The sequence below is a fragment of the Mustelus asterias genome, chromosome 10 (assembly GCF_964213995.1).
Source record: "Mustelus asterias chromosome 10, sMusAst1.hap1.1, whole genome shotgun sequence".
In the NCBI taxonomy this organism is placed as follows: domain Eukaryota; kingdom Metazoa; phylum Chordata; class Chondrichthyes; order Carcharhiniformes; family Triakidae; genus Mustelus; species Mustelus asterias.
The window spans coordinates 59,624,102-59,768,280 of record NC_135810.1 but is presented as its reverse complement, the minus strand read 5'-3'; the positions used below and the strand labels follow the sequence as shown (position 1 = coordinate 59,768,280).

Here is a 144,179-nt window from a genome sequence, read left to right as displayed (position 1 = left end):
GTTAAGGGGAGTCACAAGATGAATCAAGTATTTATGAATTAATTAAAATAGATCCTTGATGTAGCAACAGCAGAGCATTTAATATTCTAACAGTTATAGCTCCTGATTGGGCTTTTATTTTTCTGTTGCCAAAAATATTGTCTCCCCATAATATAAACAGAAAATTCTGGAAATGCTCAGCAGGTCAGGCAACATCTTTGGAAAGAGAAACCAGTATAATGTTTCAGGTCAATGAGCTTTCATCAGAACTGAAAGAAGTTAGAGTTGTAATAGGTTTAAGCCAGTACAGAGGCAGGGAAAATGTTTGCGGGGGCGTAGTGGGAAAACATTGGTGCACAGCGGCCTGAACGAAAAGAATAAAAGGGGAGGGTGTGATGGGATGGAACGCAGGAAAGGCAAAATGTTAAAAGGTAAGATAGTGTAGGGCAAAAGGCAATGGAAATAGGGCAAGTGAAGAAGATGGTCTAGAGGAGGTCAAATGTGAATAGCAGAATCATCATTAATGGTTGATGTTGAACAAAATGGGGCCAAGGTTATGATCTGAAAATCTTTATTCAGTGTTGTGTGCATAAGTGCTCATTGAAAGATGAGATCCTGTTCCTTGAGCTAATGTTGAGTTGCTTTCATTAGAAGAGTGTAGGAAGGTGAGGTCAAAGTGTGAATAGAGCAGAAATTTAAATGAGACCAGGAGCTCAGTGTCACGCTTGCAAAGTGAACTGTTTAACAAGCCTCTCTGCCTCCTCCACTGTTCCACTGAAGCTCAATGTTAGCTTGAGATGGAATACTAGGGATTGATAGTCCTAGTCCAAATTTCATCACAAAGAAAGCTCATTACAGAAATATGAATGCTAGCTTTATTTTAACACCTAGCCTCATAAAAGGTATCTTTATAATTAGAATAATAAGCAAAGTAGATGTTGAAGTGACTTTGTCCAAAATGCATCCATTGTACCACTTTCATTCAGTTTGTTCCTTGTTTTAGAGCAAATCCTACTCCGGACTCACTTATCTGTGTAGCCTCATCGGGGAAGGTTCTCTCTGGTGAGGATTATATATGGTTCCCCTATCAACAGGGACCAGACATGATGCCTCACAGGTAATACCGGAGGCCATTGAGGCCCCCCAGGAGGTCAGGGGCAAGGGGGTTGCCCCTTGGGCAGTGCCAGCCTGGCACACTGGCAGTGGGGACGGGTCCTGCTGGAGGATGGGGCTAGTCGGTTCAGTGGCGGGGGGGGCCACTATGCACTCTGCACAGTCATTGTGGGAGGAGAGAGATGGTGATCGTTCCAGCTGATGTGGGTGGTCATGATCATTCTGGGTGTGTGGGGGGGGGGTCACGAATGGCCGCTGAGCTCCACGGTAGCGCGGGAGGTGAGGGTGCTAGGCCAAAAAGGTCTGCTATATCTAAAAGTGGCAGTGACAGGTGTCTGCTGCTGTCAGCACAGAGACCTACACATGCGCAATGACGCCTTCTGCTGCTATCAGCTGGCCTTTGGATGATTTAGGCCCCACCTGCTCCCCCTACTAGCAAAAATCAGATTGAGGGTTTTTTATTATTGTACAGAGTATATAAGATTAAACTGGTGGCCTCACTGAAAAAACAGATCTGAAACTTTCCCATTTTCACGTTTGTTCTGGACTTAAGAGTTTTTTTGGTAAGATGTTCCCCACTCCCACCCCCCCCCGCCATATCTGTGAACTGAGGAGTGACTTTTGCCTTATCAGTGGAAATTGTGACCATCATACAAAAACTCCACAGAGGCCAATTCATCAACTTTATTAGATCCAAGAATTACTTTTGTAGACTCATACATCTGTTGTCAATTCTCTCAATTTTGACAGTTTGTACCAACTTTCTCCTCTTTTCCGAGTCAGTAACTGAATTCCACCAAATAATCTGTGGTTGAAAAATTCTTCATCCTTTTAATTCTGAGAGGTTGGCCATTGACATTCTCTCTGTAATGTGCAGTAACAGCCAAGATTTACAAATGAGAAGAAAAATGTCAGGTAACTTAAACTTTGCTTTAGGTTTTCTTCCTGCCCAAGGCTATCTGGCTTGGTCCCAGCTAACAGGAAGACTACCACACAGAGCTAACCTTGTTCTCCATCTTTCATTCAGACAAAGAGCACTTGAAGGAAGAGGAAAAGCTGGAAATGGAACTGGCCACGATGCGTTCAGCCAACGAGGACCAGCAGAGGCACATTGAAATCTTGGATCAGGCTCTGAGCAACACCCAGGCCAAAGTGGTTAGGTTGGAGGAGGAGGTGGGCTAATAACCAAAAAAGTCTGAAGAATGTTTAATTTGATTTGATTTGCCTCATTGGTGATCGCTATATAGAAACATAGAAAGTAGAAGGAGGCCATTCGACCCTTCGAGCCTGCTCTACCATTCAATATGATCATGATTGATCCTCTATCTCAACATCATAATCCCGCGCTCTTCCCATACCCTCGCTACTTTTAGAGTCTAGAAATCTATCTATTTCCTCCTTGACTATATTCAGTGACTTGGCCTCCACAGCCCTCTGTGGTAGAGAATTCCACAGGTTCTCCATCCTCAGAGTGAAGACGTTTCTCCTCACCTCAGTCCTAAATGGCCTATCCCTTATGCTGAAACTATGACGCCTTGTTCTAGACCTCCAGCCAGAGGAAATGACGGGTGGAATTACCCCCAAAAAATTCTAAGTGTCACAACAGCGTAAAAACAGGAGCCCACTGTCTCTTGGGCGAGCTCAGCACTCTTCTGGCATTCTTTGACAGCTGGGAGCTTTGCACCAGGGGAGGTGGTTGTAGCCTAAGTAAGCCGCTGACCCTGACTTGAGAGAGCTCGGGCACCATTGCGCAGGGTGCTTCTATCTGCAAGTGAACCAGGAGACCTTCACCCTCCACCCCCTTCTCCCCCCACCTCCCCCCCCCCCCCACCCCACCCACCCCCGAAGGATGTCAGACCCCTCACCCAAAGTTAAAGCCCATGAAATAAAACAGACAGTGGCAGCATGGATACGAAGTAGGCTAAGTAACAGGAGATGGTGGTGAGTGGTTGTGGTAAATGGTTGTTTTTTTGGGCTGGTGAAGGTACACTGTGCCATTCCTCAGGGGTCAATACTAGGACCACAGCTATTGTTGGCATGTATAAATGACCTAGTGTGGACACTTGTTGTTTACTCCTACTCTGCATCCCTTCCCCACTCCTGTAGTATTGACAGCACACTCCTTCCAATCCCCACAGTTTCATAAGTGTCACCCCCACCCAAGACAAAGTGTCCGGTTTTTTTCTCTCGGAGCTGGTTACCTTGTTGGCAGAGGAATGGCTTGCTGACGTACTCTTGAAGAGAGCTGGCAAAACGCAATGAGCTAAGAGGCCTCCTATACTATAACTATTCTGAGTCGATGATGAGAAAATCTTTCAACTTTAAAATCGGTCGTCTTATACACAATACAGATGGTGGGATAGTTTTTCCTCAAGCACAATGGTATGCTCCAATTTTAAAATTTAGTTTCACAGAGGTGGCCCAAAACAAGCACTTGGCCTCTCATTTACATATATAAGGGGCCTAATGCCTGTCTAGCCATCCATCAAAGATGCCTATAAAACAGCCTGATCCAGTAACTGGGCCCTGAGTCCGTGCTGGTGTTTTTTCCAATTTTACCATAACTGCAGTGGAACCTGGACACTACTGTCATTTCAACGAGCTTTCCACCTAGTCCATCAATGAAGTTGCAGCAGGAATTGAGGACAACTCCCTCAGAAATTCAGGGCCCTGATATTTGTGTTCATGCATGAAAAATTGCAAGGGGTGAAGAGCCGGAGTGTTAAACTAAATAAAAGCAACCTTTATAAATGAGTTCATAAAATCTCAGTGGCTAAACTGAGCTTGCCATCTGGATCAGTTTGTTCCTTGTCATTACCACTATTATTCCACAAGTGCTCATTTTAACTCTTCTGCTGGTCTCTAAGTCGCAACAGAGAAAATTAAAACAGTATTGTACACTGCGAGCTATGTCTTGAAACAGTTATAAGCAGCTATAAATCCTGGACCAGGAAAGCACATAGAATAAGTGGCCACTGCACTCTGCTAAACACTTGGTTCATACAATATCTGTTATAGAATATCATAGAATCATAGAAACCCTACAGTACAGAAATAGGCCATTCGGCCCATCAAGTCTGCACCAACCACAATCCCACCCAGGCCCTACTCCCATATCCCTACATATTTACCCAACTAATCCCTCTCACCTATGCATCTCAGGACACTAAGGGCAATTTTTAGCATGGCCAATCAACCTAACCCGCACATCTTTGGACTGTGGGAGGAAACCGGAGCACCCGGAGGAAACCCACGCAGACATGAGGAGAACGTGCAAACTCCACACAGACAGTGACCCAAGCCAGGAATCGAACCCAGGTCCCTGGAGCTGTGAAGCAGCAGTGCTAACCACTGTGCTACCGTGCCGCCCGTATAGAACAGTATAGAACAGTACAGCACAGAACAGGCCCTTCGGCCCACGATGTTGTGCCGAGCTTTATCTGAAACCAAGATCACTCCCTATCATCCTGGTGTGCTCCATGTGCCTATCCATTAACCGCTTAAATGTTCCTAAAGTGTCTGACTCCACTATCACTGCAGGCAGTCCATTCCACACCCCAACCACTCTCTGAGTAAAGAACCTACCTCGGACATCCTTCCTATATCTCCCACCATGAACCCTATAGTTATGCCCCCTTGTAATAGGTCCATCCACCCGAGGAAATAGTCTTTGAACGTTCACTCTATCTATCCCCTTCATTATTTTATAAACCTCTATTAAGTCTCCCCTCAACCTCTTCCGCTCCAGAGAGAACAGCCCTAGCTCCCTCAACCTTTTATGCTGCAACTGTACATTTTTCAGCCCAGCATTGCATCCTATCTATGTCTCTTTGCAGTCTACAACAGCCCTCCACCTCATCCACTACTCCACCAATCTTGGTGTCATCAGCAAATTTACTGATCCACCCTTCAGCCCCCTCCTCTAAGTCATTAATAAAAATCACAAATAGCAGAGGACCAAGCACTGATCCCTGTGGCACTCCGCTAACAACCTGCCTCCAGTCTGAAAATTTTCCATCCACCACCACCCTCTGTCTTCGATCAGATAGCCAGTTACCCATCCAATCGGCCAACTTTCCCTCTATCCCACACCTCCTTACTTTCATCATAAGCCGACCATGGGCGACCTTATCAAACGCCTTACTAAAATCCATGTATATGACATCAACTGCCCTACCTTCATCAACACACTTAGTTACCTCCTCAAAAAATTCTATCAAATTTGTGAGGCACGACTTGCCCTTCACAAATCCGTGCTGACTATCCCGGATTAATCCGCATCTTTCTAAATGGTCGTAAATCCCATCCCTAATGACCTTTTCCATCAACTCACCAACCACCGAAGTAAGACTAACCGGCCTATAATTACCAGGGTCATTTCTATTCCCTTTCTTAAACAGAGGAACAACATTCACCACTCTCCAGTCCTCTGGCACCATCCCCGTGGACAGTGAGGACCCAAAGATCAAAGCCAAAGGCTCTGCAATCTCATCCCTTGCCTCCCAAAGAATCCTCGGATATATTTCATCAGGCCCAGGGGACTTATCGACCTTCAGTTTATTCAAAACTGCTAGTACATCCTCCCTCCGAACATCTACTTCCTCCAGTCTATTAGCCTGTAACATCTTCTCTTCCTCAAAAACATGGTCCCTCTCCTTGGTGAACACTGAAGAAAAGCATTCATTCATCACCTCTCCTATCTCTACTGACTCCATACACAAGTTCCCACTACTGTCCTTGACCGGCCCTAACCTCACCCTGGTCATTCTTTTATTCCTCACACAAGAGTAAAAAGCCTTGGGGTTTTCCTTGATCCGACCCGCCAAGGACTTCTCATGCCCCCTGCTAGCTCCCCAAACCCCTTTTTCAGCTCATTCCTTGCTAACTTGTAACCCTCAATCGAGCCATCTGAACCTTGTTTCCTCATCCCTACATAAGCTTCCCTCTTCCTTTTTACAAGACATTCCACCTCTTTTGTGAACCACGGTTCCCTCACTCGGCCATTTCCTCCCTGCCTGACAGGGACATGTCTATCAAGGACACACAGTATTTGTTCCTTGAAAAAGTTCCACTTTTCATTAGTGCCTTTCCCTGACAGTTTCTGTTCCCATCTTATGCCCCCTAATTCTTGCCTAATCGCATCATAATTACCTGCCCCCAATTATAAACCTTGCCCTGCCGTACGGTCCTATCCCTCTCCATTGCAATAACAAAAGACACCGAATTGTGGTCACTATCTCCAAAGTGCTCTCACACAACCAAATCTATCACTTGGCCCGGTTCATTTCCCAGTACCAAATCCAATGTGGCCCCACCTCTTGTCAGCCTATCCACATATTGTGTCAGGAAACCCTCCTGCACACACTGCACAAAAACTGCCCCATCCGAACTATTTGACCCACAAAGGTTCCAATCAATATTTGGAAAGTTAAAGTCCCCCATGACAACTACCCTGTGACCCCCACACATATCCATAATCTGCTTAGCAATTTCTTCCTCCACATCTCTATTACTATTTGGGGGCCTATAGTAAACTCCTAACAACATGATGCCCCTTTCCTATTTCTAACTTCAGCTCAGTATGCAGATCCCCCTCGAAGTGCCTTTCTGTTGTAGTTTCAACTGTTGTGGTTTCAACTTGTCATGATGTGGAGATGCCGGCATTGGACTGGGGTAAACGCAGTAAGAAGTCTCACAACACCAGGTTAAAGTCCAACATGTTTATTTGGTAGCAAAAGCCACTAGCTTTCGGAGCGCTGCTCCTTCATCAGGTGAGTGGGAGTTCTATTCACAAACAGGGCATATAAAGATACAGACACAATTTACAAAATAATGATTGGAATGCGAGTCTTTACAGGTAATCAAGTCTTAAAGATACAGACAATGTGAGTGGCGAGAGCGTTAAGCACAGGTTAAAGAGGTGTGCATTGTCTCCAGCCGGGACAGTTAGTGAGATTTTGCAAGCCCAGGCAAGTCGTGGGGATTACAGATAGTGTGACATGAACCCAAGATTCCGGTTTAGGCCGTCCTCATGTCTGCGGAACTTGGCTATCAGTCTCTGCTCAGCGACTCTGCATTGTTGTGTGTCGTGAAGGCCGTCTTGGAGAACGCTTACCTGAAGATCAGAGGCCGAATGCCCGTGACCGTTGAAGTGTTCCCCAACAGGAAGAGAACACTCTTGCATGGTGATTGTCGAGCGGTGTTCATTCATCCGTTGTCGTAGCATCTGCATGGTCTCCCCAATGTACCATGCCTCGGGACATCCTTTCCTGCAGCGTATCAGGTAGACAACGTTGGCCGAGTTGCAAGAGTATGTACCGTGCACCTGGTGGATGGTGTTCTCACGTGGCATCCGTGTCGATAATCCGGCACGTCTTGCAGAGGTTGCTGTGGCAGGGTTGTGTGGTGTCGTGGTCACTGTTCTCCTGAAAGCTGGGTAGTTTGCTGCGGACAATGGTCTGTTTGAGGTTGTGCGGTTGTTTGAAGGCAAGAAGTGGGGGTGTGGGGATGGCCTTGGCGAGATGTTCGTCTTCATCAATGACATGTTGAAGGCTCCGGAGAAGATGTCGTAGCTTCTCCGCTCCGGGGAAGTACTGGACGACGAAGGGTACTCTGTCCACTGTGTCCCGTGTTTGTCTTCTGAGGAGGTCAGTGCGGTTTTTCGCTGTGGCACATCCGATGAGTCGATCGATGAGTTGAGCATCATATCCTGTTCTTATGAGGGCATCTTTCAGCATCTGGAGGTGTCTGTTATGATCCTCCTCATCTGAGCAGATCCTGTGTATACGGAGGGCTTGTCCATAGGGGATGGCTTTTTTAACATGTTTAGGGTGAAAGCTGGAGAAGTGGAGCATCGTGAGGTTATCCGTGGGCTTGCGGTACAGTGAAGTGCTGAGGTGACCGTCCTTGATGGAGATGCATGTGTCCAAGAATGCAACCGATTCCGGAGAGTAGTCCATGGTGAGTCTGATAGTGGGATGGACCGATGATGGGACTGAAACAACTATATGACGACATCAACAAGTTCCATCCCACCATCAGACTCACCATGGACTACTCTCCGGAATCGGTTGCATTCTTGGACACACGCATCTCCAGGATCGCAACAGACACCTCCAGACACTGAAAGATGCCCTCATAAGAACAGGATATGGTGCTCGACTCATCCGACGTGGCACAGCGAAAAACTGCACTGACCTCCTCAGAAGACAAACACGGGACACGGTGGACAGAGTACCCTTCGTCGTCCAGTGCTTCCCCGGAGCGGAGAAGCTACGACATCTTCTCCGGAGCCTTCAACATGTCATTGATGAAGACGAACATCTCGCCAAGGCCATCCCCACACCCCCACTTCTTGCCTTCAAACAACCTCAAACAGACCATTGTCCGCAGCAAATTACTCAGCCTTCAGGAGAACAGTGACCACGAAACCACACAACCCTGCCACAGCAATCTCTCCAAGACGTGCCGGATCATCGACACGGATGCCATCATCTCACGTGAGAACACCATCCACCAGGTACACGGTACATACTCTTGCAACTCGGCCAACGTTGTCTACCTGATATGCTGCAGGAAAGGATGTCCCGAGGCATGGTACATTGGGGAGACCATGCAGACGCTACGACAATGGATGAATGAACACCGCTCGACAATCACCAGGCAAGAGTGTTCTCTTCTTGTTGGGGAACACTTCAACAGTCATGGGCATTCGGCCTCTGATCTTTGGGTAAGCGTTCTCCAAGGCGGCCTTCACGACACACGACAACGCAGAGTCGCTGAGCAGAGACTGATAGCCAAGTTCTGCACGCATGAGGATGGCCTCAACCGGGATCTTGGGTTCATGTCACACTATCTGTAATCCCCACGACTTGCCTTGGCTTGCAAAATCTCACTAACTGTCCCGGCTGGAGACAATACACATCTCTTTTTAACCTGTGCTTAACGCTCTCTCCACTCACATTGTCTGTACCTTTAAGACGTGATTACCTGTAAAGACTCGCATTCCAATCATTATTTTGTAAATTGTGTCTGTATCTTTATATGCCCTGTTTGTGAATAGAACTCCCACTCATCTGACAAAGGGGCAGCGCTCCGAAAGCTAGTGGCTTTTGCTACCAAATAAACCTGTTGGACTTTAACCTGGTGTTGTGAGACTTCTTTCTGTGGTTTGAACTGCCAGAGGTTGTCTTGTGCTGAACTAGCTGCTTCAGTCATTTCTTTGGTCGATGCACTGGTATTGTGAAGTAAAAATGAACAAATCTGTTCTCTCATTAAGCAATACTAAATTGAGAGTGACCTGGTTTGTTAAGTAGCTGAAGTATTTTGTGAACAATGCCTCAAGAAGTTGTAGCAAAGAATGACGACTCATCCAAGTTGTTAACATTTGCTTCTTGCAGATTGGGAGGGAATTTATTCTGAGCTTTTTTGGGAATTTGGCCTTGTCCTTCAGGATTATCTCCTAAAGATAATTATGAAGTCAGCTCCACAAGCACTTTCACTAATGCATTATAGGGTAAATTTTGCATCTAATTTGTGGTGCTTCTGATTATCCTGTGGTCAATTTTAACCACTGGAAAATCATGAGTCTCCTAAATTGGTTCAACTAACCACCACACACTCACTGCCCTGGGTTTTGAGTCTCTCAGAATTTTAGTTTCAATTTAAAGCCGTTTTTAGGCAATTCACAAACACTTCTCGACAGTACAATTGACCAAAAAACATAGGTAACGTTTCATCTTCTCAAAGAAACATTGGAATTCTGATCTTTTATTCAAATTCGTCATAATGAATGGTCTTTTCAAATCTATTTAACGTTTGAGTGTTCATCTCACGCTTGAGGCCTAGAAATTATGTTTGGACGGTTCCCTGGCCCACCGAATATTATGATGTGGAGATGCCGGCGTTGGACTGGGGTGAACACAGTAAGAGTTTTAACAACACCAGGTTAAAGTCCAACAGGACAACGCCGGCATCTCCACATCATGACTACCATCGACACCGCAAACTGCCGGCTCCAAGTGGAGAGGATCTCCAAGAAGATCGCGCATATCGACACAGACATGTTCACCCCACCGAATATTAGCCTTGGGCCTCATTAACATTAAACAGGCAAGCTCAGACACCTACTGGGCATCCCTAAGCAGCTCGCCAACGAAAAGCTTGTAATTCAGGCTTTTGCATTGCCAACAGCAACTTTCAGGTGAATGCTTTAAAAGGGAAACGAAAGCAATGGGGAGGGGCTGAACTAGGGGATGAGTTGATTAGGTGTTTGAGGAGGGGTTGAGAAGTGGCTGGCAGTGGACTGTGGTTTTAATTTGCAGCCTGAAAGATAGTCTGCTTCTTGCAGCTCCACATTCAAATTTTAAACTCTTGCCTTTTTGATGACAGCTTGAAGCATTTCCTCTAACAGACCCAGTTAGGCTACGTGTGGACCTGGTTTTCTTGAATGGAGTCAGTCAGGCACCACAATAAGCAGGGCAGCCCAATGTTGCCCAAGGGGAAATTGTAACAGTAGATAGATTTTAAAACAAATGTTTTTCCAGACAAAGCTAAAAGCACTGATTGGAACATTCTAATTCCATCTATCTGGGTTGAGAATATGTAAAGGTTAAATAAACTGAAGTGTTCATTTGTGGTGCTGCTGAGTAATGAAGAGTTGGTGGCATTTGAATGGCTGGCAGCTCTTGATGGGTGGAAACTCCACCACCAGGGTCCATGATATTGGGGTAAGGCGCACTACTGGCCTTTTGAGGGCCTGATGTGGAGGTCTTCCCTAAAGAGGCGACACAGGCATCTCGCCAGCTCTCCAGACAACAGCCACGACCCCCAATCCCTCAAAATAATCCCGTTCCCAGTTTGCAGCATTCGTGCTCTTGGTTTGATAACAGAACACCTTAACATGGTGTTATTGCTTGGATGTGGAGGAAGGAAAACTATACTGCCTGTTGCATGAGGTGTCCCTATTGTTTCGATTGCCCAATATGGGTCGTTCTGTGACTGAGGTTGAATTGTGAGATGAAAAACGAGTTATTCTCTAGCTCGGTTAGTCCCTTGGACTAATGTTTACCTTTTCTGTTTACAGCTGAGGAAGAAACAAGTGTATGTGGAGAGGGTGGAGAAGCTGCAGCAGGCCCTGACACAGCTGCAAGCGGCCTGTGAGAAGCGGGAGCAGATGGAACGGAGGCTGCGCACTCGGCTGGAGCGAGAGCTGGAATCTCTCCGAGTGCAACAGGTACCTGTTACATTCGGATGTCATGCTTTGTCAGGAAAAGATTCAGTGCACCATCACATCCAAATTCAAAGTGTGTAGTTTTAAAAAGCAATTTTAATTGTAGAAGATTCAAGGATTGAAGGTTAAAAATTATAATATTTACGTTTAGGAAATCCTTAAATTGTTGCCTTTCTCCCATGTTAGCCATCTCTGTCAATTTGTGAGGATTTTTGGCTCAGCACCAATGATGAATATGTAAGCTTTCTAGCCTGGTTGGATCACATGAAACCATTGCAATCACATCACAAACAACAAAAACATGTATTTATTAAGTACATGCAACATAGCAAAATGTCCCAAGGTGCTTTAGAAGAGCGTTATCAAGCAAACCTTTGGCACTGAGCCACAGAGGAATTCTGAGGACACAAGACCAAAAGCTTGGTCAAATTAGTAGGTTTTAAGTAGCACCTTACAGAAGAAGAGAGGTGAAGAGTCAGAGAGGTTTAGAGAAGATATTCCTCAGCATCCGTAAGCAAGACCAGCAATGGTGGGATGATTATGATGGGATGTGTAAGATGCTAGAATTGGAGGAGACCCTGGTTCTCGATTAAAGGAATTTTGCAAAAAATGAATTATTATTTTGGTGAAGAAAACAAATAGTTGGCTGTAATATTCTGTGTGAATATTCTGGTCTGTACACTGTGCAATTGTTGCACTCCTGCTGCAGAATTTCCCCTGCCAGATGCACACATCAGAGATTGCAGGTCTGCCCTCCCAGTTTTGGGCTGCCTAAAGAAAGGGATGTGGAGAGAGTACAAAAGAGATTCACAGAAGTGATAGCAGGCACCAAAGCTTTTAGCTGTGAGGAGAGACTAAAGAAATGGGGGCTCTTTTGACCATAGCAGAGAACATTAAGAGGAGACCGTTTAAGGCTTTCAAAATCATGGAACATTTTGCTGTTAAGTCATGGAGAAACTATTTTTGATGCTGAGTGAGTTGGTTATTGGAGGACATAAGTCTAAGATTGCACAACAAAGAACATCAGGAGAGGTTTAAGAGAATTTTTCATGCAGAAGGTTGTTAGGACATTGGATACCCTACCAGAAGTAATGCGGAAGCAGAATTAAAAGCAAGATGGTCAAAGATTTGAAAAAGAGAAGAATCACGCAGAAAGGACAAGTGATGAAATAAAATGGAATACACAATACAGGCATGATGAGTTGAAAAGCCTCCTTCTGTACTATAAAATTATATCATTCTGTTTGCTGTGTGCTGTGCTGGTCACTGAATAACAATCAACAACAGCATCCCTGGATAATTTCCTGTCTGAATAACCCAGCTGTCATTCAGTGTTATAACTGCTGCCTTTTGAGATCGGGAACAGAAATAGACAAGCCATTAAAGGTTGCTGCTCTGTAGTATTCAGAACTATATGACATTGTGCACTTCTTCTCACAGCCATGGCAGGTTAACTGCTCGATCCCATTGGCTGAAATCACCTAGTTCTGCTTGGCTATGCAGGGTTCAACTGAACAATTCTATAATTAAATTTAGAACACTAGTTTCAAATTTAAAGAAAAGGTACTGAGAGCAATTACACTGTAACAAGCCAAAATTAAGCTTACTAGAAGTTTATGTTTGAAAATGATGAAGGGTTTTAATAGGGTCAGTAGGAAAGACTAGTTCCTCTGGTTGGGGAGTCAGCAACAGGGTGAATCATCAGTTTAAAAATGATGACTGATCAGAGGAGAGAAGTAAGGAGAATGTTTTCGCACACAATTGTTGCAGCAGGAACATTTGATCACAGCATGTAATTGAGGTATTGACCAGTGCATCATTGCAAAGAGGAAATTTTTAAAAGCAGAGCAAAATAGAGACCTATCGGCAGAGATTAGGTCAGAAGCTTTTCATCTTAAATTGCTCTAGCAAAGGACCAACATAGGTGTGATAAACCAAATAGCCTTCTGTGCTGCAAACTGCTCTAATTTCATATGCATTACGGGGGTGTCTGTGTGTGTGTATATATATATATATATATAAATATGTATATATTATATAGAGAGAGCTTGCTTGCTGGAACTGAATATTGAGAAATGGTGAGGCATCAAGTTGTGTACTGATTAAATAATAGCACCATAAATATTCAGACCCGTCGCAATATTTGTGGCCCAGATGATCATTTATGTAACTAATCATCCTGTAGAAAATCATCAAAAATATAACAATTAGATGGGTGGCATGGTGGCACAATGGTTAGCAGTGCTGTATGGAGTTTGCTCGTGCTCCCCATGCCTACATGGATTTCCTCCAGGTGCTCTGGTTTCCTCCCACAGTCCAAAAATGTGCAGGTTAGGTGGATTGGTCATGCTAAGTTGTCCCTTAGTGTCCAAAGATGTGTAGGTTAGGGGGATTAGCCATGGTAAATGCACAGGGTTATTTGGATAATGAGGTACATGCTCAGTAATAGCTGGCTTTGGTAGAAGTCTTCCACCTTTTTTTTCACATTTCTGGTGCAGTTGAATTTATATTCAGGCAGTCTGAGTCTTAAACCCAGCCTTGACTGATTTTGAAGTCTGGACTTTCATTTTGAACAAGAACAGAAGTAGGCTAGTTATTTTTCATAATAATACGAATTTCACCATGAACTACAGGGTTAATGGCAGAGAACAGATCTCCAGCTAACAGCTCCTTGTGTAAAGAGACCTCAGAGTCACACCTCCATTCACTCAAATACACTCTGACCCCATCTAATTTCCAGGTTTCATTGGAACTTAGGAACATGGCACTATCTCAACATTGGGAGCAAGCACATTGGCACAGTGGTTAGCACTGCTGCCTCTCAGCGCCAGGGACCCGGGTTCGATTCTGGCCTTAGGTGACTGTGTGGAGTTTGCCCATTCTCCCCTTATCTGCGTGGCTTTCCTCCGGGTGCTCTGGTTTCCTCCCACTGTCCAAAGATGTGCAGGTTAGATGGATTGGCAATGCTAAATTTCCCCTTAGTATCCCAAGATGTCTAGGTTAGATGGATAACTGGGCAAAAGAAAATCATTTCAATGAACAGCTAAAAACAAACAACTATTGAGCTCCACAAGTTCTGCAGTTTATGCTCAGTAGCCTCTTTGTACCAGGCAACATATTCCTTACACAGGATTAATGTGCTATTAGTGTATCACATGTACAGCTAGAGAAAGAGAGAGGAACTGTTCAGGATCTGAGGAAATAAAAATTGAGAAATTATTGGTGGTGAGTTTGCAAGAGTCAGACAGTGGCTGACTTTAACATTTTTCCAGGTGAGAGAAGATGTATGAACATTGGAGCCATAAATTGGAATGTAAATATCCTGCAATTTGCATAAATTATTATTGATTATTTGCACCATATTATTTCTCTGCTTCCTCAGTTAACACTCGTTCATGTGAGAATGACACTGGCTATAGGTTATCTGATGCCAGTTGCAAAAGATCTTTCAGTTCTGTTAGAGAAACTCTTCTGTGGAACCTGGAATTGATGAAACTGATTTTCTTTGATACCTGTTGATTTACTCCAAGTGATTATTTTCCCTCACAGCGACATGGTGGTCCTCTGATGGCTAATGTTCCCGAGTACAATGCACCAGCACTAATGGAGTTGTTACGGGAAAAGGAAGAACGAATCCTGGCCCTGGAGGCTGACATGACAAAGTGGGAACAGAAGTATTTGGAAGAAAGGGCGATGCGTCATTTTGCCATGGATGCTGCTGCTACAGCTGCTGCTCAGAGGTAATGGTATGAAGAGCATGTGCAGTGGGTCTTGCAGCAGGGTATCTCTTTATTCATTCCTAGGATGTGGGCATCACTGGCTAGGCCAGTATTTATTATCCTTCAGGTGTTGAAGGTTGCAGGTTTGTCAAAGGAGTTTTGGTGAGTTGCTGCAGTGCATCTTTAGATGGTGCATACCCTGCCATTATGTGTCGATGATAGAGGGAGTGAATGTTTGTGGATGGGATGTCAATCAAGCGACTGCTTTGTCCTGGATGGTGTTGACCTATTGTTGGAGCTGCACTCATTCAGGCAAGTGGAGAGTATTCCATCACACTCTTAACTTGTGCCTTGTAGATGGTGGACAGGCTTTGGAGTGGAGGTGAGTTACTTGCCACAGAATTCCCAACCTCTGACCTGCTCTTATAGCCACAGTAATTTTATGGCTAATCCAGTTCTGTTTCTGGTTGATAGTGATCCCTAAGATCTTGATAGTGAAGGATTCACTGATGGTAATGCCATTGGGACCTCACCCTGCAATATCAAGGGGAGATGGTTAGATTCTCTCTTGTCATTGCCTTGGCACTTGTGTGACGTGATTGCCGCTTATTGACTGAAGCTTGAATGTTGTCCAGGTCCGGCTAGACTCAGACTCTCCATTAGGAAAATGCTAGGAAATTATTCAGGTTTAATAATCAGTATCACTGGTCAGTTATGATGCTTCTAGATACCATAGAGCAGATTTATTAAGACCTCAAACACAATGGGCTATATTGCAGCAATAAATCCTGGGATTTCCCCATGTACATTTATAAGATACATATGTATATACACATGTAAGATAAATATGTGTTTTATATGGCATAATGTACCTTGCCAGATGCAAGGACTGAGAATATCTCCCTTCTTTGATAGTTTCTCTCTTTCTGATCTAATTACATGTGCATTATTCTTCATGAAAAGGGTCCAGTGATTTGCCGTCTGCTCCTCTGATTTTCTTTCCCTTCTTCTCTATGACAGAAGCTTCTAGGCTCCATTTGGCACCTGCACTTTAACAGAATGGCTGAAATTAGGAATGGATCTTGAAGGATATTATGGGAGTATAGTCACTTGCCGTTACACAATGTCACAAATGCACTGGCTTTGCAGGGTGAGGTCCCATGTTGCAGGGTGAGGTCCCACGTTGCAGGGTGAGGTCCCACGTTGCAGGGTGAGGTCCCACGTTGCAGGGTGAGGTCCCATGTTGCAGGGTGCAGTCCCATGTTGCAGGGTGCAGTCCCATGTTGCAGGGTGCAGTCCCATGTTGCAGGGTGCAGTCCCATGTTGCAGGGTGAGGTCCCATGTTGCAGGGTGAGGTCCCATGTTGCAGGGTGAGGTCCCATGTTGCAGGGTGAGGTCCATGTTGCAGGGTGAGGTCCCATGTTGCAGGGTGAGGTCCCATGTTGCAGGGTGAGGTCCCATGTTGCAGGGTGAGGTCCCATGTTGCAGGGTGAGGTCCCATGTTGCAGGGTGAGGTCCCATGTTGCAGGGTGAGGTCCCACGTTGCAGGGTGAGGTCCCACGTTGCAGGGTGCGGTCCCACGTTGCAGGGTGCGGTCCCACGTTGCAGGGTGAGGTCCCACGTTGCAGGGTGAGGTCCCACGTTGCAGGGTGAGGTCCCACGTTGCAGGGTGCGGTCCCACGTTGCAGGGTGCGGTCCCACGTTGCAGGGTGCAGTCCCACGTTGCAGGGTGCAGTCCCACATTGCAGGGTGCAGTCCCACGTTGCAGGGTGCAGTCCCACGTTGCAGGGTGCGGTCCCACGTTGCAGGGTGCGGTCCCACGTTGCAGGGTGCGGTCCCACGTTGCAGGGTGAGGTCCCACGTTGCAGGGTGCGGTCCCACGTTGCAGGGTGCGGTCCCATGTTGCAGGGTGCAGTCCCATGTTGCAGGGTGCAGTCCCACGTTGCAGGGTGCAGTCCCACGTTGCAGGGTGCAGTCCCATGTTGCAGGGTGAGGTACGTTGCAGGGTGCAGTCCCACGTTGCAGGGTGCAGTCCCACGTTGCAGGGTGCAGTCCCATGTTGCAGGGTGCAGTCCCATGTTGCAGGGTGCAGTCCCATGTTGCAGGGTGCGGTCCCACGTTGCAGGGTGAGGTCCCACGTTGCAGGGTGAGGTCCCACGTTGCAGGGTGCGGTCCCATGTTGCAGGGTGCAGTCCCATGTTGCAGGGTGCAGTCCCATGTTGCAGGGTGCAGTCCCACATTGCAGGGTGCAGTCCCACGTTGCAGGGTGCAGTCCCACGTTGCAGGGTGCAGTCCCACGTTGCAGGGTGCAGTCCCATGTTGCAGGGTGAGGTACGTTGCAGGGTGCAGTCCCACGTTGCAGGGTGCAGTCCCATGTTGCAGGGTGAGGTCCCATGTTGCAGGGTGAGGTCCCATGTTGCAGGGTGAGGTCCCATGTTGCAGGGTGAGGTCCGTGTTGCAGGGTGAGGTCCCATGTTGCAGGGTGAGGTCCCATGTTGCAGGGTGAGGTCCCATGTTGCAGGGTGAGGTCCCATGTTGCAGGGTGAGGTCCCATGTTGCAGGGTGAGGTCCCACGTTGCAGGGTGAGGTCCCACGTTGCAGGGTGAGGTCCCACGTTGCAGGGTGAGGTCCCACGTTGCAGGGTGAGGTCCCACGTTGCAGGGTGAGGTCCCACGTTGCAGGGTGCGGTCCCACGTTGCAGGGTGCGGTCCCACGTTGCAGGGTGAGGTCCCACATTGCAGGGTGAGGTCCCACGTTGCAGGGTGCAGTCCCATGTTGCAGGGTGCAGTCCCATGTTGCAGGGTGCGGTCCCACGTTGCAGGGTGCAGTCCCACGTTGCAGGGTGAGGTCCCACGTTGCAGGGTGCAGTCCCACGTTGCAGGGTGCAGTCCCACGTTGCAGGGTGCAGTCCCACGTTGCAGGGTGCAGTCCCACGTTGCAGGGTGCAGTCCCATGTTGCAGGGTGCGGTCCCACGTTGCAGGGTGAGGTCCCACGTTGCAGGGTGCGGTCCCACGTTGCAGGGTGCGGTCCCACGTTGCAGGGTGCGGTCCCACGTTGCAGGGTGCGGTCCCACGTTGCAGGGTGCGGTCCCACGTTGCAGGGTGCGGTCCCACGTTGCAGGGTGCGGTCCCACGTTGCAGGGTGAGGTCCCATGTTGCAGGGTGCAGTCCCATGTTGCAGGGTGAGGTCCCATGTTGCAGGGTGAGGTCCCATGTTGCAGGGTGAGGTCCCATGTTGCAGGGTGAGGTCCCATGTTGCCATCTGTATGTCTGTTTTCCAGAGATTGAAGAAAACTTTATAGAGAGGAGGAAAATTAGCTGTGGAGAAATACAAGACAAAATTTACTGCTTCTGAGAAGACAAAATGTTAATGTTTTGAGGGTTATTTGATTTGATGATTTTGACATCAGCTATTGGCTGACAGAGTCTTGGATATATATAGAACCCACATGATCTGGAATTATACACCAAAGCCGATTGACCCTAACAATGTAGTGGGCAAGGTCTCGAATATAATCAATCCCATATTCAGGTTATCCATTACATAATACCTAAGAGAAAAGTTTCCATTTAACTCCCAGTCTGTACCCAAGTGGCTAATCTTAGCTGGGACTCCACAATTTACCTCGGTATTCCCTGAATTAAGAAGGAAAAGGTTGGCTCCCGTTTGCTATTCAACATCCCTTGCTGGAAGATATTTCAGCATTGCTCGAGGATTGAATTGAACCCAAATGTCGTGCCTCTTGAGTGAATAACTTGCCAATACTCATTATCAAGCCTTGCACATGAATAATGTTGCTTCAGTGAGGTATCCAAAAGTGACTAATACATGTGAAACAGACCCCAACATGGGCCATGATGTTGTCTGCAGATTTCAGGACCCTGCTGTCAGACACCTGACTGGGGGTCAGAAGCCTGTATAGTGTGGAGAGCATTCACTTACCTTTGAGTTGCCCTGAATTGGCCAATTACTGTGCAAAGGGCAGGCTCGCCATTCAGTCAAGGACAGAGGAGGGGTCTTGAAGCTGGAGAACCAATAGAAGGCCCTCCAGTTTGGAAGCATGATGCTGTTCCAGGTGAATAAGGAATAGGAGTCCCAAAACGGAGACACCTTCTCTCCAACTTTTTTTATCAAAAATAGAAAACGCATTGCAGCCAGGTCACCAGTCTGGGGCAGGAAACACTGCTGGTAAAGCAACATAGGCTGGGAGAGTTTGAAGACTTCCTGGAGAATTGCACCCCCAAATCTACACCTCCAGCCAGCCTCCCACTGGCAACCTCTGATCTACCTGAAATTACCTTGGAAAGGCAAAGTATCTCAAAAATTTGAAGAACAAATTAAGCAAGCTGTTTTCCCCCTGCTACAATGCAGTGGCTAGCTACATGGACAGTATTTTTCACTAATACGATGCTGCTGTCAGTCCAAAAAGACATGCTCAGTACAATTGAGCAACATCATGTATAGATTGCAATGCCAGGTACATAGGCCATATGTCTCGACAATTGGCTAATCAAATCAAACAGTATGTTGTTTGTAATATGCGGAGTGCAGACTATACTCAACCAATCTGCACTTGCAAAACCCAAAACAAGGCACCTACTGTTAAATATGATTACATGATTGGGAAACAATTGTTGAACAACCTTGAGTATGCTAATAGCTACATTAACAACCAGTTTATGATAATTAGTCAGGCTCATAACATGACTCATATTACACTTGCTAGAAGTGACTTATATTTATACACCGGAATCCTTTCTCTGCAAACAAAGGGGAAATGTTTAAGGCTTGAGCCTTTTTGTGAATTACCCTAGAGCCCCATTGCTTTCTCCATGGCAACACCTTGCCTAATCAGAGTCAATTTGCCAACCAGTCAGCATCCAATTCTCCTATAGTATACATCATTGTGACCATTTTAAATTTGGCATTCTTGTATTTGTTCTGATGAGTAGAAGATGAAAAACTTCAGCAATATGTCTCTCTTTCAGCAGTTTAAGTTCTGTACTACCAAACATGATTTAATCAGAGTTGAGCTATCAAGTGTTTTATACTTGCTATAAGTGGAATCTCACAGGCTAAGTTGCAAGGAGGCAAATGCTCATGTTGAAAGCCTGAAACAAAACGCACTGCTGCATTCCCAGTGGGTACTTCAACATTTGAAAAGAGAACTGATGAATGAATATTTTAGTTAGAGAATATGTTCAGAATTAGGAAAAGAAGTCATTGGTATTTTTTTTAAACAATTGACCATAACTTTGAGAGAAACGGATGCCAGCTCCAGATCCTGCAAGGTCTCAGTTGCAAACAGTTTGTAATCCCAGGATGAAATTCAACTTAGGCAGAGATACAAAATGGGGGTGGTGGATGGTTATACACTTGCCTAAGTTTCCTATTGCATTGAAATTGCAGTTGTACATGTTAATATATCATTTTTGACATTAATAAATCTGTCTTCAGATTTCCATCTAAATTGAGATTAATTAAATCCCTATTTTTCTATTACATCTGTGCTGTCGAACACTATATTGTATGCATTTCGTAGTTTTGATGCTTTATGTAAAAAGACAACTAACCATTGATTTGGGCAAAAAGATAATTGAACAACTGGAAAAACTAAAAGTATTTTTTCCTGTGTGACCAGGGACACAAATATAATAAATCACTCTCCAAACGGCAGCTACAATGACAGTTCACTGGAAGCACGAAACTGGAAGGAGGAAGAGGAGAAAATGCAATCAAATCAAAGATACCAAGATGCAGATCACGGGTACATCCCACACACTAATGCATGAGAAACTGCATTTTTTGTCACTTGTACAAGATTATCATTTGGAAGATTATTTTTGTTGTGATGGAATTAACTTATTATTGTGCTAGCTAATCACCATTGTAAAGAAAATTGTTATGATCCCAACAATTTCCATTATTCACAGAATATTCCAGCAACAATGATTCATTATGCAAGATGTATAGCACAGAAAGAGGGCTTTCAGTCCATTCTGGTGTCTATGCGCCACTTGAACCTCTTCCCAAATTTTCTCCTCTAAATCTACCATTACATCTGTTGTCTTCTCCCACAAATGTTTGTCTAGATTCCCCTTTTATACTGTTTGCTTCAACTACTCCCTGTGGCAGAGAGTTCCACGTTCTCACCACTCTTTAGGAATTCCCTATTGGATTTCCTGGTGACTATCTGATATTGATGGCCTCAGGTTATGTTCTTTACCACTATCAATGCAGAACTCTCGAATACTGATTGATTTCATATCTTTCTTGCATGAGCGTCCCAATTTACCATTTGATTCCTGCCCGTTTAATTTATTCTTCCAAAATGAGAATTTGGCCTGAAGAATGTAACTTTCCAGTAAAGTGGGTGAAATTGGAGTTTGGAAATGAATTGTTCAATATTAATGAAGCAAAGAATCCAGTAGGCGAGGCCTCACTAACTGGGTGTCATCCACTGTCACATCTGATTCGCAGAGAAGAATCATTCTCTCTGCATCTACTCTACCAAGCCATTTCTTTCCTAATGTATGCCAACTATAATGGGACAATTTTGACAGGTATCTAAGATAGTGACGATGGAGAGGAAGAGTAGATATTAAGCATTGAAAGTAAAATAAGGAGGCACAAGTTCAAATGGGCGAAAGACAGATTTGAGCTTGGGTCTAGAATTGGTGATCAGTAAAGTTAAATTCCAGATGTCGTTATGGATGCAAACACCCAGAAGCTATTTAAGAGACAGTGATGGAGGGATTGTACCGTTTCTGAATGGATGATGAGATGGGTGGAATGCATTTATCAGATCAAACATAAGATGTAGCAGAATAAATTTCTAAATGGCGGTCAGTGTATTGTTCTGAGTCGGTTTCAACTGATGTTTTTGGCAGGTGAGGCACAAGCTGTACATATCTCACCAAGTTAATTTGTCACCATGGTAATAAGCACTTTATGCATGCGCAGTATCGTTGGCCGCACACATTGCAATGTGGGAACAGAACCAAGACCATCTGCATGGTAGCTTATGTGGGGTAAGAGTAATGCAGTTTTGCAACTGATCATTCAGTTGCAGTTTTGCGGAATATTCTAAGAGGAATTGCTTTTTTCAAATTCAGTGTTAGGTGAACCTGTGCTTCACTTGCCTCACCCAAGGAGCCAACTCTGTTATGAATATCACATGAATTGGGTTATTATATGATTGGTCTATATTTTTAGCTGGATTTATCAGAGATAAAGATGGACCAATTCCAATATTAATTGAGAACTATACAAAAATCAAATGACAGAAACCTGCAGATGCTGAAATCTCGACAGAAGAGGAAATAGCAGGTCAGAGTGTATATAACTGCCAAAAGTTTCCAGCCGTTGATGCCCTGCCACCACTGCAAGCGATGGTGGAGAATTTGACGCTCAGCCAAATATCCATTCACTGCTCCGGGACCAGAAAATCCTGCCGGCGTGAACAGCTGGAAAATTTCACCCATCATCTTTGGTGTGTATCATTCATCAGAACTGAGAATTGAAAGATATTTCGGTGAGGTTGGGAAAAGAGAATGGAGGTGTCTATCAGCCATACCAAGCACAGGGAGTGAGTTAAATGACCAGCAAACTGCTTGGAGGAAAATAAAGATTAAAAAGAGATGTAGTGATGTATACAGGACAAAAGAATGCGCAAAACAGTAGAGATTGTCAGCATACAGGAGGAGATTGTTCTTACTGAATATGGAAATCAATGAGTGAAGAACTGGAATTTTTTCAATAAATAAAACAATTCTATTTCCAACAGGTTAGGAGAAGTTACAGGCTTCAACTGCATCTCCAATAGAATAAAAAACCTTCACGCACAGCTTATCGAAAAAGATGCCATGATAAAAGTGCTCCAGCAGCGTTCTCGAAAGGAACCAGGGAAAACTGAGCCCGGATCACTCAGGCCAGGCAGATCAATCTCCTCTATATCTGGAAGCACTGGACTACATTCTCGCCAGGCATCCCTGAGCAATTCTCAGATAGTCGAAGAAAAAAAGGAGGAAAAGGGTTGGAGGGGAAGTCTGGGTAAGCATTATACAAATAATAACAAAATACATTCATTGTGACTGAGAAAGGAAAATACTCATACAAAGTCAATATTGGGATGGTTTATTTAGTTACTTAAAAGTTAAAGTTTATCTATTAGTCGCAAGTAGGCTTACATTAACACTGCAATGAAGTTACTGTGAAAATCACCTAGTCGCCACACTCCGGCGCCTGTTCGGGTACACTGAGGGAGATCTTAGCATGGTCTAACCAGCACGGCTTTCAGATTGTGGGAGGAAACCAGAGCACCCCCACGCGGACACAGGGAGAATGTGCAGACTCCACACAGACAGTGACCCAAGCTGGGAATCGAACCTGGGTTCCTGGTACTGTGAGGTAGCAGTGCTAGCCACTGTGCTGCCCTTCACCAATATACTGTAGGAAAATAATACTTCAATACTATGCTGCTCATGTTCTTATATTCTTCATATTCTTAACTTGATGTCGCATGTTTCTCCCGATGCCAGTGATAGGCTGAATGTAGCTGTCTTTCACGCTTCTGTTATATAACTGGGGAGCAGTAGTGAGGGAGGCCTAGGGCAGTGAACCTCTTATGGAGCCTGCAGGACAATCTTGCTGCTCTTGACCCCACAAAAATCATTCTAACACCTCTACCTTTTGGGTTTCTTTCTCCGAACTATCTGCTCTTACTGAGCAAAACCTCCACAGTGAACACTCCGCCTAGTAAGCTGTTTAAAATAGCTTTGGGATCTTGTAAACACCCAGTGAATGGAGGGAGTTAAAACCTTTCCAAAAGGCTTTAAAAATATTCTGCCAAGAGATATTTTTTGAACTGCTTGTCTGAATGTAGCATTATAGTTTCATACACCCACTAATTAAAACCCAGTGACAACACTGCACTATTATGTCCCAACAAGACTTCTTGAATAACGCCACTACAGTAATAGTCTAAGTTGGAGAAACAGCCTGGTTCTCAAGTTTTCTTTCTAATTTTCATTTTACTTCCCTATATTTTTATGGTGCGCTCTCTGCCTCTTACAGCCTTCTTCAGAGAAGCAGTTGGCTGGAGTTGGATAGCAGGAGCAGTTGTGCATTTTGTCCTACACAGTCCTCTATGTTGTTGTTGTGTATCTATTGTGTCTTTTGTTAATGTATTTCTGAAACCTGTTGACTGGAAATAATTTTATTGAACCTTTTGCGAATTCTACCAGCCATTCAAAATGTTCTTAATAACAGACCAAAATGATGGCAAATGTTTCATTTCAGAATTAATTCAGGCACCCCTGAGAAATAAGTGAATTCAGTGCCAATTGTTTTTGGGTTTTTTTCAGTTTTATTTTGTACATCAATTTACGTGCTGTTTGAGTTTTTAGTTTTCTGTCTAACTTTCCTGTAGTGAATCATATCTAGACAATTTCATTGATGCTAGGCGCTCCTGCACCTATTCGCCAAATAGCACCGAGTGCTGGCAGCCTATTTGACCAGTAGGTCTTCATCGTTGAACCAAATCAGTGGACAATTAAGCCACACATTCCACAATGTGTCCTTGGATCATTAGTCACGAATAACAAGTAGAATCAGTTGTGATCAGTTAACATAATACAGACTAGGGATTGAACCTGTATTTATCTGGTCTAGATTGCTTACTACCACACAAACTAATCTTCCTCTAGATTGCTTACTACCACATAGGGTGGCACTGCTGCCTCACAGCACCAGGGACCTGGGTTCAATTCCAGTCTCAGGTCACTGTCTGTGTGGAGTTTGCACATTCTCCCCGTGTCTGCATGGGTTTCCTTTGGGTGCTCTGGTTTCCTCCCACAGTCCAAAGATGTGTGGGTTAGGTTGATTGGCTATGCTAAATTGACCTATTGTCAGGGGATTAGCGGGGTAAATATGTGGGGTTACAAGAATAGGGCCTGGGTAGGATTGTGGTTGATGCAGACTCGATGGGCCGAATAGCCTCCTTATGCACTGTAGGGATTCTATGATGACAAACCAGTCTCCTGGCCTAGTTTGCTTACTACCACACAACCCAGTGTATTTACCAATGTAGCAATATTTTATCAGCTACAATAAAAATGATCTCTGACACTGAGTAAAACTCCATGGCAGGCAGCCCAATTTGGAGAAACGCAAATCTAAAAATACCATGAAAATTCCCATAATGAAAAATGTGTTCTTTTCAAATGCATTTACAGTTTTTCTACACAGAGAAAAACCTCCTTCCATCAAGTTTTGCAATATTGAAATCTTGTATATTTATTGCTGCTTTCTTGTGTTTTTATGTGATAAACTTTCTTTGTAAATCTGTATAAAGCACTATTCATTTTTTGATGCTGTCTACAGTGGTCCTATTTGCAATGTTAGAAGCTATAAAGGGAAGATTTACTCACTAGTGTACAACACACTAAAAAGATTTGCACTTACTGAGAATGTATTTGGAAGCTGTTTTGTTGTGAAAGTCGCCATTTGGTGAGAGTAGCCGCAGAGAAGTTTTAATCAAGTTAGGAGTTGCATTAAAGTACGGTACACTAACTGTAATGTAGTTCATTTAGTGTTTATATATGAACTTCACCGTTTTACCCTATGGTGTGATTCTGTTGAGATTTTAGTCTGAAGTTTACTGTATTTATGTGGGACCAGATTGAAATATGCGAACCTATAAAGCTTCTAAACACTCGACTCTTAATCTGCTTGCATTTCACAGGATTGCTTCAAATTAAAGACAGTCGGGAAGCTTTGCGCGCCTCTCTTCAACCAACTGCACCTTCAACCCCAGTGGTTACTACACACATTAAAACTGGCAGCAAGGATAATAGTACTCAGACAGATAAAAGTCCTGAACTGGTCCGTCCAAGTAGTGCTCCAATCCATGGAAGGAGAAGGCTCAGTACAACTCCCATCAGCAGTCCCATTGTGAGACCGAAATCCGCACGAGGCAGTGCTGAAAAAATAGGTAAATTGTACTGCTCATTGGAATGTTGGTTTAATGAAGATGATTTGAGGTTCCCTCCCTGAAATTTACAAAGCAGAATCTTCTGATACTTATAGAACATAGAACAGTACAGCACAGAACAGGCCGAAGTACTCCATGTGCCTATCCAATAGCTTCTTAAATGTTCCTAAAGTTTCTGACTCCACTATCCCTGCAGGCAGTCCATTCCACACCCCAACCACTCTCTGAGTAAAAAACCTACCTCTGACATCCTTCCTATATCTCCCACCATGAACCCTATAGTTATGCCCCCTAGTTACCGCTCCATTCACCCGAGGAAATAGTCTTTGAACGTTCACTCTATCCCCCTCATCATCTTATAAACCTCTATCAAGTCTCCTCTCAACCTCCTCCGCTCCAAAGAGAAAAGCCCAAGTTCCCTCAACCTTTCCTCATAAGACCTACCCTCCAAACCGGGCAGCATCCTGGTAAATCTCTTTTGCACTCTTTCCAGTGTCTCCACATCCTTCTTGTAGTGAGGTGACCAGAACTGCACACAATATTCCAAATGCGGTCTCACCAAGGTCCTGTACAGTTGCAGCATAACCCCACGGCTCTTAAACTCAAACCCCCTGTTAATGAACGCCAACACACTATAGGCCTTCTTCACGGCTCTATCCACTTGAGTGGCAACCTTCAGAGATCTATGGATATGAACCCCAAGATCTCTCTGTTCCTCCACATTCTTCAGAACCCTACCTTTGACCCTGTAATCCACATCTAAATTTGTCCTACCAAAATGAATCACCTCGCATTTGTCAGGGTTAAACTCCATTTGCCATTTTTCAGCCCAGCTCTGCATCCTGTCTATATCTCTTTGCAGCCTACAACAGCCCTCCACCTCATCCACTACTCCACCAATCTTGGTGTCATCAGCAAATTTACTGATCCACCCTTCAGCCCCCTCCTCCAAGTCATTTATAAAAATTACAAATAGCAGAGGACCAAGCACTGATCCCTGTGGCACTCCGCTGGTAACCGGTTTCCAGTCCGAAAATTTTCCATCCACCACCACCCTCTGTCTTCTGTTAGATAGCCAGTTACCTATCCAATCGGCCAAACTTCCCTCTATCCCACACATCCTTACTTTCTTCATAAGCCGACCGTGGGGGACTTTATCAAACGCCTTACTAAAATCCATGTGTGTGACATCAACTGCACTACCTTCATCTACACACTTAGTTACCTCCTCAAAAAATTCTATCAAATTTGTGAGGCAAGACTTGCCCTTCACAAATCCGTGCTGACTAACCCGGATTAAGCTGCATCTTTCTAAATGGTCGTAAATCCTATCCCTAAGGACCTTTTCCATCAACTTACCGACCACCGAAGTAAGACTAACCGGCCTATAATTACCAGGGTCATTTCTATTCCCTTTCTTAAACAGAGGAACCACATTCGCCACTCTCCAGTCCTCTGGCACCACCCCCGTGGACAGTGAGGACGCAAAGATCAATGCCAAAGGCTCTGCTATCTCATCCCTTGCCTCCCAAAGAATCCTAGGATATATTTCATCAGGCCCAGGGGACTTATCAACTTTCAGTTTATTCAAAATTGCTAGTACATCTTCCCTCCGAACATCTACTTCCTCCAGCCTATCAGCCTGTGACACCATCTCTACCTCAAAAACATGGCCCCTCTCCTTGGTGAACACCAAAGAAAAGTATTCATTCATCACCTCTCCTATCTCTTCTGACTCCATGCACAAATTCCCACTGCCGTCCTTGACCGGCCCCATTGGTGTTGGGTGAGGACTGTACTCAGCTTAGAAATTATCTTTGCTACAACTGGATAGCCATTTACACTCATCAACACACTTGAATGAATAATGGACACGTGAGAAAGGCTTCTGAATAAGTAGCGCTTATACCGTAAGACCCCCACATAGGTATTTATCATTTTGAGAAGATGGGAGAACAGAAAATTAAAGAGAGTATCAAAAGAGTTCAGTTGCAGTATTTTAATCATGATGATTTGTCATTAATTCTGTTGTCCTGTAAATCATTCTTTAATAGATTAATATGTTGGAAATAGCTTAAAAACATGTCTGGAAATCTACTTTTTAGGATAGCAGTATCGATGCAATTACATGGTTAGATAATGCATTCAAAACAAGGAATAATAAAGATTTTCAGAACACCTTTTGTGAAGGCAGCAGGTCTTCAAACATGGGAAACTCCTAAAAGAAGTTTCCTTTCCCAAAGAACTGGTACTTTCTAATGATATTTCCACCTCTTTAGCAGATGCTTCTATCATGCATATCAAATCACACGAGAGCAAAGGAAGAGGCAGCTATTCCTTCCAAAAACCTGACTTTGACGATGATGTGGTCGAAATTCTCATTTAAGAACAGGATCTTGCTGCTGCTTAGTCCGCGGATGATCAAAGCTTGCACTAAAGGCCGGAGAATCAAAAGAGTTTGAATCTTCAGAAGTTGCGGAATTGTTTTAAAATAAGAAGACAAGCTGTTTGGAAGTAGATGTATTTGTCTCTGAGAAATTGTGGGAAGAATTTTGTATCTAGATGTATGCTGAGTGGAACATGATATAAATAAGTTGAGAATGTACAGAGCAAAGAGGAAGATGGACAGATGAGATAGAATATGGTGAGTGTTTTTGTTTTGAAATGTATTTGATGGACCTGTAATCTTAAAGATACAAGCTAAGAGCACAGCATTCTGAATACCATGTCTCATAAAAGTATATCTATGCACTTATCTTCTATTGATATAGAAGTGGATCAGTGTTCTTTTGGCTCTTTTGCACTTCTGCTGAAAACAATGACCATGTGTACACAGTACACAGTATAAAGTAGCACCTTTATTGCATTTCAATAGACGATTCAATTGTGTAACTATTGGGATATAAGGCGGCAGTTGGATAGGCACCATCCTGCCACTATTGCATAGTGTAAATCTGCTCTTTGTCTACTTCGGAGTTAACTCTAGGATGCTTCAAAAGGTTGAGTCCTGCTTTCTGTGAATTCTAAACTCAGCAAATATATACTAATAAACACCAAATAGAGGGAAGGTCACTACTGAAATAATGGATGATGTGGCGTTTTAAAAGTAGGCTTTCTGAGGTATACTATAATAATCTAACACAAATGTCTGCAGTGTTTTTTTATTGCACGTAATACAATCAAAGGAAATTAATATAAAAGCAGAAATATAAAAATGCAGGCTACCAGAAATTAGAGCCACACCCAGCTCATAAATAACTGTGTTATTGGCTTTGTCCATCACTGTATAACTGACAATCACTCTGGTTTGCAGATTACAACAGCATTTACTCTGTGGTTTAATGAATGGTTAATCTCACTAATTCTGATTAAGTAAAACATTATCGAATGGGGTGAAAGATTAATTTATGTACAAACACTGGATTGTTTTAGGCATTAAATAGTTGTAATGTTGAGTCAAAATATTATTGACAAACAGTAAAAGTCAGGATTATATTTTCTATACATACCGCAGAGTAAAGTGACCAATATTGTCCCAGGGTCCAGTTACTCCCTGTTGGCACGAAAATGGATGGTCGCACTTGCAGTAACCTTGGGCACAAGTGAATCACTTGTTCTCTAGGCATATTGGTAAGATTTAAGAGGCAGAGTTTCTGTTAAGATTCAGAGCTTGGTTCGATAGCAGATCTTCTGGTGACTTGCAGAGTATGGTCAGATGTCCTCGAGATCAAACTGCATCAGGTTGCAGTTTGTTATTCTCTGGATCTGTGCAGAATTTTATAACATATTCCCCAAAATCCATGCTTACGTTGTGCATACTGATTATCATTCGAGTGAAAAGCTGCATGCTTTGGAACTCCCAATTGCTCAGCTTGACCTAGGAATAAGTTCTCTGGCCTGGTCTAGCTGCATCTACTTAAACAGTGGTAGAATCTCAAAGTTAGACCTAAAAACAATTCAGCACTTCCTCAGTTTCCAGAAATAGCAGTTGTAGCAGAACTAATGCCCCATTAGGTTTTGTGTTTAAAGTCATTATTTAGTTGAAAGTGGGATTATTGAATGTTAGCCCAAAGATAAAAGATCTTGGCAGATTGGGATATTTGAATAACGCTTTATTTGCAAAAGCGGATTTTTAATAAATACACAGTGATAGAATTTTCCCAGGAATGTCTCGGATCTCATAACTTGGCAGAAAATTGTTGGAAACCTTGAAGAAATTACTTCCTCAGCCATCGATGCTGTTTCTCCAGAGTATCCATTGATTTTCTACTGAAGTAACAATGGGAGGATGGAGGAGCTCCTATAGAAATTCCAGGCAATGGTTGATGACCAGTGGAAACATTAACTCCAACAAATTGCAGAGATCAGAGAGAACTTTAAAATGGAGCTGAATAGTTATAATAGATTAGCAGTATTACTGAAACCCAGTTAACCTTCAATCTCCTTGTGTTAGTTATTTGGTCTCAATGCAGCACGCAATTGGAAAGCTATTATTACTTTAAATAATGGCTAAACATTGTTAGTCTTAAAATGATAATAGATGTTTCTGGGTGATTGAGATTTATTCATGATACCTGTGTGTAAGGAACAATTAAGGATCGACCTGTACATTTTCCATTCATTCAGAAAACTACAAGGATGACTGTAAATGGGACATAGTGATGCAGTACAGGTACTTTGAAGTTAGTTCTAAGACATGTTGTTAGGACAATGCAGAGGAAATGGTATATCTGATCATGCTATACATCAGGGATGGCCAATCCGTTGCTTTCAGATAAAGCGCTATTTTGCAGATAAATTGAGGCGGTTGTGCAAGCAGCGAGATTAATCTGGAATGTTCTGAAGAATGGGACAGAGCTCTAGCTAGGCAGGCAGAGCTGCAACAGCCATCAGGCTAACTCTAACCTGACTGGTGCAGACTGATTTCTGTGATTCTGCAATGGAGAGGGCACAGCCCCAGTAGCTGCTGCTCCCACATGCAGCCTGCAGAGCACTTTCCTGCACTGGATCATCTGCCTGTTGCTGCCTTGGCTGCGGGAGTTTCTGTCACTGCACTGGGTGAGAGGAGGGCCAGGGAAAGGGCCAACGATGGCGGGGAATGGGGAATGGAGGCTGAGAATCGGGGCCTGGGCCCTGACACTGCTTCTCTCCAATCCAGCTCTCCCACATCCAGGCAAGGTGGAGAAATTTCTCAAGTTTTAATCCATGTAGGGGGAGGGTGGAGTAGGAGGAAGCGATGAATGAGTAAATGGAGATGGAAGGCACATAAGTGTGTGCAATAGTGAATGTTTACTGTGTTTGTGGATCTCAAATGTCTGGAGATTATAGTATTCTAAGGTTCAGAATGTTTGACCACCCCTGCTTTACATGATGGGGGAAGAAAGGGTAACAAGTAACACAAATAGGAAACTGTTTAATTCCCAATGTTAATGTGTCTTCAAACAGTTTTTGAACAACATTATGGACTCTAGGACATACCGGTTCAAGTATTTTAAGAAATCAAGAACAGTATCCATATTCAATCAGTGAATAATGATGTATCTTTTATCAAGCTGGATCTTCTGAAAAGCTCATGGTCATTGGATATATTCTCTGTTATTTGATTGGCTTGCAGTTTTGGGGATTACATGGTGATTTTTATTTCATTGCATAAAGCCAAATTATTTTATGGTTCCTTCAGGCACTCCCAAATTGGTATGGTCTATGATTGTCATTGGTATGTATGGCCATTGTGTATGTGAAAAGGCATAGGTTGGAATTGATCAGGTTCCCCCCCGTAGCCCATGGAGTTCCTTCCCCGACCCCGGATAGCAAAATTAACTGCCCAATGGGCATGTCATGCAGCAAAGCTTCTGAAAAATGAGCAGGGTGAGGTAGCCCCTGGCTTTCTGGTCAGTGGACAGGGCCAGCGTCATGGCTGTTAAATTTAGTCTGTAAAATTTAATCTGGATAACTGAGTGAAACCTCTTGACCAAATAAAACTTTGGCATGCAAGCCTCAACAACTTTCATACCATTTCACTAATACATAGTACCTATTTTAAATGTTTTTTAAAACATTTAGTAACCTTCCCACTGAGGGAAAGTGCAACATTTTTCAGAAAGCTGATTTTGGCCATTATATTATCCACTTGCTGATGTTTACTTTGAGTGTTTGCTGAGTTCATTCCAGACAGCACTTTGTTTTATTTTTGGCTGACTTGTGTAAAAATGTTTGTATTAATTGGTACGGCTGTGAACAAACCTATTGTCACAGAGGAGAAAGGCAATGGCTGGCCAGTGCTGTACAGGTAGCTGATTATATCAAGGGCATGATTTTGTACAGTTGCCAATTGGGGAAAAAGGACTTGATGTCACAAAGCTATTTGTCAACCAAAGTGTTTTTTTTGTCTTTCTTGCTTTATTTTTGAACATTTGCTTATTGTACATAATAAAAACATATAATACAATGTATTGTATATTTTCTTAAAAGTTATTTCATGCTGGAAAGATTACAGTCTCCATACGAGTTGGTTTCATTATTACTTCATTCACTGAGAAATACTTTGGTAAACTTTCAACCTTTTCTTAAATCTCATTTTGAAAGAATTAGTTTCTATTATTCCTTGTAATATTTCAGCTAATTGACAGGAGTGGTTAAAGTGTGTGTTTCGGACTAAAGGAAGGTTTGTAGTGGAGTCTCCCAGGATTCAGTGTTGACACTTTGCTCTTCCTGAGATATATTAATAACCTTGGTGTACATGGCACAATTCAAAATTTGCAAATGATATAATACGTGGAAGCATTGTGAACTGTGTGGAGTATGGTGTAAAACTCCCATCAGGACCTAGACAGGTTGGTGGGGAAGTGGTAGATGAAATTTAGCACAGAGTGTGTGGAGTGATTGACTATGAGAGGAAGAAGGCAATGTAAAATAAAGAATACAATTCTAAAGGTGGTGCAGGAGAAGAGGGTATATCTGCATGAACCGTTGAAGGTGGCAGGACAAGTTGAGAGAGAGATCAATAAAGCATATGACATTCAGTATAAGAATAATATTAAACTTGTGTTAGCACTGGCTCAGCCTCAACTGGAGTATTAGGTTCAGTTCTGGGTGCCACACTTCAGGAGAGATGTGAAGGCTTTCGAGAGAGTGCAGAAAAAAATCATGAGAATGGTCTCAGGGATGAGGAACTTCAGTTGCGTAGATTGGCGAAATTGGGACTATTTTCCTTGGGAAAGAGAAGGTTGAGAGGAGATTTGATAAAGATATTCAAAATCTTGAGAGGACTGGGACAGAGTAGGGAAGAATTATTCCCATTGACAGAAGGATTGAGAACAAGAGGGCACAGAATTAAGGTAACTGACAAAGGAAACAATGGTGACGTGAAGAAAACTTTTCTATGCTGTGAGTAATTAGGATCTGGAATACACTGCATTAGAGCATGGATGGAGACAGGTTCAGTTGAAGCATTCAAGAGGGAATTGGATTGTTATCTGTAAAGGAAGAATGTGTGGAGGGATGGGGAGAAGGCAGAGTGACACTAGGTAAATTGCTCCTGTGGAGAGCTGGCACAGACACAAAGAGCTGAATGGCATCCTTTTAAGCTCTAACAATTCTGTAATTTAAATTCCTAAAGATTGGATACCCAAGCTTTAATTTATCCCAATAATTTTCATTTCCAGGCACACAGTTACTGAACCGTGGACTAGGTTCCATCTGTTTGGCTCAGTTGGTCTTTAACTTTCTCAACAAATCCATTATCAAAATTCACTTCATCCTAGACTGGTCTAAAATTAATTGAGGCAGTGGGTTTCCTACTCTGCTGTGCACTTTGGTAAAATAGATTTAGAAGAGCTTTAATGTTGATGGGTCCTGAGTCAGCCACTTCTCCATTTTTGTATTGATCGTTTTCTGTGAACACCAAATGGCTGCCATTCTACTGACCATGTCAAAATCACTTTCCATTTTCATCACAACTTCTGTAGATAAATGAACTTCACCAGTATCATCGGTGGCAAATGAAGTTCAATGCAAACAAGTGTGAGGTGATGGAGAGACAATATAAAACAAAGGGTAAAATTCTTAAAGGGGTGCAGGAGCAGAGGAACCTGGGTGCAGATGTGCACAGATCACTGAAGGTGTCAGGACAAGTGGAGAGAGCAGTTAATAAAGCATATAGTATTTTGGGTTTTATTAATAGGGCATAGAGTACAAGAGCAAGAAGATTATGTTGAATTTGTACAAGATATTAGATCTTAGCTAGAATGTTGTTACAGTTCTGGGCAAAACACGATAGGAAGAACATGAATGCATTGGGAAGAGTGCAGGAGGGGTTTACAGGAATGGTTCCAGAAATGAGAAACTTCAGTTTTGAGGATAGATTGGAGAGCAGAATGCTAAGAGGAGATTTAATAGAGATGTTCAAAATCATGAGGGGGCTGGACAGAGTGGATAGGGAGAAACTGTTCCTGCTTGCAAAAGGATCAAGAACAAGAGGACACAAATTTAAACTGATTTGCAAACGAAGCAAATGTGATGTGAGAAAAGAAACCTTCGAGTGGTTCGGGTCTGGAAGTGTGGCAGAGGCATTCAAGAGAGTGTTAGATGATTACTTGAATAGAAACAATGTGCAGTGGTATGGGGAAAGATAGGAGAATGGCACTAAGACCATAAGACCATAAGACATAGGAGCGGAAGTAAGGCCATTCGGCCCATCGAGTCCACTCCACCATTCAATCATGGTTGATTTCAACTCCATTTACCCGCTCTCTCCCCATAGCCCTTAATTCCTCGAGAAATCAAGAATTTATCAATTTCTGTCTTGAAGACGCTCAACGTCTCGGCCTCCACAGCCCTCTGTGGCAATGAATTCCACAGACCCACCACTCTCTGGCTGAAGAAATTTCTCCTCATCTCTGTTCTAAAGTGACTCCCTTTTATTCTAAGGCTGTGCCCCCGCGTCCTAGTCTCCCCTGTTAATGGAAACAACTTCCCTACGTCCATCCTATCTAAGCCGTTCATTATCTTGTAAGTTTCTATCAGATCTCCCCTCAACCTCCTAAACTCCAATGAATATAATCCCACGATCCTCAGACGTTCATCGTATGTCAGGCCTACCATTCCTGGGATCATCCGTGTGAATCTCCGCTGGACCCGCTCCAGTGCCAGTATGTCCTTCCTGAGGTGTGGGGCCCAAAATTGCTCACAGTACTCCAAATGGGGCCTAACCAGTGCTTTATAAAGCCTCAGAAGTACATCCCTGCTTTTGTATTCCAAGCCTCTTGAGATAAATGACAACATTACATTTGCTTTCTTAATTACGGACTCAACCTGCAAGTTTACCTTTAGAGAATCCTGGACTAGGACTCCCAAGTCCCTTTGCACTTTAGCATTATGAATTTTGTCACCGTTTAGAAAATAGTCCATGCCCTTATTCTTTTTTCCAAAGTGTACGACCTCGCACTTGCCCACGTTGAATTTCATCAGCCACTTCTTGGACCACTCTCCTAAACTGTCTAAATCTTTCTGCAGCCTCCCCACCTCCTCAATACTACCTGCCCCTCCACCTATCTTTGTATCATCGGCAAACTTGGCCAGAATGCTCCCAGTCCCGTCATCTAGATCGTTAATATATAAAGAGAACAGCTGTGGCCCCAACACTGAACCCTGCGGGACACCACTTGTCACCGGTTGCCATTCTGAGAAAGAACCTTTTATCCCAACTCTCTGCCTTCTGTCTGACAGCCAATCGTCAATCCATGTTAGTACCTTGCCTCGAATACCATGGGCCCTTATTTTACTCAGCAGTCTCCCGTGAGGCACCTTGTCAAAGGCCTTTTGGAAGTCAAGATAGATAACATCCATTGGCTCTCCTTGGTCTAACCTAAGCCATGATGTTTGTTTGGAGAGCCAGTATAGACACGATAGGCCAAATGTCTGCCTTCTGCACTGTAACAATTCTCTGATTCTTGATCATTGTTTTTATTGAGAAATGAAATTTGTCTCGTCATTATACTTTCCATTGTGCTAGCATTGCTTTCCCAACACGTACTGCTAATCTTTGACCTGAAACGTTAACTGTTCATCCCTCTTCACAGATGCTGCCAGACCTGCTAAGTATTTCCAGCATTTTCTGTTTTATTATTGCTAATCTATTGCTTCTCCTTGATGCATCAAGTGGTAAAAGTGCATTGTTAATGCACTTCAATACAAGTGCCTGACAATGGGGGCTGATGTGGTGCATTTCACAGGGTGATTAAGCGTTGAAAGGTCTGCTTCAGGCTGCAACTCGGGACTTCACAAAGTCGCTTTTGCCATGCCCTTAATTACACATTTCTACTCCCCTCGGATGCAGGCAAATGTCATGTCAGCCTAAGCAGAGCATCATGCAATCTCATTCATTCGGTGCCAGTAATATGGAACATTGATGAGAGAGTGCAGATTGAGTGGTGGCAACAAGGTCATTAAACGAATGAATGGGAGATTCCAAAGCCATTGTACACACCCTCTCTAATCTGGGGCAGTCTAAGCATCCATACTAGGAACTAAGACATGGAGCAAAAATCCAAACAGCAAATACTGGAAATACAACAACTTGGGCTCCATTTATAGTCTGTATAATGCTGATGAAAGGTCATTAATCCTATCTGTGGGGACCTTTACAATAGATAGGAGCTGCCACACTTTTCCAAATTGAACTCTCATCTATGGGAGGCACGGTAGCACAGTGGTTAGCACTGCTGCTTCACAGCTCCAGGGTCCCGGGTTCGATTCCCGGCTCGGGTCACTGTCTGTGTGGAGTTTGCACATTCTCCTCGTGTCTGCGTGGGTTTCCTCCGGGTGCTCCGGTTTCCTCCCACAGTCCAAAGATGTGCGGGTTAGGTTGATTGACCAGGTTAAAAATTGCCCCTTAGAGTCCTGGGATGTGTAGGTTAGAGGGATTAGCGGGTAAAAAAAAAATGTGGGGGTAGGGCCTGGGTGGGATCGTGGTCGGTGCAGACTCGATGGGCCGAATGGCCTCCTTCTGCACTGTAGGGTTTCTATGATTTCTATGATTATTGTACTGCCACAGATACAGATTGCAGACTCTCAGTGCATTACCATCACAAGTACATACATGGAACCTGTGGGGGCAAATTTGAAGTATGTTATTGTAACATCTTTGAAGATCTGAGGCCTGAGGCTCCTCGGCTACAAAATGATACCTCATGACTCTAAAGCCACTGATTAAGGCCCCTTTTTATACTACATCCAACAGTTCCTTCTACCTACTTGTGCTCTGTGTATCAGCCTATTCACCCCCCCTAGACTAATACTGGTTCCAGATTAAACTTTCTTGATTGGTGAGCGTGAGAATGTTTTTGAGATTGTACATGAAATGCAAGAAATCAATCTAGTCTTCACCTCCTGCACTTGCTCGAAGTATTAAGATCCTAGCACAGGTCAATAACTTTAAAAGAAACTTGACCTTCCAGTGACTGACTGAAAGAATCCTCCCACAGTCCAAAGATGTGCGGGTTAGGTTGATTGGCCATGCTAAAAATTGCCCCTTAGAGTCCTGAGATATGTAGGTTAGAGGGATTAGCGGTTAAATATGTAGGGATATGGGGGTAGGGCCTGGGTGGGATTGTGGTCGGTGCAGACTCGATGGGCCGAATGGCCTCGATCTGCACTGTAGGGTTTCTATGATTCTATGAAGATTTCACAATTTAAGACTTTAAGTGTAATAAACAAATTAAAAGCAGTATTGATTAAACACCTTTTGGGAACGTATATTTTACAAAAAGATTTCCCTATTTAACTTTCAAAAGCACTGATAATCTATCTCCATGGTTATACTTTACTCTGTCCCTTAAGTGGACATTCCATTCTCCAGGAATCAATCCAAAACTATTCTCAGCTCCCAATGACTTGCTTCCTTTTTCCTTTTCCAGATGGATAACTTCTAAACCCCAAACTGATATTCACAGAGGGTTACCCTGGAGGTTTCTTCCTCGAGCCCAAGCTAAGTGAATCTTTCAACTTTGTTAAAATCCTCACACACTTGGTCTCTTCAATCATAGCACGATGATTGCGTTCTGTGCGGTGAACAACAGAGACTGGCTGCCTCGATCAATTCGGAAGATAAATGTCAAGTTGGTCTTTATTGCAATAGGTTTGGAATACAAGAATAAGGAGATCTTGCTCCAATTATATCATGTTTTGATGAGCCCACATCTGGAGTATTTTGTGAAATTTCAGTCTGCATATTTAAGGAAGGATATACTTGCATTAGAAGCATTACAACAAATGTTCACTAGATTGGATTCTGGGATGTGAAGGTTGTCCTATGATGAGCGGCTGAGTATATTTGGGCCTATACTCACGAGAGGAAGAGTGAGCAGTGATCTCATTGAAACATACAAAGTCCTGAAGAGTTTTGATAGGCTAGGCATTGAGAGGTGTTTCCCCCGGTTGGGGAATCTAGATCAGGATAAGGGTCTATCATTTAGGACTGAATTTAGGAGAGATGTGTTCAGTCATAAGGTTGTGAATCTTTGGAAATCTGACAGCGGACTCAGTTTTAAATTAAGGAGTTTCGCATTTAAATGGACATTCCATTCTCCAGGAATCAATAAAAGAAGAATTATTTCTCTCGGAAGGTTGTTAATCTTTGGACTTCTTTAGTCCAGGGAACAGTGGAGCCTGGGTTCTTGAAGATATTCAAGGCTAAGTTAGATTTTTGATCTACAGGGAGTGAAGGATTATGGGGCAGGCAGAAAGTGGAGTTATCAGATTAACCCTGACCCGAATGAATGGAGAGCAGGCAGGAAAGTGCAGTTGAAGCAAAGATCAACTATGATCATGTTAAATGGTGGAGCAGGCTTGAGACTGCATGGTCTACTGTTGCTCCTTTTTCTTATTTCTCCATGTGTCTGCTCTTGCCTCATAATGCTTTGCTTTTCTACAGATCGTAAATAGTTGAGGCCCCAGCATTGATCCTTGTGGAACTCCACTAGTTGCAACCTGTCAACCTGAAGATGCCCTGCCTATCCCTATTCCCCACTTCCTGCATTAACTAATTTTCCATCCATGCTAATATATTACCCCCAGCTCCAAAAGCCTGTATCATGCGTATTAACCTTTTGTGTGGCAGCTTATGGAAAAATTTTCTCGAAATCCAAGTATACTGTTTTTGCTGGCTCTCCTATACCCTATGGAATTATCCCCTCACAAAACTCTTAATAAATGTGTTGGGTGGAATTTCATGGCCTCGCTCGACCCGAGACCGGAAATTCCCACCCGAAGTCAACGGACATTTCCATTGTCGATCCCTCACCCGCTCCGATTCCGTGGCAGGGGAGATGATAGAGTTCCGGCATTATTACCCTTTCCTACTGCTGTGTGGCCCTTTCTGATCATCACAATGATGTTCTAAATGCAAGGTTAAGATTTTCTTAATAATAGATTTGTGGATCAAGCAAATGGCAACAATTAAGTTTTCAGTGTATACGTTCACAGAAGACTATAACGAGGGAAGGCACACTTAGATGTGAAAGAATAGCTCTCAAAAGGGTTTGCATTAATCCTTTCCATTAATGATTAGATGGTGAAAGTCAGTAGCGTTGTAGTTTATGGTATCAGCAACCTGGAGGGCCTAAAATCTAATCACCCCATAACAAGTTGTAATTATGAATTCAATAAATTTGGTCATTCTGGCTAGCACCAGAAAAACTCCCAACCAACATTGTCAGATTGCCATAACCAGCCAATTGGTTGACCAATTCTTTTAAGTGAAGGAAATCTGTCTCCCTTGCTGGCCAGTACCTAAGGAATTGATATTAATAGGGTGTTAGGTAATAAAATTGGCTCTAATTTATTTTAAGAAGAGAAACCTGATAAATCTTTCACTAAAATACTTACAGGCTTCAAATTATTTAAAGTATCTGAATGTGTCTGAGTTTATTCAGGAATTAATTAGAAACTATTGGAAGATCCAGATCGAAGTTTAAGTCAGTGCTAATTTAGCTGATCCCAGGCAGTTTCAGTGTAGGAGCATTACACAAAGTCTCACTTACCGCAAACAAGTGAATGGGTTGAAAATTCCCGGTGTTGCCACTTCTGATTACAATCCAGTCATCCCCCTACTGGAGAGTTGGTGGGTGTGCAACCAACTCCTGAAGACAGAATCTGGCTCTTGCTGGGTTGCCTCCCATTGTGAATAGCCGCGACCACTAAACAGCAAAGCCTGTGCAGAAATAACAAACTGTTTGGCTGGGGTGCTTGTGGGACTGTCACTTCCGCAAGAAAATTAAGTCATGAAGAAGAGAGACTTGACAAAAAAAAATGGGGGGAAAGTATTTACAGTTTTCCAGGAGAGTGAACCTCTTCCTTTCACATTACTGCAAAATTCACTCCTCTCAAATAACTGTAACAGATATCGGTTGTCAAGCTGCACTTCGACCATCCGCTCCTGTGTAAATACAGAAAGACTGTTATTTTAATGTCTTGAAATCTCGGTTTCCATCTTTCTCTGGCACAATATTATTTCGTACGGTTTTCATGTGGTTAAGCAGTCACTCGATTAGCAAATTCCTGACCTGCTCTCGACAGCTCCCGGAGCGTTCCATCTATGCCTGGTATGAATACCACCAGTGTGCTTCACATTCTGCCCGTGCATTTCTTCCCCTGCACCTGTTTGCAAAAAATCTGGAATTAACATGTGTCAGCAAAGACATTCAGATGTCACAGATGCTTGTGAGGATGGCAAGAGGCAATCATACCCTGCAGAGAGAGACCTGCATGCTGCTGCTGTACATTCAGTGCACTGGTTAGACTCCAAGAACGTCGTTTTAACTTCAGAGTCATAGAGGTTTACAGCACGGAAACAGGCCCTTCGGCCCAACATGTCCATGCTCCCCTTTTTTTTAAACCCCTAGGCTAGTCCCAATGGCCTGCATTTGACCCATATCCCTCTGTACCCATCTTACCCATGTAACTGTCTAAACGCTTTTTAAGAGACAAAATTTTACCTCTGGCAGCTTGTTCCAGACACCACCCTGTGTGTGAAACAATTGCCCCTCTGGACCCTTTTGTATCTCTCCCCTCTCACCTTAAACCTATGCTCTCTAATTTTAGACTCCCCTATCTTTGGGAAAAGATATTGACTAGCTGATCTATGCCCCTCATTATTTTATAGATCTCTATAAGATCACCTCTCAGCCTCATAACGCTCCAAAAAAAAAGTCCCAGTCTATCCAGCCTCTCCTTATAAGTCAAACCATCAAGTCCCGGTAGCATCCTAGTAAATCTCTTCTGCACTCTTTCTAGTTTAATAATATCCTTTCAATAGTAGGGTGACCAGAACTGTACACAGTATTCCAAGTGTGGCTTTACCAATATCTTGTACAACTTCAACAAGACATCCCAACTCATGTATTCAATGTTCTGGCCAATGAAACGAAGCATGCTGAATGCCTTCTTCACCACTCTGTCCACCTGTGACTCCACTTTCAAGGAGCTATGAACATGCACCCCTAGATCTTTTTGTTCTGTAACTCTCCCCAATGCCTTACCATTAACTGAGTAAGTCCTGTCCTGGTTCAATCTACCAAAATGCATCACCTCAATTTATCTAAATTAAACTCCATCTGCCATTCGTCAGCCCACTGGCCCAATTGATCAAGATCCCGTTGCAATCTGAGATAACCTTCTTCACTGTCCACTATGCCACCAATCTTGGTGTCATCTGCAAACTTACTAACCGTGCCTCCTATATTCTCATCCAAATCATTAATATAAATGACAAATAACAGTGGACTCAGCACCGATCCCTGAGGCACACCACTGGTCGCAGATCTCCAGTTTGAAAAACAACCCTCTACAACCACCCTCTGTCTTCTGTCATCAAGCCAATTTTGTATCCATTTAGCTACCTCACCCTGGATCCCATGAGATTTAACCTTATGCAACAACCTACCATGCGGTACCTTGTCAAAGGCCTTGCTAAAATCCATGTAGACAACATCAACTGCACTGCCCTCATCTACCTTCTTGGTTACTCCTTAAAAACACTCAATCAAATTTGTGAGACATGATTTTCCACTCACAAAGCCATGCTGACTGTCCCTAATCAGTCCTTGCGTCTCTAAGTGTCTGTAAATGATGTCTCTCAAAATACCACTACAGATGTGAGGGCACCAGCCTGTAGTTCCCAGGCCTTTCCCTGCAGCCCTTTTTAAACAAAGGCACAACATTTGCCACCTTCCAATCTTCAGGCACCTCACCTGTGACTATCGATGATTCAAATATCTCTGCTAGGGGATCCGCAATTTCCTCCCTAGTCTCCCACAATGTCCTGGGATACACTTCATCAGGTCCCGGGGATTTATCTACCTTTATGCGCTTTAAGACTTCCTTTTCTGTAATATGTACACTCCTCAAGACATCACTATTTATTACCTCAATTCCCTAACACCCATGCTTTTCTCAACAGTAAATACTGATGAGAAATATTCATTTAGGATCTCACCCATCTCTTGTGGATCCGCACATAGATGACCTTGTTGATCCTTAAGAGGCCCTACTCTATCCCTTGTTACTCTTTTGCCCTTTATGTATTTGTAGAAGCTCTTTGGATTCTCCTTTGCCTTATCTGCCAAAACAATCTCGTGTCCCCTTTTTGCCCTCCTGATTTCTCTCTTAGCTCTACCCCTACACCCCCTATACTCTTCAAGGGATTCACTTGATCCCAGCTGTCTATACATGTCATGTGCCTCCTTCTTCTTCTTGACCAGGGTCTCAATATCCCGAGTCATCCAGGGTTCCCTACTTCTACCAGCCTTGCCCTTCACTCTAAGGGGAATGTGCTTACCCTGAACACTGGTTAACACATTTTTGAAAGCCTGCCACTTACCAGACGTCCCTTTGCCTTCCCACAGACTCCCCCAATTAACTTTTGAAAGTTCCTGCCTGATACCATTAAAATTGGCCTTGCCCCAATTTAGAATTTTAACTTTTGGGCCAGACCTATCATTCTCCATAGCTATCTTAAAACTAATAGAATTATGGTCACTGGTCCCAAAGTGATCCCTCACTAACACTTCTGTCACCTGCCCTTCCTTATTTCCCAAGAGGAGGTCAAGTTTTGCCCCCTCTCTAGTTGGGCCGTCCACATACTGAATGAGACTTTGTGCAATAATGTAAAATGAGTGAAAGTGAATCCGCTGCTTGTTTTGCATCTCTCCTGAATTTTATTTACCATCAAATCAATGCAAATAAAAATTGGGAGAATGTAAAATGGGCTGCTGATTCATTGTCACTACTACATAAAATCAAAATTAAATTACTGTCTAAATTGGCATGGTCAGTCACAACCATTTAATAAAACTGGCAAATAAAACAACATTCTGAATTCACTTTTGGCTGCAACCTTATATTAGAACATAGAACATAGAACAGTAGAGCACAGAACAGGCCCTTCGGCCCATGATGTTGTGCCGAGCTTTATCTGAAACCAAGATCAAGCTATCCCACTCCCTATCATCCTGGTGTGCTCCATGTGCCTATCCAATAACCGCTTAAATGTTCCTAAAGTGTCTGACTCCACTATCACTGCAGGCAGTCCATTCCAAACCCCAACCACTCTCTGCGTAAAGAACCTACCTCTGATATCCTTCCTATATCTCCCACCACGAACCCTATAGTTATGCCCCCTTGTAATAGCTCCATCCACCCGAGGAAATAGTCTTTGAACGTTCACTCTATCTATCCCCTTCATCATTTTATAAACTTCTATTAAGTCTCCCCTCAGCCTCCTCCGCTCCAGAGAGAACAGCCCTAGCTCCCTCAACCTTTCCTCATAAGACCTACCCTGTTCATATTCTGTACAGAGCAACAATTCTAGCACAATACAAAAAGCAAAATGCTGCGGATGTTGGAAATCTGAAATAAAAACAAAATGCTGGAAAAACTCAGCAGCTCTGACACATCTGTGGAGGGAGAAACAGAGTTAACATTTCAAGCCCCTGTGAAGCTTCTTCAGAGCAATTCTAGCAAGTTGATTATGTTAGCTATCAGGGCACCATTTCATTTGCAAGATATACACAGAGCAAAACTGCTCAAGAACCAGAGATAGGAATTTGCAAACATGCTCGGTTGGCTGGATAGCAGTGTGACGCCAACAGCGTGGGTTCAATTCCCGTACCAGCTGAGGTGTGGTGACCCTCAGGTTAAATCACCACCAGTCAGCTCTCCCCTCAAAGGAAAGAACAGCCTTTGGATATCTGGGACTATGGCAACTTTAATTACTTACTTTAACAATTCATAGTTTCGATAACTTGTTCAGACCTAGTCTTCACCATGATCGTGTCACCTGCAATGTAATATACACAATACCGTTTATTTTCCAGTCTCAAAAATACAACTCCTGGCCCACTAGCTGGCTCAGTAACGATTGAGCTATTGAGTCACCACTAGAAAGTGAACATGGAGTGGGCAACTTGATCAAACTGAGCTGTGGTTCAATTCTTACATGATAACAATGGCTACATTTCAAAAGAATGCCTTGGTCTGTTCTGAAGCCTTTAAAGATGCTACATAAATGCAGGTTCTCACTATGAATTTGCCCAGTTCAGCATTGGATTAGTGTCTGCCACTGGAGGCTGATTTTGCAAGAACTGCAAGCTATGTCAGGTTGCAGCCAATTTGAGTCCAAAGTAATTGACTTACTTTCTCCTCCTTCCTCCTTCAGAGAATAATTAGTATTTGGTTGTTAACCAGCTTTTGAATTCTCGCTTGGTTTTAAGTTTGCGGTGATTTGGGATTGGGGAGGGCCTGGCAGCCTATACGAAACCTGGAAGGACGAGCTACATGCTTTTGGTAACCTTTTAACTCAGTCAATGAATTAATGTATTTCCTGGTTTCCCGGCCAATTAGCTTGGACAAACATTATAACAAACTGCATGTGTGAATTTCACCTGAAGTATTTAAAGGGCCATTCCAAACATGAAATGTAATGGATTCTGGGAACAGACACAAGAATAGAACAGAAGGGTGTGCACACGCTCATACCTTGCTTTAGTGATGCCTCCTTGGGTGTGATGCTGAGGGCTGCATGGACTCCCAGGGAGATGGTTCTTCCTATTGACAGAAGGAAGATGCATGCTAGTGAAGCAAAAAGGCCTGGCTAGAGATAGTGAAGGAAGTCAGCAGCAGGAGCCTGGTGTCATGCTTATGGGTTTGCTGCTGAAAATAGGGGTTTAATGGCCTAACTAGGGGAGGAAAGGCAAGTACAGTGCCACATTCAACAACATCCTGATGTGTGTCTCACCTGAACCTCCTCTCTGTCTTCTCAAACTTACTTCAGCACAAAATAAGGACCAACTTGCTTTGCAGGTAGACCCAGCCTTCACTTCCTTACATTCTCACCATCCATCCACTGACATTCATACTCTTCTCTATGTACTGTCATGCCCATGTGCAGATGGGCCAAGAGAGGGATAATGGTGAAAGGGGACATGAAAGTGGGAATTCGTTCAAAGCACTTTGCTACTTCTCGCCCATTCCCCTACCCCAGCCCACCTCCTCCCCCACCCCTCAGTATCCCAAATGCTGCCTCCTGTCCTAATGGCTGAGTCTGACCCTCCACAGGTGCTTCTTGCATCACATACAAGCACCAGAAAGACTGAAGTGCTGTGATTGTGCAGGGATTGGACATGGGTGTATTACACAATGTTAGAATGGTGAGCTTCCATGGTAAGTTCTGTTAATATGATTTGTTTCCACCACTTTTCCATCTTGCTCATTTTTGTTTTCTGCCTGGAAAATTGCCTTTTCATTTGTGGTGAATGGTAAGATGTGAATTGATACTGAGCAAGGATGGATGTAAAAGGAATGCCTGGTTATTTGCTGTCTGCTTTGTGTTGGGGTCAGGACAATGTTGGGGAGGGGTCAATTGGGACAAGTTTTTGCATGTGGCTGTCGGATGAAGGCCTGGTCAATCCAAGTGAACCTCACAATAATTAGAGCATTCCTGGCAGCAATGTGGCTGCAATACATTCCTCTTCCTCAGAATCATCTATAAAGGTCTGTGTCTACACCTTGTGTCTCCTGCAGCTCCAAGACTTGCTACTGTGCAGTGTTGTGCAGTGTGCAGCACTCAACCATCATTCTGGGGACCTTGGTTGCTGCGTATTGAAAGGGGCTTTGAGATCTATTCAGGCACCTGAATCACCTCATCATGTTCAATGATGCGTCTTGTAGTCAAAAAGCAGTCCTTGTATTGTTCCTGGGCCTCAATATTTGGGTTGCTCATGGGTGGCATCAGTCACATTTGAGTGACTATCTCTCATCTCCAAGCAGCCAGTCAGTAAGTGCGGAGATGTGAACAGGTCAGGGAGGCTGGGCTGCTGCAGGGAGAAGGCACAACTGAAGCTGCCTTGGAACCTTGTAGACACCAGCATAAAGATGTTTTTGTCAATGTAGACCAGCTGAACGTTGATGGAGTGGAAATCCTTGCAGCCGATGAATAATCCTGGGAGATCCGGTGTGCCTTAATTATCACATTCATGAGATCAATGATGCCAGCTGAAGCTGCAAACCCAAACCACCACTCACTTTGGCATCATTGGTGCAAGGTTGGCAGAAGTGCCTGCCCTGGCAAATAAACCATCAGGCACCTGTCTTACACGTTTGTGGACTGCCAACTGTGAAGTCTTGCAAATATCTCCAGCAGAGCTCTGGAAGAAGCCAGAGGCAAAGACACAGAGTGGTGATGACCATGACAGCCGCTGGTAAAATGTAACCAGTAGGTCTTGTACCTGCAGGCTGTGAATGTCTACAAGATGCCATACCTCCTGAGACACTGGTGTTCCAACCTGTTGAAGAAAATTAACTTCAGTTTGTAAACCCTATGTTGCTTATGAGCTGCATTCCTGCTCATTCACTCTCTCCTGTGGAGAAGAGGTCTGGGAGGAAGACTGTCGCTGCTCCTACTTCTTTTGATTTGATCTGATTTATTATTGTCACGTGTTAGTGTACAGTGTTGTTTCTTGTGTGTTATAGAGACAACCGTACGTACAGAAGGAAAGGAGTGCAGAATGTAGTGTTACAGTCATAGCTAAGGTGTAGAGAAAGATCAACTTAACACAAGGTAGGTCCATTCAAAAATCTGATGGCAGCAGGGAAAAGGCTGTTCTCGACTCAGTTGGTACGCGTCCTCAGACTTTTGTATCTTTTTCCCTGATGAAAGGTGGTGGAAGAGAGTACATCCAGGGTGTGTGGGGTCCTTGATTATGCTGGCTGCTTTTCCAAGGCAGCAGGAAGTGTAGACAGAGTCAATGGATGGGAGGCTGGTTTGAGTGATGAACTAGGCTTCGTTCATGACCCTCTGTAGTTTCTTGTGGTCTTGGGCAGAGCAGGAGCCATACCAAGCCGTGATACAACCAGAAAGAATGCTTTCTATGGTGCATCTATAAAAGTTGGTGAGAGTTGTAGCTGACATGCCAAATTTCCTTAGCCTCCTGAGAAAGTAGAGGCATTGGTGGGCTTTCTTAACTATAGCATCAGCATGGAGGGACCAGGACAGGTTGTTGATGATCTGGACACCTAGAAACTTGAAGCTTTCGACCATTTCCACTTCGTCCCGTTGATGCAGAACAGGGGTATGTCCACCACTATGCTTCCTGATGTCGATGACTACCTCTTTCGTTTTGTTGACATTGAGGGAGAGATTATTGTTGCCACGCCAGTTCACCAGCTTCTCTATCTCTTTCCTGTACTCTGTCTTGTCATTGTTTGAGATCCGACCCACTACGGTGGTGTCATCAGCAAACTTGAAAATCGAATTGGAGGGGAATTTGGCCACACAGTCATAGATGTATAAGGAGTATAGTAAGGGGCTGAGGACACAGCCTTGTGGGGCACCGGTGTTAAGGATGATCGTGGAGGAGGTGTTGTTGCCTATCCTTACTGATTGCGGTCTGTGGGTTAGGAAGTCTAGGATCCAGTTACAGAGGAAGGAGTCAAGCCCCAGGCCATGGAGTTTGAAGATGAGTTTCACAGGAATAATGGTGTTGAAGGCTGAGATGTAGTCAATAAATAGGAGTCTGACATAGGTGTCTTTGTTATCTAGGTGTTCCAGGGTTGAGTGTAGGGCCAGGGAGATGGCGTCTGCTGTGGACTTGTTGCAGCGAAAGGCAAACTGTAGTGGATCCAGGCAATCTGGGAATTGATTCGTGCCATGACTAACCTTTTGAAGCACTTCATAATGATGGACGTCAGAGCACTGTTCATCAGTGATAGAGGGAATGAATGTTTAAGATGATGGTTGAGGTTCTGATTAAGCAGGCTCATTTGTCTTAGATGGTATTGAACTTTGAGTGTTGTTGGAGTTGCCCTCATCCAGTCCAGTGGAGAGTATTCCATCACACTCCCGACTTCTGCCTTGCAGGTGGTGGACGGGCTTTGGGGAATTAGGATCCCTAACCTCTGACTTGGTCTTGTGGTATTTATATGACTGATGCAGTTCAGTTTCTGGTCAATGATAAGTCCCAGGAAGTTGATAGTGGAGGGATTCAGTGATCATAATGCCATTGTATGTCAAAGGGAGATGAGTAGATTCCCTCTTGTTGGAGATGATCAGTAAATCATTGCTATTGTCTGGAATCTCCAATCATTTCCCTTTAGTGCCACCAATCCAACTCAGTGTGGCCCTGGATCTTGCACATGGCCTGGAGAAAGTTTTATCAATGAAGTTTTACAAACTCAATCATGAAGGAGAACTGTTTGGACTACTTGTTTGATAAGTCCTTTAGGACTTGATGATGATTGAGGACTGCATTACCCTTTGCTCCTTCTCAGTGCTGTCCCATAGGACTGTCAGCCCGAAGTTGGCAGCTACCAGATGCCAATATGAATCAATAATCAATTCCTTAGAGAGTTCTTGTTAAACAACGCATGGAAATCATAAAGATTGAGGTACAGTTTGTGTCGCCACCTTCAGTTCTTTAATTCTTTCATAATATCAGGAGTCAATGGGGATCTTCAGCCTCAAGATGAGGCAGGTGAAACAGCAAACCCAGGTGGCTCTATGAGCTGCGAATTTGCCATGGAGAAAGGTTGAAGTTTATTCTAACTATTTTCCTGGATGAAGTTTTATTCATGTAATAATCTTACTGTGGCCAGTCTTTTGTCACCAATCACCCTTTTATTTACAGTGATATCTGAGCGCCATTCAGTGGCAACAGAGTGCAGATTGGTCCCGGGTCTATCGACTGCCGGACTGAGAGCCTGCTGGTTTTAAACCCCCCGCTGCTCCTCCCTGTTGGTCGAGTCTCCACTCGCCTAATTGGGGAGCTCATATTCAAGAAGGTCCAGGGGGAGATCGATTGGCGATTCTCCCATATCCATCATAACATCCCTGCCCCCTCAAATCCATTTTTCCCTCTGCATCCCCGCCACAGAGGGGTGTCTTCTCCATCACTTAGCAATCAGCCTGGGGTGGTTTGGAAACAGGACCCGATTGGGGGCATGAAGCAGATTGGAGACCTTCGCTTCCAAGGAGAGCACCACAAAGCCACTGACTCTGTCTCTTAGAAACATAGAAAATAGGTAATGGAGTAGGCCATTCAGTCCTTCGAGCCTGCACCATCATGGCTGATCATGCACTTTCAGTATCCCACTCCTGCTTTCTCTTTATATCCCTTGATCCCTTTAACCACAAGGGCCACATCCCAGCTTCCTCTTCTTGAGGTCTCACTTTCATAAGGGCACCGGTCTCTCCCCCTTCCTTGTCAGAGTCCGTATCTTCATCACCTGCAGGGGCCGGCTTGGGGTTGACCTCCATTTGTGGCTCAACGCTTGCAGTAGCCATGTCCATGGCTGGTAATGAGGCCTGTACTGGCACAGGCTTCCTACTCCGGAGATGATCCAGGTGTTTTCTAAAGATCTTGCCCTGTACTTGGACTTTGTACGACACGGGCCCTGTTTTTTCTGTTATGATCTCAGGGGCCCAGCTGAGGCCCTCCCCAACGTTCCTCACATGAACTGGGTCGCCGGTTTTGAATGATCCATCTGTTCTTACAGAATCATGGTTCTTCTTCTGTCTCTTGTTGGGACTCCACCCTCTCCGCCAGGTTTGGTAAAAAATAAGCTCAATCTTGTCTGAAGCCTCCGTCCCATTAATTATTCTACTGGGGCGATTCCTGTCATGTGTGAGGGGTTGTCCTGTGGTCAAATAATAATTGCACCTATTTGGTCTCGATGGATGCTGCAGGTTGCTTCTTCATGCTGAGTTTAAAAGTCTGCACCTCACATAGAGCCAACCCATTCACTGATGGGTGGTAGGCTGCTATCTGAGTCCATTGAAAAGCATGAAGTTCTGAAACTCAGTGATTGTAAAAACTGTGCCATTGTCAGAGACCAGAACTTCAGGTATCCTGTGCATGCAGAATCTTTGTCATAGTTTCTCAATGGTAGCATGGGGAGTGCTGGAATTCATCCGATGCACATTCTGAATGGCGGGAGATGCATTGACCATGATCAGGAACATGGAGCCCAAAAAAGGCCCGACAAAGTCTACATGCACTCGCACCCAGGGCCTACCAGGCCACTCCCATGGATGAGAGGAAGCTGAGGGCAGGAAATTTGTGATTTTCTTGGCATGACTCACACTGACTGACTAAGTTGGTAATGTCTGCATCAAGACCGGGCCACCACAGGTAGCTCCTGGCTAGCATTTTCATCTTTGAAATCCCAGGGGGCTACGGTGTAATTCCATATGGACATCACCCTGGGTCAGGGACAACTACATGGGAATCCCAGTGGATGATGCCATCCTCAACACTGAGCTCATCTTTCTTTATCCAATAATGTTTCATTTCACTTGAGGGCTGTCCTCGGAATCCCCCATACAGTATTATGTTTTTTAATTTAGACAGGACTGGATCCTTTTATGTCCAGGCCTGATTTGACTTGCAAATACTGACAAGGTGTCCAAAACTTTGAGGGTCATCATGACCTCTTCCACAGCTGGTGGTGAAGCCAGACTTTGGGGCAATGGCAGATGGCTCAGTGCATTGGCATTAGCTATCCTGGTCCCTGGGGCGTTACTCTAGGAGATATTCATAAGCTGCCAGTAACAAGGCCCAATGCTATATTCGGGTGGAGGCAATGGGGAGTATTGCCTTGTCTTCTTTAAAAAGTCCCAGCAGTGGTTTATGATGGAAATTTTTAACACCAAAGATAACCTCCAATCCCTCTTTCTCAATCTGGGAATATCTCCACTCAGTGTCCTAGATGCATATGCAATAGGCTTCTCTATTCCAGCCTCATCGCCAATGTAATAATCTTACTGAGGCCAGTCGTCCATTATCAATCATCCTTTTATTTACAGTGATACCTGAACGCCTTTCAATGGCTACAGAGTGCAGATTGGACCTGAGTCTATCGACTGCCGGCCTGAGTGGGGCCGGCTGGTTTTAACCCACGCCCCCCCACTACTCGCTGCTCATTCTCTATTGGGTGAGTCTCCATTTGCCTAATGGGAACGCCTATTCAATGAGGCCCATGGGCAGATCTATTGATGATCCCCTCCGTGGCCATCATAACAACTCAACATAAGGTAAAGTCTCTTGCACTTGTGTGGAGACTGGAGTGTCGACCACTTGTACTGAAATCTTCCAGTTGATTTCTGCATTGATTAAAGGAGTCTTTTATTTACCCCTTTAAAGCCAAAATAAAAAGTGGGAAGAATGGAGCTGTGATCAAATATTTAGGTATTTGTTAACTACTATTTCAGAACCTGAAATAAGCACTGAAAAGTTTATTAGCGACATGGTAGCACAAATCGTAGTGTGCAAGCATACCCTCCAGATGGGAATGTATTCATGAGGTAGGCTGCCAGTTAACCTTCTTGGTATTGCCAGTTTGTAGTGTAGGTTTGGAGTATTAGATGTTACTGAATGGCACTTACCAAAATGGGATGATTGACTATTAATTGACCTCACCACAATGAGTCCTGCCGTTGACCAATTTTGGATCAACCCTGGTTGGAATTTTTAGGCCAGACCATCTTAATCTGCTGATTGAGGAGATTATTTATCAACAGCACAAGGAGGAAAAATACGTGGGATTAAACAATAATTCTAAGTCCTTTCAAGAAGCAGAGTGTTAAAATATTGCCAGTAATGTTAACAGTGAACAAATATCCTAGCCTCAGGGACAGTGGTGCAACAGGCCTTACAATCTCAGTCAACATTTGTTGTGTATGTTTTGACTTTAATGCTTAGGTTTAGAGAATAATTCAACTGAAAGATCAAAGTAATTTTCTGCTCTCCACTCTGATGTCCTGAACATTACAGTTACCTCTAGCTGTTCACAGGAAATGGTTAAAAAAGAGACATAACAAATGTATAATCCCATTTTAAAAACTTTTGAAATGCCCGCACGAGTCTCATACACATGCTGCAATCCCAACAAGTTAACACTTAACAAAATTCTTTACAACGAAAGAAACTATAGCATACATGAAAAATATATTTCATAAATTGCAAACAGTTACACATTTCCTCCTTTTCTCTCCCTTTATGGAAAGGAAAATCTGAATACAGTTTTGGACATTCAAGCACTTTGCAAAAAGATTTTACACTTCACTTTGTATTTGCAACATATTCCATACCCCTGTGAAGATCAATGCATTTTTCATTTGCTCTGCATTACCCATCCTGTTTCTTATTAAACCATGGATTTGCTGTTCTCAGTGGCAATCACTGCCATGCAGCCTGAGGAATTACATACCGTTCCATGGCTATAAAGGGCTCAGGAATCAGATGACACCATACCTAAAAGACCCTCGGGCATTTTCTTTTCATACCAGTCAGTTTACATTAGATGAATAAAATATCACTGTTCATATTTTCCAAAATATGCTGCAGCTGGGTAAGACAGCATTGAAATGCGAGCCTTTCAGAATGCAAGCTTCATATCCACCCCTTAAAATAGGAAGGTTGGTGTTTATCAGCCTTGAAAACATTAAGATTCATTCACTATTGATTTAGTTAATTCAGCAGCTGACTTGCCAATTTCTCCACCTCTCTGCTGTGAATTATGGTGAAATTATTCAAAATGCAGCTGCTATTCAAGGGGCCTGTATCATATGACTTTGTGTTTTAAGATAAACTTATAAAATCAAGAAAAGTAATAATGGTAAAATAACAACTGGCCAATGAGTGGCTGCTCTTACATTGCAACAGTGACGATACTTCAGAAGTACTTCATTGGCTGTAGAGTGCTTTGGGACATGCTAAGGTTGTGAAAGATGCCATATAAATGCAAGTATTTCTTTTCTTTCTATCTATATATAGAGTATTCTTTTCAGAATAGTTATGAAATTGCCAGAAAAAATCAAAAATCATTCACTAAAGAGCCCTAATTCTTGGCTAAAAACCACATTAGACACAATGGCTCCTTTAATAGAAATGTGTATGTAATTAACAGGCTGTATTTCTACAGCTGATAACACTGCCCAGGGGTTAGTATCAGATGGATGGAGTCTGTGGCATTTCTGTGTTAATGTTACTCAGGGTTAGGAAGCAAGCCTGATACTAAAATGATTTTGCAATTGAACCACTTGAAATAAATGAATATATGTTTTTATGCAACTTATTTTTAAATTATGATTCATGCTTAGGAGAATGAATTCATTAAACATACTCAAGCAGGTCATTCTAATCAAAATGAGTACTAAAATGTGCTTCCTGCCTGCTGCTACTTTTCACAGGCCATTCTATGATACTATTCCCATTCTCAATGTTGCTGGTGTGCCTCAAACACAATTCAAATAATACTAAGCATCTTCAAAAATCATCAAGATGCCTCAGATGTATTAAGTTGTTGAACATGTGGTTAAAAAGTTTCAAGCACAACAAAACATAAATTAAACTCTATAAAATTGTTTGATAGAACCACAAATTCTGTCAATGGGAGACTGAATAGAACTTATTTTGAGAAATTGAAATCAGTTTAGATTCAAGTGAAAGCAAAATACTGCGGATGCTGGAATCTGAAACAAAAACAGAAAATGCTGGAAAATTACAGCAGGTCTGATAACATCTGGGGGAGAGAATAGGGCCAAGTTTCGAGTCTAGATGACCCTTCGTCAGAGCTACCCCTTCGTCAGAGCTACTTGGATGATTGTCAAAGTGTCTATTTATCACATCCTTTATAATAGATTCCAGCATTTTCCCAGTTACTGATGGAAGGCTAACAGGTCTGTCGTTCTGTTTTTGCTCTTAAATAGTAGGGTGACAACTTGTTGCCTTCTTCTTTTCTCTCCCATGCCCTCCCAATGCTTGAGGCTCTGCCTTTCTTGCCAAGGGGTTGCCCCTCATTGTCACAGGGCACAAAGTCTGACAACTGTGTCCCCATTGTCAGCTGAAGTGCATCTCCTGGTCAGGCAGCAGCCCAACTGTCCTTGGGCAGCATTGTCCATTACCCTTCTGCCCCCATGATGCCAAAGGTAGGTGCTGACATTGTTCAATACCCAAGCACTAGGTGCCCACTTTCCCTGCCACGTGCATTGCCAAGGACCCTCTTACCAAGTGCCAAATCCCCTTTTTCCTTGCCGACCCTCTGATCAACCTGGGGTGATGCCCTGGGGAAGCCATAACTGGCTCCCTGCTCTGGACCTGCCTCCCTTTAGCTGGTCTTTTTCTGAAGTGTGGGCAACCCATGTGCCCCTTTAAATAAAGTTCAAACTTAAACAAGCTCTTTAACAGTTTTAGTAAGCCTCAATCAGGAAGACAGTGGGATTCCATGTTCTGGTGATTATTACTTACGTTTGGAAAGGTACCTTGAAATTGACACATTGCCCATCTCCGGTACTTTCAGGGCCCTCCTGCAACTTCTCCCTCGCCCAGACCCACCTCCATTCCAGACATTGGAGGTGGGGGGTTCCAAAGATTCAGCCCTTGGTAGCATTTCTTTGGGAGCCTGCCCCTGTTCTTCCCAAAGAGGAAGATCTATCCTTAATGTCAAAAGTGTGAAAATCAGAATTCACTTAGTACAAAAACAAACCAGTGCACAATGTTGCTGCTGATTTACACAGAGTTCAAATGCAAAGGAAGACCAGTTATCCATCATTCAGCAACCATTTTAAAACCACTGCATAACCTCTTGTGCCAGAACAAGAAGTGGAAGTGGTCAGATCAATGCAGTAATGTTTTCATTCAAAACAAAGAAACGTTGCTCAAATCTGAAGTTCTTGAAGCATTTTGATCCTACCCTATCCCTACAGTTACTGTGTGATGCATCCCCGTATGGTATTAGCGGCGGTATCTAAAGGAAGGAAGACCCATTGCTTTTGCATGTTGAACATGGAGCAAGGCTGAAAGTAACTACACACAAACTGAAAGGGATTATCTTTGGAATAAATTCTTTAGTAGGTTTGGATTCCCTGAACAATTGATGAACAACAACTGACCTCAATTTGTCTCCCAATAATTTGAAAGTTTCTTGAAAGAGAGTGGTATTCAATGTATTAGGTCTTCACCGTACCATCCTGCTATGAACAGACAAGCAGAAAATTTTGTCCAAACCATGAAACATACTTTGAGAGCAACCAGGGAACAAGGTTCACTGATCAATTGTCTTATAGAACATAGAACTGTACAGCACAGAACAGGCCCTTCGGCCCACGATGTTGTGCCGAGCTTTATCTGAAACCAAGGTCAAGCTATCCCACTCACTATCATCCTGGTGTGCTCCATGTGCCTATCCAATAACAGCTTAAATGTTCCTAAAGTGTCTGACTCCACTATCACTGCAGGCAGTCCATTCCACACCCCAACCACTCTCTGCGTAAAGAACCTACTCGGACATCTTTCCTATATCTCCCACCATGAACCAAATCTACTAATGTATAGGAATGCTGCTCATTCAACCGAAACCTGCATTATTAAGAGACACTTTTTCGGAGTTTTGTTTTTTTCCCGAGCAGCAGGAAACAGGAAACCGGAAGTAGGCCGCGGAGAGGCCTGGGAAGGTTTTTGCCCAATAAATTTGAACGGGGAGGAAACCCGATACACTATACATGTCAGTGTATCCCACCCTCCCCCCTCCTCTAACCTAAAAAAAAGACTCGGAGTGAGAGCAGGTAAGCTCTTTTATTTTTCTTTTGTTTCTTAGTAAGGGATGTTAGCAGGGATGTCAGTGCAGGCAGTGCAATGTTCCTCCTGCAGTATGTTTGAGGTGAGGGACGCCGTCAGCGTCCCTGCTGATTTCACCTGTGGGAAGTGCACCCATCTCCTCAAAAACTGCGTTTGGGAACTGGAGCTGAAGCTGGATGAATTTCGGATCATTCGGGAGGCAGAGGTGGCCATAGATAGAAGCTTCAGGGATGTAGTTACTCCGAAGAATGAAGATAGATGGGCGACGGTGAGAGGTGCTGGGAGGAAGCAGTCAGTACAGGGATCCCCTGTGGTCGTTCCCCTCGGCAACAAGTATACTGCTTTGGACGTTGTTGAGGGGGATGACCTACCAATGATAAGCCACGGTGACCGGATCTCCAGCACCGAGTCCGTCCCTGTGGCTCAGAAGGGAAGGGGGGAGAGCAGGAGAGCAATAGTCATTGGGGACTCGATAGTTAGAGGGATAGATAGGTTCTGTGGCAGCAAAAGAGACTCACGGATGGTATGTTGCCTCCCGGGTGCCAGGGTCCGTGACATCTCAGACTGTGTTTTCAGAATCCGTAAGGGGGAGGGGGAACAGTAACGGGTCGTGGTACACATCGGTACCAACAACATAGGTAAGAGAAGGGACGGGGATTTAAAACAGGAATTTAGGGAGCTAGGGTGGAAGCTGAGAGCCAGGACAAACCATGTTGTCATCTCTGGTTTGTTGCCGGAGCCACGTGCTAGCGAGTTGAGGAACAGGGAGAGAGTGCAGATAAACACGTGGCTGCAGGGATGGTGTAGGAGGGAGGGTTTCAGTTACATGGATAATTGGAGCACATTCTGGGGAAGGTGGGACATGTACAAACAGGACGGTTTGCACCTGAACCAGAGGGGCACCAATATCCTGGGAGGGAAATTTGCTACGGCTCTTCAGTGGGGGGGGGGGGTTAAACTAATTTGTCAGGGGGATGGGAAAATGAGCTGTAGTCCAGAATCCAGTGTTGAGTGTAGTGGGGTACTGAGGAGGGTATCAAGGTCGCAGGAGTGTACCGGCAGACAGGAAGGTGGGTTGAAATGTGTCTACTTCAATGCAAGGAGCATCCGGAATAAGGTAGGTGAACTTGGAGCGTGAATTGGTACTTGGGACTACGATGTTGTGGCCATTACGGAGACATGGTTAGAACAGGGACAGGAATGGTTGTTGGAAGTTCCTGGGTATAGATGTTTCAGTAAGAGTAGGGAAGGTGGTAAAAGAGGTGGAGGAGTAGCATTGTTAATCAAGGATAGTTTAACGGCTGCAGAAAAGCAGTTCGAGGGGGATCTGCATACTGAGGTAATATGGACTGAAGTTAGAAATAGGAAAGGAGCAGTCACGTTGTTAGAAGTTTTCTATAGGCCCCCAAATAGTAATAGAGATGTGGAGGAAGAAATTGCAAAGCAGATTATGGATAGGTGTGGAGGTCACAGGGTAGTTGTCATGGGTGACTTTAACTTTCCAAATATTGATTGGAACCTTTATAGGTCGAATAGTTCAGATGGGGCAGTTTTTGTACAGTGTGTGCAGGAGGGTTTCCTGACACAATATGTGGATAGGCCGACAAGAGGTGGGGCCACATTGGACTTGGTACTGGGAATGAACCGGGCCAAGTGTTAGATTTGATTGTGGGAGAGCACTTTGGAGATAGTGACCACAATTCGGTGTCTTTCATTATTGCAATGGAGAGGGATAGGGCCATACGGCAGGACAAGATTTATAATTGGGGGAGGGGTAATTATGATGCGATTAGGCAAGAATTAGGGAGCATAAGATGGGAACAGAAACTGTCAGGGAAAGGCACAAATGAAAAGTGGAGCTTGTTTAAGGAACAAATATTGCATGTCCTTGACAGGTATGTCCCTGTCAGGCAGGGAGGAAATGGCCGAGTGAGGGAACCATGGTTCACAAAAGAGGTTGAATGTCTTGTCAAGAGGAAAAAGGAAGCGTATGTAAGGATGAGAAAACAAGTTTCAGTTGGGTCACTTGAGGGTTACAAGGTAGCAAGGAATGAGCTAAAAAAAAGGGCTTAGGAGAGCTAGGAGGGGGCATGAGAAGTCCTTGGCGGGTCGGATCAAGGAAAACCCCCAAGGCTTTTTACTCTTATGTGAGAAATAAAAGAATGACCAGTGTGAGGTTAGGGCCAGTCAAGGATAGTAGTGGGAACTTGTGCATGGAGTCAGAAGAGATAGGAGAGGCGATGAATGAATACTTTTCTTCAGTGTTCACCAAGGAGAGGGACCATGTTTTTGAGGATGAGAATGGGATACAGGCTGATAGGCTGGAGGAGGTAGATGTTCTGAGGGAAGGTGTATTAGCAATTTTGAAAAACCTGAGGGTCGATAAGGCCCCTGGGCTAGATGGGATATACCCTAGGATTCTTTGGGAGGCAAGGGGTGAGATTGCAGAGCCTTTGGCTTTGATCTTTGGGTCCACGGGGATAGTGCCAGAGGACTGGAGAATGGCGAATGTTGTTCCTCTGTTCAAGAAAGGAAATAGGAATGACCCTGGTAATTATAGGCCAGTTAGTCTTACTTCGGTGGTCGGTAAGTTAATGGAAAAGGTCCTGAGGGATAGGATTTATGACCATTTGGAAAGATGCAGCTTAATCCGGGATAGTCAACACAGATTCGTGAAGGGCAAGTCTTGCCTCACAAATTTGATTGAATTCTTTGAGGAGGTAACTATGTAGGTAGATGAAGGTAGAGCAGTTGATGTCGTATAAATGGATTTTAGTAAGGCATTTGATAAGGTTCCCCATGGTCAGCTCATGAAGAAAGTAAGGAGGTGTGGGATAGAGGGAAATTTGGCCAATTGGATAAGTAACTGGCTATCTCATAGAACAGTAAGAAGTCTCACTTGTGAGACTTCTTACTGTGCTTACCCCAGTCCAACGCCGGCATCTCCACATCATATCTCATAGAAGACAGAGGGTGGTGGTGGATGGAAAATTTTCAGATTGGAGACCAGTTACCACAGGGATCAGTGCTGGGTCCTCTGCTATTTGTGATTTTTATCAATGACTTGGAGGAGGGGGCTGAAGGGTGGGTCAGTAAATTTGCTGATGACACCAAGATTGGTGGAGTAGTGGATGAGGTGGAGGGCTGTTGTAGGATGCAGAGACATTGATAGGATGCAGAGCTGGGCCGAAAAATGGCAGATGGAGTTTAACCCCGATAAGGGCGAGGTGATTCATTCTGGGAGGACAAATTTGAATGCGGATTACAGGGTCAACGGCAGGGTTCGGAGGAATGTGAAGGAACAGAGAGATCTTGGGACTCATATCCACAGATCTCTGAAGGTTGCCACTCAAGTGGATAGAGCCGTGAAGAAGGCCGATAGTGTGTTAGCTTTTATTAATAGGGGGTTGGAGTTTAAGAGCCGTGGGGTTATGCTGCAACTGTACAGGACCTTGGTGAGACCACATTTGGAATATTGTGTGCAGTTCTGGTCACCTCACTATAAGAAGGATGTGGAAGCATTGGAGAGAGTACACCAGGATGCTACCTGGTTTGGAGGGTAGGTCTTATGAGGAAAGGTTGAGGGAGCTAGGGCTTTTCTCTTTAGAACGGAGGAGGATGAGGGGCGACTTAATAGAGGTTTATAAGATGATGAGGGGGATAGATAGAGTGGACGTTCAAAGACTATTTCCTCGGGTGGATGTAGCTGTTACTAGGGGGCATAACTATAAGGTTCATGGTGGGAGATATAGGAGGGATGTCCGAGGTAGGTTCTTTACTCAGAGAGTGGTTGGGGTGTGGAATGGACTGCCTGGTGTGATAGTGGAGTCAGACACTTTAGGAACTTTCAAGCAGTTATTGGATAGGCAAATGGAGCACACCAGAATGATAGGGAGTGGGATAGCTTGATCTTGGTTTCGGACAAAGCTCGGCACAACATCGAGGGCCAAAGGGCCTGTACTGTGCTGTTCTATGTTTGGCATTGGACTTGTTGAAAACTCCCAAAATGTAAGAAATCATGCAACAGCAAGGACAGATGGAACACGAGGAAATCGAAGCACAGCATCAAGTCTTTCACCAAGGACATGGGATTTTGGCTAGGAATTACTCCACAGGAGAGAAATGGGTTCCTGCCACAATCCTTGCACAGACTGGACCCGTCTCGTATACTGTCCAAACCTGAGATGGTGTCATCTGGAGGAAACATGTGGACCAGCTGTTGGCAAGAACCACCAATCCGCTGGAAAGAGAACCTGCTGAAAATCTGCGTCAACTGTACAAAGTCCTGACCTGAATCTTGCTTCAACCCGGACACCGACAGACACTGTTGAGGAAAGCAACAGGGAATGTGCAACATGATGGAATTTTGACAGTCTGTACCATTACAGCAGTGGAATTGGGGTTCATTATCCTATATTGTTAACTGCCATGTCTTACCTTTTCATTTCAAGAGGCAGTAACTGAAGACCAAGCATTTTTTTGCACCATGAGGGGAGGAGAACTAAAGGAATAGACGATTGTTTTCAAGCATTTCATGAAATTCCTAGCTGTTGATGCAGAGCAGCATGCCAGTTCCAAATAGCACATGATACAATGAGATCAGAGGAGAAAAATTAGAGGGTAAACAACCACAAAAAAGTGAGATGGCACACCTAACTAGTCTAGTGGAGTCATATAATTACACACTAACTAAAACTGACTGCAAAATCCCACAAGTTACATTTTGTTCGCTCGTATTGCTCCCTAGCTTGCTGCAGCTAAATCTCACCATTTTTCTTTCAGCATTCAAAATGGCAGGAGAGTTGGCCAAGGAGATTACTTTCAAATGAGCTGTTCATCCAACACCTAACTTGAAATGAATACCCTAGATTAGAGAGAGAAAAAGGAAAAAAAAATCAATCATTTGCCTTTTTCCCTGTGATATCACACTATGATTTTCTTTAGAATGTAGTCAGTTAGATTGGCTTGCTGACTCCGAGTCCACTTCGCTCTCACTCTGCTCTCTCCTATCCCGTTCCATTATATCTCTCTCCGGTCTGGCTGTTTCTCTCCCAGCCAGCTTCTTTATAGATCGCTTTGTCAGAGCTGAAGAAAACTGGAATTAGGATGAGATTTGTACTTATCCTAAAGTGGGAAGTAGGAGAGCATTAGAGGCTGGATAGAGGGCCAGTGATAGGTGGAGGCTAGGGAGATATTGACAAATATGTCATGGATGAAAAGACAAAGGAATGTAAATAGTGGTGATCATGGCTAAGAAGGGTGCCGATAGTGGCACATTAAGAGATTATATTCCACCCCCCCCCCCAAACAGTATAAATCTCATCTTTATTCCTGTTTTCTTCAGCTCTGAAGTCATCCAGACTCGAAACATTGGCTCCATTCGCTCTCCCACAAATGCTGTCAGACCTGCTGAGATTTTCCAGCATTTTTTGTTTTTGCTTCAGATTCCAGCATCTGCATTTGTTTCTACCTTTATAAATGTCACTAGGCTTGCTGATCGTTAAGTTTCTCACGATCTTCTGATTTAAGCCATAAGTGAATATTCATGAGAAACAGAATGTGCTGAAAGTTGAATTTTTTAAGGACTGTATATAAAATAATACTTTCACAGGTCAGCCTCTGTTTATTTGAGCTCCAACCTGGCTCTCCGTCACAAACCTGGCCAAACTAATGAAAGCCATCTGTCTAGGACAGAGCTAATTTGTTACGCTTCACTTCAGTACCACAAGTATACCACAGTCAGGGCCAAATCAATGGAGCCAACCCGTAAAAGAAATTCTCAGGGGTACGCTTATGTCTGCCAACAGCAGCAAATCCATTAAAGGAATGCCATAAAATAACAAAAGCTCATGGAGAAATGAATACTTTCTTAATTTACAATAAAAAGTATGGTACACATCATTCACACCAAATCCTAAAACTTATTCAAAATACACACTTTTGAAATTACAATTTGACAACACAAAGTACGGTTTTTGAAAAGCACGATTAGTCCCAAAGCGCATCATGTGTGGGTGTTTTCCATGCTTCACTTTATCTTTTACCAGTCTAAGCAGAGAATTTTCCCAGACAAAGAGAGGCAGGTTTGGGTGTGATTAAATCCTCAAAAAAGGACATTGGGTCCAGTTCCCAGCATCATTCCACCCACCCTCTTTCGGATTTCATGAAGGTGAGTGGGGAACCCCGAAGCAGCTGTTGGGTGAGGCATTTAAATAGTATTGTTTTAACCCTTAATGCTGGCTTTAACAGCCACTGCATTCGTTCCCAACAAATTAATAACTCACCAGTGGTTTTTATTTGTTCATGGGATGTGGGCATCACTGGCTGGGCCAACATTTCTTGCCTATCCCCTATTGCCCTTGAAGAGGTAGTTAAGAGTCAACCACATTGCTGTGGCTCTGGAGTCACATGTAGGCCAAACCAGGTAAGGACAACAGATTTTCTTCCCTAAAGGACATTAGTGAACCAAAAGGGTTTTTACAATTGACAATCATTTCATGGTCACCATTAGACTTTTAAATCTAGACCTTTATTGAATTCAAATTTCACCATCAGCCATGGTGGGAATCAAACCTGGGGCCCTGTATCATCAGTCCAGTGATAATACTACTGCACCACTGCCTCCCCCTAAATGAGGTGATTGGACAGTGGGGAGTTCCCATTCTGTAAATCTGACAAGCTGAACAGGCTTTATGAGTTACACTGAACTGCTGGTGGTCCAGGAGGTATCAATCTCCTACATTCTACGGAAGAAAGGATTTCTTGAATCTTAGTGCCATCTGCAATGAGGTCACAACATTGATATTGCTGAGAACGTTAAGGATGGCAGCATCTTATGGTTTAACGCCCCATATCAACACCTCGCTCACCTTCATTCTGCTACCTGGAATGATGATAAGCCACTGATGATGACCATGTTCCTGCTGCTTCTCAGTCTGCCCTACTGCCCTCAAAATGACCTTCCTTTCCGAGTTCCTACCTTCAGACACTCAAAAACTTCCACTTGCCCAGTTACAGGAATCCCAGAGGAGCAGCGAGCACAGCACTGACGAAGAGGCTCTGTCACTTCAGCTGACATTTGCAGAAACCAGCTCAACTACTGGCACTGCACTAATGTTGGATATTTGTCTCGAGTTGGGATCAGCATATGATCAGTCACCAGATACGAGCAGGCTGCAACCAGGCTAGGGGAAAAGATGGTTCATGTGCCAGCCCACTGGAGGGTGAGGTGGGAGACAAGTACTGCTGCAAATAACTCCGATGAGGACCTCAAGATGACAGCATACAGGAGAGCACTGAATGGGCATTCATACAAAGCTGCTGGTGTATTTTCTGGGGTTCCACACAACATTCTTATTTATTAGTCACAAGGCTTACATTAATGCTGCAATGAAGTTACTGTTGTAAATTCCTCGTCACCACACTCCAGTGCCTGTTCGGGTCAATGCACCTAACCAGTACGTCTTTCAGACTGCGGGAGGAAACCCACGCAGACAAGGGGAGAACGTACAGACTCCGCACAGTGACCCAAGCCAGGAATTGAACCCGGGTCCCTAGCACTGAGACAGCAGTGCTAATCACTGTGCCACCGTGACAAGGGGCATGGAGATGTCTAGCTCTAACTTGGCACCAACCTTGCCCTCTGTGCAGCTTCTACTCCATCTCCCTGTCACACTGCTGACCCAAAGACTCTGTCATTGCTGTCCCTGTACCTGTTGTAGCCTTCGAGTGCACAGGTCACCTACTCCTCTCTCTCCGTGTACCCGAATAGGCGCTGGAGTGTGGCGACTAGGGTATTTTCACAGTAACTTCATTGCAGTGTTAATGTAAGAATACTTGTGACACTAAATAAAACCTTTTTAAAAAAAACTTTAAACTCATCCTTTCTTGGGAATTAGCAAGAAGTGACAGATTAATTGGCAAAGAAAATATAATTCCTTAAAATCAAATACTGGTTGTGATAGTGTTTTATTTCATCACACCACAAGTGAAAATCTTAAAAAACGTTCAGATCCTCCTGGGTCCTGCACCTATTAATGTGGAGATGATGCTTGATCCAGTCCTGCCAACAATCAATCCTTAGTTTCACACAGTGGGCACTATCCTGTTTTGTGTTGCGCCGTCAGATCAATCTTATTTGGTCTCTCCCATGTCTTTTAAGACACAGGTGAGGAGAAATTCCTTCTCAGTATGTGGAATTCTCTTCCACACAGAGCAGTAGAATCTGGGTCATAGAATTTATTCAAAGCTGAGATAGATAGATTTTTGATAGACAAGGGAGTCTAGGGTTATGAGGAGAGCAGATAGGAAAGTGAAGTTGAGACCACAGCCAGATCTTATTGAATGGCAGAGCAGGCTCGACGGGCCAAATGGCCTACTCCAGCTCCCAGGCCCTATGTTCCTATGCTCAAATGAAACATATAAAATCCTTATGATGCTGAGGGGTTATTTTTGTTGCATTACCAGACCAGGAGCCAATGTTAGAGAGCATGAGGCTGCTGAATGAAGGGGACTTAGTGTGCAGTTTCGGATGAGCTCACATTAGTATAGAGTGGAAGATGGGAGGGCAGCCAGGAGAACATTAAAACAATCAAGTCTAGAGGTAACCAAGACCTGGGTTTCAACAGTAGATGAGCAGAGGCGGGGTGGAGTTGGGCAATGTTACATGGTGCGAGTGGACGACCTTGGGTAATGAAGCAGATCATGCAGTCAGAAGTTCACCTTGGAGCCAAATATGACACCAAGACTGTGGTCTGGTTTAACCTCAGGCAGTTGCCACGGAGAGAATTGGGAGTCAGTAGCTATGGAGCAGTTTGTGGCAGTGTCCAAAAGGTGACCGAAACCCTGAAAAAAAATGCAGAGCCAGGTTCTTTATTCCATGAATGCACACGGAGAAATTATTGCACTCTAATACTGAATCTCAGCATCCAGGGAGAAAGGGGAAGATATTTAGCTTCCCCCGCCCCCACCACCAAGTAACTAAATGGTTAAACTGCTTGCTCAATTATAAAACAGCTGGAACAAAACCTCAGCACAGCAGCTGTTCACTACGTCACGGGTTTCGGAGTTCTTCTGGGGATATTTTTGGCAGGAAGCAGTAAGTTCCAGGAGCAGAAAGAGTGAATAATTAAGAAGCCTCCTTAGCTAGAACAGAGATTATGTTAACAGACAGAGCCATAGGTAGAATAAAAAAGCTACAAAATTGTATTTACAATTGAAAGCTTTAGGGCTAGAAAATCTTTATTGGGTTTCGCTACACTACAGTACTGTTGGTTTCTGAAATGATCCTCAATGATATGGTGATTCAATTAAAGATTATGGGTGGGATTCTCTGATCTCTTTCATGGCTGCCCCGCTGCAAGTGAGCTCGGAGAATTTGGCATTCCAGCCAAAGCTTTCAGCAGCATCGGAAAATCCCAGCCATGAATGAGGGCAAAGATTTTCAGCGTATGATTCAGATCCATTTGTGCAATGTTCAGTGTTTGCATTACTAACTCTTATCTGTTCATTGCAGTGCCACTAAATTGCATGTAAAGGCTGGAAATATTACAGCTGTTCACGCTGGTGGGATTTTCCCATCCTGCTGGAGTGAATGGAGATTTGGCTGGGTGCCAAATTCTCCAACTTCACTGCAGTGGGAGTGTGGCTGGTAAGATCACGCCCTAAGAGTTTCTAAGGAATGGCATAAAAATTCAAGCTATAAGACATGGCATATTTCACTTTCTGGAATCATTATAGGTTATTAGGAAGTTAAGAAGGGAACTAGTTTGGGTGAATTAAATGAACTGCTTTTACAGATAAGCTATAATTCTCTCAACTGCAAATTTTCTGGATCAATATATTTGATTCTGATGAATCATTTATCTTGCAACTTAAAAGTGATAACGGAAAGAAAATCCACACATGCACTCTCCTAAGAGCCTTGCAGCTTTAAATCAAGCGCATCATATGTAGTTATTGCAAATAGCATTAGAATCACGGTTGTGAGCAGAATACATTTGCTGTTCTGTATAATTTATTTCAAATAAGCATATATTTTCTAACTTGAAACTTACCAATAGTTAATAACATGATGGTAAACTAGGTGTTTTATACCAGGAACATTACTCTTGGCTAAAAATGGTAAAACAAATGATATAATTAAACATTGTGAATTTATGAATTATGGCAAGTTGGCACCTTGGGTAGAATTCTCCCATCTGGGGACTTAGTTCTGTGGCAGAGACGTTTGGTGTTTCCCACTGCAGAGGCCAGAGTGTAACCACATCATATCTTCCAGCCACGACTTCATCGATCATGCATCCAGGGGTTTTACGTCATCTTTTGTGGCAGAGCAGGCCTGAGGCTGTCGTATCTGGATGTATATTGAAAAGGCGCCCAACATCACTGGCCCACTATTAAAGAAAGATGGACTTCCTGAAAAAGATGGATTTCTAGGAACTGTCTGATGCCAGAAGGTGGACCTCTGATGAAAATGAATCTGGAAGACCTGCATGTATATCCTCCCCACACCCACTTCTGAGATGTTCCAGAGTCCTTGGTTGCTGGCAGTCTCCATCCAAACTCTGGAGGCAACCCCAGGCATTGTTTAGGCGAGTTCTGACATCTGCATACCACAATGTTCCACACATGTTTTGCACTGGCATGTTGCCCCGCTGGCATTGCGGCAAATTGGGCATGGGTGGAAGAATCCAGTTGAGCCTTCATCTGCATCAAAGTGCTCCATTCCACACTTCTCTATATTGAATTTCACCTGTTGTGCTTTTCTGGGCGGGATGTTCCACACAACCCGCCATGTATTTCGTGCAGTGGAAGTGCACCATTGGCTGGCAGCAGGAATTTATGGTTCTCCTGTTGTCAACAGACTTTCCTGTTGCATGCACCGCTTACCACCGGGAAATCAGCGGCAGGGGTGCTCCATTGGCAGGACTGGACGCCAGCGTGAACAGTCAGAAAATTTTGGCATATGTTTATGCCCATTTAACTGCCCCACTGAGATCATCTTGAAGTTTACAACTATCCTCTTCCCCATCTACTATATTTCCAAGTTGGCAAACTTTATACTGTTGCTCCCTATAAAAATTGGAGAGGAACAGACCCATAATTGATCTTTCAAGAATACCAATGCAAAAACAGCACCTGTCTAAAAAATATCCATCCACCACTCCCTTCTGTTTGTTGTCACTGAGCTAATAGCATTTTGATACTACTACTTTCGCCTTAAGTCACGGGCTTCAGCACTTTGTTGAATGCCATCCGAAAGCCCATATATACATCTACTGCACTACCTGATCAACTTTCTCTGTTACGTTAAGGTACTCAAATGACTTGCCTTTAACAAATCCACACTGCTGCCCTTGATAATCTTGTACTTTTCATAAAGTTTACTTTGTCCCTGCTGATGTTACTGAAAATCTTGAAATGTGACACAACAAAATCAGATAAAATAAGATACATCAATAATTCATCATAAAAATGGCCCAATTTTAAATTTAAAACAATGGTTTTACTAATAACATTTATTTTAAAGATTGGGATAAAGTCTAGTAAATATTTTTATTCCTCGCTGGATTGAAACCGATTTGCCAAAGCAAGCCACATCTTGCATTATATCTATAGAACTGCACCCTAGTTTTAACACAAACTGGTATTGCTCATAACTTACAATTAAATATTCATTATATGTTTTATGACATACAAATGTCCTAAACTTGACCAGGAAAAACATTATCTGCAAATTTTAAGGTAACTACATTGATTAAAAAACAATTTAATTTTATATTGCAGAAATACAGTTAGGTGGCAAATCACACTGATGCAACACATGGTTAACAGAGAAATAGGACACAAGTTCAACAGAGACTCCTTCTTCCGATATCACCAAGCTCTTAATTTCATTTGCAATGCAACAGGATGCAATGAAGTAGAAATCAGTGCTTCATGAATAGGTGTACTATTATTTCCTGGGCTGCTTATGTCTACCACCTAACAGCAGCACAGACAGAAACTTCAAGGCAGATGTTCATCTTCTGAAGTTTAGCTGATGCAAGGTCCAAGGAGACACAAAGGGAGGGAAATAGAGTTTATCATCCTTGCAGGGGGAGGAAAACATGTTTTCTGTAACCATTGAACAGCAATAGAGTATTGATGCCAATTATTTAATGTACTTTTCCATAAACTTCTTGTGGAATTCTGAACGAAGCGTATCATTCACAAATCTTTTATCTCTCTTTGATTCATCTATTCCTTTAGCACAGTTCTTGAACACTACATCGTCATCCCATCTAAAAGAAAAACAGAATTAAATTATGGCATAAGTACCCTCGATACAAAAGCATTTGAAGTTATTTTTGTCATTTGTCACCATTATCATTTTCTTAGGATGATGCGAGACAACTTAAATTGATCCCCTCCTGAATTAGCACATCCTAATCCCGGTCATGTGCACAATTTACTAGATTACATAACTGAACAGGAGACAATGCTGTCAGCATCATTGGACAGATTTCATAATGATTGTCTTAAGACAGAATTATTATTTCCCAGCCTTATTAGCATGCATTGTCTCTCAAGCAGGGAAATAGGAAAGTCAATCTCAAAACTTCAACTATGCAAGACACAACATAGTACCTCCATGTACAGAACATCAGTATGCCTCAATCTTAAAGCCTCATTGACGTACTACTGCAATAAAACATTCTTCAGTATCAGGACAGGAACATAAAATGTGAACTGTTTTCCATAACTGGCTTGCAAATAGCTTCAAAGGCACAGTCTGAACTACACATCCATTACAGGATGTGTAGCTCATCTAAGGATTCTCCCCACCAGAAAACAAAATGATATATATTTACTGCTATTTCATAGATCCACTTATTAGCAAAGGCTTAAGTTTTAATTTTGCTCTGAAATTGCTATGTAGATTTCAACTCTGACATTTGTGAGGAATGCCAGAACTAGAAAATCAACCTTTGATGAAAGATTTAAACTCTCACAAATCCATAGGTTCAGAGAGTTCCTGGCCAAATAAATACTAATTCCTTGTGGGAGTAAATGGCAGAATGAAAGCCTGAATGCTTCATGCTGTTTGAAATGAGGAAAAATAATTATGGAAATAGCCATAAACTAAGTCTCAAGTACAAAGCAGATTAGGATCGACTGAGAGACCATATAGTCACACATATGGTTCTAAAAGGAACTGTCACAAGGTGATGTTTCCACCTGTAACTCAATAGAAGCTCTTATTTATATCCAGTGTGTTTTACTAAGCACCTTTTATATTCTCAATGTTCTGAAACACTTTACAGCAATTAGGCATTTTTGAAGTGTAAGGAAATGCAGTAACAAAGTTGTGCACAGCGCTCCCACAAATACCACCGATCAATTAGACTGTTTCAGTTATCTTGATTCAGGAATAAATGTTAGATAGGACACCAGGCAATCCCCATGCTGTACAAAGAACAGAAGTATGAGATTTTTCATGTCTACCGAAAAGGGCACATGAAGCAATATCTCACCTGATAGATGGCACCTCAGGCAGTTTAGCACTGAATCTGTCATCTTCAGTTATGTATTGAAGCCTCAAGAACTTGAACCCATGACCTAAATTCAGGCATGAGTGCTATCATTGAGGCAACAAATAGAATAAAATTAAAGGGTCCAGTAAATTAAATTAAGTGTAGAATGGCTTACTTCTTCAATGTCATTTTCATACAGGGTAGTCTATAATGAAGACTGATGACATTCATCTCATTCATCTAGATGAAATAAGGTACATTACCAGACTACACTATTCAACATGGGTGAGAAAGTGGGGCTGAGGCAGATAATCAGCCATGATCACAATGAATGGAAGAGCGGGCTCAAGAGACATATGATCTACACCTATTTCTTACATTCTTAATGTTGCCCTGCCTTCAAGGCATTTCATTCTACAAGATTTTAGTTTTGTGGAAACAATTTGATACACTGGAAATTATGCTCAAAGTTGCTTAAGAAACCAATTTCAATGCTTCACCATATTTTACTACAGTAGGGAGAAGAAAAAAAGGTGCTGCCATTGACAATATTGTAAAACATAGCTGCTGATCATTGCACAGAATATCTTCAGTATTAGGACAGTGGGCATTACAAATGCATCACCATGTTCCATCTCTACAGTAAAATGTCAGCATACTGGCTACTCAGTCTCATTTCTGTTAATAGAATGTTCTAGATAGTTATTTCACTTTACCTTCGCTTCACTTTGAAGTTTGATTGTCCAATGAGGTTCAATAGAGGATTGCCACTCAGAATATTTTCCATTCTAATTCTTTCTTCTTCAGCTTTCTGTTCACGCTCCTATGAAAGTAATAAATTCAGTTCTGTAAGATGTGTCATTTGGAAACTTGTGATTTCCGAATATCTTTATTTTCCAACAGATCTGGTATGAGGTACTGGCAAGAGCATTCCCCCACCCCCCCCCCCAAATCTGTTTAAGGCCTCTCAAATTCCCAAATACATATTACAGACATTTTCCAGTTCGTAATAGTTAAGATTTATACCTTGTCCTCGATGATGCAGCTCTCATTTCCATTTTACTATTGTAACTTTACAATACTGCTAGAAAAGCATAGGAACACAGGAAAAAGAGTAGGCCATTAACTCTTCAAGTCTGTTCTGCCATTCAATGGAAGCATGACTGATCTGTGGCCTACCTCCATAAAACCACTTGTTCCCATATCCCTTAATACCAATGGCCAAAAATCTATTATTCTCAGTTTTAAAATTTGTGGAAGAGAATTCCAAATTTCAACACCTTTGACATGAAGAAGTGTTTCCTAATTTCACTTCTGAAAAGTCTGCCTCTAATTTTTTACCTACGTCCTCAGTCCTAGATTATTTCTACCAAGAAACTACAAGTATTTAATTTTTAACAACCCCATACAAAATGTAGAAAATATACAGAAATATGTTTGTTTGTAGTACAACCTATTTCTATTTCAATTCAATTCAAATCTTCGACAGAATATAACAATTTTCTCCACATGACCAATAATTCTTTTGACACAAGGGAAAATTTATCTAAGAAACCATTTTCCAAAAATATAATTAAAGATAGAATCACAGAACAAAAAAATAAGTAGACTTCTGTATCTTTTTAGCTGCAGCTACCTGAAAACATTCTATTCTCAAGTTGTGTATTAGAAAAACAGGGAAGTGCAACTTATTTTCCCGCTGAAAGATTCTTAATTTATTTTAAACTAGCTAATAATTTTTGAACATTACTTGATATATTGGGATATGAAATTTGGGAAGATCAAAGACATTGCTTTTAGTTTCTATCACAACCTCTGTACCCTGTCACCAATTGCATCCTCTTCATGACCTGGACAGAATAACGTTGTTCACAGCTATTGCATCCTATTCAACATTTTGAGCTCTTGTCTCTATATACACTATTACAAAGTCTACCTAGTTCCATTTCTAAAGCATTGCTCATCTTCAATTTTAGTGCAATTGTTGCTGAAACTCTAATCCATGACCAGAGACTAGGAACTGTGGAGAAGCAAAGTGTTTTAGGTGCCCGGGTACACAAAGCATTAAAAGCCAGTGCATAGGTACACAAAACAATCAGAAAGGCTAATGGAATGTTGGCTTTCATCTCAAGGGCGCTGAAATATAAAAAGGGGGGGATGTTATGCTTCAATTATACAGAAACTTAGTTGTACTCCATCTGAAGCACTGCTTTGTTTTGGGCACTGCGCTTCAAGGCTACATTGGCCTTGGAGAAAAACACCAGTGCAGATTGACCAGCATGATATCAAATGTTAAAGTGTTAAACTGTGAAGACAGGATGCATGAACTTTGTTTTCATTCCCATGAGTTGTGACAGTTGAGGAAGTTATCAAATTCAGGTGCTTAAAACAATGGTCACTCAATAGGCTTGATGCAGAAAAGGTGTGTGGTGGGGGTGGGGGGGGGGGTGGAGAGAAGGTGTTGGTAGAAAGAGAAAGAGGAAGTCCAGAACCAGTGATGTTATCTTAGACTTAGAGCTATAAACTTTGAGACTATAAAGGATAGCATAAATCTGTAATTTGCTCTCCCAAAGGCTCTGGAGGCTGGGTCAATAGAAAATTTCATGACTGAAATCAATAGGTTTTGCTAGCTAAGAGTAACAATGGAGAGACATCAAAGGCTGGTAAATGGAGTTAAGATATTGATCATTCGTGATGTTTTAATAGCAGAATGAATTCAAGGGGCTGACTAACCTACTCCCATTCCCATGGGAACAAATAGTCGATGTGCCGACAGGCCTCTTTCTGCACGGTAGGGATTCCATAATTCTCTGTGATCATTTTAGCAAATTTTCAATGAAATTCCTCCTTGAGACAAGTACTTCCTTCCTCTGGTGTACAGCTTAGAATTATACACAGTGCTCTAGGTACTGTCTAGCTTGAACTTTGTACAGCTGCAGCACATCTACCCCCTTATACCATGGGCCAAATCGTCTGGTCTCCGGATTGCTGGAAACCAGATGTTTTTTAAAAATTCATTTACAGGACATGAGCGTGGCTTGCTAGGCCAGTATTTATTGTCCATCCCTAGTTACTCTTCAGAAGGTGGTGGCAAGCTGCCTTCTTGAACCGCTGCAGTCCTTGAGGTGTAGGTACACGTTAGGGTGGAAATTCCAGGATTTTGACCCAGTAGCAGTGAAGGAATGGTGATATATTTCCAAGTCTAGATGGTGAGTGAGTTGGAGTGGAACCTCCAGGTATCTGCTACTCTTGTCCTTCTAATTGGTAGTGGTTGTGGGTATGGAAGGTGCTGCGCAAGGAATTTTGGTAAGTTCCTGCAGTACATCTTGTAAATGGTACACATGGCTGCCACTGTTCATCAGTTGGAGGAGGATTGAATGCTTGTGGAAGGGGTAACAATCAAAGGGGCTCCTTTGTCCTGGATGGTGTGGGGCTTCTTGCGTGTTGTTGGAACTGCACTTTTCCAGGCAAGTGAAGAGTATTCTATTACACTCCTGACATGTGCCTTGCAGATGGTGGACAGGCTGAGCTACAGATGGTGAGTTACTCACCACAGAATTCCTAGCCTTTGACCTGTTCTGGGAGCCACAGTATTTATATGGCTAGTCCAGTTCAGTTTCTGGTCAATGTTGATAATGGGGGATTCAGCAATGGTAATGCCACTGAATATCAAGGGTGATGGTTAGATCTTCTCTTGTTGGCGATCATTGCCTGGCACTTATGGTTTCTTGCCCATGTTTGACCCAGTGCCATAAGACTTCATGGGGTCCAGAGCCGATGGTCAGGACTCTCAGAACAACGCCCTCCTGACTGTATGTCACTGTGCCGCCACCTCTGCTGGGTCTGTACTACCGGTGACACATTGGGGGATATGTCAAGCCACAAGGTTACAGATTCTAGTCAAGTACAATTCTGCTGTTGCTGATGGCCCACAGTGCCTCATGGATGCTCAGTCTTGAGTTGCTACATCTGTTCAAAGTCAATCCCATTTAACAGGCTGGTAGTGCCACACAACACGATGCAGCATATCCTCGATGTGAAGACGGGTCTTCATCTCCACGAGGACCGTGTGGTGGTCACTCTTATGTATCTCTGTGTCATTGGCAAGCTTGGAAGTCATTCATAAATATGGTGAATAGTTGAGACCTTGTGGGACACCTCTAGTTGCATCCGATCAATTAGAGTACCTATTGGTAATCAACGGGCTACCTGCAGGAGCCGATTATCTCCACTCTGTCTCCTGCCCTCAATCCGATTTCCTAACTACGCCGATAATTTATCTTCAATTTTATGAGTTTCAACTTGAGCTAACACTCTTGCAGAATTTTCCAATCTAAAGAGAACATTGGAAAATTATAGTTAGGGCATCTACAATGTTTTCAACTTCTTCCTTTAAAATCCTAAAATGGACACCATCTGGTCCTAGGGGATGTGTCATTCTTAATGACATTTTTTTCTTCATTAATGGTAATATAACCAAAATAACAGTAGTGAGGCCCTGACTCTTATTTAACATATTGCTTTAGGATGCCCTGCACGCTAACCTATTCTACTGTAAATTTTGATGCCAGGTAATTCTTCAACATGTCACTATTTCCTTAACTTTACTGAAAGTATCAGTTTTCAAGGGGCCTGCGTTGCTCCTGCCCACCCTCTTTTCCACAATGTAACTAATTTTGTGTTGATCTTGATATCGCGTTAGCTTCTATCCTCTTCCTCTTGTAAATTTTGACCCAAAATAATTATTCAATACGCCAGCCATTTCCTTATTTCATTTATATTTTCAGTTATCAGTTTTGAAAGGGACCCGACTACCTCTACCATCAAAATCTCAGCTCACCCGAAAGGTTGTTCCCGATAACAAATCAACCTGTCCTTGCTAGCTTACAAATGGTTTTATCCGAACCCATAAAATTTAAAATTCACATCCTTGCCTAAATTACCTCTAACCCGAGTGCAACACCCTCACTTGGCGGTGCTCTTCACCCCATCCCAACTTTTTTGATCTCTTCATCCCACACCTCCGCAGCATCCTCCAATCTGTCACAATACCAAAGGCATCTACACCTGCCTAAGCCCCATGTCCTTGAATTCATTGTCTATACATCTCCATCTCGCTACCTTCCTCTCCCTTTTTAAGACCCTCCTTAATACTTTGGTTCAATTACTATTTTTGATGAAATGACATGGGATATTTCCTATGTTAAAGATACATCACTTAAATACCCCACAAATTAAAGAACAACAATATTTTAAAAATCAAAAAAGACTTGCATTTATATAGCACTTTTCATGACCACCAGATGTCTCAAAACACTTTACAGCCAACAAAATACTTTCAATGGAGTGGTCACCGTTGTAATGTAGGAAATGGGGCAGCCAATTTGCACTCAAACTCCTACAAACAGCAATATTATAATATGTTTTTGCGATGTTGAGGGATAAGAAATGACTCCCAGTTATAAGTGCACCACGAATAACTCCCCTGCTCTTTTTTAAAATAATGAAGCTGAAGCCTTTTACTTCCAATCAAACAGGTAGTTTAACGTTGCATCCGAAAGATGGCACCTAAGACATTGCAGTGCTCCCATAGTGACATACTGGAACATTGGCCTTGATGTTTGTGCTCAAGTTGAATAATAGCAATCACACTGGCAGCAATACAAAGAACAGAGTATTTTAACTCTAGAATGAAGAGAGTTTGAGCCCAAATACAGTAGGTACACAAATGCTTCTTTAAACAATTCTTACCGAGTCACTAGAGGGATTGCAACTCACTACTAAGTCAAGTTATGCCTTCTGTTGGTCAACCACAAAACAAATACAATTGATATTAGCAACATCACAGAAGACTTTAGACTCTTTAGTTGCAAAGTAGAGAAGACAGCAGCCCTCAGAGGAAAAAAGTTAAATTAAATGGTGCTTTCAATTATTTTAACATAGTTGCTATGCACAAAACCAACAAAAGGTATGAAGATCGGCTAGTCATTCCTAGACAAGCAAACACATAAAATTGCAAGTTTAATCATTTGAAATCAGATAGTCATCTGCTCAATTAGCATTGGTGCATTATCAGCCAGTTAGCCCTTTAGGGAAGGAAATCTGCTATCCTTACTTGGTCTGGCCTTCATGTGATTCCAGAGTTACAGCAATATGGTTGACTCTCAACTACCCTCCAAGGGCAACTAAGGATGGGCAGTAAATGCTGGCCAGCCAGCGACACCCATGTCCCACGAATGAATAAGCTCCCATTCTCTGTAATTCTCTACCAAACCCTTCCATCAGTCCATCTCTACCCCTTCCTTGAAACCACATCTATGTCCGAGGCTTTAGTCACTCTTCATAATCATCTATTTTGGCTCAATTACCTGTTTTTTTCACCATGCCTCTTGAGCATGTTGGGACGTTTATTTACTCTAAAAATTGCTATATAAAATTACACATTGTGGCAGTGTTCAAAAACAAAAACAAGTGGCTAGCAGTACTAGTGCAGGTCCTGTACAAATAGCTAGTTTCTCCTTAACCATTTAAAATAAATTCCCTTGTTCTGCAAGTTCCAACAATTCATTGTTAGCCCATGAAATGTAGCAGAATACAATGCAGCAATGCATCTCCTGCCCAGTTAAGAAATTAAAACAGTAAGTGTCTGTGGAGAAAACCGCAACACAACTGTTCCATCTTCATTACAAATAGATGAACTGCAGTAGCAGGAAGCAATATCGGCAATCAAAGCAGGAAAGTATGTATAAAAATGTGTGGGGAATAAGATATCTGAAAAGAACATTCAAGTTTTCCAAGATAAATGTTATTGAAGTACAGTAAATTGGTTTAATCCATGTCCCTGGAATCTGCCAACATCATAACTAGCTATTCATGATCTTGAGTCTTAAAAAAATGCTCTAAGAATCCTATTGGCCTAAAACTGTTAAAACATGTTTGATGAAACTCCTACGCACCGCTTATATTTTCACTGCATTCAAGTGCATGACAAACTGCTAACTCATTTTTGAAAAGACAATTCCAAATCACAAGACAGGAAACACCTGAAGGATTCTCCAGGCCTGCTTGCTGTCAGCAGGAATCGCAATGGCCTGGAGAATTGAGCATCGGCAAATAACGGGTTTGGCACCAAACCCGTTGTGATAGTCCTGGCCTGGCAGCCCCTGATCACGTTCCCGCCCATAGCAGGTAGCAACCTGATGTTTATGCAAACCCACTAATTGTGATTAATGGGTTTGACGGCTCATTCACCCCCACCCCCCCTCCCAACCATTCACATAGCTCTCCAGCAGGAAATGCACTGGGTGAGCTTTGATGCTGGAAATGACTAGTGTGCACTTGCCATGCTGGATCCTGAGGGTCCTGGGGAGCACCACCAACCCCTCAGAAAAGAGGGGCACTCTCCCCGCCATCACTCAAATAACAGACCATCACTCCCCCCTCCCCCACCACCCAAATAATAGGTTACACCCCCCCGCTTCCGCTGTGGGGGTAAAAGAATAGTTGTCTGCAAAAGAGGAAGTTAAACAAGTTAAACCACTTATTCCCTTGAAGAAACCACAGCTGTCAATCAGGCTTAGAGTCTACGTAAACATTGCAGTTAGGAACAATGGAGGTACTTTAGATGCATTCAAGCATGAAGGAAATGAAAATAAATACAGTTGACTGGAGGCTGAGTAGAAATCCATTAAGCGGTCAATGGAAGCTTGTTTCAAAGCACTGCACTTTGAAATTGATAAGAGATCAAAAGATTCCAATGCAATAGAGAGGGTTTCAAAGGTTTCAGCTTGCTAGGGAGACTCTCAGACTTCAAATAAAAGCTGTGTGAATACACTGGGGATAAGTGCGCAGCTGTGGAGAATGGACCCCCCCCCCCCCCCCACCTTCCCAGGTGAAATTGACATCTCTCCTCTCTGTCAGAACACTTCAAGGGGTTACCTCACACCTATAGGTTTTGATAGACTCCATGCTGCAGAATGGAGTGCAGCAGTGTTATAAAAGCCTGCCCAAGTGAACAGGGTACATGGAGATTAAAGTGACCAGGCCACCTCAAAATTTTCACAGCTGACGGCAAAAATGAAAATGTTGATCACAGAAGCTGACTGAAATCCCCATTATGTGGAGATGCCGGCGTTGGACTGGAGTGGGCACAGTTAAAAGTCTCACAATGCCAGGTTAAAGTCCAACAGGTTTATTCGGTATCACGAGCTTTCAGAACATTGCCACTTCATCAGGTGAGTGATGAAGCACCTGATGAAGGAGCAGCGCTCTGAAAGCTCATGCTACCAAATAAACCTGTTGGACTTTAACCTGGTGTTGTGAGACTTCTTACGGTGAAATCCCCATGCCAGGGGTGATCTTCAAATCCGCCCAAGCTAGAAGGGGCAGTCCAGCCAAAAGACCCCCATCCTGGGGAGAGTGGCAAGGTCAATCCCTTGCCCCCAGCCTGAGCCTGCCCAATCCCCATGACCCTCCTACTGCAGCCTGCCAGCAGCAGAGGGGCAAATGGCCACTGGATGTACCTCCTTGACTACCCTTGGGGACTAACGTGCCAGGTCAGGGTATCAGTGTCAGAATGCCAGGGGGCAGTGTACCATTGGCAATGCCAAGGTGTGGGGCTTGATGGATGGAGTCCGAATAGGGAAGGAGGGGCTAAATGGAGGTTTTGCGTGAGATAGTTGATGAGTGGGGTGTTGGGTCACCTTCATGCTTGTGTGGTGTGCAGGGGAGACCTGTTATTTGTGGGTTGGGTGGGGGTGCATGGAGGATGCTCCTCTGGTGAGGGATCGGTGGTTGCTACCCTGATCAGAATTGGAGGGGTGGGGGTAGGGAGAGAGGAGACGGGGACCTGTCTCCAAGCACGGTGATCGAGACATCTTTGTGAACAGGTTGCTCGGGATGCATGAATCTGCATCTATCAGGTGGGTGAATCCCAACTGACTGACGCTGCCAGCGCCAATAGGAAACTCCCATTTTTCCACTGGCGTGGACACTGGGTCCCAATTTGGGAGAATCGCAGCCACCATCTATGCAAAAAGGCACAATTTACCAAATCACAGGCTACAACGTACAAATACAAGTTTGAAATCAAGCATTTACTAAACACTCAAAATTAATCAGGCAGTACAGGATTACAAACATTTCCAAACTTTATAGACTATGTCACAACAACAGCAATCATGTTCTTCAGTGGGCTAAATATTCATTTTTCTTCATCAGAAGTTATACAAGTTTAGCCAGTCCCACCTAAAAGATTAAAGGACATAAAAGCAATTAAACTTTCTTCTTTTCAGGCCTCTTTTGTCAGGGGAATAGAATCCTCACTGGTCACAATCAATTTAATTCTCACAAGTTAAAAATAATCTCCCTCCCAAGTGCACTCCACCTCCCCCAAACCGCTACAAATTCTTAACAATAGGGCAGAACTGTAATTCCTCTGACACCATGCATCTCGAGTTATTTTTCAGCCAACATAACAATTGAACCACTGATGACTGAATTTATCCAATGTGACTATGACTGCTGTGTAAGAACTCATGCCAAACTTGACTTATTTCCTAATTCGAGTGTATGTATAAACTAATTAAGCAATAAGGAAAATACATATTGGGTAAGTAAATTATTAAAGTTTAACGGTCACAGAAAGGTATGGAGGCCAGCTACACTACTACATTCAATGGCATATATGAAGTAGGTATGTATAATATTAAGGACAAGACTGGTCAGAAACATTTTGTAGTGGGAGAATTAGAGAATGCTGCGTGTTTACAATAAAGAACAATATTGGACACCATACAGGAGCACTGATTAGAATAGCTTGCATTGTTGCTCTTTAAGCTATTTCCTCTGCATGACAAAAGATCTACAGGTTAGGTCACCTAATTTTAAAAAGTTATTACATTTGAGAAGATACAGATGAACAAAATATCAGGAATACGTTATGAGGAAATGGTAGAGTTTGGACTGGCTTGTGGAGAAACTTAACACAGTCTTAATAAAGTCTTCAAATTTGCAGTTGTTCATGATGGCAAGGATTTCAAGAAATAAAAGACAAGTCAAGACAGAAGTGAAATCAGGTCTTAAGCAGGCTTGCCAAAGAAAGTCTTCGAAGTGGGTGTTTTAAAGAGGACTAACAAAAACAAAGGATGACTCAATGGGTCAAAATTATGTTTGTAAATGCAGGCATTGATTAAAGAGTGCCCAAACCGCAGCCTCCGGCCTTGACCAACCTGGCACTCTAAAAGGGTTATATTTGTTTGCTGGCTTGTTCCATTTGAAATTGCTCCAGCAGCACTACCTTATTGATAAATAAATGCAAATAAGAGCACTAAAATCACCAACAATTTCATGATTGTGAAAATTGAGAGCATGGTTTTAAACTTTATGATCGCCAAAGTTTCATGGTATAAATAGAACTTGGCCAATGAAGACGCTTGGACATCCTTAAGGAATCTGTGAAACTTGTGGTGCCAGTAAAGGTTATGCGCTCAGTATTCATCTCTAACTGGATGTCGGAGAGGCAGTGGGCCAACCAACTCTACTCCCAAGGGTTCATTGCTTCAAATGACAAGCATGGAAGGCGGCAGATTTGGGTTAATTGACCATTAAATACAAATTAATTACACTTTCACGCATAAGGAGCCTTCTCTCAATTTGCAAATACTTAAATGAGGAGGCCTATACCATTGTAGAAGTTAAAACATAAAATCCCTACCGTGCCAAAGGAGGCCATTTGGCCCATAGAGCCTGCATGGCCAATCAACCTAACCCGCACATCTTTGGAGAAATAGAAAGATTTAACATGAAATCCTTTATAAAAAGAGGATAAATCTTTTCAAAAAAGTAAGTCTATGACTTTTTAGCTTTGGTGTGAGAATCTAATTCATGAGATTTAAAGTTTTAACGATGGAAGAATTATCTGATTAAGAAATTGGTGGACATCTCAAGTGAATACAGCTCAAACAAGCTTGGAATGAACTATAAGTAAAAGCTAATCTATGTTTATCTTCAAGGTCAGAGGTAGAAGTGTAAAACTTAAACAACGAATGTTGTAATGGAGCCAGACAGTCTACCCTTACTTCAATATAAGATCTAAATTGTTTATGTAGTTCCAGATGAAAAGAAATTGAAAGCTGGTTGTAAGCAAGAGTATTTAACAGGGTCAGGAATTGAGGGAGAGAAGATCATGAAACTCTTAAATTATTCATGTGTTACAAAATCAAAGAGTTGTGCTGAAGGTAAAAATAAAGGGGGTTGGTCAGGGTAAATGTTGTGAGGATGTTTCCACTCATGGGAGGGGGCAGATCAGAGGGCATAGTCATAGAATAAAGAGGTGCTCATTTAAACTGGACTTGAGGAAATATTTCTTCTCTTAAAGTGCGGTGAATAGTTTTCTTTACCCCAGGAAGCTGTGTTGGCCAAGTCCTTGAACATTTTTCATACTGAAAACGATAGGTTTTTAATCAGTAGTTATGGGGATAAGACAGGAAAGTGGACTTAGTGATTGTTAGATCAGCCATGATCTTACTAAATGATGGAGCAGGCTTGAAGGGCTGAATGGCCTACTCCTGTTCCTATTTTATATAGTCTAATTAACTTGCATCAGTTTGAACATCCCAAAGTATGCCCCCTTGTTATGGAGATGGGCTATGGGACTTAGTAGATTCTTTGGTTTAACTTAGCTGGGTGTTTCCCAAAGAATGCAGTTGCAGTTTTGGTTAGATGTGGACTGCGACTCAAAGTTGGGAGAGTCAAGGAAATAATTATTAGTCAGGTTTGCATCAGAGACAGGAAAGATACTTTATCGCTCACTGTGTGGAACGTGGGTGAGGCTCAAGCTCAGTTTGGAATTTTTCAGGGAAAACCTGGAAAATATGCTGAGCTCAAAGCTAGAAGAAATAATCTCATAAAGCTTTGTGATAAAAGGCAGTTTGCAGTTAGCTTGTAAGTAGTCAGCTTAGAACAAAGCACAGAGAAAGTATCTGCCGGAAGCTGAGTATCTGCGGGGACCAACAATTGTACAGAAGCTTTAGGAACATAAAGGGCCATTAGGGATATTCCAGATGTTTAAATACCTTAGCAAGAATGCAATGAAGCTGAAGTTTAAGCTGAGAATTCCATAGATGAGATTTGGGAGGATTGCTTTCAGGGTGGAGCTACCTATGGGTCTCAGGAAAAGTGTAAATGAACCTTCAAGATTCTTGTATAAAGTACAGAAGATGGGTAGTAAAAACAATACATAGCATACACGGTTTTAAAATATAGCACTAATTTAATAAGGCTTGCTTTGCCCAATTCTTTTTAAACTATTTATCCGATCAATATTATTGCATTAAAGTTTACTTCTTAATTCTGAACAATCATGTTTACATTTTTAATTTTGTAAAAATCATGCCTACTAGATAGGATTTTTCAATGTCTTTTCACTAAAGCAGGAGTTTTTATGGCGCAGCAACTGAAGGCCACACTCAGAGCCGCTCGTAACTTTTGCCAGCACAAACAGCACTCGCTGCAGCCAATGATGAGAGGGAATCCTCCCTTAAGGCAACCAAAATACTTGGCATTGAATAAACCTACACACGAAGCAAAGGCAAGTGTTATTTACAAGCCCCACAGTGTCTGAAATATTGAAATTAAGACCAGTGGTATTGCACCACTAAGATTCGTAATTACTATCAAGATTAAATTTACGCAGCTTATATTAGATTTTAACTTTAGAATCCACCACTTGAAACTGCATTTTTTTGTTCTCTCATATTGGGATTTCTTGGACATCTGTGAAATGTACTGAATTTAACAAATTGAAAGTATTAGCTGGTATGGTTACAGTAAAATAAAACTTGCTTTAGGATGAGCACAACATTAACATTAAAAAATTAAGGAAAAAGAAATAGTGGAAATAGTGAAGTAGTTAAAAAATCTGTCCATAGCAACAAACTTTTGGATAGAAGGGAAATGTTACTAAAATTTAACAGTCCAGTTGTGACCGCTAGTCCTGACTTTCTAAACTCTCAATGGGTCAGTTCCGTTAGACTGGAAAACAAACCACAAACTGAAAGAGGGGGTCATAACATGCAGATTTGAAACAACATAGTGGAGGATCTTTAGCAGCTCTTTCACATGAGAAATTTCATGGGAAGCATTCATTTGGATTGTTTCCAGTTATTTTTCCACATCACTTTCCTTTTAAAAACACACTCCAAGGAAACTGCTCTGATATTCCAGCCAAAACTTCTACATGCACTAGTATCTCAGTAAATTTCAACAACTCAATACATTCTTTCCCCAAAATACTCTGCACTAACATCGTACAATATCCAGGGTCGACTCATAAGGACATAAGAAATAGGAGCAGGAGTAGGCCATCTAGCCCCTCGAGCCTGCCCCGCCATTCAATAAGATCATGGCTGATCTGAAGTGGATCAGTTTCACTTACCCGCCTGATCCCCATAACCCCTAATTCCCTTACCGAATCCACCTATCCGTGATTTAAACATATTCAACGAGGTAGCCTCCACTTCAGTAGGCAGAGAATTCCAGAGATTCACCACCCTCAGAGAAGAAGTTCCTCCTCAACTCTGTCCTAAACTGACCCCCCTTTATTTTGAGGCTGTGCCCTCTAGTTCGAGTTTCCTTTCTAAGTGGAAAGAATCTCTCTACCTCTACCCTATCCAGCCCCTTCATTATCTTATAGGTCTCTATAAGATCCCCCCTCAGCCTTCTAAATTCCAACGAGTACAAACCCAATCTGCTCAGTCTCTCCTCATAATCAACACCCCTCATCTCTGGTATCAACCTGGTGAACCTTCTCTGCACTCCCTCCAAGGCCAATATATCCTTCCACAAATAAGGGGACCAATACTGCACACAGTATTCCAGCTGCGGCCTCACCAATGCCCTGTACAGATGCAGCAAGACATCTCTGTTTTTATATTCTATCCCCCTTGCGATATAGGCCAACATCCCATTTGCCTTCTTGATCACCTGTTGCACCTGCAAGATCAAGGTTTTTGCGTCTCATGCACAAGGACCCCCAGGTCCCTTTGCACAGTAGCAATCAGAATAGGTCACATATCTTTTTGCAATAAAGGTGAGGAATGCAGATATGAACCGATGTGGTGGACGACTAGTTTAGCCATTCAGCACCAGAGCTGGTTGATCCAACCTGGATCACTCTTGTGAAAACATGCTTGCCAAATAATGATTTTACTCCACCAGCTAGAAAACCAAACTGAGACTAAGTGTAACTTGAGGTCCACCCAAGTTGGATCACTGTACACTCCACAATGCAAGCCACTGAGATGGAGATACTGCATCTGCAAAGACCCGTCAAGTACAAAAGCGTCAGGAGAATATACGAATGAGTTATATATTCATTAACAAGGCATCAAGGCAATCACCTTAGGTGATCAATGGAGAGCTGCCAGACATGAACTCAAGAAGCTACAATGGGAACATGCTAAAACCCCATCACTTGAACAATGGTTGAGAAAGGGGATCCCCAGCCATGAACTGATTTAAGTTACAAGCGGGAATACCATCATGACTATATTTGAATCAGTGTGCGACAGCCATGTGATAGGTCCACACTTTCATGTTTTAACATCTGATCTCTCTGCAGGAAAAGGACAAAGCAGCTGATTCTCTAATAAGAGCTATCTGAGGTCCTTCGGTCTTCCCACTCTCTTCAATCCACATTGCAAGCTTTGAACCCTGTTTGCTGATCATTTAGGGCCACCCCTACTGCAGACAGCGACTTCTGAAAAATAATTTAACTCAGCACTGTCACCCGAACAGTCAAATCAGCCATCTACACCTTGAAATCAGAAGCATCGGGACGACCAAAAGAAAGTCACAAGACCACCAAATTTAGCCTGAAGCCATAAAAGTCACCAAATTATAGACTATGACATGAATGCTACTTGCTACTTATCAACCCAAGCCCAAATGCTATTCAGATTTTGCTACACGCATGCGCAGACCACTTCATTATAAGAGGATTTGCAAATGGAAAAGAACACAAGTGTAATCATCAATGAACAGACTCACTTCATAGAATCCTACAGTGCAGAAAGAGGCCATTCGGCCCATCGAGTCTGCACCAATCACAATCCCACCCAGGCCCTATCCACATATCCCTACATTTTTACCCACTAAGCCCTCTAACCTATGCATCCTGGGACACTAAGGGGCAATTTAGAATGGCCAATCAACCTAGCCTGCACATCTTTGGACTGTGGGAGGAAACCGGAGCACCTGGAGGAAACCCACGCAGACACGGGGAGAATGTGCAAGCTCCACACAGACAGCGACCCGAGCCGGGATTCGAACCCAGGTCCCTGGAGCTGTGAAGCAGCAGTGCTAACCACTGTGCTACCGTGCCGCCCCATGATCTAACGATGGAGGGAAGACATTGATGAAGCAGTCATTGGATCGAGGACACAGCAATGTTCTGGGCTGAGATGATTGGCTCTAATAACCACAACCATCTTCCTTTGTGCTCGGTATGATTCCAACTGGGGAAGTTTGCTCCCACCCCCTGATCCTCATTGATCTTACTTTATAGTAGGGTTCCTTGGTGCCACAGTTAATTAAATACTGACTCTATGTCAATGGCAGTCACTCTCACCTCACCTCTGGATCCAGGCTCATTCATCCATGCTTGGATGAAGGTTTTAATGAGGTGTGGAGGCAAAACCCAAATTGAACATCAGTGTGCAGATTATTGGTAAGCTCTGCCACCAACACCCTTCCAACAATTTGCTGACCAGGGTTGCTATGATGGCAACTGCCAAGATTGAATTTGTCTTGCTTTCTGTGAACAAACCTGGACAATTTTCCATATTCTCAGGGAGATACAGTCCTTGTTGAGGACTGGAACAGCTTGGCTACAGGTCTGACTAGTTCTAGAGCACAGACCTTCACATTTACAGCGGGCTGTTATCAGGGCTTATAAAGCTTTGCTGTGTCCAGTGCGCTCGGCCATTTCTTGATATCACATTTGCTGAATACTAGCATCTGTGATGCTGAGATTCTCAGGAGGATGTTGAGATGGATCAACCACTTGTATTTTTGCTTGAAGACTGCAAATGCTTTGGCTTTGTCTTTTGCACAAATGCTTTGGATTTCACCATCTTTGAGAATGGGGAAATTCAACCTGTTGCTACTCTTGGCCTACTCGTCGAACAACCTCTGGAAAAATAAGGTCATTATTTGTTCAAGTGCCAGTTCTACAGGAAACTAGAATGAACTCAATTCAATTAAGCAAACTAAAACTTCACGGACCTTTTACTTTCACTACAATAATTTGGCACATTGTGATGGAAAAAGCAGCCCAGCTAATATCAGTCCATTGTAAAGATGAATCAGTGCTAGAAAAGTAGCTAACCTAAAAGACTAACAACTTGTGTTTTGGGGCAGAGGGGGAAAGTGTGCTGTAACTGAAAAGATAGGAATCTACACAATGTCTGAACATCTCACTTCAATTCATTGGCATTTAATTGCCTGGGTCTCATTTGCTTTGAAATCGCACTGGAATTTGCACTGCTCTCCAATGGGAATTTCTGCTCAACATGCCTGCAGAGTTCATTTATGAATGTCAGAACATAAAAACCAGCCTAAAACAAGTACCCTTGCTGCGTAGCCACTAAGATTAATAGCGTCTTCTGCAATGACCCAAATTCTCATAACCTCGTCTCTGATGCTCCTCTCCCTCCTAAATTAATAGACAGAACAGGATATGTTCATTAGGAAGCCCATTTCAGCTGCTTTGTTCTTCTCACCGTGTAGTCAATAAGGGCTTTCAGATACCGATAACATTTGTCGAGCACAGTGCAGAAAAGTAAGAATTCTTTTTCTTAAAAAGCACAAATAAATTTGCTATCAAACTCGAGAAATCTGTGATACTAATGCCAGATGACGACAATTTTTGGTTTAAATCCACACCAGCACTTTACTGGCATTAAGTGCATTGGACTTACCAATAGCCAGAGTTATGTAAGTAAGCAGTGGCAGTGGTACCTCTGAAATGTTGCAATTTGACACAAACCTTGTGTAAATTACCCACAAGTTTCCTTGGGGCGAGGGGGGAAAAATGAGTGCAATGCTCTTATACCATATTCATACCAAAAGGTTCCTGTACATTCTGGGCAATTAAGGTTATTTGTGGTAGCACACATAAACTTCATCACTGCAACTTAATTTTATTACTTACAGCTCCCTCTGGTGGAAATAAAGTTTAATACAGTATTTATTGGTGCAAATCTTTGGAGTTTGCATGTTGTACCAACCTCTGATAAATCACGAGGCATTAACCACGACTATGATGCACGCTATGTACATCAGAAAACCAAAACTTACCTACAATTGAAACATTAAGCTGTAGCAAAACCATGGATATTTTGGTGTCCTAGCCAACAACCAATAAAATAAATAGATTAACTGGTCATTTATCTCATTATTGATGAGCTGTTGCTGGGACGGAATAGATGCTACATTTTCTTCTACCGCCTCATAAAAGATGTACTGACCTTGAAGGGGTAAAATGCAAATTCACCACAATAATACGAAGGCATAAGAGATTGAATTATATTGATAGGCCACATAAACTTGATTTTTATTCCTTCAAATTTAGAGGGTGCAAAAAGTGATCAAATGAGATTTGATACAGTACGGAAAGCGAAGTTATTTCCTTTGGTAAGACAATTCACAACCAAGAGGCATAATTGTAAAGTTGAATTTCGCAGTGAAATCAGGAAACAAAAAGTAGCAGAAATCTGTAAACTGTTCCCTCAAAAGGCTGGATGCTGGGTCAACTGAGATTTCCAAGACTGACTTTTTTTTTTAAGTAAAAGGTGCGAACAGAAAGTGAGCAAATAGAAATGAGGTATAGATCAACCATAAATATACAAGAAATGGGACAGGCCGTTCATCAACTCCACTTTATTCATCTGCCCATGTTCCTTAATTCCATCACTATCCGAAAACTGCTGATCTCAGTCTCAAATATACTCAACAAGTGAATATTCTCAGACTCTGGGATAGAAAATTCCGAAGATTTACAATCTTTTAAGTGAAGAAATTTCTCACCTCAGTCTCAATCAATGGCAGTAAAGATGCATTTTCACAGACTTCATTAGTGAATACAAAAGTATGTATTAATAATTGTACAGCAGCTGCATGGCTGTAGGTAACTCCTAAAATTCTCTTTGCCCAAGGACTCCACCCCCTAAGGTGATTCCCTACTCTCAGTTCCTATTGGTCACCCAGGCCAGATGACCCTTAGTCTTGTTACAAAACCCTGCTGATGTGATGAGAGAGTGTGTCCCAGCCTGAAACACTGGTTTCCTGTTGTGGCTTTTTTTGGATTTTTTTGGAAAGTGAAAACTCAGACCTCTCTTTTGTTAAATACAAAATAAAAATATTTATGAAAGTAGAAGATAATGAAATAGTACAAAGAACAATCTTACACTTCAGCAAATTAACAGTAAGCACTTCATCCCTCAAAAACTGAAAACCCAAAAGTATCTGTGTTCTCCATAATCCTAAACTCTGCTAAGACCCTGTTTCCAGAACCACCATAACCTAATCCATAAAGTAAATCTATAAGTAAAAGGTCAAATCTAGCCAGTGATTACCACAATGTACAGTTTAAGTGACCAGGGCTTGGGAATGGTCTTCAATTCAGCAAAGAAAACAAACGTTTGCATAACTGGCTTTTGCCTTCAACCCTTCATCTCTAGCTGAGCTGTTTCCTGAGGATGGTTGCCCCCTTCCCCTGCTCTTCTGCTACCTTAGCCCCTCATCTCTGACTGAACTGGCTCCTGGGGATGGCTGCTTCTCTCTCTTGCTGTTGCTTCAACACCTCATGTGTCTAAACTGCTTCCTGGCTCTCAGCACTCCGACTACTAATTGTATCAATTACAAAGAGCACCCTGTTCCCTATTTTTCCCTTTCCTTCCTTTCTCTTAGTTGCTGCCCAGACATGGTTTACAAATACATAGCAATTTGATTTTACTGGTGCAAAAAAACCATTAATTTTAATAGCATCCTACTATTTTATGACACTGCTGTGTTGCCCTTAAAGGGACAATCACCATAATGGCCAATCCCTAAACCACGATTCCTATTTCTGAACTCTCCATCTAGGTAAAATAGCCTCTCAGCTTCGACCCTGCTAGACCGGCAAAATTTGATGAGTTTCAATTAGACCACCTTCAGCTTCTAAACTTTAGAGAGAATATAGGCCCATTCAATGCAACCCCTTCCAAGGTAAGTATATATATCTTATGGTAAGGCCATCAACATTGGACACAGTACCCAGGTGTTGTCCTGCCAAACCCCCATATAACTGCAGCAATATTTATTTCCTTGTACGTCAAACCCCTTGCAATAAAGGCTAACCTGTCATTTTCTTTCCTAATTACTTGATGCATTTACATGTTAATTCCCTGTGATACCTGCACAAAGGTAACCAAATCCCTCCGAATACCAACATTTACTAGTTCCTTACCTTTTAAGAAAAATCTGTTTTTCCATTCTTCCTACCAAGTGGATAACTTCACATTTCCCCACATTATAAATCTACTGCCACCTGCTTGCCCAATCACTTTTTAAAAATTAATTTACAGGATATGGGCTTCGCTCACTAGGACAGGATTCATAGTCCATCCCTATCTGCCCTTGAGAAGGTGGTGGTGAACTACTGCAATGCCAGTGGTGTAGGTACACCCACAGGAAGTGAATTCCAGGATCTTGACCCAGTGATAGTGAAGGAATAGTAATATATTTCCAAATCAGGACTGTGCATGGTTTAAGAGGAGAACTTTCAGGTGGTGATGTCTGTTTCACATATCTGCTAGGTGGTAGTGGTCATAGGTTTAGGTGGTGCTGTCTAAGGAGCCTCGGTGAAGTCCTGCAGTGCATCTGTAGATGCTACTGTGCGATGGTGACGGAGGGAGTGAATGTGGGAGAGGTCAATCAATAGAATGCTTTGTCTTGGACGGTGTTGAGCTTCTCAAGTGTTGTTGAAGCTGCACTCATCCACACATCCTGACCTTTGCCTCGTAGATTATGGAGTCTTTATGGAGAGTCAGGTGATTTACACACTGCAGGATTCCTAGCCTTCCGTCAATCAAAGGTTCAAGGCCCTTCAGCCCATCATGTCTGCACTGGTCAGAAACAACCACCTAACTATTCTAATCATACTTTCCAGCACTTGGCCTATGTCTTGGCATCATAAGTACACATCTAAATATTTAAATGTTATGAGGGTCTCTGCCTCCACCACGCTTTCAGGCAGTGAGTTTGAGACTCCCATCACCCTCAGTGAAAAGGTTTTTCCTCACATCCCCTCTAAACCTCCTGCCCCTTACCTTAAATCTATGCCACTGGGCATTGATCCCTCCATCAAGGGGTAACGTTTCTTTCTGTCTGCTCTATCTATGCCCCTCATAATTTTATACATCTCAACCATGGCCCCACTCAGTCTCCTCTATTCCAAGGAAAACAACCCAGTCTATCGAGTTTCTCTTCATAACTATATTTCTCCAGCCCCAGCAACATTCTGGTAAATCTCCATGCACCTTTTCCAATGCTTTCACATTCCTCCTATACTGTGGATTCCAGAACTGCACACAATACTCCAGCATTTTATACAGTTCCGGCATAACCTCCATAACATCGCATGGAAGGAATCGAATTGGTTGAAGATTGGCATCTGTGATACTGGGGACCTCTAGAGAACGCCAATCGGCACTTCTGGCTAAAGATGTAGCAAATGCTGCAGCCTCATCTTTTGCACCGATGCATTGGGCTCCTCCATTATTAAGGATGTTGATATTTATGAAGCCTCCTTTTCCAGTGAGTTGTTTAATTGTCCACCACTATCCATGGCTGGATGTGGCAGGATTGCAAAGCTTAGATCTGATCCATTGGTTGTGGGATTGCTTAGCTCTCTTTAGGACCCGACCAGCACTGTCAGTAATGGAGCTACTGACCTACTATTGGTAGGTGGTGGGCATCAGGTACATCCCACACCCGTGCCACCCTCAGTGCTTCCTCCAAATGGTGTTCAACAGCTGAGTTGGCAGTATGGAGTGATCAAGAGGTTTCCATGTCCATATGTGACCTGATGCTACTAGATGTCATGGGATCTGGAGTTGATATTGAGAATTCCTAGGGCAATTCCGTCACAACTGTTCACTACTATGCCACCACCTTTGATAGGCTTGTCCAGCCTTTGGGACATACCCAGGGATGGTGATAGTGGTGCCTGCGACTTTGTCCAAGCATTCTGTCAGTATGACTATGTGAGGTTGTTGCTCCCAATTTTGGCATAAACCCCCAGATGTTAGAGGAATCTGTGAGGTCAACAGAACTGGGTTTGCCACTTGTTTGGTGCTTAGGACAATGCTGGATGGTCTGTCTGGATTCATTCCTTTTTGTAGACTTCAAAGTAGTTGGATACTATTGAGTGGTTTGCTAGCTCATTTCAGAGGGCATTCAAGAGTCTTCAACATTGCTGGGGGTCTGGAGTCACATGTAGGCCAGACCAAGTAAGGACAGCAGGTTTCCTTCCCTAAAGGATTTTACTGGACCAAATGGGTTTTTACGGCAATCAACAATGGTTTCATGGTCATTATTAGACTTATAATTTCAGATTTTATTGAATTATAATTTTACCACCCGCCTTGGGATTCAAACCCAAGATCTCCAGAATCCCTGAGTCTCTGGATTACTAGTCTAGAGACAATATCATAGCGCCGCCACCACCACCCTTGAACAATTTCCTGGCTATTTCCTTTTGTAGCCTTTGTCATCTTCCTCGCCACTTACTTGTCAACTTCACTCTATAAGGTCAGAAAACTAGGATATTATCTTGCCTCATCCAAGTTAATGATAGAAATTGTAAGTTGAGGCTATAATGGCAGTGGCACTCCACTAGCTCTACTCTATCATCCTGAAAATGGTCTATGATTGAATCGAAAAGCAGCTCAATAGGCTAAATGGCCAACTTCTATTCCTATAAGTCTGTCGAAAGACAAGTAAATCATTGTGTAGGATGCTGCAAAACAATGTGCCATATATTTTTAAAAAGTCCTGGAGCAAAAGGTTCAGCAAAGAACTAGATTATTGCTGTAGTAAACATATGCTGCACAGCAAAGCCAGGAGAGTGGAGGGAAATTCTGTAAAGAACTTCTAGCACTTTACTGATTATCACAACATCAGTCAAGTAGGTTAACATTCCTGTGAATAAAATTTAGACATCAATACTGATATCTTCCTTTCCTTCAGTGGCAACACAGCAGTCCAATTTCCAATGTCTAAGTAACTACTCAAACACAGTTTGCATATAACACATGCAAATTCTTAGCACACAATACTGATGAATGCCAGAGACTATCACTACTTATGGACAAATAGCTTGGGTTTTGAAAGTAGCAAATTATTCACAAATCCTTCATCATAACCATAAATTGACAGCATAAAGGCCTGGATTTTGAGGCACCAACGGTAAGACCATCGACATTCTTGGTCATTTACTTCACTGACGTTGAAATTTGCATGTGTAGGATAACATGAAAATCCAGAAATTGCTCCAAGCGATTATATTGGATGCGCTGTTGACGCCTTACTTGCCCTGCTCCACATCGAATTCACAAGGACAATCTCTTCTACACCATTAGTTTGGCTGGAAATAGCCTTGAAAAAAAAATCTACATTTTGTGCCTAGTTTGTTATTGGTGTGCTAACTTCATAATGACTGCTAAAATGAACTCACTGGCCTTAAAGATAATTTTATATTTGTGGAGTATCACTTTTTAAAATATAAATATCGCATGTTAGAAAAATGTTTAGTTTAGCTTTTATCTAATCATGGGCTGGCACAGTGGTTATCACTGCTGCCTCACAGCGCCAGGAACCCGGGTTCAATTCTGGCCTCGGACCATCGTCTGTGTGGAGTATGCACATTCTCCCCCTATCGGCGTGGGTTTCCTCCAGGTGCTCCGGTTTCCTCCCACAGTCCAAACGTGTGCGTTTAGGTTGATTGGCCATGCTAAATTGACCCGAGTATCAGGGGATTTAGTAGGGTAAATACGTGGAGTTACGGAGATAGGACCTGAGTGAGAATGTGGTCAGTGCAGATTCGATGGGCTGAATGGCCTCCATCTGCAATGCAGGGATTCTATAATTCAATCATCTATATCCCTATTTGAAAATTTATGTTAAAAAGGAGTGTCAAGTTCTTTTTACTTCCCGGTTTGCTGAGTGGGAATACTTTGATTCGATTAAACCTGTTTGCTGATGTCACTGCCACTACACACCAAGACATTCCTTCGACTTGGTACCAGGAAAGCTGAAAACCAAGTCACAGAGATCGCTAGATCTTTATGGGCAGCTTTCTTCAAAGTCCGTGACAAATGCCCTTGCTTCACTGCTGACTGTAAAATCTGGCTCAACGTTGAGTATATTAAGTCATTTCTGTATTGGCATTACACAATTAAGGACATTTGTTGGTGGAGCAGCCTTGCAATTGTCAAGGTAATTTTGCCAATTTACCATTATATTACTTTTCTCTGTGGCTATCTGTGAATGGAAAATTCACACTACAACATTGTAGGCACACTAAGAAATGCATTAAGTATTTTGAGAAGCCGAGGTCGGAGATCAAGCGTTCTGTAATCTAATAAAAAGTTAACTGGACCCTGATCATGCAAAGCAAGATCTTTATTTAAATCTTTTCCAGATGTTATTCATTTTTTCATATCCTCCATGCATTAATGAGGGAGTACTCATGACATGAACCAAAATAATTGATAAACAGGAAATGGCTCTTTGAATTTAGGAGGTAGAGACAAACCCTGTTTTAGAGGTTATCCTAAATGGTGTCACTATAGGATTTGTATGAAGATATGCTATATATAAGTATAAAATAGTTTATTTATAAAAATGGTAACATAACTTTGCATTGTAAAGGTTGGAAGCTCTATTCAGATTATTTCATTGATTTCTTAAATGATAGACAAGTATATATTTATTACTTAAAACATTTATGAACAGAAATCTAATCTACCTAGTATATTAGTTTGAATTTACTGAACGAACTTCAGGAACAGATTCCTGGAGGGTCATGTATAATCTTGTAAAAGAAAGCAAGCTGTGTGACCAATTCCATACAAACTTGAGTGGATGTTGCAACTATAAGCTTTAATTCAACCTATAGCTAGCTGGCATAATGATATGCCTGTCCCAGTTGTACTTTACAGACATATGTTAAAATTGCTGTTATTAGATCTACAGGATAATATTCCTCGTGTAGAAGAGGAGTGTTAGTTTGGAAAGTTCACAAGACAACTTTTGCAGCAGTTCTACCAAACATGACCTTTAGCGTCATACCTCTGAGACAAATCACTGTTATTGATGAAGTCTAGCGAGACCGGCAATCTTTACACATGTCCAACCAGAGCATTGCAGCAATGAAAGCCAATAGAATTTTGAAGCCGTAACGCAAACTATATGATGTTGCAACCAAATTTTCTAGTGCTCAGGTCAAGGTGCACATTGAATACTATGAGCAGTTCTGGTTGTAGAATTACTCAATTTCTGAATCTAGATAATTTATGCTGATGAGAAAAAAAATTCTATTTTTATCCATCTCTTACGTTCCAAAAATAAAGGTCCTCTTGGCTCCTTCCTTTTATCTCACTTATGTAAAGCTAGACAATAATCTCTTGCAATTTCCCTAAAAACATAATTGTTATTCTAGTGCATTATTATACCCAATTACCTGCCTCAGATGAGTAAACGTTTGCTTTAGACTCAACTTTACAGATTCAGAGACACTTGAACTACCAGCACACAGCAGGTTAAGAGTTTTGCTGAAAAGCTTTAGGAGAAATTACTTCAAAGTAAGCTGTCAGTGATTCTTTCCAGATCATTTTCCATTTTTCTATACCACTATCTTCAAGGAGCAGGAATGGAAGTGATCCCCAAAATATGCTGAAATTGATTAACTGCTTCACACAGAAATTTTAGTTCCAATCTGCTTTGAGCAATACTACACATGAAAGGTAGCTTTATCTCAAGCAAATGAGTCCAAAGTAATTTCACTATTGGAGTTATAATTTTGCGTTGGAATTTAGCATATACACAGGCATGCAAGGTATATCCAAGCATTTTCCAACAGAGAATACATTTATTCATCAATTTCATTCCTTTATGAACATTTAGTGGATAGTTAGTGACTAATTCATTTAAGTTGCTCTGCAGTTTAGGTTCAACATCCATGGAACAGCTGCTATATCACAACTGTGTAGCGGCAGACAAATGTGGGACTACAATTATGCTGTCACGGTAAGGATATTTTATTCCCGCAAGCATGGAGAACTGGCAGATATACAATTGACTTCCACAACTGAAGCTACATGTGAAAGTGGCCAATTTCAGCAGTTTTGCTTTCAAACCAGTTAAGCAGTATTAAGAGATTCAATTACAGACTTTATAGTATGAGTGAGGAAGAGTGCTACATGCAGCAATTTCACAAGCAAATAATTGCATTTCGGAATTCACTGCGGGGAATATAAAGACAGGATTACACTGCATGTACGTAAAGGCACAAAGTGTGGTGAATAAGGTTGGTGAGCTACAACCACAAATAGTCACATGGGAATATGATATAGTGGCAACAACAGAAATGTGGCTTAGAAATGGTACAGACTGGGTGCTTAATATACAAGAATATAAAGTATTCAAAAAAGATAAAGGAGGAAAAAAGGAGGGGGGAAAGCAGTATGGATTAGGAAAAACATTGCAGTTTTGGAAAGAAGGGATTCTCATCAGGGAGCAAGGACATATTCCATTTAATTAAAGTCTAGGAGCAAAAAGGCTATAATCACATTATTGGGGGTACTCTATAAGCCTCCAAATTCTGAGATAGAAGAAGAAATCTGCAGGTAAAGCACAGATGTGCAAAAACTATGGAGTGGTAATATTGGGGGGGGGGGGGGGTTTAATTATCCAAATATTGATTGGTATAATGCTAAATTAAAGGGTGAGGAATTTCTGAAGTGTGTTCAGGAGAACTTCCTTGATTTATACAGTAAACCCCTGGTGTTCGCAAGGGTTCCATTCCCACAAATTCTCGTGGTGAATTGTGAATGGCAAATTTCACTTTCTCCATGACAGTGACATGGTGATTGCATTTAAAATCGCAGATGAGTGAACTTTGGGAGATACGAACCACAATTTACATGTACGACCACATTTGCTTGCATAAACATATTTGTGAGAGAGGGTTGTGAACAGCAGTTTACTGTATGTTTTCGGCCCAATTTGAAGGAAGGCATTGCGGGATCGTGTGCTGGAAAAGCAGATGAGCCAAGTGGACCAATTGCCCGTGGGGAACATTACACGTTGTGGTCATCACAAGGTTCTAAGTTGGTAATGGAGGAAAGGAAGGAATGACATGAAGTAGTCTCTAGATTGGAAGAAGACTAATTTCAAAGTAATGAGAAGGGATCTAACCAGGGCAAAATGGAACCAAGGACCAACAGGAAAAATTGTAATGGAACAATGGACGATCTTTAAGGAAGTGATGCTTCAGATACAAGTTAGCAAATGCAAAAGGTAGGGGAACTAAACACAGGGTTCCTTGGTTGACAAGTGAGATGGAGACTTTTATGAAACAAAGAAGAGTATATTCTGCATGTCATGTGAATTCTTCAAGTGAGAATCTGGCCAAATACAACAGATTAACAAGAGAGATGAAAAGGGAAATAAGACTAGCAAGGAGAGAATATGAGAATAGAATGGAAGTCAACATAAAAATGGAACCCAAAAATGATATGTAAATAGTAAACAGGTAGGAAGAGGTGGAGAGAATCCTATTAGGGAGAAAGAGGCGAGGGGCACAGGACAAGGCTGGAATACTTAAGTTCTTTATCACAGTTTACCAAGGAAGAGGAATAAGACAAACATCATTAGAAGCAGAGATAGCAGAAGCAATGGATAGGGTGGTAATTCAGAGGTAGGAGGTACTGGAAAGGTTTACTATGCTATGGTAGATAAGTCGTATGGTCCAGGTGGCTTGCATCCCAGATTGCTAAAGGAAGCGGGTGTGCAGATAGTGAAAGAACTTGCCATAAGCTTCCAATCTTCTCTAGATATGGGGGAGGTGCCAGAGGATTGAAGACTGGCAAGTCTTATTCAAAAACAGGCAGCAACGACAGAACTAGCAACTACAGGCCAGTTAAGAAACAATAATCAGGGGGAAAAGCGGCAGGCACTGGAGAAGTTGTAGTTAATTAAAGCTAGCTAGAATGATTCACAAAAGACAGACCATGCTTGACTAGTCTAATTGACTACTTTGAAGTACCAGAGAACAACATGGTGGGGATGTTCTCCACATGAATTTTAAGAAGGGATTCGACAAATATCATATAAAAGGAATCCAATAATGTCCAATTGGGTAAAAGAAAATTGGCTTAAGAACAAAAAACAATGAGTTGTGTTAAATGATTGTTCTTCAGACTGGAGGATGGTAGACAATGACTCTCTCCCCCCAGGACCATATTAGGACCACTGCTTTTTTTGCTACACATGTACACTTGCTGATGATGCATACATAGAAACAGACATAAAAAATAGCAGCAGTAAACCATTCGGCCCTTTGAGCCTGTTCATTATGATCATGGCTGATCATCAAATTCAACACCCTGATCCTGCCTGCGCCTCCTTGCTCCTTCCCCCATATTCTTTGATCCCTTAGAACTATATCTAATTTCTTCTTGAAATCGCACAACATTTTGGCCTTTCTCTGGTAGTGAATTCCACAAATGCACTACTCTCTGGGTGAAGATATTTCTCCTCGTCTCAGTCATACCTTACCCTCAAACTATGGCCCCCTAATTCTAGATTCTCCCACCGTTGGGAACATTCTTTCTCAATCTGCCCTGTCGAATTCTGTTAGAATTTTATAAGTTTCTATGAGATCCCCTCTTGCTCTTCTAAACGCCAATGAATATAATCTTGACCAATTTAGCCTCTCCTGCCATCCTAGGAATCAATGTGCTGCGCTCCATCTATATATAGCAGGAATATTCTTCCTCAAATAAAGGATACCAAAACTGTATACAATACTCCAGGTGTGGCCATACCCTCTACAATTGCAGTAAAACATCCATATTCCTATACTCAAATCCTCATGTGACTGACGCACAAGGACACCAAAGTCGCACCGAGTACCCAACTCTCTCAATTTACACCCATTCAAATAATAATCTACCTTGTAAACCTCCATGACTCCTGTTTTTGTGACCGAAGTGAATAACATCATATTTATCCACATTATACTGCCTCTGCCATGCATATGCTCACTCACTCAGCCTGTCCAAACCACACTGAAGCATCTCTGCATCCTCCTCACAGCTCACCCTCCGACCCAACTTTGTATCATCTGCAAATTTGGAGATAATACGTTTAGTTCCCTCTTCCAAATCATTAATATATGTGAACTGTTGGGGTCTTAGCATAGATCCCTGTGGGACCTCACTATTCACCACCTGCCAATCGAAAAAAAGACCCATTTATTCCAACTCTTTGCTCCTGTCTGCTTACTAGCTTTCTATCCATCAAGACACTACCCGCAATCCCATGCTCTTTAACTTTACATAGTAATCTGTTATGCAAGACATTGTCGAAAGCCTTCTGAAGGTCTAAATAAACCATATCCACTGTTCTCCCTGGTCAACTCTACTAGTTACATCCTCAAAGAATTCCAGTAGATTGCCAAACCAAATCCATGCTGACTTTGTCGGATTATACAACTGCCCTTCCAAATGCAGTGCTATGACACCCTTGATAATGGACTCGAACAACTTCCCTACTATCGATTTTAGGCTCACTGATTTATAGTGCGCTGTTTTCTCTCTATCTCCTCTTTGAATAGTGGGCTTACATTAGCTATCTTACAATCTGTGGGAACCAATCCAGAGTCCAAAGAGTTTTGAAAAATGACGAATGGGTCTACTGTTTCTAAGGCCACTTCCTTAAATACTCCAGGATGAAAATTATCAGGCCCTGGAGATTTATCCACCTTCAATCCCATTAATTTCCCCAAACCATTTCTCTACTAATACTGATTTCCTTCAGCTGCTCACTAAAAGTTGTGCTTATCAGAAGTTCCAGTATATTATTCATGTCTTCCTTTGCGAAGACAGAAACAAAGTACAAATTTAGCTCCTCAGCCATTTCTTTGGCCCTGTTATGAATTCCCGTTTCCGACTGTAAGGAGCCTACATTCATTTTTGTCAATCTCTTTACATACCCATAGAAACTTGTAGTCAGTTTTTATGCTCCCCACCAACTTACTTTCATACTCTATTTTCCCCTTATGACGGGTTTGCTTAAAGTAGACAAGGAAAACTGCTCCAAATAGCTAAAGTTTTGGCCAGGAGATCCAGGGGAAATACAAGGAGAAACTTTTTTTTAAATAAAGAAAATGGCAATGACCTGGAACTTGCAGCAATCAATGACTTCAAAAGGAAATTGAATTTGCAGTTGAAGGAAATAAACCTGCAGGGATATGGAGCTGGAGTGGGTGAATGGGACTGACTGGGTTGTTCCATAGAGAGCCAGCATGGACCCAATGGGCCAAATGACTACCTCCTGTACCTTTAAGGTACAGATTTCATCCATTTACAGTTTATTCAGCTACATCAATTTTAAACCAGTACAAAAAGTCTGAGGTGGATTTGCAGGATGATAACTTTTAAATAAATATCCACTTTAAAAGACCACAAATCATATTGCTTGTGGAGGTAAAAAGACCATTTGCATTTACTGTTAAGGGAAAATTAAAAATATGAAGAGGATCTATATGGAACTTACCTTCCGTGCTTGCTCTTCAGCACGTTCCTTTTTAATTTTCTCCAGCTCAGCTAAAAGAGCAGCAGTGTCGTCATCATCATCATCTTCACTACTACTCTCTCTATCAGAGTCTTCCTCTTCTTCTTCCTAAAAGTCAGGAGAAATTTCAATTAAATATAAGCTTAATAAATTACCAAGTATCAAGCATGTTCTATATTGATTTCTTTGAAAGAGCTTGTTCAGTAGCTGAAAATACTTCTTCTAGTTTCACTTAAATTTAGAGATAACAAAATATTCAGAACGTGTCTGAAGTGGACCTGTTTTACACTTTCCAATTCCTGTAACATCAAAGCTATTTTCATCCAGCTTTTTGATTTTCTAACTCGACATCCTTGCCTTTGCACACAAAAGTCACTGAGTAACAGAATCTAGCCCTCCAAAAATGTCATAAGAAGACATTAAACAGCATGTGAAAGAAGCTTAAGTTTGAGTTTTGAGGGCATCATAAGATGGTAAAGAGCTAATATCCCATTCTTGGCATAGGATTTCCATACACTCAAGTGCTGCACAATTGGGCCATCCAGTGACTGAAATCAACATTGCAGAAATATGAAAATTTCAAACTCACACAGGGAAAATATGAAACTAAATTAACCACTAGTACATTGCAAAAAGAAACAAATGAAAATTACTTTGCTCAACTGTAGCTCAAACAACTGTCCCAAAAATAAATTTAAAATGAGTTTATAAAATTCCAATTCAAATCAAAAAATTGGCACAGTTAAAAATAAAGTGCCCTAAATGTCTTCATTAGTAGCAATCTTGGTTGGCAGTTAGCATTTCTAATTATAGCATGCAACATTAACAGCATACCAACCATGTGCTGCTTGATAACAAATGTAGAGGTTCTTATTTGCAAGTCAAATGTTAGCTCAGTAGAATTCTCCTGGGAAAATAATTCATTAATAACTGCATCTGGTATCATTTAAGTTGCTGAAATATATTAACTTTACAGCCTCCTGTAACCTTTGTTGAAAAATCACCAGTGCAAATCCAGCTTTTTCATATGATGTGCAATGTAGAAAAATAAAATTCCAGAACAGACAGTTGGTCCAAATACCAACCTCTGACCTACTGTATACTTCCCTCCAGTTCAGAAAAGCAACTATTTGACACTGCTCTGGGCTTTCCAGCCATTAGCCAATTTCGTACTCATGCAGCCACTTTCAGCTTATGGCCTTCAATTTTGCTCATGTTTTATCATCAAATACCTTTTGAAAGACCATTGACACACATCAACTGGTGTACCCATATCCACTCACGCTATTACGTCATCAAAACACTCAAATCAAGTTAGTCAAACATAATTCGCTTAACAATTCTGTGAATTTAATTTATTAACCCATATTTTTCCAAGTTCCAATTAATTCTGTCCCAGGTTATTGTTTCAGTTTTCCCACCACTGTTAGCCTGACTCGCCTGTACGGGTACAGTATCTCAATTCTGACTATATTAAAACTGGCAATGGCCAAAACTCAAATTTCTAAGCTTCCATGTATGAATTGTGATTATTAGACAAAATAACTAACCAAGATGGCATTCTCCCCTTCCCTACCACACTCATACCAGGCCAAGGAATGTAAGCCCCATCCCACAACCACCACACCCCTCCTCCACTCATTTTCTCCACCAGAGGTACATCACAGTGGCACTGTGGTTAGCACTGCTGCCTCACAGCGTCAGGGGCCCATGTTCAATTCCCGGCTTGGGTCACTGTCTGTGCAGAATCTGCACATTCTCTTTGTGTCTGCATGGGTTTCCCCCAGGTGCTCCAGTTTCCTCCCACAGTCCAAAAGACATGCTGGTTCAGTGCATTGGCCATGCTAAATTCTCCCTCCGTGTACCTGAACAGGCGTCGGAGTGTGGCGACTAGGGGATTTTCACAGTAACTTCATTGCAGTGTTAATGTAAGCCTACATGCGACATTAATAAATAAACTTTAAAAACTTAAAACATCAGAGAGGTTGTATCTCTTTTGATAGGTCAGCCACCTTGTAGCAAGGTTTTCAAAACAATCCAAGAGTGCAATTAAGGAAAAGGTCATGAGGAATTGATCGATCTTCTACATTTAAATCAAGTGGCAAAATCATAACCTACATCTGTTAGTGGATCATCAGCATCAAGGTTTGCTGCAGGTATCTGATCCAGCCGTGGTCTCTTTGAAGATGATGTAGTATGTTCTGCAAGAAAATCCAAAAATCGTTAGTCCAATTTTTCTTTGAAAACTTATAATAAGTTGAACTCTTCTGCCTTTAAACTGTCAGTCTTGACTTGACGATACATAACCAGAACGGAATTAGGCCACTTGAGCCGATCCTATCATTCAATAAGATCATGGTTGATCTTGTATCTCAGTTCTTCCCATACTATTCCCAAATCACTGGATTCTCTATTATCGACCTCTGACTTGAATATATTCAGCAACTAAGCAGCCAGAGCCCTCTGGGGTAAAGAATTTCAAAGGGTTCATAAGCCTCATCTCAATCCTAAATGATCGACTCTTATTCTGAGACCATGGCTCCATAGGTCTAGGCTTCCCAGCCAGGGAAACATCTTCCCAGCATCTGAGGAAGATCCTCAAGGATATTATAGCTTTCCATGAAATAATCACTCTTCTTTCAAAACCTCATAGAACACAAGCCTAGTCTACTTAATATTTTTTCACTTTCCAAGCCAGTATATCCGTTCTTGAGTAAGATCACCAAAATTGTACATGGTACTGCTAGTAAGGTTTCACCAAAAGGTCCTATATAATTAGTGAAGACTTCTGTACTCTCAATCAATCCCTTTGTAATGAAAGTTAGCATACTATTTGCTTACCCAACTATTTGCTTTATTTGCATGTTAACTTTCTGCAATTTGCCGGCCAAATAAGGCACTCAGATCCTTCTGAATATCATTCCAAACCTCACACTATTTAAAAAATACTATGCTTTTCTAAATCTTCTACCAGAGTGGACAAGTTCATATTTCTTCAGTAACATCCATTTGTCATTTGCATGCCCATTTACAACTTTGTGTCCTCCTCACAGCTTACTTTCCCACATAACACTGTGCAGTCAGCAAACTTGGATACATTACATTTGGTTTCCTCATTTAAGCGTTTGATATAGATTCTAAATATCTGAGGCTTGAGTATTGATCCGCAAAGTTACAGCTTGCCAATCTGAAAATGTCCTGCATTTTCCTCCTGTTTTCTATTTTCAATCAATCCATGGTAAAATATAACACAAATCCCATGGGCCCTAACTTTGAGTGACAACCTACACAGTGTTACATCATATTGAATACCTTTTTGAAAATCCAAATACACATCCAATTGATTTCCCAATTATCTGTTCCGCTAGTTAGAACTTCAAAAAAACCCTTTACAGATTTGACAATTTATTTCATAAACCTGCATTGACTCTGAAAGTACCCAGTTGCCACATAACAGATTCTAGTGGTCTATATGGACTTCAGCAAGGCGTTCGATAAGGTCCCCCATGCAAGACTTCTTGAGAAAGTGAGAGGGCATGGGATCCAAGGGGCTGTTGCCTTGTGGATCCAGAACTGGCTTGCCTGCAGAAGGCAGAGAGTGGCTGTGGAGGGGTCTTTCTCTGCATGGAGGTCAGTGACCAGTGGAGTGCCCCAGGGATCTGTTCTGGGACCCTTGCTGTTTGTCATTTTCATAAATGACCTGGATGAGGAAGTGGAGGGATGGGTTGGTAAGTTTGCTGACGACACCAAGGTAGGTGGTGTTGTGGATAGTTTGGAGGGATGTCAGAAGTTGCAGCGAGACATAGATAGAATGCAAGACTGGGCGGAGAAGTGGCAGATGGACTTCAACCCGGATAAGTGTGTGGTGATCCATTTTGGCAGATCCAATGGGATGAAGCAGCAGTATAATATGAAGGGTACCATTCTTAGCAGTGTAGAGGATCAGAAGGACCTTGGGGTCCGGGTCCATAGGACTCTTAAATCGGCCTCGCAGGTGGAGGATGCGGTCAAGGCGGCGTACAGCGTACTGGCCTTCATTAATCGAGGGATTGAGTTTAGGAGTCGGGAGATAATGCTGCAGCTTTATAGGACCCTGGTTAGACCCCACTTGGAGTACTGCGCGCAGTTCTGGTCACCTTACAGGAAAGATGTTGAAGCCATTGAAAGGGTGCAGAGGAGATTTACAAGGATGTTGCCTGGATTGGGGGGCATGCCTTATGAGGATAGGTTGAGGGAGCTTGGTCTCTTCTCCCTGGAGAGACGAAGGATGAGAGGTGACCTGATAGAGGTTTACAAGATGTTGAGAGGTCTGGATAGGGTAGACTCTCAGAGGCTATTTCCAAGGGCTGAAATGGTTGCTACGAGAGGACACAGGTTTAAGGTGCTGGGGGGTAGGTACAGAGGAGATGTCAGGGGTAAGTTTTTCACTCAGAGGGTGGTGGGTGAGTGGAATCGGCTGACGTCGGTGGTGGTGGAGGCAAACTCGTTGGGGTCTTTTAAGAGACTTCTGGATGAGTACATGGGATTTAATGGGATTGAGGGCTATAGATAGGCCTAGAGGTGGGGATGTGATCGGCGCAACTTGTGGGCCGAAGGGCCTGTTTGTGCTGTGGCTTTCTATGTTCTATGTAGTATTTTCCCTGGTACTGATGTCAGGCAAACTAGCATATAGTTCTTTGTTTTCTCTCCGCTTTCTCTCTTGAGTGATGGGATTACATTATGTACATTTCAATCTATGAGGATCACTCTAGAATCTAGGGAATTCTGAAAGAACAAATCAATGCATGCACTTAACTGTAGCCACCCCTTTTAAAACCATAAGCCATCAGATCTAGGGAATTTGTTGGCTTTTAGTTCCATTCATTTTTCCATACTATTTTTTCACTAAAAAGTTATTTTCCTTAAGCTACTTATTTTCACTGGGTCCTTGGTTCCCTACGACATACAAAATATTTTGTGTATCTTCTGCTATGAAGTCAGATGCAAAGAATTGTTGAATATCTCTCATTTCTCTATTTCTCATAATTTTTATGTTTCCATCACTAAAAGGTTCAAATTTACTTTCAGTAATCCATTCATTTTCTTACAATGTATTTTGTACCTCCAACTAGTTTATTCTCATGTCCTATTTTCTCTATCAATTTCTTGATCATTCTTTGTCCTCCCAATATTCAGGCTCACTACTCTTTTTGACAACATTATAAATTTTTGCCTTTAATCGAATACTTACTTTAACTTTTTCTGTTGGCCACAGTTGGGTCACTTTGCCTATGGTGTTTTATTCCATCATAAATGTATATTCATTGTGAATTATGAATTAATTCTTCAAATATTGTGTTCAGTTCCGGGCACCACACTGTATGAAGGATGTGAATGCATTGGAGAGAGTGCAGAAGAATGGCCCCAGGAATGAGAAAATTCAGTTGAGGATAGATTTAAGAGGTTGGGATTATTCTCCTCGGAGAGAAGGGTACAAGGGCATTTGATAGAGATGCTCAAAATCATGAGGGGACTGGACTGAGTAGATAGGGAGAAACTGTTCCCGCTTGTAAAAGGGTCAAGAACAAGAGATTTAAAGTAATTTGCACAAGAAGCAAATGTGATGCGAGAAAAAAGAATTTCACACAACTAATGGTTCTGATCTGGTTTAATCATCTGTTCTCTTGAGACCCAATTGCAGCTACAAGAACAACCTGTAAAAAGGTGCATCTTCACTTCTTTCAGTGCAACTTGCAGTTTTAAAACACGCCCAACTAGGACTCCCACTCAACAAATTTCTAACCTATCCTCCAATTTTCACTCTGGAGTCACACAAGATCTGAGTCATAAAATGAGGAAAAGGTTTGGTGAGCACTGACCTACGCAATAAAGATGAAAATTTACCCTAAAATATTGTGTCTGGTCCCTGGCTGTCATACCAACGTGTTTATTTGGTAGCACAAGCCACAAGCTTTCGGAGCACTGCCCCTTCATCAGGTGAGTGGGAGTTGTGTTCACAAACAGGGCATATAGACACAAACTCAATTTACAAGATAACGGTTGGAATGCGAGTCCTTACATGTAATCAAGTCTTAAAGGTACAGGCAATGTGAGTGGAGAGAGGGTTAAGCACAGGTTAAAGAGATGTGTATTGTCTCCAGCCAGGACAGTTAGTGAGATTTTGCAAGCCCAGGCAAGTCGCGGGGGTTACAGATAGTGTGACATGAACCCAAGATCCCAGTTGAGGCCGTCCTCATGAAGACAGCCTCAACTGGGATCTTGGGTTCATATCACACTATCTGTAACCCCCACGACTTGCCTGGGCTTGCAAAATCTCACTAATTGTCCTGGCTGGAGACAATACACATCTCTTTAACCTGTGGTTAGCCCTCTCTCCACTCACATTGTCTGTACCTTTAAGACTTGATTACATGTAAAGACTTGCATTCCAACCATTATCTTGTAAATTAAATGTGTCTATATGTCTTGTTTGTGAACACAACTCCTACTCACCTGATGAAGGGGCAGTGCTCCGAAAGCCTGTGGCTTGTGCTATCAAATAAACCTGTTGGACTTTAACCTGGTGTTGAGAGACTTCTTACTGTGCTTACCCCAGTCCAATGCCGGCATCTCCACATCATGTCATACCAAGCCAGAAACATTTTCTTCATCAAATATTAAACTGAGATGCATGTTCTCAAAAAAATCCCAGCAGTGATAAGAGAAAATGTTCAGAGTGATTTTTGCATCATCTCTACGGAAGTAGCCAAATCTCAGATCAGTATATTTACATAACTGTACAACCAAGATCAGGCTCTTTGCCATGAAGGGAATGGTAGCCACAAGTCTACAGTTCACCAATCCAACGTTGCACTGATTCTCAAATATATGGTACAACTACATCACTATTGTTGCAAGGCTGCTGAATTAGCCTGGTAGAGTAATACAGATCCAACAGTTGTACAGTACGGAAATGTAGCTCTAGATGCTAATCTGAACATTTCTTTGGGTTAACTGGAAATTTACTTTTAGATAGGTTATGTAAAATGCCCATGAAAAAAATCAGTACCTTGCAAAAGAAAAATGTAGATACCACATAGATAGACGCTATAGTCAAGAAAGCCCACCAACGCCTCTACTTTCCCAGAAACTAAGGAAATTTAGCATGTCAGCTGCGACTCTTTCACCAACTTTTACAGATGCACCATAGAAAGCATTCTTTCTGGTTGTACCACAGTTTGGTATGGCTCCTGCTCTGCCCAAGACTGCAAGGAACTACAAAAAATCATGAATGTAGCCCAATCCATCACGCAAACCAGCCTCCCATCCATTGACTCTGTCTACACTTCCCACTGCTTCGGCAAAGCAGCCAGCATAATTAAGGACCCCACGCATCCCGGACACTCTCTCTTCCACCTTCTTCGGGAAAACGATATAGAAGTCGGAGGTCACATACGAACCGACTCAAGAGCAGCTTTTTCCCTGATGTTGTCAGACTTTTGAATGGACTTACCTTGCATTAAGTTGATATCGATAATACTAGGCTTGTGACAAATTACTAAGATCGAAAACAAATACTTCTAGTTCAAAACTATTATTTCCTCAGTTCTGTAGCCATAATAGTCCTGGGGACACAATTTCTCCAAACAGGAAAATTGCAAGTTATTAAAAAGTCACGGGAAATTAATTTTACACTACCACAGCTAATCAAACTGTAGAGGTTTGTTCCTTTTAATTTCAACACAACTTCCCGGTTTTGGAAAGAAATTTTATGTACCTCTGGGTGGTCGGTCTCGATTCTTTTCCCGTACTACCACTCGTTCCCTCTCCTCCAGTTCCCTACGGAAGTCACGGCTACGCAGCTCTTCAGGGACATCCTGGGTTGGTTGCCTATAAGCAAATGGTACAAGTTCTTATCCAATATTTCACAGCAAGTTCAAAACAAAGTTTAAAAATTATATTGAGGACAGTGTAGTTATCTATACTGCTGTACCATAGCTGTTCAATCTCTGGCACGCCACAAAATGATCAGTCCAAATTGGAATACGAAAAGTTTAATTGAGAGATCAATTATATACTAACAAATGTAATGTACTTCCCAGTGGCTGGTTCAAAATGGAACTGAAAAAGGTCTAAAAGCAAACAAACATCTTTACAGTCACAAGTGGTGTTTGACATACATTTACCAGAAAGGAGATTGAGGGGGAGGGGACGTAAATGTGAAAATGATGAGATTTATTAAACAATTTCACTGAAACCTCCACATTCAAGGGATCTCTGTCATCTCCAACAAGAGGATATGGTGGCATAATAGAGGCTTAAGCTAATGCTCTGGAGATAGGTTAAAATCCCACCACAACTGGTAGAATTTAAATTCAATTAATAAATCTGGAAGATAAAGCTGAGATTAATAATGGTGACCATTTCACTGGTTGTTGTAAAAACTCATCTGGTTCATTAATGTCGAGAGAAGGAAATCTGCCAATACGTAGTCAGGCTACATATGACCCCAGATCCACAGTAATGTGGTTGATTCTCAACTGCCCTCTGACAAGTCACTCAAGAGCAATTAGGGATGGGCAACAAATGCTGGTCTTATCATGGCCCAGTCCATGAAAAAAATTTTAAAAACACAAAACACATCTTCCCCACCTCTCTCAGCATTCCAAAGGGACTATCCTCTCCTCAACACCCTCATCCTCTCATCGAACATCCCCCATCAGTCCTTCCATTTCCATGCATGTTCAGGAGGTGCAACATTTGCCTATTGCCTCCCATCATCTCATTTCTCCTCTCGGCCCTTCCCAACCCTCAAAGAACCATGACAGGATTTTCCTCATCTTTAATGTCTACAATACCAACCTCCACATTCAACAGCTTCAGCTTGGAATCTTCGCCTTTTTTTCTGATGGTAGCTGTTGGTCACAATTCTGCTATTCCATGTACACCTCGAGACCCACCTTTTGTTTCCTACTTGACCTATTACCATCTCCTTTTGCCTTGCACCAAACAATGATATTTAAAATTTTTTTTACTTTCCACTCTATTAAACCTTCCCTTTTGTTTCCCTACTTGCCAGTCTGCCTCTTTCTTCAAAGATATTAGTTCCCTAAATTTTCCCAGCTCTGACAAAAAAGGTCAACAATGCAAAATCTTGACTGTTTTTCTCTCCACAAATGCTGGCGGACTTGCTGAGTATTTCCAATATTTCTATTTTTATTTCAATTTCCAGGATCTGCATTTTGTTTTTGTACCTGGATCAGTAGATACCTGTAGTTTGAAATACATACAGAATAATGGGTATACTGCACAGGAACATGGGAAAAAGGAGTAGGCATTGTACTCTCTGGAGACTTTTCAGTCATTCAATTAGAACATGGCTGATCCGTGACCTTATTAAATGTACTCCCCCAACCCCCTTGCCCACATTCTTTAATGCTTTCAATAGATGTTGATTAACCTCAAATTTAAAATTAGGAATTCATCTAGCATCAACTGCCATTTGTGGAAGAGAGTTCCAAACTTCTACCAACCTTTGTCTGTGAAAGTGTTTGTTAATTTCACACCTGAATGACCTGATTCTAATTTTTAGACTATGCCACCCCCCCTCCTAATTTTAGACTTCTGACCTGCTTCCCCAAGATTTTAAAACTTCTATCAAATCACCACTTAACCTTATAAATTCCGATGACTACAACTTAGCCTCTCCATAAATTGTAATGCAAAGTCAGGCATCATACTGCATCATACTAATTTACACTGCAGTCCCTCCAAGGCCAATACATCCTTCCTAAGGTGTGGCATCCAGAACTACTTTCAGTACTCCAGGTGTGGTCTAACCAGGCTATTGCATACTTAGAAGCATGATCCCCACCCTTTTGTACTCTAGCCCTCTAGATGTAAAGACCAGCATTCCATAGAACCATAGAAAATTACAGCTCAGAAACAGGCCTTTTGGCCCTTCTTGTCTGTGCCAAACCATTTTTTGCCTAGTCCCACTGACCTGCACTTGGACCATATCCCTCCACACCCCTCTCATCCATGAACCCGTCCAAGTTTTTCTTAAATGTTAAAAGTGACCCTGCATTTACCACTTTATCCGGCAGCTCATTCCACACTCCCACCATTCTCTGCGTGAAGAAGCACCCCCTAATATTCCCTTTAAACTTTTCTCCTTTCACCCTTAACCCATGCCCTCTGGTTTTTTTCTCCCCTAGCCTCAGCGGAAAAAGCCTGCTTGCATTCACTCTATCTATACCCATCAAAATCTTATACACCTCTATCAAATCTCCCCTCAATCTTCTACGCTCCAGGGAATAAAGTCCCAACCTATTCAATCTCTCTCTGTAACTCAGCTTCTCAAGTCCCGGCAACATCCTTGTGAACCTTCTCTGCACTCTTTCAACCTTATTTACATCCTTCCTGTAACTAGGTGACCAAAGCTGTACACAATACTCTAAATTCGGCCTCACCGATGCCTTATATAACCTTGGTAAGAAGTCTCACAACACGAGGTTAAAGTCCAACAGGTTTATTTGGTAGCAAATACCATAAGCTTTCGGAGCACAGCTCCTTCGTCAGATGGAGTGGATATCTGTTCTCAAACAGTGCAAACAGACACAGAAATCAAATTACAGAATACTGATTAGAATGCAAATCTCTACGGCCAGCCAGGTCTTAAATGTACAGACAATGTGGGTGGAAGGAGCATTCAACACAGGTTAAAGAGATGTGTATTGTCTCCAGACAGAACAGCTAGTGAAATTCTGCAAGTCCAGGAGGCAAGCTGTGGGGGTTACTGATAATGTGACATAAATCCAACATCCCGGTTTAGGCCGTCCTCATGTGTGCGGAACTTGGCTATCAGTTTCTGCTCAGCGACTCTGCGCTGTCGTGTGTCGTGAAGGCCGCCTTGGAGAACGCTTACCTGAAGATCCAAGGCTGAATGCCCGTGACTGCTGAAGTGCTCCCACACAGGAAGAGAACAGTCTTGCCTGGTGATTGTCGAGCGGTGTTCATTCATCCGTTGTCGTAGCGTCTGCATGGTTTCCCCAATGTACCATGTCTCGGGACATCCTTTCCTGCAGCGTATCAGGTAGACAACGTTGGCCGAGTTGCAAGAGTAGGTACCGTGTACCTGGTAGATGGTGTTCTCACGTGAGATGATGGCATCCGTGTCGATGATCCGGCACGTCTTGCAGAGGTTGCTGTGGCAGGGTTGTGTGGTGTCGTGGTCACTGTTCTCCTGAAGGCTGGGTAGTTTGCTGCGGACAATGGTCTGTTTGAGGTTGCGTGGTTGTTTGAAGGCAAGGAGTGGGGGTGTGGGGATGGCCTTGGCGAGATGTTCGTCTTCATCAATGACATGTTGAAGGCTCCGGAGGAGATGCCGTAGCTTCTCCGCTCCGGGGAAGTACTGGACGACGAAGGGTACTCTGTCCACCGTGTCCCGTGTTTGTCTTCTGAGGAGGTCGGTGCAGTTTTTCGCTGTGGCGCGTCGGAACTGTTGATCGATGAGTCGAGCGCCATATCCTGTTCTTATGAGGGCATCTTTCAGCGTCTGGAGGTGTCTGTTGCGATCCTCCTCATCCGAGCAGATCCTGTGTATTCGGAGGGCTTGTCCGTAGGGGATGGCTTCTTTTACGTGTTTAGGGTGGAAGCTGGAGAAGTGGAGCATCATGAGGTTATCTGTGGGCTTGCGGTACAGTGAGGTGCTGAGGTGACCGTCCTTAATGGAGATGCGTGTGTCCAAGAATGTAACCGATTCCGGAGAGTAGTTCATGGTGAGTCTGATGGTGGGATGGAACTTGTTGATGTCATCATATAGTTGTTTCAGTGATTGCTCACCATGACTCCAAAGGAAGAAAATGTCATCGATGTATCTAGTGTATAGCATCAGTTGAAGGTCCTGTGTGGTGAAGAAGTCTTGTTCGAACCTGTGCATGAAGATGTTGGCATATTGAGGTGTGAATTTTGTCCCCCATGGCTGTTCCGTGTGTCTGGATGAAGAACTGGTTGTTGAAGGTGAAGATATTGTGGTCCAGGATGAAGCAGATGAGTTGTAAAATTGCATCTGGAAACTGGCAGTTGACAGCAAATTCCATTTGCCATTTTTCAGCCCATTTTTCTAGTTGGTCCAAATCCCTCTGCAAGCTTTGAAAACCTTCCTCACTGTCCACTACACCTCCAATCTTTGTATCATCAGCAAACTTGCTGATCCAATTTACCACATTATCATCCAGATCATTGATATAGATGACAAACAACAATGGACCCAACACCGATCCCTGCAGCACACCACTTGTCACAGGCCTCCACTCAGAGAAGCAATCCTCCACAACCACTCTCTGGCTTCTTCCATTGAGCCAGTGTCTAATCCAATTTACTAACTCCCCATGTATACCTAGCGACTGAACCTTCCTAACTAACCTCCCATGAGGGACCTTGTCAAAGGCCTTGCTGAAATCCAGGTAGACAACATCCACCGCCTTCCCTTCATCCACTTTCCTGGTAACCTCCTCGAAAAACTCTAATAGATTGGCCAAACATGACCTACCACGCACAAAGCCATGTTGACTCTCCCTAATAAGTCCCTGTCTATCCAAATATTTGTAGATCCTATCCCTTATCACACCTTCCAATAACTTGCCCACCACCGACGTCAAACTTACTGGCCTATAATTTCCCGGATTTCTTTTGGAACCTTTTTTAAACAACGGAACAACATGAGCCACCCTCCAATCATCCGGCACCTCCCCTGTGGATACTGACATTTTAAATATGTCTGCCAGGGCCCTGCAAGTTCAACACTAGCTTCCCTCAAGGTCCGTGGGAATACCCTGTCCGGTCCTGGGGATTTATCCACTCTGATTTGCCTCAAGACAGCGAGCACCTCCTCCCCTTTAATCTGTAAAGGTTCCATGACCTCCCTGCCTGTTTGCCCTATTTCCGTAGACTCCATGCCCGTTTCCTCAGTAAATACAGGTGCAAAAAAACCATTTAGTATCTCCCCCACCTCTTTTGGTTCCATACACAGTCTACCACTCTGGTCTTCAAGAGGACCAATTTTATCCCTCACTATCCTTTTGCTCCTAACATACCTATAGAAGCTCTTTGGATTTTCCTTCACTCTGTCTGCCAAAGCAACCTCATGTCTTCTTTTAGCCCTCCTGATTTCCCTCTTAAGTAGCTTCTTGCACTTTTTATACTCCTCGAGCATCTGATCTGTTCCTTGCTGCCTGTACATTTCATACAACTCTCTCTTCCTCTTAATCAGTGTTACAATCTCCCTCGAGAACCAAGGTTCCTTATTCCTATTTACTTTGCCTTTAATCCTGACAGGAACATACAAACTCTGCACTCTCAAAATTTCTCCTTTGAAGGCCTCCCACTTTCCATTTACATCCTTACCAGAGAACAGCCTTTTTGATTATTTTGTGAGTCTGTTCATGACATTTTAAAGATCTATGTATCTGCAACTGTGTCACAGTTCTGTCATAGGGAAAATGCTGGAATCTATTATGGAGGTCATAGCAGGGCATTTGGAAAATGTTAACACAATCAGGCGGAGTTAACATGGTTTTGTGAAAGGGAAATCATGTTTCACTAATTTATTGAAGTTCTGTGAAGAAGTAAGGTGCAACATGGATATAGGGGAACCTGTGAATGTGCTGCTCTTAGATTTCCAGAAGACATTTGACAAGGTGCCACAAAGATTACTACGCAAAATAATAGCTCATGGTATAGGGGGTAATATATTACCAAGGATAAAGGACTGATTAGCTAATGGTTAACAGAGAGTAGGCATAAATGGGTCATTTTCCAACGGGCAAGATGTGGTGAGTGGCATGCCACAGGGATCAGTGTTACACTTCACATCAATGACTTAGAAGACAGGACCAAACATATGGTTGCCAAATTTTCCGATGATACAAAGATATTTAGGAAAGTAAGTTGTGAAGGGTATGTATGGCATCTGCAAAGAGATATTAAAAGGTTAATTGAGTGAGCAAAAATTTGATGGATGGAGTATAATGGTGGGAAAATGTGAACTTGTCCCCTTAGCAGAAAGAATAGAAACGCAGTATATTATTTAAACAAAGGGAAATTACAGAACTCCAAGGGACAGAGAGATCTAGGTGCCCTGGTACATGAATCTAGTTAGTATTCAAGTGATTAGGAAGGCAAATGGAATATTGTCATTTTTTGTAAGGGGAATGGAATATAAATGTAGGAATGTTTTCCTACAGTGGTAGAGGGCATTGGCAAGACCACATCCAGAGTACTGTGTACAGTTTTGGTTTCCTTAATTAAGAAATAGATAAATGCGTTGGAAGAATTCAGAGAAGGTTCAATCGCCTGATACGTGGGATGGGGGAATTATCTTATAAAGGAAAGATTGGGCCTGCATCCATTGAAGAATGAGAGGTCATTTTATTGAAACATACAATATCCTCAGGGGATTTGACAGGGTAGATGCTGAAAGGAGGTTTCCCTTTGTGGGAGAGACTATAACTAGGGAACATAGTTTAAAAATAAGCAATCTTCCATTTAAGATTCTTTAAGGGTTATGAATCTTTGGAAAGCTCTTCCCAAGAGCAGTGGAGGCAAAGACATTGAATATTTTGAATACAGAGGTGGATACATTCTTGACTAACAGGGGAGTCAAAGGTTTTGGAGTGGAATCAATGCTATAATCAGATCAGCCATGATCTTATTGAATGGACAGAGCAGCTAGAGGGGGAAAATGGTCTATTCCTGCTCCTAATTTGTATATAGATATAGCTGATTTGGTGGAAACTCAAGAAACAAATTCTGAAATTGGATGCAGTTTTGGTTGTAATTTGTGCCAGGATTCATGATTGCACCCAAAGTGGATATTCTATCCCATTGACTGTTGTTACTATCAACAGACTTGGGTATTACGACCCACAGCAGATGTTATTTGCTGAGCAAGAAAGATCCCAGAGGGAAGCCTGTCTTAATAATCATAAACCCATCTTTCTGTATTTTGAAAACAATGAGGAAAAGTTACTGACCCAAAAAGCGTAAGCATAAGTCTCTAGTGACACCTTTAGCATTTTAAAAATGTAAGATTTATGAAAAAAGAAAAAAACCTAAGCACATAAAATTAAAGTTACAGTTAAAACATTCTTAAGAATCACCCCTCTCCAAAAAAAACCCACTTGCTCAAAAATATGCAAGTAAACTACCTTCTTGGCAACAACTCCCTCATTGATTTTAACTATAAAAATCCAGTGATATTACCCAAAGCAAATAACTTGTCACTTTAATAAAGAGATACTGCACAACTACTCAAACATTTCCACTCAGATATAGTGGAAATCTAATTAGAAGTTTCAAAAACAAACTGTGTTCTGAAAAGCAATGACTTCCTGACTTGAAACTGGATGACTTCATAGAATCCTACAGTGCAGAAAGAGGCCATTCGGCCCACTAACCTATGCATCGCGGGACACTAAGGGGCAATTTAGAATGGCCAATCAACCTAGCCCGCACATCTTTGGACTGTGGGAGGAAACCGGAGCACCCGGAGGGAACCCACGCAGACACAGGGAGAATGTGCAAACTCCACACAGACTTGTTCAGATTCAAAAATTTCACCACGCACACACACACACACACATCTGGTCTTTAGGACATTTCCCCACAGCCACACAACAAAGTTAAACAGTTTTCCTTAAATACTTTCCCCCCCAGGGCGGCACGGTAGCACAGTGGTTAGCACTGCTGCTTCACAGCTCCAGGGTCCCAGGTTCGATTCCCGGCTCGGGTCACTGTCTGTGTGGAGTTTGCACATTCTCCTCGTGTCTGCGTGGGTTTCCTCCGGGTGCTCCGGTTTCCTCCCACAGTCCAAAGATGTGCGGGTTAGGTTGATTGGCCAGGTTAAAAAATTGCCCCTTAGAGTCCTGGGATGTGTAGGTTAGAGGGATTAGCGGGTAAAATATGTGGGGATAGGGCCTGGGTGGGATTGTGGTCGGTGCAGACTCGATGGGCCGAATGGCCTCCTTCTGCACTGTAGGGTTTCTATGATTTCTATGATGACTTTCCCCCTCTTTCACCTCAAATTTCATTGCCCTCAAACACCTCTTTGAACTCAACCTGTCCAAACTTGAAAATATTTGCTGTTTTCCTATCCCCTCTACTTTTGATCAATGAAATTTAACATACCTTTTCCTGTTATGTTGCAAACATTCCTTGTCACTTTGGAACTCCCCTTTGAAATTCAGCAGCTGAAAGCCCAATCCCCACTTACTTTATAATGCAAATTTTAGATCCAACCTATTTACTTATCATTCAAACACCTCATTACAAATGCATGAACCTAATACCTTATCCTTTTATCTCAGTTCTCACGGGGAAGTAGTCTTTATTAACCTCCTTAAACTTAATTAATCCTGAAAACACAGACTACTAACATAATCCCAAAAATATACAAAAAAATCCATCATTATATAAGATTCAAGTATTAAGCATAAAAGGTGCCCCTCCATTCTACTTTATAGACTACTGCACTTAAATTAGAAGCATTACAGAAGCCTTACAGGACTATAAATTCAATGCTGTAGATCAAGCAAAATGTAAGACTGCAAGTTTTACTTGAACTTACAATGAAGCCCAATTTCCTTTAAAGTCTAAAACTCTACAGAATCCAGAGTTCTGAGAGGCAGTCTAATCAACTAGTTACTTAGATTAAGAAAGGAGGTGGTGTAGTTTACTGGCTGACAAATGAAAAACAATGATAATGAGCTAAAGGGAGAAGGTCATATATCGATAAAGATAAAAGCAAAATACTGCGAAAGCTGGAATCTGAAACAAAAACAGAAAATGCTGATTGTTGCTCTACAGTGGTTGCACTTGTCAGGCGGTATGCACCAGAAGCCTTTACTTTTCTCCTCTTCATCGATAAAGTTATCAGTAACATTCACATTACCTGTTTTATGATGTACATTAATTAATTTATTTTGTCACTGTTACATTCATCCACTTAAGATATTTAACCAACTTATTTTTTTCTTTTTGATTAAAGTGTGACTTATGGAGCTCCTTAGCAAGCAGACAAGAGGCCCATAAAGATACTTGGGATACTCCTCAAGGTAGAGCAAAAGCAATATGTTGTCATTGAATAAATTTGAAGACCTAATTATTAGAGATTTAAGTATTTTAAATTGTTTGCCTTTCTTCCCCATTTCCCACAATCTCACTGTGTCATACAGCAACCTAGCCAACATATCAAAACAGGTAATCACGCGTTCAGATTTCTGGTCAAAAGGCTCATCGGAGTAACCAGTCTGTCAATTTTATTCCTGTACAGAAATGTTGACTATTTACTGCTGTTCATCTGTCCCTCTGTCAATCGGCTCAAACATTTGAGGAAAGATCACTTTCCTGCTGAGAAAGAAAATTTCAGGCACATAACACATATTACCATTACATAGTATTATACAAAGAACAAAGAACAATACAGCACAGGAACAGGCCCTTCGGCCCTCCAAGCCCGCGCCACTCCCCGGTCCAGGATTGAATCCTGAATCCAGGATCCCCGCCCAATTTTCCAGCCTATCTACATACCAATATCCTATCCACCGAGCTGTCCCTCACAGCTACGATGCTTTGTTCATTACAACCTATTAACTCACCCCCACCCCCCTATTCCAGACCATGTGATCCCCAGGGAGAGGCGAAAACCCAGAGTGAAAAACCCCAGGGCCAATATGGGGAAAAAAAAAAAATCTGGGAAATTCCTCTCCGACCCCCTGAGGCGATCGAAACGAGTCCAGGAGATCACAATGGCCCTGATCGGAAAATGCTTCCCAACCCTAGTCATTTCCACTTCCATGAACACCATATGAATTCCCTGTCCCCGAGACAGGTTCCCAACTATCCGCAGTCTCGCTCTGTACTGGCACCAGCAAGATGATCATAGAATGAAGCCTTGAAACGAGAAACAAGGAACAATTAGCCCGCGCCGCTCCCTGGTCCAAACTAGACCACTCTTTTGTATCCCTCCATTCCCACTCCGGTCATATAGCTGTCTAGATAAGTCTTAAACGTTCCCAGTGTGTCCGCCTCTACCACCTTGCCCGGCAACACATTCCAGGCCCCCACGACCCTCTGTGTGAAATATGTCCTTCTGATATCTGTGTTAAACCTCCCCCCCTTCAAAGAACAAAGAACAAAGAACAGTACAGCACAGGAAACAGGCCTTCGGCCCTCCAAGCCTGTGCCGCTCCTTGGTCCAACTAGACCAATCGTTTGTATCCCTCCATTCCCAGGCTGCTCATGTGACTATCCAGGTAAGTCTTAAACGATGTCAGCGTGCCTGCCTCCACCACCCTACTTGGCAGCGCATTCCAGGCCCCCACCACCCTCTGTGTAAAAAACGTCCCTCTGATGTCTGAGTTATACTTCTCACCTTGAGCCCGTGACGCCTCGTGATCGTCACCTCCGACCTGGGAAAAAGCTTCCCACTGTTCACCCTATCTATACCCTTCATAATCTTGTATACCTCTATTAGATCTCCCCTCATTCTCCGTCTTTCCAAGGAGAACAACCCCAGTCTACCCAATCTCTCCTCATAGCTAAGACCCTCCATACCAGGCAACATCCTGGTAAACCTTCTCTGCACTCTCTCCAATGCCTCCACGTCCTTCTGGTAGTGCGGCGACCAGAACTGGACGCAGTACTCCAAATGCGGCCTAACCAGCGTTCTATACAGCTGCATCATCAGACTCCAGCTTTTATACTCTATACCCCGTCCTATAAAGGCAAGCATACCATATGCCTTCTTCACCACCTTCTCCACCTGTGTTGCCACCTTCAAGGATTTGTGGACTTGCACACCTAGGTCCCTCTGTGTTTCTATACTCCTGATGACTCTGCCATTTATTGCATAACTCCTCCCTACATTATTTCTTCCAAAATACATCACTTCGCATTTATCCGGATTAAATTCCATCTGCCACCTCTCCGCCCAATTTTCCAGCCTATCTATATCCTGCTGTATTGCCCGACAATGCTCTTCGCTATCCGCAATTCCAGCCATCTTTGTGTCATCCGCAAACTTGCTGATTACACCAGTTACACCTTCCAAATCATTTATATATATCACAAATAGCAGAGGTCCCAGTACAGAGCCCTGCGGAACACCACTGGTCACAGACCTCCAGCCGGAAAAAGACCCTTCGACCACTACCCTCTGTCTCCTATGGCCAAGCCAGTTCTCCACCCATCTAGCCACTTCTCCTTGTATCCCATGAGCCTTAACCTTCTTAACCAACCTGCCATGTGGGACTTTGTCAAATGCCTTACTGAAATCCATATAGACGACATCCACGGCCCTTCCTTCATCAACCGTTTTTGTCACTTCCTCAAAAAACTCCACCAAATTTGTAAGGCACGACCTCCCTCTTACAAAACCATGCTGTCTGTCACTAATGAGATTGTTCCGTTCTAAATGCACATACATCCTGTCTCTAAGAATCCTCTCCAACAACTTCCCTACCACGGACGTCAAGCTCACCGGCCTATAATTTCCTGGGTTATCCCTGCTACCCTTCTTAAACAACGGGACCACATTCGCTATCCTCCAATCCTCAGGGACCTCACCCGTGTCCAAAGAAGCGACAAAGATTTCCATCAGAGGCCCAGCAATTTCCTCTCTCGTCTCCCTGAGCAGTCGAGGATAGATGCCATCAGGCCCTGGGGCTTTGTCAGTTTTAATGTTCCCTAAAAAACCTAACACTTCCTCTCTCCTAATGGAGATTTTCTCTAACGGGTCAAAACCTCCCTCCGAGACAGTCCCGGTTAACACGCCCCTCTCCTTCGTGAATACCGATGCAAAGTATTCATTTAGGATCTCCCCTATTCCCTTGGGTTCTAAGCATAATTCCCCTCCTTTGTCCCTGAGAGGTCCGATTTTCTCCCTGACAACTCTTTTGTTCCTAACGTATGAATAGAATGCATTAGGATTCTCCTTAATCCTGCCTGCCAAGAACATCTCGTGCCCTCTTTTTGTCCTTCTAACTCCCCGTTTGAGATCTTTCCTACTCTCTCTGTATTCCTCCAGAGCTCCATCTGTTTTCAGTTGCCTGGACTTAACGTACGCCTCCCTTTTCATTTTAATCAGATCCTCAATTTCCCTGGTTATCCACGGCTCTCGAATCCTACCTTTCCTATCTTTCCTTTTTACAGGCACATGCCTATCCTGCAGCCTTATCAATAGTTCCTTAAAAGACTCCCACATGCCAGACGCGGACTTACCCTCGAACATCCTCTCCCAATCAACATCCACCAATTCCTGCCTAATCCGGCTATAGTCAGCCTTCCCCCAATTTAGCACCCTGCCCGTAGGACAGCACTCATCCTTGTCCATTACTATCCTAAAGTTAACAGAGTTGTGGTCACTATTTGCCACATGTTCCCCTACCGAAACTTTGACGACCTGACCGGGCTCATTTCCCAGAACTAGGTCCAGTATAGCCCCCTCTCTAGTCGGGCTATCTACATACTGTTCCAAAGAACCTTCCAGTACGCATTTTACAAATTCCTCCCCGTCCGGTCCCCCAGCTCTAAGCACTTTCCAGTCTGTGCCAGGGAAATTAAAGTCCCCCACTAAAACAACCCTATGTTTTCTGCACCTATCCAGAATCTCCTGACATATCCTTTCCTCCACTTCCCGTGGGCTGTTGGGTGATCTGTAGTACACCCCCAGCATAGTGACTGCACCCTTCCTGTTTCTGAGTTCCACCCACAGCGACTCAGTACATGACCCCTCTAAGTTTTCTACCCTCTGCACCGCGGTAATATGCTCCTTAACTAATATCGCTACTCCCCCACCTTTTTTAGCCCCTCCTCTGTCTCGCCTAAAACACTGATACCCCGGAATATTCAGCTGCCAGTCCTGTCCTTCTTTTAACCAAGTTTCCGTCACCGCAACCACATCCAAATTCCGCACAAGCATTAAGGCCCTAAGTTCGTCTGTTTTACCCGTTACACTCCTCGCATTGAAGCAGATGCACTCCAGACCTCCAGGCCCAGTCAGATCCTCCTCCTCCAGAGTGCTCCTCTTCTTAGCTAGCCTTGCCCTGGCCCCCAGCTCGACCCCAGCCTCAGTATTTACTGACCTCCTGTTTTGTTCCCCACCCCCCTGCCACACTAGTTTAAATCCTGCCGAAACACTCGAGCAAAACTCCCAGCCAGGATATTTGCTCCCTTCCAGTTAAGGTGTAACCCATCCTTTCTGTACAGTTGCCATCCTGACTTGAAGATTTCCCAGTTATCTATGAATTTAAAACCCTCCCTCTTGCACCAGTCCTTTAGCCACGCGTTCAACTGTAGAATCTCCCTGTTCCGAGCCTCACCCGCACTAGGCACCGGGAGCAGTCCAGAGATTGCTACACTGGAGGTCCTACTTTTTAGCCTAGCACCCAACTCCCTGAATTTCTCTCGTATGACCCCCCTGCTCTTCCTACCTACATCATTTCCCCCAATGTGTACAATCACATCCGTTTGACTACCTTCCTTTTTAAATATGCTTCCTACCCTCTCGGAGACATCCAGTACCCCGGCACCAGGGAGGCAGACTACCATCCTGGATTCTCGTTCAGTCCCACAGAAGCGCCTGTCCGTGTCTCTAACTATTGCGTCCCCCACAACTATCGCTCTCCTAAACCCCTTCTTTCCCTTCCGGACCCCTGAGCCTGTCCCCGTGGAGGCGATCTGGTCCTCGTGGCTTACCCCTGGAGGGTCATCCCCCTCCACAGAATCCAAAACAATATACCTATTGTGGAGGGGGACAACCACAGGGGATCCCTCCACAGACTGCTCACTCCCTTCCCTTCTCCCATCTGTTGCCCATCCCTTTCTCTTATGGGAGACTGCCACTGGGGTGCTTTCTGGCACATCACCCTTCTGACTATTACCCCTCCTAACCGTGACCCACGTGTCTTCCTTCCGAGACCCTGGTGTCACTACCTGACTATAACTTTTATCTATGACTCTCTCATTTTCCCTAACTAAACTGAGTTCATCGAGCCTCAGCTCCAGCTCCCTTACACGATCCTTCAGGAGATGCAGTTCCACACATCTGGCACAGATATGGACTTCCGGGAGGCAAGTTGTCTCCAGGAACTCCCACATCCCACACCGAATGCAGTATACTGGCCTCCCACTCATACCAGCCATGTCCTTTTTAGTTTTGGGGATAAAACAAAAAGGGGGTGTAACCGAAGAAAAACAAACAAACAACCTTCCTCGCCGAAGCCCTGTGAGCCAAAGCCCTTTTAGCTCTCACTCTGTCCCCTGCTCACTCCACTGCCCGCTAACGACGCTGCCCGCTCAAAGGTGCGGCCTACTTTTAAACCCTCCAAAATCTTCCCAGGCTGCTGCTGGGCCTATTTCCTGTTTAGAAAAAAAAACCTCCGATTTTTTTCACTAATTGAACTGAAAAATAATTCAATAAATTAATTACTCTACTGCAGCCCGAGCAGCACTCCCACAGTGAGACACCAACTGTCACACTCTACTGCAGCCCGAGCAGCACTCCCACAGTGAGACACCAACTGTCACTCTCCACTGCAGCCCGAGCAGCACTCCCTCAGTGAGACACCAACTGTCACTCTCCACTGCAATACCAATCTACTCTCTTCGTCAACTATTGTCCAATCATTTTTTTAAAAAAGTAATAGTTTAACACAAATGACAAAAAGTGCTCAAACTCAAACTGTGCCTACTTTTTCCACACCCTTAAAAACAAATATATATTCTAACCTGTATTTGATTTTAGTATGTGAAGGAAGGTCCCGACTCGAGTACTGCTTGGAAAGTTGACTGAGATCTCCTTCACCTTTTCCCTTTCCTCCTCTGGCTGGTTCAAAAGTTGGTCGGGCGGCAGTAGTCATTTTTTACGTTTTCTAGATAAGAAATCATAACAGTTACTTGAAAAGGAGGCAGTTAGCAGTGTTTATCTACATGCAAGAAGCAGAACAAACAGCATTTATAGTTTGAAAAAGTACAGAATCATTTCCAAATTAGAACTTCTTGTTCAGTTATAAGGAAATCAAACTGTTACAACAGTCTACAATACAGCACAACTGTCAAACAATCAACACAAAATATCTTACTCATTGCATAAAAACTTTAGTGTTTGCTTATTTGAATTCCTTATTTATTTAACCTTCACCCTTCACAACGTGCATTTAATTATTTAACAGGGCAAAGCAATTTTGAGTTGTCTCCCTTCCTTTGAGTGCCATCAGTCAGAATTGCTTCCCTACCTCTATTTTCTGTCATTAACAGTGGTCCTGACCATTTTACCCCTGACCAGTCACCATGCAAATATTGAAGGAAGCCAAACTGTTCTATTTTCCATCTTACAATAACATAGACAAAAGCAGAAAATTGTCCATGTATGGAAATATTGACAGCAATGGTGTGACATTTATCCAGAGCCTCTATTGGGACTAAATAACAAGCATCAGACTCAAAGGTGGACAAGCAGATAAGTTTCAAGCAAAGAGCGGTACATGACAAGACTGTGTACTGTCACCGATCTGTATGTAAAACAAATACTCAGAAAATTAAATGTACTTCCAATGGTAAAAATTGGAGGCAAGAACATAAGTTTGCAGTATGTTGATAACACAGCACTACTATCAGAATCAGATGAGGCCTTACAAAATACTGTGGATCAAGTAAAATCTAGAAATTTAGAACATGGACTGAATAGGAACACCAAAAGCCAAAAACAATGGTTGATGGAAGGAAAACATTAGAGGAATCTAAAGTGAAATTAAAATGAATGGCGTCACACTGGAACAAGTTTGTCGACGGAGGATAAATGGTAATGGAGGGTGCTGGGAGTAACTTTATGAAGATGAAGGGTATGTTAACAAGGCAAGCTTCAAACAAGGAAAATTTCATAAGATGCCACATAGTATCCACTTTCCTGTATGACTCAGAAATCTGGACAACAAGATCTGTGGAAGGAAACAGAGGCCTTTGAAAGGTGAATCCTAAGGCATAAGCTTAAAATTCCATATACATACTGCAAGACAAATGAGGAAGTGCTTGAAATTGCAAGAGCAAAAAGAACTCAAAGTGACATCCAGAAAAAAAGTCAATATTTCAGCCATTTGATCAGAGCTGAAAAGCTACAGAGATCTCTTCTGGAAGGCAGAGTGGAGGGCAGCAGAAAGTGTGGTGAATATAGTTAGCTGACAGCTGTCACAGAGTGGTTGCAGACAAGCTGCAATGGATGCGTGAGGCTGACGAATGTGACAAATCATGATAGCATATCTCTTGGCAGCATGGAAATTCGAAAAAGCCAGGTCAAACCTGATCTGGCCAATTACTGCCACTACAGACTGCTCTCACTTACCAAAGTGATGGAAGGGGTCAGCCAGTGGCACTTCCTCACCAATAACGCTTTCACCAATGTTCAGTTTGGATTCGGCTAACAAACTCAATATAGCTATGACCCAAGGATAGACAAAAGGGTAACATCCAGAGATAAGGAGAGAGAGGCTGAATGTGACACCGAGCAGCCCAAGTACATTTGGTCTCGATGAGAATCAGGGGGAAAACTCTCCACTGACTTGTGTCATACCTACCTAGCATCAAAGATGGTTGTCGTTATTAGAAGCCTATCTCAACCCCAAGACATAGGTTCAAGAGTTCCACAGAGCAATTTTCTATGCTCAATTATCTTCCATTGCTTCAAAGACTGTCCCCTTTAACTAAAAACAAAACTTTCCACCTGGAAAAAGGTCAGAGTAAGGATGTTCAATGATGGCTGCAGAGTGTTCAGTTCCACCCTGTTAATGAGGCTGTGCCCACATTCACCGTGACCTGGAAAACATTCAAGCTTCAACTGACAAATAGCAAATTACATTTGTGTCACACAAATGCGAGGCAACAACCAACAAGAAATTCTAACCACCTCACCTTGACATTCAATGGCACCATCAATCTATTGTCAAATCCCACTATCAAGATAAGGGCTCATGAGGTTGGGGATAACATATTGAGCACGGATAAATCATTGGTTAATGGATAGAAAGCAGAGAATTGGAATAATCAGAGCAGTATCAAGGTGGCAGGTTGCAACTAATGGGGTGTAACAAGAGTCAGTGCTGGCACCTCAGCGATGTACAACCTATATTCCTGAATTAGATGAAGGTACAGAGTAATGTTGCCAAGTTTACTAATGATACAAAGCTAGGTAGGACAGCAGGCTGATGGAGTGGATACAAGGGACATGCTCAGTAAGTGGGTAATAAGGTGGCAACGGGCTAGATCTGGGAAACTGAGGTTTGGTAGAAAGAAAAACAGATTTTATTTTTAAATGGTCGGAAACTTTTAAATATTCATTTTCAAAGAGATTTAGGAGTCCTCGAACAAGAAACAAACAGCAAGCAATTAGAAAAACAAATTGCACATTAGCCCTTATTGCAAGAGGACTGATCCAAGAATGAGGAAGTCATGCTACAACTGCACAGAGCTTTAATGAGACCACACCTGGGAGTACTATGCATAGTTTGATTTATTGTCACATGTATTAGTATACAGTGAAAAGCATTGTTTCTTGCACACTATACAAAACATACTGTACACAGAGAAGGAAAGGATAGGGTGCAGAATGTAATGTTACAGTCATAGCTAAGATGTAGAGAAAGATCAACTTAATAAAAGGTAGGTCCATTCAAAAGTCTGATAGCAGGAGGGAAGAAGCTGCTCTTAAGTTTTAATCTCTCCAAGGGAGAATACACTTGCCTTGGAGACGACACAGTGGAAGGTTCACTAGACAATTATCTGAAAAGAATGTACAGTTACAGGAAGATGATGGGGGGATTATCCTAAGTGAACTGCTCATTCAGAGAACCAGTGCAAGGATGATGGGGGAATGGCTTCCTTCTGTGTTCTTAACAATTCTGTGATTCTGAATGTTGTGCAAGCCATTCTACTTGCCTGGATGAGTAAAACACTAACATTTAAGGGACTCAACATGACCCAGGCCAAAGCAGCTTGTTTGATTGGCACCCATGCACTACCCTATACACTGACTACCTCCATCACTGGTCCAACATGGCTACAATGTGTACTATTTACAATGCGCCTGGGTAATCAGTCAAGGTTTCCTTGACAGCATCTCACAGACCTGAAACCTCTATCCCTTAGAAGGTAAAGAGCAGCAGATGCATAGAACACTATCACTCCAATATCACAATCATGCTGACATAGAAATAAATCATCGTTCCCATGTTATTTGTGGCTCAAAATCACATCAATAAGATATGGTGTTACGTTTCTGTGAAAGATATATCCATTAAGGTTATCAATACTTCAATCCCTGCAAAGAGGCATTTATTATTTTGTTTTCAGTTAGCCAAAAGTAGGGATGGAGGAGAAAAGATAGGGGTCGGATTTTTGGAAAGGCCTCTGCTAATGCTTGCTTTTTGTATGCAGACCACAAACTCTAGTTAAATTGGCCTGTATGGCTCTAGTCCCCAATTGTGCTATTTTTGAAGTTTGGTAACATGTTAATCAGCATGAATTATGATATTTTATCAGAACAATTATGAAAAAGTGTCACCAAAATCTTTTCATAGTGCTAAGAGTAACCGCCCAACTCCCTGGATGTCTAAAGAGATAGAGAATAAGATGAAGTAGAAAAAAGGTGCAAAAAATGCAGAAGCAGAGGGACCTTGGTGCATATGTGCATAGATCATTGAAGGTGGCAGGACAGGTGCAGAGAGCAGTTAATAAAGCATATAATATTCTGGGCTTTATTGATAGGGGCATGGAGTACAAGAGCAAGGAGGTTAAGCTGAACTTATGGAAGACACTAGCTGGACCTCAGCTGGAATATTGTGTACTGTTTTAAGTGCCACACTATAGGAAGAATGTGAATGCATTGGAGTGTGTGCAGAAAAGGTTTACAAGAATGGTTCCAGGGATGAAATACTTCAGTTATGAGGATAGATTGGAGAAATGGTGGAGGGTGTCAATTATGAGTCCATTGGTAGGCACATTATCAAGTAGATTCTGGGAACTGAATATTTTATCATACATCTAACTTATGTCTTACAGACAGACTTTAATGGGTCAAGAGATGACCCATTCATTGCAAAATACATTATGTCTTCCTTGCCCTCGCATCCATTGTATTAATATGACTGGTCTAGTTATGCTTTTGTTAATGGTAGGGCAATTCAACAATGTTGCCGCTATAGAAGACTGTAGAGATCAGTTTGCAGCTGTATCTAGATTAAGGGTTAAGCAAGATGATGAGAAATCCCAAGTATTACTGGCTCTGCAATCTTCACTTGCGTGATGTTAAAGAGAAATGCACAATGCAATTAATCAGTTGAGCATAGATTACCAATTACCACAAATATCAGTCATGATGCAATTCTATAAATTCTTTGTGCATAATAAGCACCTGTTTCTCCAAGACAAGGAATCCAAATTACTGGATTTTATAACACTTTTTTCAGGGTTACACCAAATTTTACTTAGCCTACATACCCTCCACTTAAATCCGTTTCATACCATATTAGTTTCTCTATCTTCAAAAAGATTTTCCAAGTGGGAGCTACTGTTAAAACCATGGCAAGTTGCAGCAGTGCACCTTCAACACTACAGCTGAGACGCGGTCAGTGTCTATAGCCTTTCAGTACATCAGCCTTTTCTTATTTTCACATGGAGTAAGTATAATTGGCCGAAGATAGCTGCAATATTCTAATGAAGCCCAACATACGCTTGAGGGACAGCACCTCATTTCCAAATTAGGCACTTTGCCGTGTTCTGGACTCAAGTTCAACAGCTTCACAACACAAACTCAATCTTCCATTTTGTACTTTATCCCCTGGTGCCAGTCTGGATCTCGTTCTCATGTTTTATTTTCAGACAACACTAACCTATATTCTGCTATCAACATCTAGTCTGGGAAAATGCTTTACTACTATCGTGCCCACTCTTTGCCTTTTGTTCCATGACGTTTTCATAACGTAATTTCCAACACTCTCTAATCATTCACCTTCCCTTTTTGCTCCACCAGCTCCATCCTATTTTTTAAATAGCTTAAAACCCATCACATTTTGCCTCTCTTCAGTTCCAATGAAGAGTCATATTGGACTCAAAACATTACCTCTGTTTCCCTCTCCACAGATGCTGCCAGACCTGCTGTATTTTTCAAATAGTGTGTGTTTTCATTGTGGATAAATGTGCAAAAATAACTTTGGCTGCATTTCAGAATAGAATCATAGAATCCCTACAGTGCAGAAGGAGGCCATTCAACCCATCGAAGCTGCACCGACCACAAACCCACCTAGCCCCTATCCCCGTAGCCCACGTGTTTAGCCGGCTAGCCCCCTGACACTAAGGGGCAATTTAACACAGCCAATCAACCTAACCCGTACGTCTTTGGACTGTGGGGAGGAAACCAGAGCACCCGGAGGAAACCCACGCAGACATGAGGAGAACGTGCAAACTCCACACAGACAGTGATCCAAGCCACGGGAATCGAACCCGGGTCCCTGGTGCTGTGAGGCAGCAGTGCTAACCATTTAACTACCATCCGAAAAAAGTTTCTCAAAAAATGTGTAAGATTATTCAGGAGCACTTTTGTTACATCTTGGAGATTAACAAACTTAAATATAAAATGAAAAGTAAGGATCCACCCCCAGAATTACCACCATGAATTTTGGCCAGAAATACAACATAGACAGCAACCGTTTGATGTCATTGCATCAGATGTTCAAGGGAAAATTTACATCTTTTTAAATGGTTTGTGTTAAAACAGGACAGCAAAAGTAAAGATAGCCTAGCATCGGTTACGGGAAGATGCGAGAGTCCGTTATAAAGGATTTCATCGCACAGCATTTGGAAAGCAGTGGTATCGTCAGACAAAGTCAACGTGGATTTACGAAAGGGAAATCATAGAATCATAGAAACCCTACAGTGCAGAAAGAGGACATTTGGCCCATCGAGTCTGCACCGACCACAATCCCACCCAGGCCCTACCCCCATATCCCTACATATTTTACCCACTAATCCCTCTAACCTACGCATCTCAGGACGCTAAGGGGCAATCTTAGCACGGCCAATCAACCTAACCCGCACATCTTTGGACTGTGGGAGGAAACTGGAGCACCCAGAGGAAACCCACGCAGACACGAGGTGAATGTGCAAACTCCACACAGACAGTGGCCCAAGCCGGGAATTGAACCCAGGTCCCTGGAGCTGTGAAGCAGCAGTGCTAACCACTGTGCTACCATGCCACTATCATGCTTGACAATTCTACAGAAATTCTTTGAGGATGTAGCCAATAGTGTTGACCAGAGAGAATTGGTGGATGGATTTATTTAGACTTTCAACAAAGTCTTACATAGCAGATCACTATGTAAAATTTAAAAACATGGAATTGCAGGTAGTATCTTGAGATTGAGAGAAAGCTGGTTAGCAAACAGGAAGCTAAGAGTTGGAATAAATGGGTCTTTTTCTATTTGGCGGGCAGTGACTAGTGGGGTACCACATCTGTGCTAGGACCCCAACTGTTCACATTATATATTATTGATTTGATGAGGTATTATCTCCAAATTTACAGATGATACAAAGTTGGATGGGAGGGTGAGCTGTGAGGAGGATGCAGAGATGTTTCCATGTGATTTGGACAGGCTGAGTGAGTGGGCATATGCATAGCAGATGCAGTATAAATGTGAATAAATGTGAGGTTATCCACTTCGGTAGCAAAAATAGGAGGGCAGATTGTTATTTGAATTGATGTAAACTGAGAGAGGTGGATACTCAGCGAGACCTTGGGGTCCTCGTGCAATAGTCACTGAAAGTAAGCATGCAGGTACAGCAGGCAGTAAAGAGGGCAAATAGTATGTTGGCCTTTATAGCGAGTGGATTTGAGTATCGGAATAGGGATGTTTACTTCAATTATATACGGCGTTGGTGAGGTCATACCTGAAGCATTGTGCGCAGTTTTGGTGTTCTTATTTGAAGAAGGATATTCCTGCTATAGAGGAAGTGCAGCGAAAGTTTACCAGGCTGATTCCTGGGATGGCAGAACTGTCATATGAGGAGAGACTAAGTCGGTTAGGATTATATTCATTGGAGTTTAGAAGAGGAAGAGGGGATCTCATAGAAACTTACAAATCGCTACCAAGATTAGACAGGGTAGATTCAGAAAGAATGTTCCCCATGGTGGGGGAGTCCAGGAATAGGGGCACAGTTTAAGTAGTAAGCCTTTTGGACTGAGGTGAAGAGGAATTTCTTCACCTCAGTGAAATCTCGCCGATTTCGATTTTATTCGCCAGCGTGCACCATCTGTGAGATACCAAGGTCTTTCATGTCTTGGACTCTCATTGCAATGAATATGCAGGACAATGTCCGCTTAGGTAATGCCAGTGCACTTTAGCTATTAACATTGCGTGAAAGGCAAGTCAAAAATGGCGAACCAAGCACCAATAAAAACAAAATTACACTTCTTCAAGTAAGTCAAGATGTTACTCAGCGAGTGGTGAATCTATGGAATTCACTACCACAGAAAGTAGTTGAGACCAAAACATTGAGTGACTTCAAGGAGGAATTTGACATAGCCCCTAGGGCTAAAGGGATCAAGGTATATTTTGGGGGGGGGGGGGGGGGGGGGGGTGGAACGGTATACGGATATCGAATTTGATGATCAGCCATGATCATAATGAATAGCGGAGCAATTTCAAAGAGCCAAATGACCTACTCCTGCTTCTACTTTCTATGTGTTTCATACACATGCTAAGAAAGAACTTCTTATTTCATCAAGATGTCCTAGATAGCTTCCAAGTCAATTCTGAAGTGCATTCATGTTTAATAGTGGAAAATACTGCAAACAATCTGCACGCTACAAGTTCCCACAAACAAAATAAAGTATCAGGTAATTTGTTTTGGTACTGTTGGCAAAGTAGAATGCTACCATGAAAACATTATGCTCCTCTTTGAATAGAGCCATGAGCTTTTTCCCCTAATCCAATTGGACTACTTATCCAAGGGTCTGCTTTCTGACAATACAACTGGCAGTTGAGATTGAGGGAGACTTCAAAGCCTAGCCTTTTGATTCAAGTGAGTGTTACTGCACCAAAATGTCACTGGAAAGTTTTTTTCTTTAATTCATTCATGGGATGTTGGCATTAATCATATTACATTTTCAGTCTAGCGTGTCTGTGCCAGCTCTTTGAAAGGGCTATCTACCCAAATCCCACTTCCTAGACCTTTCCTCACAACACTTAAATACTTGGAAAGGTAACTATCCAATTCCCCTTTGAAAGTAATCCTTTTCAGGCAGTGTTTCCAGACCATAACATTCCACTGTAACAAAACATCGTTTCTGATTTCACACAGGCCAACTTCTATCCTAAGAGAGTCTAATAATAATTCCTATTTCTGTATGTCTCGCTCCCCTCACCATGAGCCAGCCCCTACCCCCACCCGCCGGGACCTATAACCGCCCTGCCCCATATTAACGCTGCCCTTCACACATTCCCAAGTAAATTTAAAACATCACACCGAGCGGACTTGCCCGCTAACCCGGAGCGGGGGGGAAGAGGTTATTGCGGACACCCGGGGGCTAATTATAAGGTTCAAGAGATGTGATGGCGCAGAGGAGGTGCACTCTCTCCCTCGCCGCGACCTCACACCCTGCCTGTTACCTGGGAATCCAACCGCCGCACGCGCCGGGCCGGATTCCAACCGCCGCACGGGCCGGACCGAGCCGAACTCCAACCGCCGCACGCGCCGGGCCGGACCGAGCCGAACTCCAACCGCCGCTCTCGGCGACGGTACTCCAATATCCCACAATGCACCGAACTACGGTGGCCCAACTGAAAAGGTGAGCCAGGGTGTTCTCGCCGATTTCGATTTTATTCGCCAGCGTGCGCCATCTGCGAGATACCGAGGTCTTTCACGTTCATTGCAATGAATGTGCAGGACAATGTCCGCTTAGGTAATGCCAGTGCACTTCAGCTATTAACATTACGTGAAAGGCAAATAAAAGAAGCACCAATAAAAACAAAATTACACTTCTCCAAGTAAGTCAAGATGTTACTCAGCACCTTGCCCACATGCCCATGTTTGGTCTGTCAGTGACCGCTCCGAAAGCTTGTGTGGCATTTGCTACCAAATAAACCTGTTGGACTTTAACCTGGTGTTGTTAGACTTCTTACTGTGTTTACCCCAGTCCAACGCCGGCAGCTCCACATCCTGTCTCAATGCTCCAGTGAAGCCCAACGAAAGCAGGAGAAGCAGCTCCTCCTTCTGATTAGGCATGTCACAGCCCAACTGCGTCGTAAACTTTTTTAAAAATATGTCCCAAATATCACTCACTGCAAACCCCATACAACCTGTGCATTCAAATCTTTCTTCGAGCACACAAACAGGCCCACAAGAAGATCCGATGATTATCCCATCCCCACAGGATAGGGTGAATTTTCTTCAACCCTCAGTAAACCGTGAAGCTGAAGGAGGCAACACGGAAATAATCTGCAGCTCGTCACTATTGATCAACCTCAGGTTGATAGGACCATCAATTTCAGTGATGTAAAACATACAGTTAATGTCTTTTTCTTTTGTCCCTCTGATATGGATTAAGTTCTTAGTTGTTGAATCTCTGCAACCGCCCGCCGCGCCCCCCCCCCCCCCCCCCCCGCATATGCTGTTAGTGTGACACAGCTTGCTTGCTTTCTTTGGATAACCATCTTCTTCCAAAATTTCAGGAAGGATCTTTTGGTATAACCTGAGCAGGATGATGTTACTCTGTGCTCTGGATCAATCTTCATCTTCAGATTTATCGTTTTGTTTTTTTCTGTCACCCACTTCCTGATCTGAATTGTGCGAATTTCTTCTCTGGGAACCATTGCATCCAGTTGTTTAATGCAGTTGTTTGGTTCCTATGTCTATGGCATTCTCAGACTCACCATCTTCGAGGGTTTGGATGTTTTGGTTTCTTTTCCTGCCCATTCACCCAGTTGCTCGAGCTCTGGTACTTCATTTACCGTGTGGAGATGCCGGCGTTGGACTGGGGTAAACACAGTAAGAAGTTTAACAACACCAGGTTAAAGTCCAACAGGTTTATTTGGTAGCAAAAGCCACACAAGCTTTCGGAGCTGCAAGGGGCTTGCAGCTCCGAAAGCTTGTGTGGCTTTTGCTACCAAATAAACCTGTTGGACTTTAACTTGGTGTTGTTAAATTTCTTACTTCATTTACCACCTTCTCTCTGTGTTCTGCGCATCTTTGCTCAATGATTAGCCATTTCACAAACACAGCAGATTGATCCATATACAGGACATTTCCTCCTGTTTGTGAATGTATGTGTTTGTCCACAACTCCTGCATGTCTTTCTCTTGGCTTAACTGAAGGCTCACACTTTGGGTGGTAAATATCTTCATCTTAGTGTGCTCTGTCAGAATCTGCAGCCTATGATAATGTGAGCTACATTTATAAAGTTATCAATAGACTCACATAATTCCTGTCTGAGGCCTTCAAATTCATACCAATAGATCTTATTATTCGATTTTGGCTGGAAATTGGTGCTGAAACTTTGGGTTTCTGCTGTCGTTTTCAGTAAGTTCCCAGCTGTTAAATAAATTTAAGCCCATATTTAAGCTTATAACTGATCCTCTCTTCCTTGTTTGTATCTTTCAGGAACTACTAATGTCAACCTGCACTTTTGTTTAAAATTTTCAAATGCTCAACAACATCATTATGGGCTGTAGCTGTGCATTGCTGATTGACATTTTGTTTTTTGGTTTCACACGATTCACTCAACCCCACACCAGGTCTGTCATAATGCAACTCACAACAAGAGAAGTAGTCTGGTCTATTTTGTCAAACAACTTATGAATACGTATATAAGCTTTAATAAGGTATAATGACCAGACACCATAATCCGTTCACCTATTCCATTCAGTATGTACATGATCCTTGAATGGTTTGTTGAGGCACACGTTCAAAGGTTGAACTCTGGGCATTAGAGCCCTGGCATGACTGTAATTTAAATGTTATATCGTTACAGACACCTCTTGATCTCATTGATTTTTCTTTGGCTACATGTGTCCCAGAGACTGGCAGATTGTATAACAGCTTGTCCCTTCTGTCATTTGCAACAGAGAAAGTACAGACCAATACCAGCCCATCTATGCTTGAAAATCTCAAAATACAGAGTGGAATTTTCCCGACTGGGAAAAAATTAATGCTGATTGCCAGTCCTGCTACAATAGTATGCTGTTACAGCAGGAAACTTCCCTTTTCAGGTCAAAAATTTAAAAAGCCCTGGCCATCATGTGGACTTGCAAAAGGTTTTTCTCCTAGGATTCAAATTTATGATCCAGACCGATCATAAGCCATTAGTTATTTTTCTTAACACCAAGGAACTGGCGAAGTTGCCATCCCGTGTTCAAAGGTTTCCATTATAGGACATGACGTTTGATGTCAATACAGAATATGCCCAGGTTAAGCACCAGACTACAGCTGATGCTTTATCCTACATCAGTTAGGGGAAACCAGCAGACAACGATAAACCCTTCACTGAGGAGATAGAGTCCTGTGTCTCCTTGTCTCCCTTCCAATGACCACTGAGAAACTAGAAGAAATCCGGGCAGCCCAGAAAGGTGATGCCAAGTGTGCAAATATACAGGAGTATTGCCCTATTGGATGGCCGGCTTATGTTTCTAGCAATTGTATTTTGAAGCAGTACTTTGTGAACAGTGTTTACACTTGCCTTCTGGATGAGTTGTTAGTCTACACTGACTGATTGTCATCAGTCCCAAGAGAATTAGTGGGATAAATACTTAGGGTTATGGGGATAGGTCCAGGGTAAGATGCTCTGTTGGAGAGTCGGTGCAGACCTGATGGGCCAAATGGCCTCCTGCACTATAGGGATTTTATGATTCTATGATTGTCATCCCCAGAATCCTCCGGCTGGACATTCTCCAACGTCTACACCAAGGATACCTGGGTATCCCCGGGGCAGGGCTAGGGAACGCAATTCGGCCTGATGGTTAGCTATCTCCAAAACTGTTGAAGACATGATTTCCAATTGTACTGCTTGTGCCAATCATAGAAAAGACCAGAGGGAGCTACTGATGACATCTTCCTTCCTATTCCGACTGAGAGATCGCCTCAAGATGGTCCTTTGGTCTTCAAGGATAAAACCTTTCTTTTCATTGTGGATTATTATGCCCGCTAGATCGAAGTCAAACAGTAAATTTTGTCAAATGACCCCGTGTCAGTGGCAGTTTTACCATTGCTCAAGAAAATCTATTGCCATAATATGACATCCCCAATGTGGTTATTTCTGACAATAGCTCCCAGTTCAGCAATAACTGCTGCAAATGCTTCACAGAGACTTACAGCTTGGTCCACATCATCAGTTCACTTAGGTACCTACAGGCAATGGTGAGGTTGAAAGAGGGGTCCATGCTGTCAAATCCTATTGAAGAAAAATGTTGGTGTTGACCTGGCCTCACTGGGTAATGGTTTACACCACTGCAGAACGGTCTGGCTCCATCAGAACTCTTAAAGGGTAGATTACATACTCAGCCCATAGAAACATAAACATAGAAACTAGAAGCAGGAGTAGCTTCTTAAGTACTCCTGAGTCTCCCAAATGCCCTCTGACAATGTCTCAAGGAGACAGAGATTGAAAAGGTGGAAGAAAAAGGTCTCTGACTGGCGCACCAGGTCCTGAAACACAACCGTTGTCACAAAGCACAGTACAGGAATGGATTGACCACCCTGATGACCGAGAAGACAACTTGGCCAACTTAATGGATGATTCATAGGCCCTCCACAAGAACATTGTGTTCAGAACAATGTGCTCGTAACTCCCACAGTAGACAAGAACATGATTTGGCAGTCTAGTCAAACCATTTTCCCTATGCCTCAGGGAAGGAGAAAATGACTTGTGGTGGGGGCAGAAGTAGAACATGTAAAAAGTTGTAGAGTAGAACAAAAGACTTGAGGGAGGTGTAGTATAAAGGGTTAGTAGCTATTATGCCATTAATGCATCATCAGTAATGTCAACTGATGCCGGATCACATGTAGCTGGAGCCTGAGGGAAGATGGTTCTAATTGAGTCCCGCTAAAATCTGTCTCTATAAGTAATCAATAAATGTTCACTAGTTTACCACAGAATAGTTTACAACTTTCTTCTATCAATGGCACCTTGCGCCCATTCATGATAATAATACACCTAAGGATGTAATTAGCCATAAATTTATTGATTTTTGCTATCTTGCTCAATAAGTGAATTATTTACAACTCTGGAATTTTGGAATTGGCCAGAAGACTGTTTTGACTAGCATTACAGACTATCTACATGTAGCTCCAGCAGATTGTGGACACTATGCCAATCTCAATATTAATTGTTTACTCAGTAATATATATATCATAGTTTCAATTAAGGAAATTGTGTTAATGACATGAAAATATCTGCAAAAGCACAGAACTTTAAGTGAAGGTTTGATGAGAGTTCGGCGAATCTGCTAAAATAAGTGGATTGCTAAACTGAGTAAATTTGGTGAGAATAAAAATTTGATCAAAATTTTAACCAAAGAGCATCAGTAAATAAGTAAATATATAATCAGAATTAATTAGATCGAAGAAGATAAAATTAAAAGTTTAGTTGGTGATTTCAACTTTAAAAAATACTTATTTTAGTGCCTTTCATAATCATGAAACAACTTAAAGCACTTTGCAGCGAGTAGAGTACTTTTAAAGTGTAGCCATAATTATAATGTTGCAGCCAGTTTGCATACATCAACCTCTGACAAACAGCAACATCAGTCCCACCATCCCAGGAATCGGCCTGGTAAACCTTTGTTGCATTCTCTCTATAGCAGGAACACCCTTCCTTAGGTAAGAAGGCCGAAAGTGCACACAATATTCCAGGTGTGGCCTCACCAAGGCCCTGTATAATTGCAGCAAGACATCCTTGCTCCTGTACTCAAATCCTCTTGTTATAAACGCCAACATACCATTTGCATGCATGCCCACCTTGTTGTCGCCACAGGCATACTCCTGTTCCTCCCCCGCGAGTTCCAGGACTTTCTCCTCAAAAGGATTCAGTATCCAAAGTTCTACCATGCTACCATCCATCTTTGCCCACGCACAGTAGTTGTGAGCAAGCTTATCTTGCAGGGAGACAATAGGGATGATTTGAGCAGGATGCCTGCTGGATCAAATGACAATGGTGCCGGGCATGTCTGAGTGCTTAGCATGAGCTGGGTTGAATTGTGAGGAAAGGAGTACTGGGGAGATGAGGAAGCTGGTGAGATGATGGTTGATGGGTGCACGTGTGATCCATGTGGCATGGTCAGGGGTGACTGAAAGGGAAAGTGGCAGCACAGAGGAGGTCATTCATCTATTTCTGATATAAAACCCTCTCTTGTTGAGGGTGCAGGCACTCACCAGCACGGCCACCATCACCCACAGGGGGTTTGTGACCTTGCTGGAGGGCCTCTTCCAGCCTGCGGGTAGATAGTAATCCTTCTCTTCTCCAATGCATCCAACAAATGTGTGAGGACATTTTCCCTGAAGCGGGGAGCAGACTTCTTTGCTGCCAACCTCCTGGCTTGACTATGAGTAAGTGCTGTGGAGCTATTTAAATACTGCACCCCCTTGAGAGTGCTGCTTAGATGACCCCTGGGGTGGGCAAATCAGATGCCTGGTGCCACAGGTACAGCCACAGCAGTGGGCAACTTTTTTCTTTCAAAGTGCCGAACAATTGTGGTCCAGATTGCACTGACAGGTCCAGTGCGATTTACACTGAGGGTCGCACTGAGATTGACACTATCCGCCCTACATTGGTTCCCTCTTGTAAAACTGAAGACCTTATTTTAAAATAACCATCCTAAACTTATGTACATAAAGTAATTTCTTAGAGTTCAGCCTATCCGTTTTCCCTAAGTAAAGAAATAGTGTTTGAGATACCAACGTCTCCGATGACTACTCTGAGATCTACAAATTTGATAGCAGGAGGGAAGAAGCTGCTCTTAAATTTGATGCCATCATCTCACGTGAGAACACCATCTACCAGGTACACGGTACCTACTCTTGCAACTCGGCCAACGTTGTCTACCTGATACGCTGCAGGAAAGGATGTCCCGAGGCATGGTACATTGGGGAAACCATGCAGACGCTACGACAACGGATGAATGAACATCGCTCGACAATCACCAGGCAAGACTGTTCTCTTCCTGTGGGGGAGCACTTCAGCAGTCACGGGCATTCAGCCTCTGATCTTCAGGTAAGCGTTCTCCAAGGCAGCCTTCACGACACACGACAGCGCAGAGTCGCTGAGCAGAAACTGATAGCCAAGTTCTGCACACATGAGGACGGCCTAAACCGGGATGTTGGATTTATGTCACATTATCAGTAACCCCCACAGCTTGCCTCCTGGACTTGCAGGCTGTCCTGTCTGGAGACAATACACATCTCTTTAACCTATGCTTAATGCAAGAGTAGGTACCGTGTATCTGGTAGATGGTGTTCTCATATGAGATGATGGCATCCGTGTCGATGATCCAGCACGTCTTGCAGAGGTTGCTGTGGAAGGGTTGTGTGGTGTCGTGGTCACTGTTCTCCTGAAGGCTGGGTAGTTTGCTGCGGACAATGGTCTGTTTGAGGTTGTGCGGTTGTTTGAAGGCAAGAAGTGGGGATGCGGGGATGCCCTTGGCGAGATGTTCGTCTTCATCAATGACATGTTGAAGGCTCCGGAGGAGATGCCGTAGCTTCTCCGCTCTGGGGAAGTACTGGACGACGAAGGGTACTCTGTCCACCGTGTCCCGTGTTTGTCTTCTGAGGAGGTCGGTGCAGTTTTTCGCTGTGGCGCGTCGGAACTGTTGATCGATGAGTCGAGCGCCATATCCTATTCTTATGAGGGCATCTTTGAGGACGGCCTAAACCGGGATGTTGGGTTTATGTCACACTATCAGTAACCCCCCACAGCTTGGCTCTTGGACTTGCAGAATCTCACTGGCTGTCCTGTCTGGAGACAATCCACATCTCTTTAATGTGTGCTTAATACTCCCTCCACTCGCATTGTCTGTATCTTTAAGACCTAGTTGGCTGTAGAGATTTGCATTCTAATCAGTATTCTGTAACTTGATTTTTGTGTCACTGTGCCCTGTTTGAGAGCAGATATCCACTCCATCTGACGAAGGAGCAGCGCTCCGAAAGCTAATGGTATTTGCTACCAAATAAACCTGTTGGACTTTAACCTGGTGTTGTTAAAACTCTTACTGTGTTTCTCAACAACCCACAGACACTCATCACACCTTGAGCCAATCAGTTTTTAAACAAAAGGATACCGGTCACTAACCAAATTGTAATAAACATTTGAAGTCTGGTCCAGGATCATATTACTCTCTCATTAATTATTTAACACTCCTATAATAATTTTATAGATGCCAACCTTCAAGTATTTCTGATATTACATTTTAAAGAATCCTTTATCGTTCTATGATTCATAGAACATAGAACATAGAAAGCCACAGCACAAACAGGCCCTTCGGCCCACAGGTTGCGCCGATCACATCCCCACCTCTAGGCCTATCTATAGCCCTCAATCCCATTAAATTCCATGTACTCATCCAGAAGTCTCTTAAAAGACCCCAACGAGTTTGCCTCCACCACCACCGACGTCAGCCGATTCCACTCACCCACCACCCTCTGAGTGAAAAACTTACCCCTGACATCTCCTCTGTACCTACCCCCCAGCACCTTAAACCTGTGTCCTCTCGTAGCAACCATTTCAGCCCTTGGAAATAGCCTCTGAGAGTCTACCCTATCCAGACCTCTCAACATCTTGTAAACCTCTATCAGGTCACCTCTCATCCTTCGTCTCTCCAGGGAGAAGAGACCAAGCTCCCTCAACCTATCCTCATAAGGCATGCCCCCCAATCCAGGCAACATCCTTGTAAATCTCCTCTGCACCCTTTCAATGGCTTCAACATCTTTCCTGTAATGAGGTGACCAGAACTGCGCGCAGTACTCCAAGTGGGGTCTAACCAGGGTCCTATAAAGCTGCAGCATTATCTCCCGACTCCTAAACTCAATCCCTCGATTAATGAAGGCCAGTACGCCGTACGCCTTCTTGACCGCATCCTCCACCTGCGAGGCCGATTTAAGAGTCCTGACAGCCTTCTCAACTTGTCCTGCCACCTTCAAAGATCTGTGTATATATACCCCCTGGTCTCCCCGTTCCTGCATCCACTTTACAATTGAACCACTTTTTTTAGGTTTGCCTCTCATCAATCTTCCTATCAAATTGTATAACTTCACATTTTCTGTATTAAATTTCATCTATCCTGCACCTTTCACCTTTCTGTCTATGTCTTCCCGACATCTGTTACTATCCTCCTCAATGTTTACTGTATCATGTCATTGACTAATTTGCAATTTCTTAAGGTCATTAATACATAACCAAAAGACTAGTGGTCCTAAAGCTAACTAATCGCAATTGCACATTTCCTGAAGGTCTATAAACTAATCATTCATTATTACTCTCTGGATTCTGTCGCTTAGCTAATTCGGTACTATGCAACCATTGATCCTTTAATTTTGTTGACAAGCCTGTTGTGTGGTACTTTATTAAATATCTATAGAAAATCCCTATAGAGCATCAACTACATCACTCTCTCTATTACTTGAAAGAACTCGCAGCTGATACGACACAACATTTGCCTTTGAATCTTTTTAACACATTTTCTTCCACATGCCAATTAATTTTGGCCTGGAATAGTCTCTTTAAAAATTTCCACGCCACCAACATTAGACTGTCTGGCCTCTCATTACTGGGTTTAGTCTTCTTCCCCTTTTTATAACTGGATGTAACATTTGTCATCCTCCAGTCCTCTATCACCACTCGCATATCTAAAATTGGAAAATTGTGGACAGAACTTCTGCAATTTCCAACCACACCTCCCTCATAAACTTAGGATGCATTTACTTTCTACTTTGGGTACTAGCAACACTTTAAGCACAAAGGATCATCTAAACTCTAAACGTAAGCTCTTTTCTCTCCTTATGGAAGCTGCCAGACTTGCTGAGATTTTCCAGCATTTTCTTTTTTGGTTTCAGATTCCAGCATCTGCAGTAATTTGCTTTTATTTTTCTGTCCCACTCCCTGGTTTTGGACCATCCTTTGGTTTGTGCTCTTCTCCCTGTTCCCCCTCCCTGTGTCCTTCTCCCTGAGATGGCTTCTCTCGAAAGGGCACTGGTTCAGGCCAGCTAATCTGTTTCGCACCATTTTGCATCTTTTCTTCTTTTTCTTCTGTAGAGGTGTGCAGGGCCAGTTCCTGGCCTAAAGAACGTAAAAGGAAAACCTAACTGTGTACGTGTGGCCCTTCCCTGGCCAGTGCACATGCAGAAGTCCCAAACCCTGCCAGGAATTGCTGTTTTCAAAACCAAGACAAGTATCAGATTTCATTACAAAATGAGACAATGATCCTATGGCCAGCAACAGATTGCAGTATAGAAGAATTTGTTAATAATTGTATGTTTTGTACACTTAGTGAAAATCCGTTTCAACCAACCCCATGGCCGACAATACCATGGCAACTTTGGTATTTTTGAAGGAATGCAAGCAACCCCGAGGAATTGGTATTTTTTGCTTGTTATTCATGATCTACATAAAAATGGACCGGAAATCTTTGAACAAATTCCACAGCCATCATTTTAGTCATTCACATTCTGGACAAGTTGCTTACATAATGGGGTTTGCCAGAGACAATCATTACAGAAAATGAACCACAGTTTGTTTCCAGTCAGTTCATGGAATTCATAGCACGCTATGGAATTTATTAGCACCTTATATAAAGCTACAATCTGCAATCAAACTCTTCTGTTGAACGATTCAATACAGTGATAAAGGAAATCTGATGCCAGTTCGTTGGATGGGAAAACATTTGAACAATGAATTCACATCCAATTTCACGCATATCGATTGCTCTCAAACTGGAAAGACAGAGGTCGCAACTTTTGCAATCCACTGACAATTCTTGCGCCATCACTGCCATTCAATGAGAATGATGTGGAGACGCCGGCGTTGGACTGGGGTGAACACAGTAAGAGTTTTAACAACACCAGGTTAAAGTCCAACAGGTTTATTTGGTAGCAAATACCATTAGCTTTCGGAGCGCTGCTCCTTCGTCAGATGGAGTGGATATCTGCTCTCAAACAGGGCACAGTGACACAAAAATCAAGTTACAGAATACTGATTAGAATGCAAATCTCTACAGCCAACTAGGTCTTAAAGATACAGACAATGCGAGTGGAGGGAGTATTAAGCACACATTAAAGAGATGTGGATTGTCTCCAGACAGGACAGCCAGTGAGATTCTGCAAGTCCAAGAGCCAAGCTGTGGGGGGTTACTGATAGTGTGACATAAACCCAACATCCCGGTTTAGGCCGTCCTCAAAGATGCCCTCATAAGAATAGGATATGGCGCTCGACTCATCGATCAACAGTTCCGACGCGCCACAGCGAAAAACTGCACCGACCTCCTCAGAAGACAAACACGGGACACGGTGGACAGAGTACCCTTCGTCGTCCAGTACTTCCCCAGAGCGGAGAAGCTACGGCATCTCCTCCGGAGCCTTCAACATGTCATTGATGAAGACGAACATCTCGCCAAGGGCATCCCCGCATCCCCACTTCTTGTCTTCAAACAACCGCACAACCTCAAACAGACCATTGTCCGCAGCAAACTACCCAGCCTTCAGGAGAACAGTGACCACGACACCACACAACCCTTCCACAGCAACCTCTGCAAGACGTGCTGGATCATCGACACGGATGCCATCATCTCATATGAGAACACCATCTACCAGATACACGGTACCTACTCTTGCAACTCGGCCAACGTTGTCTACCTGATACGCTGCAGGAATGGATGTCCCGAGGCATGGTACATTGGGGAAACCATGCAGACGCAACGACAATGGATGAATGAACACCGCTCGACAATCACCAGGCAAGACTGTTCTCTTCCTCTGGGGGAGCACTTCAGCGGTCACGGGCATTCAGCCTCTTGATCTTCAGGTAAGCGTTCTCCAAGGCAGCCTTTACGACACACGACAGCGCAGAGGCGCTGAGCAGAAACTGATAGCCAAGTTCCGCACACATGAGGATGGCCTAAACCGGGATGTTGGGTTTATGTCACACTATCAGTAACCCCCACAGCTTGCCTCCTGGACTTGCAGAATCTCACTGGCTGTCCTGTCTGGAGACAATACACATCTCTTTAACCTGTGCTTAATGCTCCCTCCACTCACATTGTCTGTATCTTTAAGACCTGGTTGGCTGTGGAGATTTGCATTCTAATCAGTATTCTGTAACTTGATTTTGTGTCTCTGTATGCCCTGTTTGAGAGCAGATATCCACTCCATCTGACGAAGGAGCAGCGCTCCGAAAGCTAATGGCATGTGCTACCAAATAAACCTGTTGGACTTTAACCTGGTGTTGTTAAAACTCTTGCTGTGTTTACCCCAGTCCAACGCTGGCATCTCCACATCATGGTTGTTGAGAAATCCATAGAATCTGCTTTGGTCTCACCTGTCATTTACTTTGTAGTGTGGTGTGTCTGACCACAGTTTACCAGTTGGTTTACATGTACCACATATTACCCCGAATGTTAGAATTCAAGTCAGATATGGGAAATTATTTTATCTTTCTGAATTTGTATGCAGCTGTAAAGATCTAACTGGGGTGAAGGAACCATGAACATTTGAAGCATTTTCTTGTGTTCAGATCTTTTCAAACTTTTTATCTGGTGTAATATAGTTCATTTTTCTCCTATAATTAATGGCACAGTGGTTAGCACTGCTGCCTCACAGTGCCAGGGCCACGGGTTCAATTCCCAGCTTGGGTCACTGTGCAGAGTTTGCAATTTCTCCCCGTGTCTGCGTGGGTTTCCTCTGGGTGCTCTGGCTTCCTCTCTCAGTTCGAAAGACGTGCTGGTTAGGTGCATTCGCCATGCTAAATTCTCCCTCAGTGTACCCGAAAAGGCGCTGGAATGTGGCGACGAAGGAACTTTCAGTCACTTCATTGCAGTATTAATGTAAGCCTACTTGTGACACTAATAAATAAACTTCAAACTAAACTAATGTTTCATCCTTTTTCTTAAAAGTCATCAGTGGATTCCTGTGAGTTTGTTCAGTAACTTAACTCGATGGTGTCTTAAAAAAGTCAAGCTCTATCAAGCCAAGTTTCACTCTGGGATATGACTTGTCCAGTAATATCAGCTGGGGTCAGAACAGGAATGAACTAGGATTAATGGTACAGAATGCATGATTACTAAAAATAGAAGTGCTCAAAATACACTTAGAGAAGACAATAGGTTTCCTTTTTGGTTTAAACCTTTTCTTAAAGAAAACAATAAATTTATTGTGGTGCACTGCAGGAAAGCTCAATGCCAGAATTAACTTTGGACTAATAATTCAACTTTTTTATTAATCCTGTGTAATCCCATACAGTGCAGATCATCCTGAATGAAGCAAATATAAGACACAATTTTTAAAAAATGCTTCACGGGGTTTGTAAAGAATCATCTCCAATA

The 144,179-nt window shown here is 42.8% G+C and overlaps 2 protein-coding genes across 5 annotated transcripts in view; one reads left to right on the top strand and one right to left on the bottom strand.

The window, feature by feature from the left end:
* The window catches only part of amotl1 (angiomotin like 1), a 133,877-nt gene extending 101,391 nt beyond the window's left edge, over positions 1-32,486 (top strand). For all 3 annotated transcript variants that reach the window (XM_078221791.1, XM_078221793.1, XM_078221792.1), the window contains 7 exons: positions 2,120-2,265; positions 11,177-11,326; positions 14,873-15,063; positions 20,685-20,810; positions 22,830-23,095; positions 25,788-26,036; positions 28,316-32,486. In XM_078221791.1, the coding sequence (XP_078077917.1) occupies positions 2,120-2,265; positions 11,177-11,326; positions 14,873-15,063; positions 20,685-20,810; positions 22,830-23,095; positions 25,788-26,036; positions 28,316-28,422 (1,235 nt within the window). In that variant the 3' untranslated portion in view covers positions 28,423-32,486. The remainder of the gene's footprint in view (positions 1-2,119; positions 2,266-11,176; positions 11,327-14,872; positions 15,064-20,684; positions 20,811-22,829; positions 23,096-25,787; positions 26,037-28,315) is intronic.
* Positions 32,487-67,915: 35,429 nt separating this feature from the next.
* On the bottom strand, positions 67,916-131,830 carry cwc15 (CWC15 spliceosome associated protein). 2 transcript variants are annotated; one of them, XM_078221789.1, is made up of 7 exons: positions 131,274-131,830; positions 122,350-122,492; positions 107,339-107,451; positions 101,701-101,783; positions 99,565-99,690; positions 70,395-70,501; positions 67,916-68,445 (listed from the first exon to the last, which is right to left on the bottom strand). In XM_078221789.1, exons 2-7 carry the CDS (start codon positions 122,478-122,480, stop codon positions 68,316-68,318), a joined length of 690 nt encoding a protein of 229 aa, XP_078077915.1. In that variant the 5' UTR covers positions 122,481-122,492; positions 131,274-131,830; the 3' UTR covers positions 67,916-68,315. The 2 variants fall into 2 exon arrangements, with proteins under 2 accessions (XP_078077915.1, XP_078077916.1); XM_078221790.1 differs by lacking the exon at positions 131,274-131,830 and adding an exon at positions 124,191-124,336.
* Positions 131,831-144,179: the final 12,349 nt, after the last annotated feature.

What these genes read in the sequence shown, in the direction of transcription:
- cwc15 (XM_078221789.1), bottom strand. Translation starts at nt 122,480, where the DNA reads ATGACTACTGCCGCCCGACCAACTTTTGAACCAGCCAGAGGAGGAAAG. An exon ending in TCGAGACCGACCACCCAGAG is followed by an intron (nt 101,784 to 107,338) that starts GTACATAAAATT and finishes ATTTTCTTGCAG; the next exon opens with AACATACTACATCATCTTCA. An exon ending in AACTTCAAAGTGAAGCGAAG is followed by an intron (nt 68,446 to 70,394) that starts GTAAAGTGAAAT and finishes TTTTTCTTTTAG; the next exon opens with ATGGGATGACGATGTAGTGT.